Source organism: Peromyscus eremicus, chromosome X, assembly GCF_949786415.1.
Source record: "Peromyscus eremicus chromosome X, PerEre_H2_v1, whole genome shotgun sequence".
NCBI classification, from domain to species: Eukaryota; Metazoa; Chordata; class Mammalia; order Rodentia; family Cricetidae; genus Peromyscus; species Peromyscus eremicus.
The window spans coordinates 50,961,084-51,105,262 of record NC_081439.1 but is presented as its reverse complement, the minus strand read 5'-3'; the positions used below and the strand labels follow the sequence as shown (position 1 = coordinate 51,105,262).

Here is a 144,179-nt window from a genome sequence, read left to right as displayed (position 1 = left end):
GAAGTAAAAGTGACTGGGAGTAATTAATATTCTGACCTTTCCTAATACAAATGATTCATTTCAAAACTGTCTGTGTGTCTTTCATTTGGGCTATTTGGCTAAACTAAAAATGTGAATGTGTTTCATCCCCCAGATCTAAAGATCAGTTTTATAGACTGAATTGTACCCTTCTCTCCAAATTCACAAGTGCATGAAGCCTTACACCTATCTCATACCTCAAAACATGACTGTATCTGGAGACACAGCTTTGAAAGAGTCATTAAGTTAAAACGAGGCTCTTAGGCTGTCCCTTGTTCTAATATGACTAGTGTTGTTGGAACTCGCACAAAAAGAGGTACACAGCTAACTGGAGAAAAGGCCAAGTGAGGCCATAGTAGGAAGATGACAACCTACAAGTCTGCCAAAGAGGGCTCACAAAAAACCAAAGCTGCAACATTTGGGCTTCTAGCTTCCAGAACAATTGTAAAATCATTTCTGTTAAGACACCAATCTGTGATATTCTGTTTGGCAGGCCTACCAAAATAATTCAGAGACCATTTTAAGAAGGGAGGCCTTCTTCATTCTCTATTATGATCTCTTATATCCTCTTTCATTGTTATGACCAAGTCACTTCATAAGCAGCAGAAACAGCATTTCATATGTCTTATACTTCATGTAGGAATAAGGTGTCCAGTCACTTTGCCATTCATGAGTTTCTTACAAGTGGTAAGAGATATGACAAACATGGATGGGCTAGAACAGATAGAAATTCCCACCAATTTTCAGATAAAGACAAATTAAAAGTAAGAAACCATGGGTTTGTAATCAAGAGATCTTTTGAGTCAGCTGTGGCCATGATCAGTTATGTAACCTTTTGGTTTGTGTTTTTTGAGACAAAGTCTTGCTATATAGCCAAGACAGGCTTTGAACTCACAGTACTCACGCTACAGCTTCCCAAATGCTGGAATGACAAGCATATACCACCATACCCTCATATTCTTACAACTCTTAAACAAGGCCTTCAATTTCTCTAAACACAAATTTTTCATTGATAAATGGGATGCCAATGTATATATCATCAACACATTATAGTGATCAGTTAAATGGTGTGTGAGAGCTGATTTCTGCAAATTCTGGGGGAACTAAATCTTAGATTGCTATTATGAAGATATGCCAAATCTAAAAGGGACATATCCTCCATTGAATCTATGAGAAGCCAAGTCAATCCAAATTACCTTTGGAAACTAAGTGAAAGAAAACCAACAAGAAACGTATGTGTTCAGCTCTTTGCAGGAAGAGTTGAGCCCTAGAAATAATTTGAAGGCTTTTTACTGATGAGTGGGTTTGGGATGTCTCTTAAGTCTCCATCAAGAGATGAGGTGATCTCCCAACTCTAATCCTTGTTAAGAAGACACAACAGGAATGAAATTTTGCATTCAGAAAACAGTAACCTAATCAATTATCTTACAACTTGGCTATTATTAGTACTGTATTGTCGTAACAGTGGGGTGGTTGAGCAGTAAGAGGATATGTATCTCCATGGATGTCAGAGAATAAGAAGACAAAAAAAGAATGATTAAATGTAGCTTTGACATTCTCCACAGAGAAGGGCCACTGAGTCTGTGGTTCAAATTGGTCTCAGAGAAATTCCTCAAGAGCTAGAGAGACCTACCTTGTATTGAAAGAATGTTCCAGAAGGATATTCAAGCCATTGTGTCCTAATCTCTCTTTTTTTCAAGTGCTCCTTGGCACTCATATACTCTCTAAGCAGACACCCTAGAGCAGAGAGACTTGGATGAATAGCAAGTATAGGTAATTCACCTTTGCTAATCGAGGATGTGTTTCAAGGCCCCTGAACACCATATTAAACTCAGGATACTATGATGACCGACTTTCTGGTTTCAACAAGCTGAGTATAGAACTGAAATCATGGAGACCACCCTCGGAGGCCATGCTTTCTCCTCTCTTCAGTTTGAAGTATTACTTCTAGTATTCTCTGTAGGATTGATATGGGTGTCGTGAATTTTGACTTTTAAATTTTTCATTAAAAAATCACCTGTTTTTCTGATGCATTCTCTTTTATATGTGACTTGTGTTTTTTTCTAGTATTTTTTAATACCTTTTCTTCTAATTATTTAGTATTTTAAATATAGTATGTCACATGGAGTTTATTTTCTGGTCCTGTCTATTTGGTGTTCTATGAGCTTCTTATATCTTTATGGGTTTGTCTTTCCTTAGTTTGTGGAAGTTTTCACTTATGATCTTGGCAGTCTGGCCTATGTGGTTGACCTGTGTTTGTTTTCCATCATCTATGCCTATAACTTGAAAGTTTAGTCTTTTCATTCTGTCCCACAGTTCTCACATATGCCTTCCACGTGTTTTTTTTTCCACTGCTTGTGTGAACTAATTCCTCCACTTTTTCTGAAATGCTTCACGTCTGCAACAACAGGGGTTTACCTTTAACTTCTGGGAAGCAACCAAAGGCAATAACAATAGCCTTTATTATTTTCAGAGTTACTTGGACTTTTTCTTCAAGTCCTAATATTTTTCTTCTACCTCATCCATTGTACTTGTACGAATTTCCTGAGTTTTCTAATCGAGTTATTGAGTCTTTCAGTTCCATCTTCATTTCAGTTTCAGTTCTCTTCAATATTTCTATGTCTTTACTGAATTCAGTTTTCAAATCCAGTATTGTCTGTCATTTTATCTTGCCATATGTTTATGTTTTCTTGTGCATCGCTGAGGTGTTTATTTGCTAATCTTCTTAAGTTTACTGAGGTGTTTGTATCTTCTTTAAACTCCTTTAATTCTTTGATGAAAATCCTGACTGTTCTTGTAATTTCTGTGTCCTGGGTTTTATGTAGGTAATTCTCATTGGATAACATTTCTATAGAATTGATGGATTTTAAGGGATATATACTGTCTTGATCTTTCATATTGTTTGGATTTTATAATGAGACCTAGGTACATGGCCTTCCTTATTGGTATGTGTCTGGTGTGAGATTCTAGGGTATCTCAGACTAGGCCTGCATATATAGGACTATGCAGCCAAGGCAAGACTTGAGAGTTTGGCATGGCACAGGGACTCATCATGCTGGATTCATACAGAGAAGTACAACCTTGGCTAGGCTTAGAGCTTGGATATGGTGCAGGTGAACTAGGGTCCAGGGAACTCACCAGACTGGAGCAGTGTACAAGATGTTCAGCTTGGGCCAAGCCTGTGTTGATATTGGTGCTGTCAGTACTGACTAGACTAGGCTGGCCTATTAGATGAGGAACTGGGGCCCATCTTGGAGGTTGAGGTACAACTCAGGTGGGACTGCTCAGACTGCGCTGGTGCACAGAATTCGCTACATGGGCTATGTCTGGGTACTTGTGAGGGTGAAGACAGGCTAGGGTTTAGAGAACTCACCAGACTTTATCTGGCCACAGGATGTGGGGTATTGAGAAGGACTGGATGTTGGATATGACTAGGGCTACTGGAGTGGTGGTGTGGGGTGGAGGGGAGTAGAGCACAGGTAGTCAACCTGGATCCATTCCACATGCATTCGTCTAGGCTTCCTAGTGGCAAACAAACAAACAAAAAATTCTTCAGAGACTAAAACAAAGACATAAGATACTTTTGAGAGATCTGATGTCTTTACAAAATTAAGCAACTTTAAGACACAATAGGAACCCTGGTCCAACATTCTGCCAATAACAGATAGACAAGAACCAGAAGCTAACCTGTAATGATGAACCCATGCTTCTGATAAGTCAGAAGTGCTGCTACAAAATCCAAAGAGGCATTTCCCAGGGCAGAAGAAGCCCATGAAGAATGCTTCACTACCTGAGACTAAGCAGTTGTTCCTCAAAAGACTGCTCATTTCCAGCTGAACGTTATTGTATGGAAGTTTCTCCCTCTAGAATCTTATCCCAGTTTATCTTTGTAACCTTGCCTCCTCTTAATCTAGGAAATTTATAAAAGTAAGACAATTCTTTCCCAACTCCCCCCTCTGCTGGCCTAGCAGGGAGAAACAGAAGGAGACTGGTTTGAACCTTTAAATGTGTTATTATTATTATTCAATTTGTGCAAAATAATAGGTTTTAAGACACATTCACACACATATATAATGTAATTTGATCATCTGTACCTCCCTCCACATTTTCTTGTCTCTCTCACAACTTCTACTGGTTCCTTCCCTTCCTAATTGTTCACCTTTCTATTTTCATATCTTTTTTATTTAAATTCTACACATGAGAGAAAACATACAGTATTTATCGTTTTGAATCTGACTTATTTCTCTTAATATGTTGAACTCCAGTTCCATCTATTTTCATATTAATGACCATTTTGTTCTTCTTTATGACTGAATAATACTCCACTGAGGAGAGAGAGAGAGAGAGAGAGAGAGAGAGAGAGAGAGAGAGAGAGAGAGACTTTCTTATCAGTCATCCATCTATGAGCACCTAGTCCAGCTCTGTAACTTGGCTTTTGTGAATAATGTTTATGGTTTTTCTTCATCCTGGAATCATCCCAAGGTCCAGAATACAGCGAATATAAAGCTTTTATTGTACACCATATCTTGCCCCAAGGGCTACATTTAAACATATACCTATGTACACAGCTCAGTATTTAGACACATTGCTTGTCCTCATTGAATTTAGTTATATTGATAAGTGCTGTAGGGTAAAGGGGGCAAAGACGTAACGCTCAATTATGCTGGGTAATTCTTTTGTTCTAAATACCATTGTGCTAGTTGATCTCCTTTGTCAACTTGACATAATTTAGAATTACCGGAAAGTGGAGATAGAATGACAAGAAAAATGCGGAGTATGATGAAGAAAGGTGTGCAACCCAGTTTAAGGCTTTGGACAAGAAGTGTGCAGTTAACAAAGAATTTGTAATTGTTAAAGAGATTAGAGCCATGGAAGAGAAAGTGGTATTCTACCTTGAGACAACAGGAAGTGTGGCCTGAGCACAAGACTCCACACGTTGAAAGCTCCATCTTGTGAAAATACTAATTATTCATTTGAAAGGAGACAAACTGAGAATATCTCTAAAGAGGTTCTTTTATCCAAAACAACTGCTTTGGGGAATGTTTCTGCTGGTTATCATACAAAGGCATCACACTGAGCGGGCAGAACTTGGCAGTGTCATCCATGTGATGATACTGGCTTTGCAAGCATAATGTACACAGGATTCACAGGATTGAGAAGATTATAGAGTCCTGCATAATGGTTCCTGAAAACAACTGAGCCCAGGTAATAAATGGTAGCATAAGAGTCCCTACAAGGAGGCCCTGAGGGTCTACTGCATGATATTGTTAAGGGTAAGCCTAAGTTGTAGCAGAGACCTATAACACGAATTGCTAAAGGTCTTATTAAAAAAAAAAGAACAGAGCCAGATACTGGGGTGAAAGCTGAAAGATCAGAGAAACAGAACAAGCCACAGACAACCTCACCTCGCCAACTCCTCAGCCAATCGTGTTTCCACAAATCCTCAGACTGAAAGCCTCTGAGTCCTCACCCCTGAGGGTCTCAGTTGAACTTCTACTTAGTTCCTGTCTCCTCACGCCTTATATACTGTTCTCAACCCAGCCATCACTTCCTGGGATTAAAGTCATGTATGCTTGCCAAGCAAAGGCATGAGCTCTCAAGTGCTGGGATTAAAGTCATGTGCCACCACTACCTGAATCTGTTCCCCGTGTGGCCTTGAGCTCAGAGATCCAGATGGATCTCTGCCTCCCAAGTGATAGGATTAACTGTGTGTGCCATCACTGTCTGGCCCCTGTGTCTAATCTAGTGGCTGGCTCTGTCCTCTGATCCCCAGATAAGTTTATTAGAGTACACAATATATTGGGGTACACAATATATCACCTCAGAGACCCCAGGATATTGGAGAAGCAATAACCATGGAACATCTAGAGAGGAAAGTGAAGGCCCCAAAATGATTCTGTGTGTACTGCAGGCATACTGAAATGATTATGATACTGGATTAGTCATGGTTTTCTAGGGGAACAGAATTTATAGAATGAATATATACACATGTATATGTATATGCATATGTATGTGTGTGTATATGATGTATATGTATATGTGTATGGGAGATTTATTGGAGTGGCTTACAGCTGTGATCTGGCTAGTCCAATATTGGCTGTCTGCTGACAGAAAGGTCAAGAATCTGATATTTGTTCAGTCCATGAAGCTGGATGTCTCAGCTGGTCTTCAGTATACACAAGAATCCTGAAAAGGTAGGTTCTCACACCAGCCAAGGAATATGTGAGCAGAATAGATGAACTTGCCAGCAAGAGTGAGGGCAAGTAGGCAAAAAATAAAAGCTTCCTTCTTCTGTGTCCTTTTATACAGGCTGCTACCCAAAGGTGTGGCCCAGATTAAGAGTGGATCTTCCCACCTCAAATGATCAAATCAAAACTCTTCCTCACATGTGAGTCCAGCTGCTTGCATTTTAGTCAGTTCCAGAAACAGTAAAGTTGATGACCAAGATTAGTCATCAGATACCCAAACCCTTTGGAGCTCAGTTGAGCCCATCAAAAGCCCCAAGTATTTAGGCTACAGGATTTCATGGTTTCCCTGCTGGTTTTCAGTCTTGTTTTGGTGATCATTTCTTGCTATGACCCATACCTCTTCTCTTTTGGAATGGGAAAATGTATTCTAGGTTATCATACATCTGAAGTTTGTAATTTGCTTTTTATTTTTATAGGAGCTCACAGGTAAAAGATTGCCTTGAGTCTCAGATTAGACTTGGGCTTTGGAATTTTAAACAGCATTGGAACTGTTAAAGACTGTGGGCTGAATGCAATTTACATTATAAGATATCCATAAGACTGTGGAGCAAGGAGTGAGAGGTTATGTATTAAACAGGTTGTATTTGAGTGTCAGGTTGAGTTCTAGTGGGCATTCTTGAATATCAAGCTAATAGGATTTAGAATCACCATTGAAACAAATCTCTGGGCATGTCTTTGAAAGATTTTCTAGATTGGGTTCACTGAAGGAAGAAGACCCACTTTAAATATGTACAGCACTATTCCAGAGGATGGGATCCAAGACTGAATAAAAAGGAGGAAGAAAGGGAGGTAGTTTCATTTATTTCTCTCTGATTTCTAGCAGTAGATGGAATATGTCCAGCTGATTCATGCTCCTGCCAACCTGACTTCCCTACCATAATGGACTGGGCCCTTGACTTGGGGTTAAGCGAAAGAAGACTGGCAAAAACATCAGTTATTGTCTAAATCCCACTTATATGAATAAACAAAATAGCAATGTTGATAGAGACAGAAAGTGTATTAGTGGTTGCCAGGGCTTGGAGATTTGTTAGGGTGAGAGGGCTTGGTGATTATTTACGGGTTAAGGGATAGGAAAGGTTGACAAATAATGGAGAACAGTAATGGTTTGTGAATGTACTTTTTCAAAGCATTGAATTCCTCACTTTAAATGAGTGTGTTTTCTGGTGTGTGAATTGTATTTATATAAGGATTTCACTAAAGGTATATAATAATATCAGCAAGTCAGAAAAAAGTATAGAGTTAGATCCAGTTTCCCATCTCCATTGAAAGCCCACTAGAATAAAATTACTGGGATACTGTGCTACTAACTAGTGTTTCATGGTTATACACAGGGTCTAACCTTGTCTGTGTTCTCTTAAAACATGCAAAACTACCATGCATGGATCACTTCATATGGATGTTCCAACAAAGTAAAATCTGGCTATGTGAAGAGCACTCTATTTTTCTTACCAAATCATACAACTGAGATATGGGCTCAGAAAATATTAGTCATTGAATATGGAGTAGAGCCCAGAAATTTGTTTTTGACAAAATTCTACCGGATTAAGAACCTTTCAAATTCTAACGTCCTGATTTTATTAGAAATAAAGCCATTAAAAGCTTCCTTAGAAAACAAACCACTTCCTCGAGGAGATAAAGGAGCTGAGGGCTGGGGAGGAGTGCTGCCACAAAATGCTGTCTTCTGGGCATGCCATGGGTGTTGCTCACCAACTCCCAGCAGCTGTGCTACCCTGCACGAGATCAGGCCATGTAAGATTCCAGCACTCGTGAGGGAAGGGCTCCTGAGACCCCATCACTAGGGGAGGAGCAATTGATGGTTCTTGGAGAAGGATGAGTCACTTTTTGTTGTGGGTGCAGCTCCTGATACTTTGCCGGTGTACCAATGGATGGCCCTACAAACATGCACTTGTAAAGAGCACTAATTGGGCTAAAAAAGAAGACACGAGTTTAGAAGGGAGTCATAATGTAAAGGTATGGAAGGAGTTGTAGGAGTGAAGACGAGGTAGATATGAGCAGAACATATTGTTTATATGTATTTAAAACTTCAAACAATAAATAAAAATAGTATTTAAAAGTCTTCCAATTTGAATCATGAAAACAGTCCTTAAAGGTACATCTGCATCTCATATCTTTATTTTGTCACATAGTTTATGAAACCACTTCACGTTTATCCATTTCAAAATGAGAGAAGTGACGCTAGGATTACACACTAAGTCAGGGACTTAAGAGAGGCTTAAACCCATCACCAATAATTTGTCCATGAATGAACAATCACATCACATTTCTTAACATAAATAACACATTAGGAAGAAGAACTTTTTTAAAGGTTATTCAAAAGTCTTGCTGAATCTTCCATCAAGAGAAGTCTAAGGCAAAGAGAGAAGCCCTGTATATCTGCCTGGGTCTCCACAAATAGGACCTCTGCTAGCAGCCCTGTCCCTCTAGAATCCTGGAGCTCAATGGTATGGAGGCATGAATTCTAGCAGTCTTTGGGAAATAAATGCTGGCTCCTATAGACAAGAAAATTGTTATTGTGTTTATTTTCATTTTTGTATTGAAGAATATCATGTCTAAGAACAGTAGAGAAAACATTTAAATAAAACAGAAAAAAAAGCACTGGGTGGTGGTGGTGCACACCTTTGATCCCAGCACTCAGGGGACAGAGGCAGGTAGAATCTGTGAGTTTAAGGCCAGCCTGGTCTACAGATCGAGTTCTAAGACAGCCAAGGCTACACAGAGAAATCTTGTCTCAACAATTTTTCTAAATGAAGAAGGAGGAGGAGGAGGAGGAGGAGGAGGAGGAGGGGAAAAAAGAAATAAGTAGGTAGGATTATTGATTATGTTTCTAATCTGAGGGAAATGGGAATATTCAGTGTTTTGGATACCTCTCCTACCTACTGGAATGATTCCTAAAGACATAGAAAAAGTTATTATCCCACACGTGGGGCCTTAGTACAGAATTTCTTTAATGCCTTTGAATATTTCTCTACATACTACCTTAATAGAGTCGCATGGCTGTGTACCAGTCATATCTTCCTGCCTTTGGATAGGAAAGGTCAAAATTTCATAATGAGTTTATTTTTTCTACCTTTCATAGAGTAATTAATCCTGAGGGATCCCAAAGAATGGGGAAAAATACTTGCCAGTTGTATACCTAGTAAAAGATTAATAATTAAAATAGATAAAGAAATTAAAAAACTAAATGTGAAGAAAACAAATAACCCAATTAAAATGGGCTATGGAATTAAACAGACATTTCTCAAAAAAAAAAAGAATTACAAATGCCTGGGGTTGGAGAGATGGCTCAGCAGGTAAGATTACTTGTTGCTCTTGCAGGGGACCTGGGTTGAGTTCCCAGAACCCTCATGGTAGTTCATAATCATCAGTAACTTGAGTTACAGGGGATCTGATGCCTTCTGGCCTCAGGCACTGGGCACACACCTGGTACATAAACATATATGCAGGCAAAACATATACATAAAATAAAATAAGTAAATAAAAACTTTTAAAAAAAGAAGCAAATGCCTAGGAAACACTTTGAAAAGTGTTCAACCTCCTTAACCATCAAGGCAACACAGACTAAAACTACTGCACGATGCACCCTTTAGTGTAATGGTGCTATGACTGTTATAGAGGTAATCAGTTGCTCCGTAATCAGATTTTTGTCTTCCTCTACAAGAGAGAATCCATGCCTGATAGTATAAACCTCATTCAAAACCTATGACTAGAGAGTTCTAAGACTCTGGGTAGAGGGAACCTAAGATGGCTGCTTAGCAGAACTGACATGGCATCAAGTTACCCCCTGAATATCTATGTGAATGCACACAGAAACTACTCTCAGCCTTGGAGAACAATCTTCTTGCTGCGAATTAATAACAATTGCAAAAACCCATGGCTTCACAAGATGTTGAGAAAAAAAGGACAGCTGAGGGTTCAGCCATAGAACATTTACACCACCCCTGTAAGGCTCAAGGAACCTTGTGTCAGAAGAGAAAGAAAGAATGTAAGTGCCAAAAGAAGGAGAATGCAGGTGCAAAATGCCATCTTCTAATCAGGAAGCAGGACATAAACAGGGCAATCCCCAACTCACCATGACTGTGTATGCTAGCTAGCACTGAGTCTACAGAAGCCATGCCCTTCTTCCAGCAGCCAGCAACTCATGGAGAAAGGACTCATGAGGCCCTGTCATATAAGGAAGCATGGTATCCTGTTGTGTACCCACTGGTTAGCCCACCAGACTCTGAAGGTTAGTTCCTAACTCAGGATCACACAGATGGCCTGCATTAAATTCTTTGGGACAGTAAATAAAACTAGAACTAATAAACATGAGAACAAGATCTATAGGGAGGAAGAGGACTGGTATGGGCAGGAGGAAAGTAGGAGAGAAAGGATGGGGAAAGGACCAAAATATAACGTGTACATGTATGAAATTATTGAGGAATAAAATTTACCACTAAAATGTAGAAAGGGGAAGCATTTTCTTAAGGACACATAGAACAATTCATTTCATTAAAATATTGAATGTATACATATTACCCTTTATTGGCACTTCATGGTCATATAGAGGAAAAGCGATATTCATGCCCACTAAGGAATTAGAATATTTCTGGGAATGTAACATTTTCAATGGGCTTGTAAAAATATATAGAATTTCAATATGTTAAGCTATATCGGTTTGGCAATTTCCAAATGGGTAGCAAATTTTAGTAAATGTACAAATGTTCATTAATAAAGGTTTCATTTAAGGCAAGACAGATTGTTTAATGCATGTGAGGGAACGGATGTGGTATAAGTACTCAAAATGAGAGCAATGTGAGAGAAGGTAGAAAATTCTCAATAATGGAAGTTCTAAATAACTGTTCCAAAGACCCTCAAATTATCTTTGTAGCAAATTGAAAATAATTGATTCAGGGAGCAATGTAATCAAAACTATTAAAGGAGTAGTCAATTCATCGCTTCCTGTCTTTTCTTCTCTTGGTGAATAGCACTCATACAATTATGCAAGACCAAAATCTGTGAGTCATCCCATCATAATTCTAACATTTTTCCTATTATGCACTAGGTAGTCAGCTTTCTGTTTTTGTGTTAGTTACTTTTCTGTTGGCGTGTTAAAATAACGGGACCAAAACAACCTATGGAAGAAGGGTTTGTTTTGGATTATAGTTCCAGAGGGATAAGAATCAGTTGTGGTAGCAGAGACATGGTAGCAAGCAGCAGGTATTGAGGCAGGAGCAGAAATCTGGAAGATCACATCCCCAACCTCAAACACAAAGCCAAGAAAGCAAATCTGAGCTGGGGTGAGGATCTAAACACTCAACAAAGCCTGACTGCAACAATGTGCTTCCTCCAGAAAGGCTCCTCTTCCCAAACTTTCTACAACCTCTCCACAAAGCACCACCAAACAGGGATCAAGTGTTCAAATGCATGAGCCTATGGAGGGCATTTCTCATTCAACAAGAGAGAAATCATCCCTGGTAGTGGAAACCTAGACAACTAGCCAGGGTTAGTGAAGTCATGAACCTACAACTACCACTTTACCAAGCCAGCAGCATCTCTAACTACATTCCAAATATTTATCCTTATATCCACATATAAGTGTAGTCCTCACCCCTCATCAAGAAAACTTCTGTGTTCAACTGAACAAGAACAAAAACAGTAGACAGGCTGACATGGATGGGATAGACCAGAGGCCTCAGCCCTACATAAAATGATATAGGTAACTAAGGCATGCTGAAAGTGACGTAGTCTTTCCCAGGGAAAAGCATACCAACTGATTATTCAATAGCAAGTGGCCATCCCTGAAAAATACATACAAGTAGCATTATTCTGAGCAGGTTGTATTTATGTATGTATTACATATGTGTGTGTGTGTGTGTGTGTGTGTGTGTGTGTGTATTATATGTGCATGTGTATATGCATGTAATAACAATTAATTAAAAGAGAGGCCATGAATTTGAAAGACTAAGGAAGAATATATGGGAGGGTTGGAGAAGGCTTGAAGGAGGCAATGAGAAGGGTGAAATGATTTAATTATATTATAATCTTAAAAAAGATAATTAAAATATATGTACATTGTATGAAAAAATTTTAAATAAAAACATTTTGAATTTCAATTATGAGGGGTTGTTTCAGAATGTCTGTTTCTTTAGTGAAGTAGAATTTCTCTTCTGTATCCTATATTGACTTTCATTAATTCCAGTGTTTATTTATGTAATCTTTAATTTTGTTGAATATTCTTAAAATATTTTTTGAACTGGGCAGTAGTGGTGCATGCCTTTAATCCCAGCATTCGGGAGGCAGAGGCAGGTGGATCTCTGTGAGTTCAAGGCCAGCCTGGGCTACAGAGTGAGTTCTAGGACAGGCTCCAAAGCTACACAGACAGAAACCCTGTCTCGAAAAAACAAATATATATATATATATATATATATATATATATATATATATATATATATATATTTAAACTCTTTGTCTAGAATTTCTCCTCATTCATTGTCATTAGAATCTATTATTGTGAAATTAGCAACTTTTTAGTATCTGACCTGGTTAGATTTATTTTCAACTTGGCACAGCCAAGAGTCACCAGAGAAGAGGGAGTCTCAGTGTCTCAGTTGAGGGATTGCTTAGATCAGATTGACTTGTGGCCATGTCTGTAGAAAGTTATCTAGATTGATTAACACAGGAAGACCCAGCCCACTTTGGATAGTGTCATCCCCGGACAGGTTATCCTAGTTTGTGCAAAATGCTGTCTCCACATGAGCCAGAGAAAGCAAGACAGTAAGCAGTGTTGCTCCATAGTTTCCCTCCTTGTTCCTGCCTTGAGTTCCTGTCCTATCTTCCTTCGGTGATGTACTATTTCCTAGAACTGTGAGCTGAAATCACCTTTTCTTCCCCAAGCTGACTTGGTTATGATGTTTATTACAGCAATAGATATCAAACTAGAACAGTTTCTTTTGTTGAAAGCAGAATATTTTTGATTTTACACTTCCTGTGATGATGTTTGTGTTGTTTGCCTTGCAACCCCGAGTGCAGAGGTGTGGTTTATGTGATAGTCAGTGAATACTTTAACTTGAGGTGCCTTTCAGTCTTCAGGTAGTGGAAGGAGATATTAGCAAGTCTTCCACTTCTGTGCCTTAGGCCTTGGTACTTTATTTTATTTTTCTCTCTCCTCTCCTCCCAGTCCTTCCCCCTATCCTCCCTCTGTTTCCACCCCCAAACCACTCCTCCTCAGTTTCTGTTTAGGAAAGGGCAGTTCTCCTGTGAGTATCAACAAAACATGGCATGTCAAGTTGCAGTAAGACTAATCACCTCCCTCATGTATTAAGGCTGGGCAAGGGGACCCAGTATGAAGAGTAGGGTCCCAAAAGCCAGTAGAGTCAGAGACAGTCCCTGTTCCCACTGTTAGGAGTCCCACAAGAGGACCAAGCTACACATATATGCAGAATGCCTAGGTCAGTCCCATGCAGGGTCCCTGGTTGTTGGTTCAGTCTCTGTGAGTCCCTGTGAGTCTAGGTTAGTTGATTCTGTGAGTTTTCTTGTGTTGTCCTTGACCCCTCTGGCGCCTACATCCTTTCTCTCCCTCTTCTGCAGGGTTCCCCGAGCTCTGCTTAATGTTTGGCTGTGAGTCTGCATCTGTTTCCATCAATTTCTGAATGAATACTCTCTGTTGATGGTTGGGCTAGGCACCAATCTATATGTATAACAGACTATTGTCAGACATCATGACATTGACATTTTTTTTCCTCCTGTCATGTTTGGTTCTCTCCTAGGTCTCTGGGTTATCCAGCCTGTGGGTCTTGGTGCTCCAGGTAGTGTCAGGGGTGGGCTTACTCTTCTAACATGGGTTTTAGGCTAGACGGGTCATTCGCTGGCCACTCCCTCAATCTCTAGTCCACCCTCACCCCATCCCACAAGCAGGACAGACTGTAGATTGAAGGTTATGTGGCTGGTTGGTTTCCCACTCCCTCCACTTGAAGTCTTGCCTAGTGACAGGAGATGAACAGCTCAGACTATGTCTCAGGTATTGCTAGGAGTCTTAGCTGGAGTCATCCTTGCAAATTCCTGGGAGATTCCCTTGCGACAAGACCTTGACATTTCTGAGCTCTTATCACTGCCCATTCTTCTTCTGAGAAGCCATTGAGTCTTACTCTATCCAATGGCTCCAACCAAAATTTACAACGTGGAACACTGAATGGTTCTGACTCATTTTTATTCCTCTATCTAGATGTAATCTTCATGCCAGTCTCATCAAATAGTCCTCTGACACTTGCCCTGCGGTCCCAGAGTAGGATATACAGAGAAGCACCTCATGTTCAGAGGAAGTACCCAGTTCTCTCTGAGTCCTCCATATCCTTATGGAGCTGTTCCATGCTGGCAAAAAGTCTCACCAGTTGAAATTGGTGGAAACATGGTCCAAATAGGTCTTCATGGTCTGAGACAAGGCTACAGTACCAGGGAATATAACATCTTGAAAAAGCTAAATCAATAACCTCTTTGGCTTCTTCCTGCCTTTTCTAGCAGAGGATTAGTGTCTCCCTAGAAATACTCTGTCTTGAGGGGTGAAAAGCAATCTTTTTCATACTTCTGTGGACTGAGATTGGAAATGTGCATGACTAAATTATGAGAGATAGAGAAGATGAGGTAAAGTTAAAGTATTTTCTCCAAGAAAAGAGTTTTTGCCTTATCTCCAATCAGCTAGCTAAAGGTTTTTGCTCTATCCAGATAGAAATTGAGGGTAATAGTAATATCAGAAGCTTCACCCATATGACTCACTAACATGACTGCCCAAACACAAGCTGAACAAGGATGACACCAATGAACTTACCAAACTGAACAAAGAAAAACCCACAAGGCCTCAACCCTACTCAAAGAGCTGCAGGAAACTGAGAAAAGCTGGGGGTGGGAGAGGTGGCCATCCCAAGGGAAGATGGCACTAATTTGTTGTCCAGTGCCAAACTGTCAGCCCTGAAAACATACATCCAGGTGGCAATACACAGACTGTGCATATTGTATTTAGGAATGTATATGTATAAACATATATACATGTAATAATGATGAAAAAGTAAGCCATGGATTGGAAGGAGAATGGGAGGGGGTATATGCAAAGGTTTGGAGGAAAGAAAGTGAAAGGAGAATTATTGCAATTAAACTATGATCTCAAAAAGATTCAAAAGGAAAAATAGAAATTGTGCATAAACCAGACACTCTGTAAGTGCTGGTTCACAGCAGCTTTCAATTTTGAGGGCTTGGTTGCTACAGCAGCAGGAAGCGGGCAGAGGTGGGAGCAAGTGCACCCCCTAGTGTTACGTCCTCGCGTTGGCCTTCAGTACCTACATCTCTAGTGCTCTTAAGTATTGTAGTCCTCCTGTAGACTTTAGGTCTCAGGACTCTCGGCCCTTGGCAGCAGCCTGTGCCACATCTCTCAGCCAAGGGGCTGAGATCTTTGTCTCTGAAAGTATAGCAACTCATGGATTATTGTGGTGACCGGGACATCCAGCTTTTATTCTCTTGCTTTGTATACCCTTTTATCTTTCCTCAGTCTTGGCTCTCTCCTTCGCTGCTCTTTTTCCTCCTCTCTCCTCTTACTGCCCTTCTTCTTACTGGCCTGGATACTCTTAAACTGTTCAGCTGATTCGTCAGCTCCCAAACAACTGGATACCTGACGCCTGTCACACAGTTACCCACTCTGAACATGGGGGCGGGGGTAATGTCTATACCAGGACTCTTTAGGGGCACCTGAAGAGGCTGCCTGGGATTGGGCAAGACAATTAGAGCCATACAGAAGCATATTCCATTCTGGAACTAGATCATTTAGGAGCTCAGAGCCCACTGCTCTTGATATGTCTGCTACTGTGCCCGGCACCAAGACTGCCACCGGCTCCTCGGGTGAAAAGTAGATGGCTGCCTTCCTGCTTTTATAGGTTGGCCTACCGAATGTTCAGCTGTTACTGCCTCTGCTGGTCTTCTGTTTCTGCCATTACCACTGCTCTCTGTGCTCTGTATTTCTTCCTTCATGTTATCAGTTCAGCCCGTGCTTTAAAGGTAAGCAGAGCAGGAGTGTCTCCTGGCTGTCTCACTGAGTGAACCTGAGCAGCCTGCTTGGATACTTCAAGAAGGGGTGTTTGAACCAGCAATAGCCGTGTTTTAGACCAATCACAGACATGAGGGCCAACCCCCTACCCGCTTCTAAGAACAATCACAGTCACTGAAGTTTATGTTTTGGACAAATCACAGGTTTTCTCTTTAGTACTAGTCACAACTGTCCCTTGGCTGGACCACCAGGAGACAAGCAATCCCACCAGTAAAGATGGAAGTGGTTTCAGTGTCATCTCAAATTTATTTAGACTTCCAATGACAAGTGTTTGGCACGAAATGTTTCAAAATGTGTTGGCTATTCTGAGAATGGTAGCACACACCTGTAATCCCAGCACTTGAGAGTGGTGGAGGCAGGAAAAACAGGAATTCAAGGTCCCCCTCATATCCTCAGCAACCAAAGAGTCCATGAACAGTCTCAGCTACATAAAACCTTGTCAAAAATAAACAAAAAAAGCAGCCCTGGCAGAGGCTTTGCCTTCAGGTTCCATGGCAACCATCTGTGACTTTCCTGTACTTGTAAAGTGTTCAAGACAGCTGGTGCTGGCAACGGGATAGTCCAGGTAGCTTTGGGGCTAGTAATCATTTTGCTTAAGCCAGCAATGGCATCAAGTCTAGGGTGTTAATTAAGGAGACAATTTTCCATATAACCAGTATCTTCATTTATTTATAGGAAAATGAGCATCAGGAATTTATACAGTAAAAATTCAAAGAATTTATCACTAACACTGGTATTGCTTTAACAGTGGTTAAACAGAGAGCTGGATCTCCATTATGTGTCTCCTCACTGTGAAATCTACAAAGCGTGACTATTTCCAAAGCACTTTTCCAATACATTTAATAATGCTATTTTGTTTTTAAATTGGTATTGACCATTTTCCAGTTCAATTTGTACTGAAGGGACTTTAGAATTCAGTTGGTCTAAGGTTTCTATTTCTTGTAAAAGGAAACAGACCCAAATTAGAAAAGTAACAGTCAAAAATCTACCAGTGGCAGAATATGCTCTGGAAACCACTATCTGCACTCCAGACACCTAGTTCAGAATTTTCAGGAAGTTAAGATGGACCATAAAATACAATATTGTACAGTAGTTTAAGACACAGTCTCCAAGCTGGTCACGGTGGTGCACACCTTTGATCCCAGCGCTCCAGAGGCAGAGGCAGGAGGATCCCTGAGGTCAGCCTGGTCTACAGAGCACGTTCCAGGACAGCCAGCACTATACAAAGAAACCCTATCTCAAACAAAACAAAACAAACAGACACAGTCTCCAGAGATCCTTCCTTGTTTTCAGATCTCAATTCTCGCTATTTTGAAGCTGTGTTAGTTTTAGCAAACTATTTACACTTTTGGTTTCCTTATCTTGTAATGAGAATAACGCTACTCTCTACCATCTGGAACTGTTGTACATATTAAATGAGTTAACATATGAAAGAATCCCTAGGCAAAATGTAGTGGCACATGCCTATAATCCTAACACTCAGAAGGCTGAGGTAAGTGGATCATGAGTTGGAGGCCTGAGCTACATAGTGAATTCCACATTACATGACAAAACCTTATGTAAAAAACATCCTCTGACACAGAATAGGTACTCAATAACACATTGATCTATTTTCTGGTCAGTATGATTATGTACAGTTCGATCATTTTAATAAAAGAAGATGGCTGAAAATTCAACATTATCACTGATGTGTTGTTTGATATTGGATAGAATCCCTTACTTCTCTGTGCCTTAACTTCTCATCTGTAAAATGAGGATAATCATTAAGAGGTAGTAGTAAATTATTATTCCTGACACTACTTTGTAAAATAGCTAGTAATACACAAGGGTAAGATGACTAATGGTGATATACAGCACAGTGGCTGAATGGAAATAAGGAATACATTCAATCCAAAAGAAGAGAAGGCTTGAAGGGTTGGATGTTGTTTTTTCCACAATGGGGAAGTATAGGACATAGGCTAGTAAACCAGGGATTCCCAATTCCCATCGTCAGCCCAGTCACTTCTCTCCCTCCTGCTGATACCAATACTATCCCCTTAATAGCCCACTTCTATTTTTCATGTCACACACACACATGTTCATGATGAACTCAGATGCAAAAATCCTCAACAATTACTTACTTATTGGTGTTGGGGCAGGGGTTATAAGGGTGTGTGGATGGATGTGTGGATGTGGATGTCAGAGGACAACGTACAGGAATTGATTTCCACATTGCAAACCTCGGAGATCAAACCCAGTTCATCAGACATGGCAACGGGCATGTTTACCCACGGAGTCCTTTCACTGGCCCCTCAACACATTTTTGGCAAATTTTTTATTTATTGTTTGAAAGTTTCACCCATATACATGATGTGATTTTTTTCTTTTTTTAATTTATTCTTCTCTCATACAACACATCCTGATATATGATGTGTTTTGATCATAACCTATACTCACCTCACCTCCCAAACTCTCCCCAGCCTCAACACATCTCCCTCCCACCTCCATAGACTCCATTTTAAAATACCCCACTGAGTCCTATGAGTGCCGGCCATTTGCACACAGGTTCATATGCTGTCCTTGGAGTATGGGCAATCTACTAGCAGCCACATTCCAAACTAAAAGTGACAATCCCTTTTCCAACTGCTATCAACTGACAATAGGCCCTCAGGTAGGAGTGACACTTCAGGGAGTCCATCCCCAGTGGACGCTGGAATTTTGACTGCCTTACTCTAGCACAAGTCTTGCACAAGTAAGCACAGCTACTGTGTATTCACGTGTGCAATGGCCATGTCACATTCAGAGGACAGCATTTCAGAGCTTTCTTCCTTGTCCCCAGCTCTTATATGCTTTCCATTCCTTTTACCATAATGTTCCCTTAGGTGGCAGGAGTCTTGTATACATGTCCCAACTATGGCTAAGCACTTACAGTCTCTTACTGTGAGTCAGCATTTTGAGCAGTTATGTGTTCATGCATTAATCACTACCCATTTCTTTTTGTCATTCTTATTTTCAACTTTGAAGTATACCTTGAGCATATTGGACATCACCACTTTGCTTATATATCAGTACTTAGTCATATGTTGAAAATATGCAGAGAATAGAGTAGATGACTAAACTCTCAGTGTTCCAAATCAACTCTGCCATGGGACTCAATAAACATTTCACTATTGAAGTAGTTTCTCCTAGGCTAGGAGCCACATTGCCAAGAAGATCAAACTCTGTTCACCTCCAGTGTCCATCTGCCTTCCCTCAAGCTGCCTGAGCAAAACACAAAATTTAAGTCAAAGAGGATAATTGTGTATGCAAATGTGGCCTCCTGACAGGCCACCTGCTCACAACCATTGAAGTCGATTTACTACCTTTTAGGTCTTTTGCATAATAGAAATTCTAAAATTCCCAATGAAGGTGTTAAAAAGGACTGAAAAATTAGTCATAGTTACCTATGGCTCTCATTGCCCCAAATCTCAAAACACCTGTAAGTATATCGTGCTATCTCCTGACAGTCATATCTTGAACAAATTGTCAATTAGTGCTGTTTGGCTTACTGTTCAGTAACTCTGGTTTCCACTGAATACATAAGTCTTTCCCACTAATAAGGTTAGATTGTCCTACATCCTTCCCTGGACTAAAATTACTTCTTACCTTTTGTATTTTCCATTTTAACAAGGAAATTATTTTTAAGAGAATGGTTATAATTTGAGCTATTCATGTAATTTTTCTTTGTTTGAGCATTAGTCATAGCAATACAAAGTTTTCCCAAGTACACCAATGCAATTTCTATTTATTATCTATATGGGATATTTTAGCCTTATAAGCAAAATGTATACCCATTCAACATCATTACAGTCTTTAACTACTAATGGAGTCATCATTTTTGTTTGTCTCTTAAAGACATAGTAGTAATAGATTGCATATTTACTCAGAATAATTCTAGAGTATTATGAATGTGCTTAAGCTTACCATGAGTGACAAATATAATCACTGAATATCTTTAAAATTTTTCATACTCTTCTCAGAAAATGTGTCTCCTCATATGAACCAGCTCTTTAACAATGTGATTGTCAAAATATCTGGAGTCATGACCTGAGCCTGTGATGCTGTTTACCCTGGCCTAGAGAAAGCAGGGTCCAACTTCGAGTGTGTTATGGTTTTTTTTTTGTCAACATATGTTATGCTTTTGTCAACATATCTCACAGATACAGGGACAGAAAAACTCATCGTGATGGTGTAGGTAGACTCCATTGAGTTAGAGCAGAAACAATGTCTAAGCAACCACATAACCCAGCTTTCATGACATTTCCCATCAAGTACCACAGAGCAAAAAACAGAAGCTGGTTTTATTCACAAGATAATCTGATGTTCTTCTCAGGAATAGTGCTGATCCAAGAAAACCACAAAACACACACACACACACACACACACACACAGGTCTCAAGAAAATAACTTGATCATGATCACATCATCTATCCTACTTCTTATAAAAATCCACCAAAGATGACCTTGTATCATGTATACTTTGAAGAAAAATGTGAGACATCAAATTTATAAGAGAAAAGGATAACCTGAAGCTCCGTGTCTTCATTTCCCCTATATTGTGGATTGAACATAAAAAGTCCCCCATAGGTTTATATGTTTGAACATTTGGTCTTGAGATGGTGAGGATGCTGGGGAATGTAGTGGATCCTTTTGGACATGGGACCAAGCTTGCTGATACAGGGATGTAGGTACAGGAATAGAAGGTTATAGCTGGCCCCCTTCTGGCCTGAGATCTCTGCTCCCTGGTAGGCTAGGTGAGATGGAACAAGTCACTCTGCAGTCCATGGCCACTAGATGGAGCCCAAGCCCCCGCATTCCCTCGATCAGAATCTGTGAGCACAAATAAGCCCTTCCTCCCTTAAGTTGTTTCTTGTAAGACATTTGAATACAGTAACGAGAAAAGCAAATATGCCGTATTTCCGCTTTGCTCATGTGGTCCTGTGAAAGTAAATTTCCAGAGATATCTACACTTTAAGCAAATTGTTTCATCAATCTCATCAAAACTCTTGCCCATATTTATTTTTAATTACTTCAGTTTCACCCATCCCTTTCCTGCTCCCAACCCTTCCCAAGTTCACCCACCTGGTGTATACAAATATATAAATACAACCTGCTGAGTCCACTTTCGTTCTTTGTGTGTGTATGGGTTTCAAGGCTGACCGCTTTGTATTGGACAACAAATTAGGGGGCTCATCCCTGAGAAAGGCTAACTTTCTCATCAGTGGTTTGTAGTTCCTTGTCCAGGGGTGGGATCCTATGAGATAGTCCCCCTTCCGTGTTAGCATATCTATTAAAATGCCAATGCTCAGATCTTTTTCATGCAGCCCTTTCTAGGAGAGACTGTTTCACGGTGGATTTCCTGGTATTCTGGCTCTTATCATCTTTCGGCGCCTTTCTCTACGCGTTCCCTGAGCCATAGATGCAGGAGCTGTGATGTGGATGTTTCCATTGGACCTGTAATCCCCATTATCCACTGCTCTCTGCATTGTGTCCCCTTGTGATTTTCTGTGATGTCTCCATAAGTTACAAAGAGCAACTTCTTCGTTGAGAGGTGACAGCTGCATTTATCTGTAGTTATAAGGATAAGATATAGAATGTGATTAGGAACTATGCTAACCTAGCAAAGTGGTGGTAATAGATTCTCTTCTAATAGTCATGACTAGGATGCTGGCTAGGTTGCTACTACCATGCATGGTAAATAGTACTAGGTTTCTAGCTAGTACTAGTTACCACCAACATATGAGTGCCACTTACTGCACCTGTACATATATATCTTGCCGTGCTGGTCATTGTTGTGGTTCATAGGTGTCACAGCTGGGTAAGGCTGTTAATTACTTCCCTCCCTTGGTAGTTTGCATAATTTTTTCCTGAAATTGTGGAAGCCAGATGGCAAGAAGGAGGCTTTCAGGTTTTATCCAGCTCCAGTCGTCTGACTCCTGTGCCCTAAGTGTGCAGTGTATTCTGCAATAGGATTTTACCTGCAAGCTCTGATAGGCAACCAAGAGCATGAGTCTGTATTGTTTGGGGTGTCACTCTGACTGCTTAGACCAACTCTTCTCAAGATTTCTTGTGCCTCATACTGGGACTCTTGTTAATCTGTGGTTTTTGTTGGGAGCATTGTCAGCCCTAGTTCCATAACTTCCCTTAATATATATCACATGTATGTATGTATATATATATGCATATATGTTTTGTGTGTGATTTTACATAAATATGAAATAATAGGATTCATTGAGGCTTTATCAAACAACCTTGCTGATATCTCTCCTTGCTCCTCCTTCTATATTGACTTCCTTTCCCCACCAGCCAGTTAGAATCCCCTTCACTGTTTTTCCATTTCCTACTTCATTTCACCTATATCTTGCTACTCCCCTCCCTACCCTTCCCCATCTATGGTCCCTTTATACTTTCCTGCTTTCTGTGATCACTCCATGTTCAATTTTCTTCCCAGCTAAACAGTATCCCATTGTGTATATAGACCACATTTTCATTATCCATTTATCTGGTGAAGGACATTTAGACTGTTTTCACTCTCTACCTATTGTGAATAGGGTAGAAATGAACAGGAGTGAGCAAGTATCTGTATAGAAAGGATGACATCCTTTGGGCATATGCCAAGGGTGCTATTGGTGGGTATTATGGTAGATTTACTTTTTAGTTTTTTTCCCCTAAGATTATCCATACTGATTCCAAAGTGACTACACCAATTTGCATTCCCACCAACAGAAAATGGGGGTTCTTCTTTAGCCAAAACCACACTGACAGTTGTTGTCAGCTGTTTTATTGATCTTAGCCATTCTGACTGGGATGTGATGAAATCGCAAAGTTGTTTCAAGCTGCAACTCCCTAATTGCCAAGGATGGTGAGCAACTTTTGAAATATTCTGGAACTATTTTTATTTCTTCTTTTGAGAACTCTCTGTTTAGATCCCTAGCCCATCTTTAATTGGGCCATTTGTTTCCTCGATTCTTTGTTTTGTGAGTTCTCTGCATATTCGGGATATCATTCTTCTGTCAGATCTATATCTGGTAATGATTCCCTCCCATTCTGTGGGGCTCCTCTTCAATAGATTGATTATTTCCCTAGATATACAGCAACTTTTTAGTTTCATGAGTTCTCATTTGTCGATTGTTGGTCTTAATCTCTGAGAAAATGGAGTATTCTTGAGAAAGTCCTTCCCTACACCTGAATCTTGTAGGCTGCTGCCTGGCATTTTTTTCTAACAGTTTTAGTATTTCAGGTTTCAAATTGTGGTATCTAATCCACTTGAAACATATTAGAAGACCCTAACCTAAGTACTTGCAACTACAGCTATCTTTCATTTAACAAAGAGGCAAAAACACACAGTAGAGAAAAGACAGCATCTTCAACCAATTGTGCTGGGAAAACTGGATGTCACATGCAGAAGAATGAGATTATACCTGTGTCTATGACTATGTATAAAAATTAGCTCCATGGGCTGGAGAGATGGCTCAGCAGTTAAGAGCACTGGCTGCTGTTCCCGAGGGCTCGTGTTGAATTCCCAGCAACCACATGGCAGCTCACAACTGTCTGTAACTCTTGTTTCAGAGGATCTGATACCCTCATACAGACACACATGCAGGCAAAACACCAATGTACATAAAATAAAAATAAATTTTTAAAAATTAGCTCCAAGTGGATCAAATACCTCAATACTCATCTCATTTTGGCTATTAATGCCAAATATATTACATTTCTATTCATGTATGTTATAGGATCCAGACAATAATAATATACATTTTGCTTTGTATAATTCTTGCCTAAATCGACGGCAAGGGGCTGGAGAGAAGGCTCAGTAGTTAAGAGCACTTGCTCCCCTTCCTGAGGACCTGAGTTCAGTTTCAAGTCTCCACAGCAGGCATGGCACAACTACTTATAACTCCAGCTCCAGGGCGTCTAATGCCTTCTTCTGGTTTCTGCCAAAAGAAACCAACAAAATCTCCCTCCCTCTCTCTCTCTCTCTCTCTCTCTCTCTCTCTCTCTCTCTCTCTCTCTCTCTCTCGTGTGTGTCTTCTCTCTCCTGTCTTCTCTCTCACTCTCACTATTTTTATTTTTTACACACAAGTAAAAAATAGACACAAGAGAACAGAAGAATATGTATTTGTATGAGTATTCTTTTTTTCCATGTATGGAATCAAGTTGCTGTCTAGGGTGACATTCTTTCAGCATGAAACACTTCATACTTATTTTTATTTGTTAATTAGGATAAAATATTAGGCTTCATTGTAGAATTTCCAAACACGAAATCTGTTCTAGTTGATTTTTCTTCTCCTCATGCTCTCCATCCTCTGTGTTCCCCTTATATTACCCCGTCCCCATTCTCCTTTCAGCGTCCCTGTCACCTGGGATCTCTTGCCTATCTCCATTCCTCTGCACATCTTTTCATTCTCTTTTGGTCTCCTTTCTAGGTTTTTAGGCTTTACTAACATTTGTACCCATTTATAGAAATATAGCGCGCACACACACACACACACACACACACACACACACACACACACACACGTGCTTCGTAAGAGGAAGAACATGCAGGTTTTTTGTCTGACTCTGGGTTACCTTGCTTAGTATAGTACTTTCCTGATCCACTATTTTTCTGCAAGTTTCATACTTTCAGTTTCCTTTATAGTTGAATACAACCCCGTTGTATATATGGATGTGATAGCATCTCTAGTAGGATGTGTGTGTGTGTGTGTGTGTGTGTGTGTGTGTGTGTGTATTTCTTTTGACACACCCCCAAGGAGTGTATAGCTGGGACATATGGTAGTTCTATTTTTAACACTTTGAAAAAACTCTATACTGACTTCCATCATTAGACATACTAGATTATAATCCCACCAGCAATGACTAGGAATGATTGTTCCTCACATTCTTGCCATTATTTGTTGTCTGCATTCTTGATAATAGCTGAATGGGATGAAATGGTATCCTGCTAGGTTTTTGTCAACCCAACACAAGCAACAGTTATCTGGAAAGAGGAACCTCAATTAAGAAAACGCCTCCATCAGCTTTCCCATACTTATCCAAGTTGACAACTATTTCAAATTTTTTCCACTTTGGTTAGAATATGACTATTAATATTTGTGTATAAATTTTTTGTGGTGCTGGACATTGAACCCAGATCTTTGTAAATGATAGGTAAACATTCTTGCATGTAAGTTTTATGACTGACATATATTTGCACTTCTCTTGAGGATACAACTATGGAACTTCAAGGCCAGAAACTATATTTAAGTTTTGAAGGTCTCATGGATAAAATCAGGGGTCTCATGCATGCTAGTGAAGTCTTCTACCACTATGCCACATTCTTTCCCACCATGCCACATTTTATCCCCTATATTTTTTAAGGAACAATCAAACTGACACAACTCCTTGGGGGTGTGTCAAAAGAAATACACACACATTACCAAAAATAGTATATGATTATTTATTTATTTATTTATTTATTTATTTATTTATTTATTTATTTATTTTGCTGTTTGTTCAAACAAGGTTTCACTATGTAGCCCAGATGCACCCGCCTATGCCTCTCTAGTGCTGGTATTAAAGATATGCACAACTACACGTGGCTCAAGGATTTAATCTCCCTGCAATATACCCAACATTTATTTTGGTAGGCAGACTTTAATAATCCCGTGAAAAGGAACCCAGAGTCATGATGTGGACATCAAGTACAATAAGAAAGGCTAGGACTGTTCATTTCCACCCCCTCAAATGTAGGAGAGTGCTCCTTCTTCATTTCAGCATGACAGTCTCTATAGTAAAAGCAGATAGTAGGTGCAGTATAATAGCAGACATTATAATTAAGTTGGGTAAAGCAGCACTAATTCCAAGCTTAAGGCAACATTGTAAGAATAAGGAAGGCCTGACCCAGAGAATGCACTCATGAAACAAGTTCTAAGTGCATCTCTGGATGGCAGCTTTGTGAACATAGATGAGTCACTTCTCTCTCTAGACCTCCTCCCATGCAAGCTTTGGTCTACTCTAGACTCCAGAACAGTGGCTCTCCAACAGTGTCTTGCTTTATAGTCCAAGTAGACTTTGAACCTATAACCCTCCTGACTCAGTCTCCTGAGGTTTCTGGGATGTGCCACTACACTTAGTATGGAATACTCAACACCCAGCAATCTATTTAAATGCGCCAATTGATTATGATGCACTCTGAGAAATAAGGTGATTTTCTAACTTTTTCAGTGAAAGATATGTTTTTCCATACATGTAACAATTTAATAATCCACAAAACTCTGAAGTATACAGATACTACTACTTTGCAAATAGAAAGCCCCGTACAGCAAGAACTTGTATCATTTGCACAGGATTAGACAAGTAGATTCAAATTAAGCAACCAGGCCCCTGCAGCTACACTCTTCTGGAGGGCTATAGCAAGGACAGTATAGTATAACTCCTTTAACCTCCTGTTTACTACAAACAGAAATTCTAAACCCCTTCTTTCTGCCTGTGTTGAAGAATCTACCGTGGTAAAAGACTCCTTCTTTAAAAAGATTTATTTGCATTCAACATCCTGAACTTTTGTTCCTTAATGCTGCTTTCTGGTCAACTTCTCCAATCTAGCTCCATGAAATCACACCTGCTCTAGAATGCCATGTAAATAGAATTATAACGGAACGGCAGTTACTGAGGAGTCATTTTCTCTCTGGCAGTGGGCTTGCGAGCATTGCAGATTCTTTAAGTGATGATGAGACAATAGTGAGGGCTGAGGGCTAATGGGTGGTCTGCTGTATCTGGTGGCCATGGATACAGGACACTGTGGGCATATGGCTAAGTGTTCCCGAAACTGGTGCCATATGGGAAGGACCTGCTTCCTTCCAGCAGAGTACAGGGTAGTGATGGGCATGGTTTAAGCCTGCAGCCCTGAGCAATGCCTTCAGGCTGTGAAGATGACAGATCTTTCTGTTAATCCTACTCAAGGCAGCATGCATGAACTGGAAATGAAGGATTTGCACAGGAGTATGTCTCAGAGATCTAGGAATCATTAAAATCAGGCTTCCTCTTGAAGTGATTTAAGTTTTCCCAGGCATGTGAATTTCATGGACTTCAGGTGATGTATATTTCATTTTCTCAGAGAATTGTTTTGGTTGAGCCAGGCAACCAGATGTAAATCTAGGGTACATCAGCTAATTCAGCCTCTCTGGTGTCCGGTGCTTTGACTGTTTGCTGATGGAAAGCAGATGTGGGATTCTCTCTAGCCCCATTTTTGTTTATGTGCGGTCATTTCTTTCTAAAACTCAACGGAATCTCATGTTGCAATTTGTGAAGTCTATCAGTAACATTTCTTTCTCTGTTACTGCTGCACCCCCATTTTACCATTCAAAATATGAGTATCAAGCCATTGACAGTTGATTAAAGTGTGCTTATGGGCATGAGGACAGATGGAGGAATGACATCATGGCTCCCACTTCCCCATCTTCCAGATGGCACTTTGTAAGGACAGATACCAGCATTTCCTCTCAGACACAGCTCGCTTGCTCTCTGCCTGGAACAAGCTCCGTTTCTCTTAGACGTACACAATGAAGCTGGCTCCCTTCCTTCACTTGAGGATGCTGAGGCATTTTCAGAATTTCTTGTTGAAATTAAAACTTCAAGCATTAACTACACTTCCTGCTTCAAAAATTTTAATTAGACACAGCAAGAGAGCAGCCTGCTGACTTAGAGTTCTGACCTATTTTTGCATGAAATGACTCATTGTTGGGATTGTATTGAATGTTGGATTTCTGCTCTGTGTTTATTACCCATGCTGGATTTGTCTTCTGACGGTAAATGCAAAGGAGTCATATGCTCTAATACTGCTGAAGGATTTTACCTGGATTACCAGGACTCTACCACTAATCAAATTTTTATATGCTGTACTTTTAAAATATAACTTGATTTTTAAATCAAAAAAGAATTAGACTACATATTCTCTTTTATGTTTTCCTTGTTTTATACAACATAATATCTATGAGCTCACCCATATGTATGTTTCAGTAATACATTTACTTATATTCCTGAGTGATATATTGTATAAATATGCTGAGATTTTGTTTATTCTCTTAATTCAAGTTTGAGATGTTTCCAAATAAACATTATTGTATATAATATTGCTGTGTCATTTGGCAGACACAAGCAGTCACTGTTTATCTACAGTGTACAAAATAACAAGTTTCATTATATTTTCATATATGCAGTTGGATTTTGCTCATGCTCACTATCCCACTACGCTCCTTCTCTCCCACTCATTTTTTTTCAGCCTAAGTCACATCAGAGACTTATATGCAGTTGTAAGAAATAACAAAGAGGGGCTGGAGATGGCTCAGTAGGTCTAGAGTACTTGTTGCTCTCACAGGACACAGGTTCAGGACTCAATACCTACATGGCAGCTCACTCCCTTCTGTAACTTCAATTCCAGGGACACACATTTCTGTTCTCTAAGGGCAACAGGCATGCACATGGTGCACAGACATACATGCAGGTAAAGCATTCACATACATAAAATAAAGCAGAATTACCTTTCAGAAAAAGAAACAATGGAGACACTAACTACATAGGCACTTTACTCAGGTCCGTCTGGTGGTGGCATCCTATAAATTATCATGCATCACTACCAAGATAATAACATTGAGACAGTTATGATCTTATAGCCACACCTACTTCTCACAAAGCTCTACTCTGCATTCTTTCTACCCTGTTCCTTTTTTCTGCTTATTTATTTACTTGTTTGTTTCTTTATTTAAGGAAAGTCTGAAACTCACTGTGTAACCCAGGCTGACTTCCTCCAGTGCTGTTGTTATAATGCTGTAACCCCGTGGTCAGCTTTTCTACCTTACTCCTTAACTACTGGAAACCACTAATCTATTCTTTACTTCTGTAGCACTGTCGTTCCTAGAATGGAGAACTTTTCAAAATATAAAAGTGTGAAACAGTAATTTGGAACACAAATGCAAGCCTGATATGATCCTTCACATCTATAATAGTTGTACTTGGAAGACAGGGGTAGGATTTCCATAAATGGGAGGCCAGCCTGGTCTACATAGTAAGTTCCAGGACAATCTGGGCTATGGTTTGAAAGCCTGTCTCAAACAAATGAACCAAAATAAACAAACAAAAAACCTCACTGCATTGTATTATCTTAGTTTTGGGGGCCAGTTTGTAGAGGTCGTTAAAATTCCTCGGTTCCTGCTCCATCTTCAAAGCTAGCAACATTGCATCTTCATTTAGGTCACCCTCTCCATCTTTTAAGGGGTCTTGTGACCACACTAGAATGATCTGGATATTACAGCATCATGTCTAATCTCTCTATCTCAAAACCCTTAACCTAACCACACTCATCTAGTCTTTTAACTTTATATTGCTCATTTCTTAAGGTGGAATTAAGGCCTCATGAGTGCTAGAAAAGCATTCTACCACTGAACTGCGGCCTTGGTCCTCTTCTCTCCTTGTCATTTTCCTTACTGGCACTTTTCGGTATTTTTATTCATCAATATACTTCGTTTTTATTCATCCCCCTCCTCCGGTACACCTTGACACCCTTGCCTGCATTCCTTCATTGCCTCAAATAGTCCTCCTTCTTTTCTTTTTTTTTAAAGAGCTCTTAGTAGTTGAGGATTGCCTAGAACTCATTCCGTAGCCCGGGCCTGTCGAGGGTGTGATGCTTCTGCCCATGCCTCCTGAGTAGCTAGGATTACAAATCTGTGCCACTGAGCCTTGTTCCTTTTGATCTGAGGATTTGTTTGTTTGTTTGTTCTATATTTTGAGACAGTGTCAGAAAGCCCAAGCTGGCCTCAAACTCCATACATAACTGATAGTTTGCCTCAAAAGCTAAAACTTTTCTAATATTTGAAAAATTAGTCTCTAAAGGATTATACTTAGCAGACAAGTTGCCAAGGGATTGTTGTGAGAATTTAAAATGTGGGTGTGATAAATTAATTTTCCTTCCAAATTTTTACTTTCCCAAGACGGGAACAAGTGGGAATGTCAGGGCCAAGAAAGTCTAGAATGTTTTCTGGACCTCAATTTCTTCATCTGCAACATGAAGATAGCCATATCTAAGCTAAGGAATTTACATGCTTTATAAACTCCAAAGTACCACATAATATCAGCCTTCATTCAACATCTTCAACCACCTTCTGTAACAAGACCCAAGATAGTTTCCCTGTCTTTTATTGGCAGTGCAGTAAAGGAAGGGAGGTAGGGAGCAAGAGGAGTCAGTCATCTTCCAGACAAGGAGGCAGAACGGGCTGTCCCTCCCAGGGGTGTGCCAGAGATAAGGAGCCTAACCACGCTTGCTGGCACATGCCTGTAATCTCAGCACTGCGGAGACAAAAGCAAGAGGGCCTTGAAGTTAAGGCCAACCTGGCTTACATGGCCTCAAAGCTCCAATGCTCCACTGCCAAGAAAGTCTAGGAGTATCACCTGGTTAAGACAGGTCCCATAGCCACACCAAACAACTGGGTTGTGAGCCTTAGCCTTTACCAGCTGATCTGTCTCTCCAACCCATACCGGAAAACATGGCATGAAGTAGCACAAAAAGAACAGATCTGCCAGTTCTACCACACCTGTAACCTCAGGACCTCAGCTGGCTACTCTTGTTTCGGTGGTCTTTAAAGGCATGGCTTCCTATTAAAATGAGGATAACTACATTCCTCCTTCCACTAGAACTTAAATCAAAGTAAAATGAGATAAAAGATAGAAAGGGAGCCTGGGGACCAGAAACTACAATGAAATACGCAGAAAGAAAGACCGAGTCACAGTGAAGTCTTCCTAAATTTTATTGGCACTGAAATAGAACACAGATTGAGCATAAACCCCTCCAAAACAATTATTTAAAAAACAAAAATACACAAAAAAAACCTGAATAAAAATTCTAACCTTCTCCCCAGTCTCTGTGGGGGTGGGTTATTGCCCTTAATGCAGCTAGATTGCCCCCACAATTCCAGGTTTGAATTTAGCCAATATAGGGCAGCTCACCAAGTGTCAATATAATTCACAGCAATGCATATAAGATTCCCCAAGGTGAAGTAGAAGGGGCATGGGCTGAGGGAGGCTCTGGGCTAGGGGTACTGCATGGAGGGACAATACAGCCTTTGGGGGACTGAACCCTGGGGAAAAGGCAAACAGGAACAATAAAACCAAATATTAAGTACATTTTAAATGGATTGAATGACCTATAGTGACAGGTAAATCACTAATACTGAAGTCTTCTTACATATTGTTTTTGGCAAAATATCATTTTCTAATATAGTATATACTTCCCAGACATGGGGTTGGGGGTAGTAAAAATAATGAAGCTAAAATAATCCTGTCCCAAGACTAGTATCTCTAATAGTGCATTAGCAAAAAAAAAAGTCAAAATCAATATCGAGTTAGATATCACTAGAATATATAATACTGGTAAAAATTAGAAGAGCACACTTGTGACACAGAGGAGGAAGCAGCTGCTCCAAAGTGGAGAAAAGGGTGTGGGGGTGTGAAGGGACAAGACCGGAATAGCCAGCAGCTTTCCATATGTAGCTCCAAGGGACAGTACAACTAGGGATGAGACCTGGGTTAGAGGGTTGTCAGAAGCGGGGCCCACTCACCACTTTGGACTTGGTAAGATGAGGAAGGATTACTGGGTGACTGAAAGACAAGAGCAACTCTTACTTGTCATGATGTGTGTCTGTGAAGCAGGAACAGTGGGCCAATTAGCTCTGGGGTGGGGGAAAGAGGAGTTTAGAACTCCTGGCAGGGAAAAATACTAAAGCCAGGTATAAACATTTCTCCCTTTGTGGCAAGAGCTTCAAATGCAACTAGCTAGGTTTAGGGTTACTCGTCCTCTCTGTCCTAGCTGGAAGAGATCTGGAGACTGAGAGGACAGGGACAGATTCTGAGATGAAACCAGGAACATGAGTTAACATGGGGGTAGCCCTACCCATGGCCCTAACTTGATAGAAGAAAGGCTCCCAAGATGCACAGTGGCAAGAGACTTTCTAAGTTGTTAGAATGCACTGTTTCCTTCATCCCTTTATTCCTCCTTGATTAGAAACTGGGTCCCTAAACACAGGGACAAGGCTTATTGGGACTGAATTTGTAATAGGCCCAATATGGGAGGTAGAAGAAATCATTGCAAAGCCTAAATAACTCTAAAAGGGATGGACATTAACAGGCCAAATCCTAGCTCAGTTGACATACTAAATGATGGAGTCAAGGCCTTAATTCTGTCCCTAAACCACACAACACCCTAACTTTGCAAATGATAGGATTCAGAAGAAAAAGGCAAGGGATGGGAGCTAGCTATCAACCTATTTCACACTTAAGTCCCAGAGGAAAACAGTAAGTGTGGGTGGGGAGTGCTTGTCAAATCAAAAGGAGTGAGCCTCTGAGCTGGGGCAGTATGATCTATTCTAGAAAGCGAGGTTGACTATGACAGAGAAGGAGAAGGAGACTCCATTGGCACCACAGTGGGCCGTTTGTTTGCCCAGGGATCTGAGTGGGGGGACTGAAGGGCTAATTTGGTCCCATGGCTATACTGAATGCTTGGCATGGCTCCAAGGCTTTTCTAGTTAGTGGCTCCAGCACAGTGTTAGTTAGGCAAAACTACAGGAGTGTGGGGACAAGGCAGAAGGAGGAGGGGTCCCTAAAAGCTGAATGCCCACTACATGGACTCAAACTCATCAATGCGCTGTTTGGTATTGCCCTGCCGGATCTGGCGCAGCGTCTTGTATTTGTCTCGTCCCAGTCGCATGTTCTCAGCATGGATCATGTCATTGGCAGTCTTCTTGGACTCATCTCGGGCATTGGCCAGCTCTGAAGTAAGGGCCTGTGAGGATGCAAGAGGTCAGGTGTCAATGGCTTCCTCTCATTTCAGTTCCACTTCTTTGATCAGATTTCTCTTCTTTTTTATTTTTCTCTCCTCTTTCCAACCCACATAAACCATACGCACATGCACACTCACGAGCATGCGCCACATACACACAGTGTAGGATGGATTAATGATGGCTATCCCTTGAGAGTAGAACAATCAGAATAATATTCCAAATATTCAAGTAGTAATCTAGTTAGCTAGATATTTCCTGAATATAAGAAGGGAGCAGGAAGTAGAAGGGAGCTAAATGACATGCTCTTGGGTGTGATTAGTAAGAGAAATTGTCTTCCCTTCAAGTTTCCATAGTCCTAGACTCCTATTCATCACTGGCACAGGCTACAGCTTGTACACCCTAGCTCTAAAGGTCACGAGCTATTAAGTCATTACGCAGTCTCCTAGACCTGTTGGCCCTGCCTGGATACCTTAAGATGCTTCTGCACACGCTCATTCTTCTCTGCCTCAGTGGTACGCTCCTCTTCACTGCGGTCCTTGGCCATAGCATCAGCCCGCAGGTCAGCACTGGCCTCTGCCCCATTCTCATCCTGTTCATCCTGTTCATTCTCAGCAGGCTCCGCCACGTGAGGGGTACTCATGGCAGTCTTCAGCTCAGCACGAGTCTTCTCCAAGTCCTCCTGTACCATTTGGGCCTGTCCAGTAACAGAAAGAGAAGGACTGGCAGTCAGATCAGGTAACTTGTGGTAACCTAACCACACCTAGAAAGACATGTCTAGTAAGAGACCAGTTAGGACAAATGGTTTTATTAGCTTGATCCGGAGATTTTTTTAATTGAAAATAAGAGTGATTGTATCAACTTCCCACGGGTATTGGGGAATTCTAAAGTATTTGAGAAACCTTTGAGCACCTTCTCCCATAAAAACTGTAAAAAGAAAAAAAAAAGGTGTTTGTCTAAAAAGCGAGGAGTCTGAATCTAAGAAATGTAAGAATTGGAATATACACATATAGCACACTTTCCCATAATGCTTTGCTCTGGATTCTGTGTCTCACCTTTTGCTGCCATTCCACAGCTTCACTCTCCTTCTTCTTCCGGGCCATCTCCAACTGAGAGATCCGTGATGTCAGCTCTGCCATTTCTGAAGCCTATAAGCATATTAGAAGCCTGTAAGGGCTTGACATTTGGGTTTTCAGAGGCCAGATGCCTGTAACCCCAGTTCCTCTGTGGACCTGGCCGGTAATTGGCTGTTCCATTTCTTGTTGCCCTAGTGACTCTTAACCAAATTACTCCACCCTTTACACCTTCATAAGTCACAGCTCCCCTCCTGGACTCCAGGCCTCCTTAAGGCAGACAAGTGGTCATCTCTGGCCCTCTTCTTTCCCTCGTCCCCTCTTAATGTCGCCAAATGTACATGCAGTGAGGCCACAGCAAAGCTTGGAAGTCAGTGCCTGAAGTAGCAAATGCTTCACTGCTGTCTTAGGACTCCACCAAGATTGCTACCAGAACAAATAAATACTAATATCACAAGGCAATTTATACAATGGGAAAAGTTTATACATCTGCTTATCCCTTGAGCAAATTTCTCATGGCATCTTTTTCCTGAGAGATACTAGCCCCCCAATATTACAAGGGAAGGGACTATATTAAGGAAATTTGGCCCTAGATTCTTAACATCCAAGTCACAGAACCCTACTTTTGTACATGATGTCAGGGAGGGAATCTTTCCGATAGAGACAGAAAGGGTTATAATCCTTCATCAAACACAGCTGTAACCTTTGACAAGTCTCTCAGCCTCCATGATTCTCAAGTTCCTTGTCTAGTCACATTATTCTGTATGGGGTTTAATTCCATAGGGCTACTGAGGAAAGAAACAGAAGAAAGCAAGGAAAGAGGAAATGTAGCTAAAGCAACATGTGATAGATAATCTTCCTTTTCCTTTCTTAGGTTACGGGATCAGATCACTATTAAAAAAGTAAATAAGCCGGGCAGTGGTAGCACATGCCTTTAATCCCAGCACTTGGGAGGCAGAGCCAGGCAGATCTCTGTGAGTTCGAGGCCAGCCTGGTCTACAGAGTGAGATCCAGGACAGGCACCAAAACTACAAAGAGAAACCCTGTCTTGATAAAGAAAAAAGAAAAAAAACCAGAAAGAAAGTAAATAAAATTCAAGGGCTACGGAAGACTGTGGGTTGTACTAGTGATACTTTGGCTTGCTTTTGAATGAACTCTTGGAGACCTTTGAGATACAAACAAGCTAGAAAGACGCCGTTACACAGGCAAAGGAATTTATAAACCCATAGAGGGCCAAACAAGAAAAACGCAGGCACACACCAGCCCAGGATGTCACTTTACCAGCTGTTCCTGGGTCTTCTTCTGGTCCCGAGAAGCCTGCAGCAGGGCCTCCTTGGCTTCTTCAGCTTCTTGGCGCTCCTTGGCCAGTTTTTCAGCCTCACTCTGGGCCCGTTTCCGTTCCTGCTCAAGTTCTAGGGCCCTGCGGGTCTGTTCTTCCAGTTCTAGTAGAAAAGGAGAAAGTTGATGGAGGGCTTACAGATGCAGATGGCCTACTAACTTGCTTCCTGGGAAATCTCCCCTTCAGAGCACAGTAGTTCCAAGAACTTTTCTTGATAAATTCCTGACCTACTCCGTGGCCACACCTGGCCTAAGTCTTGTTCTGCAGTTCGGGGTGGGGGGGGGGTGTTCTGGGGAAACTCAGCCTCCACAGTGACTCCAAGCCTCACCTTGCTGAGCCTTCTTAGTCTGCTCCTCGATCTGCTTCAGCTTCTCCATCAGCTCTTCCTTCTCCCGTTCAATCTTCTCCTTCTCTTTCTCTGCAAGCTCACGCTTCTTCTTCTCATTTTCCAGCAGAGCCCTAGAACAGCGAAGGAAAGATGTTAGCAGACTAGCAAGGTTGCATGGAATCTGGAGGAAATCCAGGACCTGTGTCTGTTAGTCCCCACCCTCCCAACATAAGGCAGAACTTGGGAACAAGGAACACTCTCCATTTCGTCCATAATCATGGCCCTGCATAGATTTCCATGCTCAGTCCATTTACCTGGAATTCGTGAGACCGAAACGGGAATGCTGGTACTGCAGGTAACCAACTAGATTAGATGGCTTTGCTCTTGTTCTCAACCTTCCATCTGGAAAATGATTTACTAACTTTTGCACTCTGCCTTGTAGCTTTATAGCAAGGCGAACTGGCCTGTTTTGCTTCAAGTCTACAGCTAAGGCTAACTTTGCTTGCCTTAAACCTTAGCTTCAGGTTCCCTTTACAGATTTTGCTGCCGATAGAGAATACGTATTTGCTTTTTCTGGCCTCGCTACCTATTTAAGGAAGCATTTTTTAAAAAGGCTTTATTAATTTTTATTTTATGTGTGTTTTTCCTGTGTGTATATAAGTGCACAACATACATGCAGTACCCACAGAGTCTAGAAGAAGGTACCAGATCCCCTAGAAGTAGAGTTAGATGGTTGAAAGCTGCCAGGTGGGTGCCGGGAACCGAACCTGGGTTTTCTGCAAGAGCAGCAAGTGCTCTTAACTGCGGAGCCATCCCTCTACCCACTAGGAAGCATACTAAGACCTTGGCTACATGTCTTCACTCTTAGACCTTTCAGAATACTTGGCACACACTTTTTCATAGCACTTTTCACTACTGCATATGCTGAGCAATGTGTTTATTTTAGCTGTCTTCTCCTACTAGAATGATAAGTGGTGGTGGCGCACACCTTTAATCCCAGCACTTGGGAGGCAGGGACAGGCAGATCTCTAAGTTCAAGGCCAGCCTGGTCTACAGAGTGAGTTCCAGGACCATCAGTGCTACACAGAGAAACCCTGTCTTTAAAAAAAAAAAACATTCTCCTACAAGAATGACAGCTTCATAAGATGAGGAATGTTTCACCATTTTTTCACTGCTCAATAAATATTTAAGGGAATGAATGACATGGCTTTTGTACCTCAAGACTATGTAAGTAAGACAGTGTGAGCATATGCGTATATGTATTTCCTTCATTCTCTTTCTTACTAGATTGTGAGGTCCTACAGGGTATGTTCTAGTTTAGTAAACTGCTCCCAAAATCTTGGCAATTTTTTCTCTTAATAAATGGGAACTCTGGGCTGTCAAAATAGCTCAGTGATAGAGTACTTGCCTGACATTCACAGGACTTTGAGTCCAAACCCGTGTTGAGGGGAAAAGTCAACCTTAGTTTTGTGTGTGTGTGTGTGTGTGTGTGTGTGTGTGTGTGTGTCACAAACAGATACACATACACAGACATACACATGTACACATATATATACATATATACATATATACACACACATAATTAAGGTTGACACACAAATATATATCTATATGTATTAGAACCGGGTTCTATGTGAGAAAAAAATATACGCTCATTTTTATTTTTATTTTCATTATTTAAGACAGGGTCTTACTATTTATTCCTGACTGGCCCTGAACTTGCAGGACCTTTGTGGAAGTGTAAACATCTATAGCCACTTTGGAAACCAATATGGTGGTTTCTCAGAAAACTGGAATCGATCTACCTCAAGACCCAGCTATACCACTCTTAAACATATACCCAAAGGATGCTCCATCCTATCACAAGGACACATGCTTAACTATCTTCATAGCAGCTTTATTTGTAATAGCCAGAACCTGGAAACAACCTAGATGTCCCTCAACTAAACAATGGATAAAAAAAATGTGACACATTTACACAATGGAGTATTACTTAGCTGTTAAAAACAATGACATCATGAAATTTGAAGGAAAATGGATGGATCTAGAAAAAATCATCCTGAGTGAGGTAACCCAGATCCAGAAAGACAAACATTGTATGTACTCACTCGTAAGTGGCTTTTAGCTGTAAAGTAAAGGAAAACTATGCTACAATCCACAGACCCAGAGAGGCTAAGTAACAAGAAGAGCTCAAGGGGGTATGCTTGGATCTCCATGGAAAGAGGAAATAGAACAGATTTCTCAGGTAGACTGGGGGTGGGTGGGGAGGCAATGGAGGGGGAGAGTACTGGAAGAGGTTCCTCCCTCCTGTAACCTTTGAAAGCCTACACTTCTGATGCCTGTTTTTAAGAAGCAAAAATGTCTGAGCTGAAACTGAATACATGAGGTTTCCTCCCCTCCACAGTTCACAAGTCCTGGTCTTGGGCTGATTTGACGCCCTAAGCCGTCTAGGAACCTCTTAGCAAGTTCCTTACCACAGCAGCCGTCCTAACTCCAACACTCTAGCACCTACCGCTCCATCTGCTTCTGGTGCTTCTCCTCCCGGGCCTGGGCCTTCATCTGCTGAACCTCAATGGTGTCAGGCTTACGCCGACGCATGTACAGCTCATGATTCCCCATGCACAGGGCCAAGATCCTCTTGTTAATCCGAAGCCGGGGAGCATAGAACACAAAGTCCTGGAGGGAAATCAGCAGTTGAGTCTTTAGGGCTGACAAGATGGCTCACGTAAGTCCTCGAGTAAACCCATACATGCACATACACACCAGTAATAAAATAATAAATGTTTAAAAATTTGAACTTTTGAGGAAAAGGTGAAAGCGACCTTCTGGCTTCTGTAATGCTAAAGTCAAAAATACTGGAAAGACTATGCAATCCAATCATTTGCATTCCAGTGGGAATACTAGTTACCAGAGTAAGGAAATGATTTTTCCCAGAGTCGGTTGTCAGGATACTGGCAGACTAGAGACTAGAACCTATGATTCTTATCTTAGACACTGGTGCTCTTTTCTCCAGTTCTGGCCATGAAAAGCAGCCAGGGGCCAGCAAGATGGATGGCTCAGGAAGTAAAGGTGCCTGGACCAAGCCCGAAAACAGCATAGAGAAAGAAAACCAATTCTAGCAAGCTGTCCTCTGAACTTCACATGTGCATCATGGGATACTTATCCTTTCAACCCCTTCACACAAAATAAACATGGAAAACTGAAAAAGAAATCTTTTTAATAAAGCACCCTAAAATACTTCATCAGAAGTGTCTTTTTCTGCTACAATATTTTTTTCAGTTTTCAAAATAAGTTTATTATTGATTCACAGGTGGGAGCTTAAGAGGGCCATGACCTCGGGTTAAGCCAATATGGAAGTCAGCCACATGGCGGGGAGATCTTTACACAAAGTGTGAAAAGGCCCAAAGCCCCAGAGAAAGCATACTTAGATTCTGGTCAGCATTTGAAACAAAACCACCGACAAGAAGAAAAGGGAGGAGTTCTGTTTTCCGCGTCAGCATACAGTACGATAAGCACATCCAACAGAACCTCATGGCAACCAATAAGAACTAAACTATGGGGTAGGAACTCAGGGAAGGACAAGTACACTATCTCAGGAAAGAGATAAGTATTCCTACTACTTCTTTACCTTAGCTTAAGGTGACTGACTGGCCCGCCTGAATCAACTCTTAAGGGAGCAGACAATGTCACGTGTCTCTACCTAGACGTCTAACGAGAGTTCTCAAATGAATGTAAAAGGGCCTCCTATAAGATAGGTAATACGCTAGTCAATAGGTACATCATGGGTGTCTAAACCATTTCTATAATCTCTGAAAAGTGTGTTCTAGTTATAAGAAAGCAAGATATAAGTGCACAAATATCTGAATTTCTTAAATATCAAATATCTTGATTGTTACTTGTTTAAAAAAGCCTTTGATTTCATCTAGCTTTTTATTTTATGGAGAACTACATACATGAGCACTTTACCTCCATCACGCCAACCTAATTGTGTGCCTCCCCAAAATTCATGATCTTGTGTCGGGCGGTGGTGGTGCACGCCTTTAATCCCAGTACTCGGGAGGCAGAGGCAGGTGGATCTCTGTGAGTTCGAAACCAGCCTGGGCTACCAAGTGAGTCCCAGGAAAGGCAGGAAAGGCACAAAGCTACACAGAGAAACCCTGTCTCAAAAAACCAAAAAAAAAAAAATTCATGATCTCTTTTTAATTATTATTATCACATACTAAATAAATTAATAAGTTAAATGTAATAATAAAAGGGCACATTTTAGAAGATATGGTAATAGACGTATGTAATTCTAGCACTGAGGGGCTGAAGCCTGAGGGTTACTTTAAGTTATGGCCAGGCTGGGCTAGAGTGAAACTTTGTCTTAAAAACTGATGGGTAGGCCGGGCGGTGGTGGCGCGCGCCTTTAATCCCAGCACTCGGGAGGCAGACCCAGGCGGATCTCTGTGAGTTCGAGGCCAGCCTGGGCTACCAAGTGAGTTCCAGGAGAGGCGTAAAGCAACACAGAGAAACCCTGTCTCGAAAAACCAAAAAAAAAAAAAAAAAGATGGGTAAAGAAATGCGTATAAAGTAAATATTTAATCTTCTTTTATAAAACATTTTACAAGGTAAATTTGTAATGTCACCTTTGGATTTGAACTTCTGGCTCTGCCTTTTTTCCACAACTAACCATGAGCCAAGTACACGTGAAGAGTCCATTTTGGGGACTCAGGACAGTGGGGTAATGGCAAGGCAGCGGCACATAAGACTGCCTGTAGCTCACCTCACTCACGAAGGGGGTTGGATAACAGGAACCAAATAAAGGATACCGCCTGACACTTCTCAGCATCAGCTTCCTCCGACATTTTGCTTTCCATTTGTACCTTCTTGTTCTGTTGTGTGCAAGTTATACACCACAGAAAATGGACAGACAGACAAATCCAGCAGCGTGTTTGTTCTGAAAATTATCGAAGCCTTGGCCCAAACCCGTCATGCACAGTCAGGAGGAGGAATCACCTACCGGGGCTTTTTTGTCAATAGGCTTGATGACAAACTTCTTATCATTGAAGGAGATATTCCTGATTTCACTCCAAGGGAAGCCAATCTTAGGAGTCAGTCTGTAGAAACACAGGCCGGCAACATCGTGACAAAGACAAAGCAAGAAGGAAACGGATCTAATACCTTCTCCAGCACCAATCCCACTCTATCCCCTACCACAAACTTCTCCCTTGAGGAGACAGAGCTACTGTCAACTCGGCTACTGGGATTCCTTATTGCCCTTTGCTTTGTTCCATTTGGTGTTGGAGCAAATACCTTGTAAGAACCTTCCAGAGGATCTGCAGTACTATTTCACTGAAAACCTTCTACACAAAATCATTAACTTTGGGAAGATAGAATGAACTCTAAGATTCGGGTGGTAAATGGAACAATAATCTAAGGATTTCATCCTTACCAAGAGCAGACCAAGGTGGGGAAATAAACAAGAAAGACAGCACTACAGCAAGACTTCTAGGCCAAAAGTCAATTGTAACATGAGATTGAAATTTATGAACCTTCACAAGATAGACTCTAGGTCAGTACTGTCCAAAAATTGTAAGGGTCACATTTATAAATTTCCTAGTAGCTATGGGAAAATGGATAAAAAGGAAATATGATGACCTAATTGTAAAGGCTTGATTAACTCTATAGATCCTAATACTATCATTTGAGCATATAAATCAACATTTAAAACAACTGAAAAACTGCCTCTATAAGATCCAGCTGTAGGGCATTCTTTTAATTAGTGAACAAGGGTACACCCTTGGGCTGGTGGTCCTGGGTTCTATAAGAAAGCAGGCTGAGCAAGCCATAGGGAGTAAGTCAGTAAGCAGCCCTTCTTCGTGGCCTTTGCATCAGCTCCTGCCTCTGGGTTCCTGCCCTGCTTGAATACCTGCCCTCACTGTTTCTAATGACGAACTGCTATATGGAACTGTGAGTGAAATAAACCCTTTCCTCCCCAAGTTGTTTTTGGTCATGGTGTTTCATCAGAAAAATGGCAGCCCTAAACTAAGACAGCTTTGAATTAACTATGTAGCCAAGGCTGGCCTTGAACTCCTGATTCCTGCTGCCTACACTTCCTGAGTGGTAGGATAACAGGCATACACCACCATCCCCAGCATAATTTAGATATTAAATGTCTCCCAAAAAACTCATTTGTTGAAGGCTAGGGTCCCAGCTAATGGTGTTATTAGTGGTGGCAGAAGTTTGTGAATGGGGCCTGGATGGAGGAAGTAGGTTATTGGGGGCGTGCCATCAAAGGAAATATTGGGAGTCCAGTCCCTTCCTCTTTCATTGTCTATTTCTCAGCAACTACATGCTCTCCACAAGGAAATTCTACCTCAGTACAGGCCCAAAGCCACTGCATCAAGTAAATGCAGACTGGAAACTCTAAAAGCCAAAAATATCTTTCCTCCTTTAAGATGATTTCCCCCAGGAATTCTGTTACAGGTATAGAAAGATGATTAGTACACATTTTTTTCTCATAGTAGTTCTTCAAAGTGTGGTATGTAGTTTATATTTATTACACATCTCAGCTGTAATGACATTTCAAATGTTCAATAGTCACATGTGGCTAGCAACTACCATAATAATAGTACAACTCTAGTCAATACAGGATTAAGGAAACTACACAAACATCTTTGCTGGACGTAATTAGGTAGAAAAATAATTGAGGTGGGATTCAAATAGTATAGTCTTGCTCTGTAGTAAGGGATGAAACATGTGTTTAATAGTGATCCAAATAACTCATAGAAGTCTGAGGTATACCTGTCATTCTGCTCATAGATGTTGAGTCCCAAGGCATCCACACCCAGCCATAGCTCTGAGCCTTTCTTGTTCTTGATGCTGAAATAGTTCACACCATACATCTCCAGGTCTTGAGCAATCTTGAGATATTCCAGGACAGCATCCTCCCTAGATGATGAAGAACAGGAGACAGGGATCATCACAAAGTATAGAGCTCCCATATCAGACCCAGCAACATAAAAAACGCCAGCTTGATCTGTGTTTCTGACAACGATCTTGCTAGCAGGATTGGGAAATAGAACATAAGCAAATGATGAGTAACAAGAATACACATGATTTCTGTTCAACAAAAACTGCTGCCAGAAACCTAAATAATAAGGAAAGGCTGTCCCTTGTCTTCTGGAATATTAGCAGAAGCTTAATGCTCACTCTCTCTCTCTTCTTTGCATTGTGACATCCTCTTATAGAAGTGCATTCCTAGCAGAGTTTAGACAGAGTGCTGATGGTAAAATGAGATTTGTTCCTCAACCATCAAATTCTTTTGCAATATTTAAAGAGCTCCTTTCCAATTTCATTTTAGGGGTGGAATCACTAGGCAGCCCAGAAACTTCCTTGAGATCCTGATTTTCCTTCCTTCTCATTGCTGTCAAAACTGTTTGGTATGTAGGGAGTGATGGAACATGCCTGTAATCCCAGCACCGCCTGTAATCCCAGCACTTGGAAGGTAGCGGTAAGAGGAATGGGTGTTCAAGATCAGCCTAAGCTACATGCTGAGGACATTTCTCAAAAACCTTCTGGGAATGGCAAGATGGCTCAGTTGGTCAGAGCACTGACCAGCAAGGCTGACCATCTGAGTTCAGTTACTGGGACCTACATGGGAGGGTAGAAGAAGAAAACACTCTAAAAAGTTGCTTCTGACCTGCATTTATGCACCCCCAGCATGAAGCTACAGTACATAGGCGCACACCTACCCCATACACACAAGCATGCATGCATGCATGCACTCGCACCCACATATGAGACAGAGAGAGCCTGTATGTGTGTGTCACACAAAATATATACAAATAATATATATATATACACAAATAATTTTAAATAATAATTTAAAAACCATAACTTAGATCTGAGCTGGTGAGACAGTTCTGTGAGTAAATGTGCTTGACATACAACCTGACCACTTGAATTCAATATTTAAAACCCATGATGGAGAGAGGTTGTTCTCTGACCTTCAGACACTCACTGTGACACATACCCACATTCACACAACATGTATCACGCACACACAGACACCACGCAAAATAATAAACAAAAAAATGAAGTCCTGATTTGATAATTAATGATCTTTTCAAGTTAGAGTCCTTTGCATTAAAATTTGGCTCTTATGAATTTTAAAAAAGCTTAAAACGAAATCACAGTCTCATAATGATTTAAGTTTGCCTTCTATATTGAAGTGCCAAAATCATCCCTATCTCCCTCTCTTAAAGTCCACCAATGTCCCTAATCACTTGCCTCTTCTCTGTAGACCCCACCCACCCTCATTCTCCCTGCAAGGCCGGTGAGGCTCACAGCTGGCGGGGTAGGCTTACCTGAGCATGCCCCGGTGTTCCTCGTGCCACACCTGGATCCGCTCTTCCCACTGGTCCTTGTTGAGTTTGTGCTGCTCCAAGACTCTAGAAAGACAAAGACAGTGAGTGATCAAAAAACTACAGACCACAGGCAGGAGGCAAGGGAAGCTCGCTTAGCTCTCTACAGAGTTGATGCAAACGTGAAGGTAGCCCAGTGAGGTATTGCTGGATTCCTCCTTAGTTCAAACTGGAGTAGCCACAAGGAATTTCCTAAAAGAAGAGCTCCATCTGAGACAGGGATTCATCTGTTTGTTTGTTTGTTTGTTTGTTTGTTTGTTTGTTTGTTTGAAACAGGGTCTCTCTATTATGTAGCCCTGGCTATCCTGAAACTGATTATGTAGACCAGGCTGGCCTCAAACTCAGAGAGCTCCACCTGCCTCTGACTCCTAAGTGTTGGGATTAAAGGCCAGGCCCTCTTTATTCCTTTAACAACAAAGCTAATAATGTGCTGCATCTCTAAACTCAACAATAATACATGAGGAGTCTGTGTTGAGGGGCTAACAGTAGAGATAGGCAGGAATGTTCTCTCCTACAACCCCTTGGGGCCAACAGCTGGTGTTTATAAAACAGCTTTGGACACAGGGAAGGGATGTAGTCCCAAACTACTCTGACGGAAACCAATAGACCTGACCCATAATTCTACCAGATTGTTAAACAGGACCTACTTTAAATATGCCATCATGGGTCATCATGGCACTGACGACAAAAGTTTCCTAGGGCACAATGACTATCCCTAATATCTTCTAATGGCATGTGTACAGGCCACAGCTCCAATTCCACTAGGGACCCCAGAATCAGGCTTGCTTAGCTTTTCTTCTCCTGTTCTAATCCAAAACCCTATGGAAATTAATGACCATCTGATGCAAAATGAAACAAAGCCTTCAAGGTTAAAAAAAGAATCAAGACACTGGGGGTTCAGGTCGGTTCTGCCTCAAATGTGAGAGATGAGGTAAATCAGAGCGAGTACCTCTGTATCTCTCTTTCTTGAGCCAGAAAATAAGGAAACCGCTTGCCTTGTTTATTTGGCATCGTCATGATGTTAAAACAAATATATTAAGTGTTTAAGAGCTTTCTCCTTTGAAGTTTACAAAATCAGAAAACTAAGTAGAATGGAACCCGTGGCTTGCATAATTTTTTTTCTCTCTCTCTCCTGTGAATTTCTAAAATAAAATCTCATCAGTGGAAAAGAAATGGAAACGGGGGAGGACAAAACAAATCAACTCATCTTTGGTTCTACGTAAGCACCTATCTCCAGGGTAATGAAGCTTTGAAATCAGGGAGAGAAAGGGGAAAACCGCTTCTTGAGGACCGGAAATACAATAGGCTATAATACTATATGCAAATGTGCCTCTCTGAGCAGCACAGCAGTCTTTAGACAAAACCTAGTAGAAAGAAACTTATCTGGCAACCCACACAAATTAGGGAATGGGGATTAGCCAGCTTTTGGTTGCTACCCACTACCCACTTTACCCAGGTAAAAGGAGACCAAGGCACCAGCTCACCTCTGGGGCAGCAATTTATCTCCAGCCAGGTAGCCAGATTTGTGCACTTCCTTATTGAAGTCGCCGTACTTCGACTGGACAGCATAGGAGGCCAACAGCACCGCAGTTTCCGGTGGGCAATAAATGTCATCATTGAGAATGCCCTCCTTCACTTGCAGAAAGAACAGGCGCTGGGTGATATCCTGGATCAGTTCCTCAGACACATCCTCTGGGTAGAACTTGGCCCTGAACTTGAAGAGCAGCGGACTCTCCTTCCGCACATCCTGTGCTGTCACCTAGGAGGAACAAGGTTAGGTAGGCTCTCAAACAATGGATTGTGGTGATGGGAGAGTGTCTGTGAGGTACTGGGAGGGCACTGAGTGATTTTAAGTTTTAAGTTCAGGTAATCTCCCAAGGCAGGGAGGCCACTCTCCTCATAATTTAAAACAAAACTAAACTAAAACTAAAACACAGAAGTATTGCTTTCACTGGGGAAATCTTATATACATTTCTTCCTCTTGGAAATTTTCTTCTTTAAAATTTCTAATACATGTTGATGACAGAAACCACCATTACCTGACAATATAGCTTAATGATTTCAAATTCTGAAGGTAGGTTTAAGAATACTCCTCTTTTTAAAGCTTTTTTTTTTTTTTGTAAAACTTACTGTATTTTATATTTTTTCTTTTTGTAAGTGCTGTGTCAAGCGCATGCATGGCACCTATGTTGGCCAGAAGAGGGCATTAGATCCCCTAGAAGTCTAGTTACAGGCATGTGTGAGCTGCTATGTCAACGCTGGGAACTGAACCCAGATCCTCTGAAGAACAGTCAGCGCTCTTAACAGCTGAGCCATCTCTCCTGCCCCTAAAGCTCCTCGTGGAAGTCTTCTCCTATGTTATAAACTACTGGACAAGAGCAAATCTGGTTGAAGCCACAGAACTGTCTAGGTTAGACCGTTATCAGACGACCTTCTAAAGCCTGAAAATGGCTCCTAATTTGCCCAGCAAAATGGCCACTGTTGGGGCCAGCAGCATGACTCAGAAGGTAAAGGCACTTGCGTCCACAGCTGGTGACCTCATTTTGGTCTTAGGGAACAACAAAGTGGAAGAGAGAACCAACATGTTTACCGTGGCATACATGCACGCACACATACACATGCTCAGACATAGTAAATAAATGTAATTTTACAAAGTCTCCATTCTTTAATAAAACAAGATCTCTGAAGCAGAAGTGAGATGCACACATCTAGATACAATCAGCAAAATGAGCCACAGCACAGTATTGAGACCTGTAAGGTTAAAGTCAACCAGTTTGGGTATGGAGAGGGAAGTCTGCCAGGTGTCTGCAGATACTACTTGGGGCAGTGTTTGGGCTCTTTCTTACAATCCTACAGACCTCGAGAAAGGGATTTACAACGTAAACCACTCAAAGCTTTGGTCCACAACAAGTCTAAATTAAGGAATCATCTCCACTCCTTTTGGTGTGGCCTTCTTGCTCAGAAGTCAAAGTTGAAACACAACAACTTTCCCTGCCTATATTTTGATGATAGTAACCAGTAGGAGCAAGAAGATCAGATGTTCAAGGTCATCATCTGCTACATATGGAGCTTGAGACCAGCCTACAAGAATCTCTCTCTCAAAATAAAAAAGGAGGATGGGAGTCATGGAAGCTGAAGAACCAACCACGCAGACAGACGGGAAAACACCTTTTGTCTACAGACAGCACAATCCTACATAAACATGGAAATCTTTGTCTGAATTAGGACAGCTGGCTGAGTGTGGTCATTCCCCTCCGTATAACTTTTTCAACTAACACTCTAAACACTTTCCTTTGTTGTTTTGTTCAATACATTACTGATTAAGTATCTCAGGTTTGCTAGCTGGTGCATGTCATTAGCTGGAACAACTTCTGACAGAGCAGTAGTAAGTGATTACCTTCTTATTGAGTTTCAGCCAAGTAGAGAAAGCTTTTGTGTCCTGGTACTGCAGACCAAAGAACCAAACTTCCCTTAAGCCAATTGTTTTCACCACCTGGAAAAGACAAAACATTCACTGGTTTAATATCTATCCTGTGCCAGGAATTAAAGAACATAAAAGTGAAGCATCTTAATCCACCCTTAAAGGGTTTAAGGTACTGCTAGTCTGGAAAGGAAATATACTTAAAGCAGCAGTCAAGAAGTGATGTCTATTGGCAGTTGATGGCTTCTGGAGCAGTAAGAGTCCATTTTCTTCAGAGATGTGGCCTTTAGTAGGTTTCCATACTCCAGTTTATGGCTCTATACCTATGACCACACTGGCAAGGCTAATTAGACTCTGTGGGTTAAAAAAATGAGTACATGAAGTTGGGAGGGAGAGGGTCTGAAAGCAGCTGGAAAAAGGTAAATACGATCAAAATGTATTGTATACATGCATGCAATTCTTAAATAATTAAGAAAATGTATTTTAAAATCAATTAATGTCATACAAGGAGTCTAGATTTTTTTTTAAAGAACATGGAAGTAGAAGGGGAACTATTTAAGAAAAGGACAAGGACCAATGGATGAAAGGAGGGTCATTATGATCAAAATATAATACATGTATATGAAAATGTGACAAATCCATTGTTTTTACAATTAATGTATGTTTAATGCACAATAAAAAAAGAAAAAAAGAAAGGACTGATATCAGCTTCTTTCCCCACTAAGTACTACTGTGAACACTGGCACACACCAATAACCTTACATCCATTATCATCTTCAATTCTCAAAAGAGCCCTATGACAGAAGTCCAGGGATGCCCACTTTACAGATAGTAATACTAAAGGTCCAGAAATGAAATTATATGCCCAAGATGGAGATAGTAAGTGACCAAGTCAAGATTTAAATTACGTCATATTTTTTTTTGTTTGTTTTTTCAAAATAGGGTTTCTCTGTGTAGTTTTGGTGCTTGTCCTGGATTTCACTCTGTAGACCAGGCTGGCCTCGAACTCACAAAGATCCACCTGCTTTTGCCTCCCGAGTGCTGGGATTAAAGGCATGAGCCACCACCACCCGACTTATGTCATATTTTTAAATCAAGGCAATTCTCATACTTTCTGCCACTGCCTCCCTTCTCCTACAATGCTATATAGCTGTCTGCTCCCAGAATGGATTAGAGACTGCAGACAAAGATTCTTGGATTAACCTTTATCATATCCTTCTGGGGTACTCTCATATATTGTCCTTTGCCATTTTTGTTTTTCTATTTATTGTAAAGGAGGATATTGCATTGGGCATGGCAATGCATTCCTGTAATCCCAGCTCTCAAGAGGAGGCGGAGGCAGGGAGATCAGAAGCTCAATGTCAGCATCCTTGGTTACACAGAGAGTCTGAGCCCACTTTGGGCTACATGAGATCCTGTGCCAAATGGGGAGGCATAGGCTGTGCTTAATATTAGCATTCAGGAAGCAGAGGCAGGCTGGTCTCTGGTCTCTGTGAATTCAAGACCAGCCTTGTCTACATGGCATGTTCAAGGTCAGCCAGGGCTACATATAGAATGTCTGTCTCAAATTAACCAAGGAAGCATGTTTAACAAGGCACAGATGAAGAAACAGAAAAGGTGCAGAGATGCAACCGGAATGGTGCAGAGTTCCTATGTCCCTCCAGGAACTTCTACCTGTCCAGCTGTCTAGAATCTCCCCACCTTAGGCTGTCAGGTTTTTATGAAAGAATTACATCATCATTATAATTGACAGTCATTAATGTCATCAATTCAAATTTCACAGCTGTCCTTTATATTTAGAAGGTGGAAGTGATGTCAATATCTAAGACAAAGTCTCACTTGGAATGCCCCAAGAAAGAACACTTGAGAAGACAAGTTGGGGAACATAGTATATGAATACCCATTACCCCAAAGCTATACTGTTCCCGGGTACTGAAGTATTTGTGGCCAACCTTTGTCCTATGAAGAAGCTCAAGGGCCCTGTATTGCCCAGCACCCTTAGACTGAACGAAGGACAAGAAATGGAGGCCTGCAAGGACAAGACAGATGCAGTCTATACAGGCGCTGACACTAGCATGTTGATGGACCAGTTGTAGGCTGCACACCAGCATGTTCAAGACTAGGGATAGCCACACTAAAGCTGAGCCACATCACATAGTCCCCATCTTTTATTTGGGGTACAAAAGGATGGAAATAAAACTTTAGATGAGTAGAAAATCTATGACTTAACTAGAGATAAAAACAAGGACCCAGAGTTGCCAGTGTTCTCTCTAGTAAACAAATCAATACATTCCCCACCTCACACAACAACCACTCTGAGAAGAAACCATGTTCTAAGATATCACACTTTTTCTTTATAGTTTGATGTCACATATCAGGAACAAATATCTTCTACCTGTAATTTGAAGCCAGTATATTTCTTTTGTTGATTCCAACTTCCTCATTGTCTAACTGGGAGGACAATTGTTAAATTGTTAAATGATATCACATGTAGGGATGTGTATGGGAAGATTTTTTTTAAAGCTCTTTCTTGTCCTATATTTAACATAGGACCCAACTAATAATTCTGATTTTTCCGTGAAGTTTCAGAATTATAACTGAAATGTAACTGGTGGGAAGAAGAAAAGTTCCATAAACATTCAGATCCTAGAGAGATTAAAAGACCCACTGAAGATAGTATAGACCACAGGGCTAAGATGCTTAGGTACCAAAGGAGTGGGGCATAAAAGGAACAGAACTGGTAAAGCAACAATTGGCCTTTACCTAAACCCAGAGGCCAGTTGTGGCAGCTCAGAAAACCTAAGACTGAAGGGGATTTTGATATGAATACTGCCTCTTCTTTTGTGAGCATAGGGAAATCAAAGCGATATGAATTTTCCACTTCCTTAAGCTCTTGAGCTTGGAGAGATGAGCAGTCTCTCAACCTATGCTGAAGTTCCAAAGTGAGGATACGGGAGGAAGGAAATACAGTCTGAAGTCAGAACTGATATTGAAAAAGAACGAAGACAATAGAGATGACCTGTGACTACAGGCTACAAGGAAATCTCCAATTAAGGTCCATGGCGGGCGTGATGGGGGCCATTTGATCAGGCAACTCCTGGCTCCATTTCCAATTCCAAGAACAAGGAAACTGGGCCAAGAATTACTCACTTCCAATTTTTATTGTAGCCAAGACCTCTATTTCAGGTGGGGCAGGGCTTGGGGGAGGAAAGACCCTGTTTTTCAAATTAGAGAAAAGTATCTAGCTCTTTGTTCTAGGAACAAACCTTTGTGGAGCCAGTGAGTAGAGTCCTTATAATGCTGAGAAATGGCTCCTTCCCCAGGGGAAAAATATTTGCTCCCTTTGGTACCAGACACTCCACTCATATGACCTAAGCTAGTATTCCTCAAAGCTGCCTTTAAGAAACCCTTAAGCAGTAGAACACAGTGAATGACTATACCAAAGAGGCCTAGGGGTATGGTGGAATTGAGAGGTGCACTAAAAGAATCATGAATCAAGATGTATGGGAAGCTATCCCAATAAACACATTTTGGGTGAACAAGAAAACCAAAACAAAAAAAAACTAGGGACTGTGAATTCTGTTCTGTACTCTGCACTATTTCCCCAAATAGAATGTGGAGAGTAAACAGGGTTAACACAGTACAGGCTAGTAAACTGATGTCCAGTGATGTGCCTATTAAATTCCCTTCAAATGAAGTGTGCATCCCCATATATAAGTACTGCTCTCGGCTGTGGTCAGTGCAATCATGAGCTCACAGCAGCTGTGATTAGCTACATACGATTTGAGTGAACAACCTGTCGTGGAAAGGGCTTTGTGATGCCACACCCATCCCTGAATATCTACAGGCACTTATTGGTAGGTACTCATGCTTCTATAAATGGCCCTAAGGAAACTCACTGATGGTCGTGGGGTGGGGGGGGGGGGGGGCGCGGACATGAAAGTAGAAGAGGGACTAGTTGGGAAGAGGAAAAAGATTGGCAGGAGTGGGAATCGGGACTAATGGGAGTAAGGGAGGAGTGGGTATATCAAAATCCATTAAGTACATTTATTGAAAATGCCATACCAAGCTGGGCATGGTGGTGCACGCCTTTAACCCTAGAACTCAGGAGGGAAACAGGTGAGTCTCTGAGTTTGAGGATAGCCTAGTCTATTGAGCAAGTTCCAGGACAGCCAGGGCTGCTACTACTACACAGAAAAACCCTGTCTCGAAAAATAACAATAACAAAAAAGAAAAAACAATTATTATGTGTAATTTATAGACGGTGATTAAAAAAAAAACTACAAAGAAAGAAAACTGAACTTTAATAAAAGGAAGAGATTTGCCAGTACAAAAATCATTGCTAATTTCTAGGAGTTTCAGGGCGTAAGACAAAATTCTATCTATCTCTTTTTTTTTTTTTTACTTGTAGAAGTCAATTCATGTACTATCTGCATCTATCTGAGTAACAAATCAATGACATCATGAGCCATCTCCAAGCCCAGAGCTGCATCATAAGCAAGGCCAGAGCCTTAAGAAAAATACAGCATGAGAAATTGTGTGCAAAATTGCATCAATGCCCAGACATATGAGGCGCACTAAGATTCTAATACAGGCTTGGCAGCAGCTGCATCACCACCCACCTAAAAGCAAATCAATGTTTAACTGGAAAAATCTGTAAGATGCTACCACAACCTCTGCTTCTTCTGCTCCACATAGCTTGTACTCCAGTGAGCATCTTCTTCACAGAACAGACGCTACTCAGCTGAGTTTCTGTTTAGGGAGCAGGCTAAACAAAGGGAGCTCGCACCGGGCACAGTTGACAGAAAGCACTGGGGAAAAGTAGAATCTAATATCCAGGTTCAAGTTTAAGCTATACCACTCCTTATAGCTATGTGACCTTAAGCAGAACTTTCCCCCTCACTAAGCCTCAATTTGTCATCTGTAGAATGGGGATACTACTAATATTAGTGTCATAATAGATGCTAATCATCCTATAAAATAAAACCAGAAAAAAAAGAAGTCCTAATGCAAAGTCAGCCAGTCATAAAGTACTTTACTGAGCCAGAAAGCTTTGTGATTTTTAGGGTTCCTTCAACTGAACTCCCAGGACATTCCACATACATTTGGCTCTTAAAAAGATCAATTATTAGAATGGCTGAGAAGCCAGAAAGGATCTCTATATACATATAAATACATATATGCAATAGCAATTAGTGAAAAAGAAAGAGGCCTGTGAACCTGAAGGAGAGAAGGGCGGGATATATGGGAGAGTTTGGAGGGAGGAAAGGGAAAGGAGAAATGTTGTAATTATATTAGAATCTCAAAGGGCAAAAACAACGTTACTCACAGTGGTAGCCCTGCCACCTAGTGGCTCGTACAAAATTCAAGATGAAGTCATTTGAAGAAGCTGCCTTAAGAGATTAAAGCAAGCAAGTACAGCATGCCTGAAGCAAAATGTGTTCTTTCTCTTTCCTGGCAGCGAGCACACTCACAAACAGAGGTAAGTGGGAGCAACTGTGGGCCCCATTCCCATTTCCCACCAGGCCCTGGGCCTCCTCAAGCTATGTTTTCCCATCGTTGCATGTTATTTATCACTGGGTGCCAAGAAATAGGCTTCCTCTTTATTTTACTTCCCTTCTGGTCATAAGCCAGATGCCTGCTGAGTTCCAGAATGGCCCTAGAGCTTTAGTCAATTCCTTTCAAGGCCCAGTTCTGCCAGAAGAGCTTCCTTGAATGATGGATCTCAAAGTCAGGTAGAATTGATTTCTTCCCTATGCTTTATCAAGCTAGAGGAAGGGAAGAGCTCACATCTGTGGATTCTCATTCTCATTTGCTTTCACCTCAAGGGAGATAGTTGCTTAGTATCTTGTCAAGATATTTTATCCAATAATTTTCACCTATGATATCACAGCTCTGACCCCTCTGACCTCACAGAGTGGCTGTATTCTTTTTTCTGTGGTAGCCTCTCAGGGGACCTATGGACAGAAAACACATCTTCTCTGAGACATCTCAAAGCTAGAGCACCCTCATTAGCCCCACACAGTGTGGTGCAGTGGGAGAGAAGTATGTGCAGAAATGAATTCGAAACTCCATATCATAACTTGCTGGTGACATGACCTGCTAAGGTATGTTCTTTGTCCTTTTAGGGACAGGATCATCATGATGATTAAAGAACCCAGCTATATGTAAAACCGCACATATTTATCACTTCCCAACCCAATTCACCGATTTTCAAGACTATAATGTACTGTTACTAACAATAATCACCATGTTATATAATAGAACTCAAGGTCATTTTTTCATTTGTTCATTTGTCTGTTGAGACAGGATCTCATGTTGCTCAGGCTAGTCTCAATTAAAGCTCACTAAACTCTTGAGAATGGTCTTGAACTCCTGATCCTCCTGCCTCTATCTTCAGAGATTACAGGCTACCAAACCAACTTCAGAGTCACTATAATCTGAATGAAATTTTAGCTAAAGCACCTACCCAGGGATAATCTATAGTAGGTGCTCAATAAATATACTTCCCAAGACACTGCTGAATTCAAATCCATAGAATCCATAGAATTTATACTACTAACATGTATAAATTATCTGGTTTTCTTTCTCAGTCTTTTTCTGGATGATTATGAAAGATTAAAATCTTTTAAGGGCTCTGTTTGGGAGGCAATAACCTTAAGCCTCCCAGCCAAGAATGCTTGCACATGTCTAATTCCAGGAGTCGGGAGCCTAAGACAGGAAGATTGCTCTGAGTTCCAGGCAGCCTGGACTACATAATAAGTACCAGGTCGGCCAAAGTTATATACCAAAACCTCATTCCCTGCACAAAAAAATTACCATTGCAATCTGCCCAGGGCTCACAGACATAGAGGCCTCCTACAGAACTACACACACAGTATGTAAAGCAAACAAACACTAACAATAAATTACCAAATAGAGACTTTCTGAAATTAATAAAATTTTGCCCAGAGATTGTATTTTACCTTGCAGCCATCTAAGTCACGTCTTAGTCCCCCTTCAATGCAAAAGGACAAAGCCCAGTGGTCAGAGCAGGGAAGGAAGGGTATAGCGATCATTGATTTGGGAGAGGAGTGAGCAGAAGCAGAACTCTAGAAGGAGTCTAGGAAGAGGTCAAAGTAAAATCCACCATGACTGACACTCTCCTCTCACTTGGCACCTCTTCCTAAAACCTTAGCACCTAAAACAAGGGACCCAGGAGCTTATGTGGTATAGTGGATACCTCCTCATGTCTATCTTACAGACTGCTAGAAGCCAATCCGGAAGACATGTTCTGCCAGCTGCCTGTCTCCTCCTATCAACTCAAATGAGGCATTTTCTTTCTTTTACAGAAAAGGGTTGTCTGAACTCTAAACAATGGGAATACAGAAGAAGGAGAAGCAGATGTGTAGAAAACGTGGCAGAGATAAATTTTTGAGAGATAACCAAATTTGAGGAACCATTTACAGATAGGGAAACTGAGGCCCAAATAAGAGAAATGTCTGTGTGAAACAAGAAATTAGTGATGGGCTGGAGAGGGGGCTCAGAGGTTAAGAGCACTGGCTGCTCTTTCCAGAGGTCCTGAGTTCAATTCCCAGCAACCACATGGTGGCTCACAACCATCTACAATGAGATTTGGTACCCTCTTCTGGCATGCCAGAAGACTGTACACATAATAAATAAATAAATCTTAAAAAGAAAAAAAAGAAATAAATTAGTGGCAAAGCCAGCTCTAGACATCCAGTGTCCTTTCAAATTCACTAGTCTATCCCTTTAAAAGCTCTCCAATATAGAACCCACATGAAAACCTTAATATAATCAAAATGCATTCAGTCATTGCAGACTAGTACTACACTCACTTGTGAGCTATGGAAATGTCAACACATAACTTATGTGTTTAAAAGTTCCTCCGACTAACTTGTATTTTCACAAATTAACCATCAGTGATTACCCCACACCATTCTAAACAAAAACACAAAACAAACTCCAGAGAAGGAGTAAGTTCCAACTAAATCTGAAATTAGATCATCAAGCCTATCTCCCAATCCTCGTATATGAATGAGACAAGAAGCATCATGGTGTTAGAAGGGGAGCCATCATTTACTGCTCTACTATGTGCTTGTTCAAAATAGTTTCTTCCAAGCTCTTTGGGCTTTCTTATTGTCTTGTCTATTTCCGATCTGGAATTTTGTGCAACCTTTTATGTCACAGTAATCAGGTGTTTTGGGGAATGGTAAAGATACAAATAATATTAAATTTTTATAAAACAAAAGGCCCGTAAAGTAAGCATCAATTTTTCCCTTCTTTTACATTTGTGTATGTGCACAGACACACATGCCACAGTCTGCATATGGAAGTAAGAGGGCAACTTTTGGGCACTGAAGCACACACCTATAATCCTAGCACTTGGGAGGCTGAGGAATAAGGATTTTGAGTTAGAAACCAGCCTAGGCTGCATAGTAAGTTTTAGGGACACCCTGGGCTTTTTAAAGAGACTTGTCAATCAGATAGATAGATAGATAGATAGATAGATAGATAGATAGATAGATAGATAGATAGATAGATAGATAGATAAGATAGATCGATAGATCGATAGATAGACAGACAGACAGACATCTTTAAAAGTTTCAACAAATCTAGCATAGAATCACACTCCCTATCTCTTGTCACCTTTATTCAGGATCAAGGATAGGATGTGTTAGGTCAATGAGATTGAGATTTCGGGTTGCCAAAATTAAACTTTGCCTCCTTTTTAATTAAGTTTGGAGCCAGCCTTTGTTTTCACCTTCCTTGGAAGGGCAAGTAGAAAAAGAGACCTTTTCCAAAACAGAGACGGAATGGTTGGTCTGCACTGTGACGAGACCTACTGGCAGGAGTGATTAAGGAACAAGGCCCTCCCTTACCTGGTCAAACAGCTGCTTGCCAGTGGTGTTCGGCTGAATGGCAAACTCCAGCTCTGCATCCATGGTGGTCACACGCACACTGATCTAGGATGAGATGAAAGAAGGCAATTTAGTTCTTTGGCTTTGTGCTCAGTAGGGGATTAAACAAGCATCTCTGTTCAACTTTGGAGAATGAAATCCAAGTGCCAAGAAACCGAGTAAATAAGAAACTGGTGTGAAAAAAGGTACAACATTGACATAAGTCATAACCTAACCATATTCTCAACCACAGTACTGAAGATAAAAACAAAGTCACAAACAATGCTTCACCAAGAGGCAAACATGAATGTAAATCATCCTACTACAAAGAGGAAGAAAATATTGACTATATTTCCTCCAGAAAGTATTCCCCACCTACACCAGCCAATTCCTGCCCACAGCATTCTCTTCTTACCTGTGGTCCACAGGTTGGCTTATCTATGACACTAGTAGATAGTTGCAGAAGCAAAATAAAATAAAATTAAAGAAAAAACAAAAACACTGGGTCCTCTGCTATGAACTTTCCAAGCTACAATATCAACCATCTAAGCAAAATGTGCCACTGATGCAGCGGTTCTATGCGTCATGACCCCTTTTGGGGGAGGGGGCGTTGAATGACACTTCACAGGGCTAAGACCATCAGAAAACACAAATATTTACATTACGATTCATAACAGTAGCAAAATTACAGTTATGAAGTAGCAATGAAAAGAATTTTCTGGTTGGGCGTCACCACAGCATGAGGAACTGTATTAAAGGGTTGCAGCATTAGGAAGGTTGAGAACCACTGCAACAGAGGCATGGTGGTTATGGGAGTAACCAACCACTTTCTGATTGAATTTGAGATCCACTCTACAGGAGGAAGTCATGCTCAGTATGGTAAACCTGCTCAGAAGCCCATGATTGGGGAGGTCGTATGCCTTAGTAGAGAACCTACTGCTACTATTGATTTACTCCATCTCTCCATAAGGAGCTCTAGCCAATTAATTGTTGGGGGGAGGGGGCGTGTGGCAGGGAGGAGTCATTTGCTCAAGTAAGAAACCTCCCACAGGTGCTCATGCAGGAATCCCTAATTAAATGCAATGGAGCACACACACAAAGAAAAGTATTGCAGGTAAAGAGGATAAGAGAGCACAACATGAAGAATGTGATCCAAGTGTGTATATATATACACACACACACATATATATGTATGTATGTATGTATGTATGTATATATATGTATATATAGTGTCTATATATACATACACACACACACACACACATATTTGAAATTGTGGAAGAATAAAAACAAATTTAAAACTGGGTTCCAAGCCTAGCAGCACTATAGCACTATAATGGGCTCAATTCACCAATATGAATAGCTCTCAGCCTTTTCTTGGGCCTTAGTTTCCATAATCTGCAGAAGGGCAGACAGACATGGGACGAGGGAGCAGGTAATTAAAGCAATGACTAAGGATCATTCTAATAATGAAGTCTGTGGCTCTATATACTGCCTTGTTCTGCTAACGCTTCCCGTATTTGTGTCTCACTGTTCTCTCCAGGTGCAGGAGAGGAAAGAGGAATCAGCAGAGGTGAATGTGTACAATATAAATGTGCTACCACAAAGAGAGGGAGTCAGGCATGGACCAAACTATAAGGCAGGAGGGAAAAGAGAGGGGCGAAATGATGTAATTATATTTTAATCCAAAAATACTTTAAATGAAAAAATATTAACATATTCTATATTATAAATGAAAAGAGAAAAATATCAAGTAACTGTAGTTTATTAAGGAAGAGCGGTGAAACCTCCCAGTGGCAACCAAAATCCAAGCTCTTATACAGTCTCAGAAGATAACAGTTGAGTCACTAAAATTTAGTGCATTGCAGTCTACCATATTCCTTATGTGTCTGTATTGCTTCTTCCAGGACCTCTGGCCAACAATCCCAGATACAGACTACTAGCAAGTTGGAGTTATGCTGTCCACAGGTTGAGATGAAGGCTGAACCCAAATCAACCTCAGACTCTTACTACTCGGAGATATAAGCCAGGACGCAAAGATGATTTTCTTTCCTGCTGTCTCTGGTAGTCTTGGTGCTTCACACAATTCCTGATGCATCATGGATTCTCAAAAACACAAGCTATGAGATCGTTTGCCAAGATGTGTTTGGCCATAAGATAAAGGTTTTTAAGTGGCCTACCATATATCCAAGGGAATGGAAAGAACTCTTGAACTACAAGAAAGTGTACAATCATTGATATGCAGAGACAGATAGTCCCACATTCCGAAAATACCTCTGCACCGAGAAAGTTGAATTAAAGAAATCCTTAGAAGCTTTTTTTAATTAAAAAAATGTGTATCAGATAGCCACGTAGGATTTCATTGGCACTAGACAACATAGTCACAACCTTAGAAACAGATTCCCTGGCCTATGCCAAGGACAACTGAGATTTTATTATGAAGGAGATTTTTCTTTAGTAAACCTTGACAGTGGTGGTACTAACAAATACGGTAACAATAAACAACAGCTTTCATGTATCTAGATATACAACTCATTAGATACTCATATGTACTACCTCTGTTTTGTTTTGGTTTTTTGTTTTGTTTTGTTTGTTTTGTTTTCGAGAAAGGGTTTCTCTGTGTATCTTTGCGCCTTTCCTAGAACTCACTCTGTAGTCCAGGCGGGCCTCGAACTCACAGAGATCTGCCTGCCTCTGCCTCCCGAGTGCTGGGATTAAAGGCATGTGCCACCGCCGCCCGGCTTTTGTACTACCTCTCTTAACAGTAAGTCACTCTGATTATTTCTGCATTGGGGATGAGGAAATAGATATATATTATATCACAGACACATAATTATAATGCTAGTATGTGGGAGTTTGAATACAGGTCTTTGTCCAGACTTTACTATTTAAACCAATATGTTAATTTCCTCTTACAAAATATGGAAGGCTTCCATTGGAAAAAAAGATAAAATTTTATACTACTAGATATTTTGCTATAAAGCATAGCAAAAAGATGGCTTATTATATGGTTATATAAAATTTCATGCTTTGAGGATATCAAGATGGTGCTTGCTACCAAGTCTGATGATCTGAACTGAAGCCTTAAGACACACATGGTAGAGGAAGAAAACCAACTCTGCAGATTGTCCTGTGACCTCCAAGTGCACCCATGTTACACAACACACACACACACACACACACACACACACACACACACACACACACGTAATACAAGTATAAACAAAATTGTATACGAGTTCATCTTCATAAGATGTGTATACAGGTAAATGGAATAATGTCCTAATATTAGCTAAGCTTTGTTTTTTAATGAAGTTATGGGTGCTTTTTCTCTTGTTTAAATTACAAAAAAATGTTCATACTGTTGAAGGGAAACCTAAATATGGAATTGCCAAAGATGTGAATCCCCATGGAACAGGTATGATATTAAACCTTATTAAATCTTTGTATCTTTGGGCTTTTCCCAAGCACAAAGGTCAGGTAGCACCAACATGGAGGCAGACACCATTTTGCCAGCTAAACAACTCTGATAAATACCAGACCCGAGGAATAACTTTGTAAATAAATCTTACCAGAGATTCAGGGAGGAAATCTATTTCAGGACTGACAATGAGACAGGAAAGGCCCTTAAGGCAGGAACAAGTAAAGCAAGTGCCTTGTGAGAGTAAGACAAGGTTAGCCACCTTACTGGGTGTTACCCTAAGCTTCCTGCCCATCCAGTGAGCACAACAGTAATGAGTTCTCATATAGTATGGAGAAAATTGTCCAGTGGGCTGGAATTTGTGCAGAAAGCAGTTGCCATGCTAAATACAGCCTCCAGTCACCTTCTGCTGGGTGAAAAGTGACAGCCAACTCTCTAGTGGAGATGAGGAGATGGGTCAGTGAGTAGAATTCTTGCTCTGCAGGTATGAGGACCTGAGTTCAATCCCCACCACCACATAAAAGTTGCTTTCAGTGGTTTACATCTCCAGTGCCAGCACTGCAAGGGGTGGAGGAGGGCAGATTCCTGGAGCTCAGTGGCCAATCAGCTTAGTCAATCAATAAGCTCGAGTTTCAGCAGGAGAATTTTTTTTCATAAAAATAAAATAAAATGGAAATTGATAGAGGAAGTCACCTGACATTTACCTCTGTCCGCTACACATGTACATACCCACACAAGCACATACATACACCTAACACACACACACATACATACCAAAAAAATCCCAAACAAACAAACAAAAAAAACCAATGGCTAAGAATATAGAGAGAGTGGAATGGGGATAGAGGTCTTTCTAATACACCGATTTATTCTCATCTCAATATCTATACATCTCTGTAATTATAAACAGGCACAAAGAAAATGCTGGCTACATGAATAGCCATCAAATAAGAGGCTATAAAATAGATGGATATAAGGGTAAGGATGTAGTTCAGTGGTAGAGCAGTTATCTAGCATATACAAGCCTCCATGTATGGTACAGGGGTGGACGCACCGGCAGCCTGAACACATTATAGAAAGAAGGGAACATATATATAGAAAGAGAAGGGGACGCTTTACTTCTCGGCTTTTTTATGGCAGGTACCATTCTTGCCAATCTAGAAAAGCCAATGGAACACTTGTCAGAACATTTTTAAAGGCATGGAATAAATACAAGGAGATGATTTATATTGAAACAGATGTCACATTTAATAACGTGCACTTGTACACTGTATTAAGTTACCTAGTAGTACTTAGCATTGAGTCTTACTAATTACTACTATGATTTCTTTTTTAAAATCTTCTTATTGTTTGACAGATCCACACACTTAGACAATGAGTTTTAGTCATTTTACACACCCCTCTTCCCCCTCCATCTCCCACTGGCACTCTTCTTCTCTATGAGCCCCCCCCTTCTTTGTCTTCTCTTTTCTGTTTGGTCCATTGAGTTTAATTTGATCTCCTTGCCTAAGCATGGATGTCAAGTTTGTGAATACAGCAAGGACAACTTATCTGTGTCGATGTCATTTAAAGGAGTGACACCACTCCGCCAATAAGCATTAATAATAATCAATAATCCTGGAGGGGGAGGTGACATGTCTTCTGCATAAAACATATCTACTACTATAATTTTTAATTTAGTTTAAATGATATTTTGGGAGATTTGGAACAACTAAATATCTTAAGACTTCCACTGATGACAATATCATAGGTATTGCTGCTACTAAATTTTTTTGTTCATACTTATAATTAAAAGGATAAATCTTAAGTTAGAGCTTAGTGAAAACAAATGCTAGCATCCCTTAGTATCTGTAAAGGACTGCTTCCAGGACCCCCATGGATACTAAACTCCACAAATGTTCAAGTGTCTTGAAAAACATCATAACATTTGCATATAACCTACATACATTCTCTTGGGATCTCCAAATCATCTCTAAATAATTTATAGTACCAAAGATAAAGGCTGGGAATGTAGCTCAGTTGTATAGCCATGGCTTAGCATACATAAGGCCCTGGGTTCTCTCACAACATAAACAAGTGCCACAACCCAATGTAAATGCTATGTAAATAGCCACTACTCTTTTTTGTTTCAGGAATAATAATAAAAGTCTGCACATGTTCAATACAGATGTAATTTTTCCCAAAATATTTTCAACCCACATTTGTTTGAAGGCCAAGTGTATCCACATTCATAGGTCTTTCCTGTTTCAAATGCTATTCATGGATAGAAGGATTTCTGGTTAAGGAACTTCCTAGAAATGGATTTCAATTCACCTAATCCAGAAGAAGCCCAGTGTTTTAAAGAATGATGGGTGTAGGAGAACTGTAGAACTAGTCTCTGACCTTGAGGCAATTACTGAATTACCAAAGAACTGCAATGGTAATACACAGGGAAGTCCCTGAAAAGCAGAACAGAAACATCTTTTGTGCAAATTAAGAATCATATTAACATGGTTTTTCCACCGATCTCCAAGGACAGGACTGATTTTGGGAAAGAGACTCAAAACAGAAAAACCAAAACAAACGTGAGGAAAGTGGGTTTGAGTAAAATAAATGGAGCCTAAAAGTGGATGGGGCTGGTAAGAGTTTGCATTGATTAAGGTTGGTTTGTTCTTTTATAATCTGAGATGCAAATACACAAGACAAGCTACAGTCCAGCCCCATGTCACATAAGGACCTCTAGACACAGGTACCTACTGTCTTCCATTTGGAATTGACCTCTTTTTCATTGAGGGGAGCATCTAGTTTGGGAAGGCTTAAAAAAAGGTGGCCAGCACAAGCCTAACAGTCTGAGTTCAAGCCATGAATCCATATGTTGGAAGGGAAAAAAAATGACTCTCATAAGATGTCCTCTGACCTCTGCACCCTATGGTCATGCACACATAAATACTGACAGAAATTTTCTTAAAACCCTGAAATTGAAGCTTCCAAATACAGTCAAAAATTCCCTGGCAGAGATAAAGGAGCTGATCTGGGTAAACTAGTAATTTAAAGCATAATTCGCAGTCAAGAGAGTTAGGCCTTGCCTAAGCTGGGCCTGAGTATGTAGGCATAGACTGAGGTCAAAGACTGTCTGTGGAGAACTGAAGGGTTGAAGGATCAAGACAACAAAAATCATGGGTACGAATTTCAAGAGTGTGTCATCCTCTCCCATACACTGGCCCTCCCACCTCGAGTCCAAGAACAATAAATCCATTGATGCTTAATGAACAATCCAACATAGACACTTCCCACAGGAAGCCTCTGTGCAAATGAACTCATCGTGGGGGTTTCCCATCCAAAGCCTTCAACTAGGATCCCTCCTCCACCCCAAGTTGGTTAGCCTGAAACAGAATCAGGCCAGCCAGGCGCTGAGTCTGTCTGGGCAGCAGTAGCTGGAGTGCTTTTTTATATGTCCAGTAGCTTCAAATAAAAGACCCTCCCTTTCCCTGGAGCCAGGATCACCCATGTACACAGTAGCCCTCCACAGCAAAGTGGTCTGGCCATAATTTGCCCCCACCTGTTGTTGTGTGTTGGGGGGGGGCGTAGCAGAGAAGAGGAGAGAAGTAATCACAAGTGAACTCACTAGAAAGATGAACGTAACTTTTGTCAGTTTCTAAGTGAAAAAAACTGAAGTACATAGGGGCAGGTGACAGAACACTCATTGTATGCCAACTCTGTGCCAGCCCCATCACCCACAGGCTCAGTTCACATCACTAAAGCCAAATCTCCTCTGCTAGCAGTTGGTGGAGGCGGGTCTTCTGGACATTCTTGGAGCTCCTTCCATAACTCCACCCACCTCTCTAGTCATGGTAATTTCACTGCTCGCTTCAGACACTGCCTTGGTAACTATGTTGCCAAAGCCCACACACTGTAGCATAGAAAGCCTGGGTACATGAGGAAACACTGCTTAGATAGGGTTCCCTTGTCTCCCCGGGGCACAACCCTCGTAAGCCCAAGCCCCGTTGGGTCTGAGCTCAACAACCTCATCTGCTATCTCTGAATTCTGAGGGAGTGGCTTTCCTTTCTGGGCTTTCAAGGGGGCTGATAACATGAGGAATACAATTGTAATTGGAGGAGAGGAGCCAGAGAAAGGGCAAGCCTTACTGGGGCAACCCCAGAACTCCCAATCTCTCCCTCAGGCACAACAATCACCTGTGTCCCCAAACCACCTTCCCCCAGCATTGCCTGCTGCAGGGTCTGCTCGATCTTGATCCTCAGGGTAACAGAACAGCCTCAAGCACCTCTTTTCTCTAAGAAAATAAGAATTGCCTTGATTATCCAGCCCAGGAGCTGTAGAACTCCTTCACCATGCCCCCTTCCCTCAACACACACACACACACACACACACACACACACACACACACACACACACAGTATCCACTTTGTAACAACTCATTCTGCTTTCTCCCTAGTGCACTTGGTCCGATTATCCCCTTTAGCTCTCTTTTGAGCTATTCCCAGACCTTTCCATACCTGCCTGGGCTTAACCTTTCCTATGTGTGTGTGGGTTCCCCATAGTTTTTATAAAAGAGAACCACACCAATCCCGACTGACCCACACCCATACCTTCATGACTCAACATTAGCTCTCCAACCACTCCAGCTGCTCCAAAAAGGCACAGGAGACAAGAGTCTCTTTCATTTGTTTTGGCTCAGCCCTGCCCTCCAAAAATTCCAAGAAGCATTTCAACTGATAGACAAGAGTACACTAGAGACTGGAGTGCTACTCTCTCAGTTACCATGTTTGGGGCACTAAACCTTCTCAGCAACGAGAACACAACCACCTTATCAGTGTGGGAGGAGAGCTCAGCACAAAGGCCTAAGATGACAAAAATCAGAAACAATGATTTCATTTTAGCAACAACATCTTCCTCAACGCAGCCTTGATTTCATGAGCTTTTCCTCAGCTCCAGCCCCAAATCCTGTCCCCCTTTATTCCTCCCATGTGAAAGTCAGGAAAGAAACTACGTGTGTGTGTGTGTGTGTGTGTGTGTGTGTGTGTGTGTGTGTGTGTGAAATCCTGTCCCCCTTTATTCCTCCCATGTGAAAGTCAGGAAAGAAACTACGTGTGTGTGTGTGTGTGTGTGTGTGTGTGTGTGCGCGCGCGCAATTAATTATGGCCTCACTATCAAAAGCAGCGCATCAGTCAAGACATGTCCTAGAAACAAACAATGCCCAACTCCAGCTCATATCTTCCTCCAGGCACATGGGGTGCCCCAGTGTCCTTAGCATGATCATTCTCCAGAAATTGACCTGATTTCTCCTTCTAGAGCATCTTACCTTTAGTCTCCAAAATGATAAACAGTGTGGAACAACAAACTCTTAGACCTGCAAGGACCCTTACTGATCACTTGACTCAAATGCAACAGGTCACAAATATAAATGCTGAGGTACAGAAGAGAGGCACTGGCCCGGTGTCATACAGCTACCACACAGTGCGAGAACAGAGACTAAAATCTGAGTGCTTAGGTTGGGAGCGTGGCTCAGTGCTAGAGGCTTGCCAAGGATTAATGAAGACCAGTGTTCCATCTGTAGCACCACAAATAATAACATTTCATGTTTAAAAAAAAAAACTGGCTCTTGATCCCATAGCACGTTTAATAAGCCCTCATGCCATCCTGGACCTTATGAGCAGTAGACCCTCCAAACATGTTACTTTGAATCTGGAGATACTATGTGGAGGAGGCAGCTTCAGTATGTTTCATTAAGAACTCAAAGCTGGCACTATTTGGAAGTTTAGTCTTCAACAGGGTGCAGATCTTTCATGCTGAGCTATCTACTACCACAAATTCTAGGGAGACAAAATCTTTCATAGTAACATGGAAGCAAAGACATAAAGAATAACAGAGTCCTTCAATGCCCATAAAACTTTGGAAGTGCCAAAATGAAAAGCAAGCAAGGCCATCATTAATAAAATAAGCATCCAAATGTGAGAAACTGTTATTTGGAGCCACACCCAGCTGGGCTTCACTCTCTCCAGTCAGCTTCCTGCTTGACCCAGGCTCCTGCCAGCAAGTTTCACGGGAAGTTATTTGTAGACTGGAGACAGACCATTTTTGGCTGCCTGAAGATGCTGGCTTTGCCCAGGGCACCAAAAGAGGGCTCTGTTCCCTCTTCTTAGGAGCACAACACCTCAACCTTTGACATCACATCTCTGAAGAACAATGTAGTTGATCCAAGCACCAGCTAGGTTCCTTCAACTGCTCACAAGAATCCTGCCAAGTCCAGTGTCTCTAGGTGTTACAATTGCTAAAGCCAGGATTAGTGAACTATTCAGGGCCAGGAGGAGGCTTACAGGTCTAGTCAAAAAGTACTCTTTTCCACCCACCCGATGGGGGGGGCATTTCAGGGTTAGGGAGAAACCAAGGAAACTCCCAGGAATCCACAGGACGACTCCGGCTGACTCCTAACAATAGTGGAGAGGGTGCCTGAACTGGCCTTCTCCAGTAATCAGACTGGTGACTACCCTAATTGTCATCAAAAAGCCTTCCTTCATCCAGTAACTGATGGAAGCTGATGTAGAGATCCACAGCCAAGTGCTGGGCCCAGCTCTGGGAGATCCTGCTGAAGAGAGGCAGGAGAGACTGGATGAGCCAGGGAGGGGGGATGTCAATGTCATGCTGAGAGAACCCACAAAGACAGCTAATGTGAGCTTGTGGGAGCTCACATACTCTAGACTGACAGCTAGGGAGCCTGCATGGAACTGACTTAGGCCTTCTGTATGTATATGACAGTTGTGTATCTTCGTCTGTTTGTGGGGCTCCGAGCAGTGGGATCAGAACTTGTCCCTGGCACTTGAACTGGCTTTTGGGAACCTATACACCATGCTGGGTTGCCTTGGCCAGCCTTGATACAGGGGGAGGAGCTTGGTCCTGCCTCAACTTGGTGTGCCATGCTTTGTTGACGCCCATGGGAGGCCTGACCCTTGCTGACTGGAGACTGAGAAGGAGTGGATGCAGAAAGGGGTAGATGAGAGGTGGGGGGAGGGAACAGGAGGAGAAGAGTGAGGGGAAACTGTGGTAGGTATGAAAAATAAATAAAAAAATTTAATTAATAAAAAAGTACTGTTTTAAACCCCAGGGCTAGACTAAGGTTGACTTCCTATCCACTTTGGTGGAGAGTAGACATCCAAACCTGGTGAAAGGGAAGCCCACAATACTAAAAATGTTTGCTCCAAGGAATAACGGTGTCAGGTCTAGCAAGAACAAAGTAGAAGAGAGTGGGAAGAGGCTTTGGGGTCTCTTTTACCTTTTCTAACACTCACTTCCAGAGTTGGGGTGTTCCTCAGTAGCAGAGTGATTGTCTAGTATTCTCAAGACCCAGAGTTCTATCCCCAGCTTTGCCAAAACAAAAAATTATATTCTGTAAAGTGGTTTTACCAATTTCAACCTCACTACAGGGTTACAGAGAGATTAATTAATAGATAAGAAAGTACTTAGCCTATCATAAATAGATTATGATGCTTATTAATCCCCTCCCTTTGCGCCATTATCCTTACAAATATCCTCTCTATCAGGTTGAGTTAAAGTAAAAGTCTGACTACAGAAGGCCAGGGTCTGCTTAAGATTTCCAAAGAACCCTTCTAGGATTCTTTGAGTGCAAATTCTACAATGTAATGGGGCATTTCTAATTCGCTTAGATAATGTGATGCCACATACAACAATAAGACACGTTTATCTCGGCATGTATTGATTTGTTTATTTATTAATCTATTTGGATCTCTTGTGATTCAGACAAGCCTCAAACTTGGTATGTAGCCAAAGATGACCTTTAACTCTTAATTTTCCTGCCCTTCACAACTCTAATGCTGGGATTACAGGCATGCACCACACAGCCTGGCCCAGGATTTTTTTTAATGTTCTCTCTCTTAGGAGAGATGGGATATCCCGCCCCCCCAAGAAACAGAGTCGTAAAGGATTAGTGAAAACAGCAGAGCATTTATGCTATTTTATCCTCTGCAAAGACTGCCTTGTCTTTCCTCCTTGTTCTGAATTCTGCCTGAGGTTTTTGGTTTTTGGTTTTTTGTTTGTTTGTTTGTTTTTGATTTTTGTCCTGTAATGTCTTTTATTTCTAACCTTTACCACTTAATACAACTTACCAAGACTTCCTAAATCTCAGCTGGTATCACAATGGACATAAACTAGGCTTAAAAATGACTCAATAGAATCACCTGATGTAAGTTTTTGGAAGAGTCCCTTGCTCAGTCTGGCTTCTTGGGTCAGAAATTGGCCAGCCATCTTGAATTCTTGGGCTGGCCATCAGAAATTAAGAGCCATCAAGATAATTCTAAGGCCTTGCCCAATTTACAAGCCTCATGATGACAAATTGGCTAGGAAACTATCTGGTTGAAGGGAAACACAGAAAGTAAAGGTTAACCAAAGACATCTAGAATGGTGGTTTAGTAAAAGGCTCTCCAAGGCTGAACATAACCTACACCCAAAAAGATCAAGGATGACATTGTCTTGCTATAGCCACTATATCCCTCTACATCCTAGTATCCTTGTTTGTAAAGTATGGTGATAATCACGCCTGTTCCTCCCTATTAAGAACTACTACTACCTACAGCCACAAACTAAAGTTGTATCTCAATAGCAGGGAGAACATGGATTTATATTCTAAAAACATCAATACAAGATCCAGCTCCACCAACCAAGAGCCAAGAGCTCTCAAGTCTCCCCACTGGTAAAATGAGCAAAATGATGCCTATGTAGCAAACATGTTGTTGGTGCTAATGAGATGGTGCCCTTAGTTTACTGGAAACATCATTTCTGCCATTAGTCATAAACCCAGATGCCTCGAACCCCAACCCACGATTACTATAATGGATTCTTGAGGGGAATGGCTTGCGAATCTATATTTCAACAAGAGCCCCAAAAGATACTTACCACCTCAGTTTAAAGAAACATACTCTGGCACAGATACTGGTGAGATCAGAGCACAGTACCAGCAGTCTCTATGTCCAAAATGGTTTCTGGCTCAGAAAGCCTCATTCAGGGACCTTGAAGTTAGGACTAACAGAACAGGTGCTAAAGGCAGGAGAAGGTGGAGACTCTGGAATGCTAATCAGAAAATTGTGTCAAACCTTTGAGCTATTGTCCAGAGTCTTCAACCTTCCTTCTGTCTAGTTAAGAACCAGACAGTGGGAGGTACAGGTACCTCAGTGGCCAAAACATATTGATCAAAATGTTCTAATTAAGGTTCCTGTCACAGTCTTCCTGAGTTCTCTGCCTCGTAAACATTCCACATACTCATTCCCAGGGGAATTTTCAGGCAATGAGCAAACCTTCAACACCAAACTCCCCTTTCTCAGATGCTCTGAGAACTAAGGGATAAAGAACAAACAGCAAATCAAGGCAGCAATGTAACTTTTCATAGAAGGGAGAAAGAGAGAGTCAGTGACGTAAAAACAATTGGTTTAATTAGGCTTGATGGTGGCAACTATAATCCCAGCACCATGCTGTAGGAGACTGTCATGAGTTCAAGACCAGCTGGGGCTACATTATGAATGCATATCTCACGGGGAAAAAAAGCATCTAGTGCAAATTTGGAGATAAAACTGCTGCCAGTATACTGACTGTTATTTGCCATCCTCAACTTCTCTTAGTAAAGGTTCCGAAGATCCTTCTGTCAAAAGCTTGCCAATTATCATTTTCTTTATAACCAAGAAATCTAGCGGCCTCTAGCTGTGAGCTGTTACTGAGGATGCTACAGCTCACCAGAAAGCTTGGCCAGTCTGCAGCCCACTGGACTAACATCTTGGGAAGATGGAGAGTTCCAAGTCTGGTCTCCTGGAACTCTACTTACCCTGGTTGTGCCACAAACTCCTTATACTACCCTCTGGATCCTCCATCTCCCTGCCTGAAACATGGGGGTTAGACTTCCAAAGGCGCTATCACCAAAAAGAGGAGCTAGTGAGCAAATCCCCATTTCAATATGCCAGGCAGATTCCCTCAGCCTCTGGTCATTCCAAGCTGAACTCTTCGGGCAGTTAAGCCCTGGGTGAATGGCAGCTGGGTGGGCAGACAAGCAGGAAGGCGGCAGCCCCACCCTTCTTTGCACAGGAAGCTAGCTACATCCTCTTTCCCCCACCCTCAGCAGTACATCTCCACTCGTACCCAGCAGAAGCAGTGGGGGCAGGGGGAAGAAGATGAGGCCTAAAACGAAACCAAACATGCAAATTACCTCAGGGTACTCAGGAGCCGTCTGAGGGTAGGAAATGAACTAGGGCCCTGAGAAAGAGCAGCAAGGCAACCCCAATGTCTAAGAGGGCCAAGCTCTTCAAACGACACCTTGCTAGCATGACAGGAACAATTAGGAATGGTCTGGTACGGTAAGCAGACCTCGCCCATCCACTGAACTACAGGCCAATATACACCTCATGTACACAGGTGTTTCACTAGTATGTCTTTCTTGGGGTAAGAATACAGCCATGTCATAGGTAGGGGTGGGGCATACACATGAGTGAACCCTTGTGAATGAGTATAGGAGCGTTTAATTAATCTCAAAGCCAAGGAAGCCCACACCAACCTTCATGGCTACATGCCAGCCCACTTTGCAAGGCCATCACCCACACCTTGTGACTGGGCCCCAGCCCTCCCCACATCCTGTTCTCAGAGAACACGTGGCTGCCTGGGGAAAGATAATGTCATTACCACACTTCCCCTCTGCGGAGGAGGATCTGGTTGGCTGGAGAAGGAGCCAGAGCTCTCTGCCTGACCAGGCTAACTAATCTGAAGTAAATCTCCTATTTTCACAGAGGCACGGGAAGAGTGAGTAGATAACTTGAGAGCACCTGCTACATTGAAGGACACATACCTAAAGATAAAAGGTGATAGCCCAAATTGTTTCCAGAAAAAAAAAAAATAAATGAATTTTCTGGGGGATAAAAAGCAACCTGCCAACTTCTTTCACATTCCAAGACTGGAAGACAACATGCCAGTGCCCTTCTTTGATCAGTGAACCAGAAGACACAAAAACACAGTACCATTCTGTTTTCAAAAGGCTCCCAAGTGTCACACAAGTCTCACACAGCAATCTTAAACACCAGCTCTGGCATTTCTGCTAAGGCGGCACGGCTTAATGGGCCTAGAGCGCCATTAGCCAACTTAGAGGGGAAAAAAAATGACTTTGAATTTGTCAGAGCGGCTCCCAAACAAATGTAAAGAGTTATGAAGAAGTACCACAGCCCCCCCACACACACGGCCGATGCCTTTGCTTCTCTCCAATCAGCCCATTCCCTGGCTCCCCTTTGTCTTCCCTTCCTAGCCTATAAATATAGCAAAGAATGTGGCTGAACGCTCCATGTTTAGGGAGGTCCTCCTCACGGATCCAAGGTCAAAAGTAAGAAGGCAGACGTCATTCTTCAGCACTGCCTCAATGAGCACACCGCCTGTCGGTGCAACAGGCACTTCCAGCTGGACTTCGCAGGCCGACTGAAGCTTGCCACACCTGAACAAGGCCATTCCGAACTCTCACACAACCTGCCGGTCCCCACACCTAATCTTGAAGCTCACTCAGTTCAACTCTCGGCTGCATCAAAAAGGAAAGTTTATCACATAGGCCTTGAGAAAATGAAGGTTCTCAAAAATACCTGCCTCCCGTGGAGTGGAGTGGAGTGGGAGCCTGTGGAGCCCTAGTGAAGTCACACAGGAAGAGAGGGAGACGTCCAACTTATTAGTTCTGGTCAATCCATAGCTTGAGAGAACCTTTCTAAAAGCTGTTTGGGGAGGGGGTTGTTGTCGCTGTTGTCTTTTGCGTTGATAAAGCCATATCCTCTAAACTTACAAGCTTATCTACCAATTTGTTGAAACCAGTAAAAACCGTCTAGCCTGTCCATTGACAGTATCAACATTTTTCGCACCCCAGCCACCGTATAACTTCACACTCTCCAGAACTGAGGTGAGTGCACATGAACCCACTCAGCTGAACAAATATATATTCAGTTCTCAGTGTAAAACATGAACACTCTTCTCCATTATCTGAACTTCCATCTAGTGTCTGCAGAAAGGAACAGAAAACAGGCCCACCAGAATCTCTCCAGAAATTACCAACAGTTTCTCAAAAGACCTAAGCAACATACATAATTGTGTAATTTTAGGGCGCAGAGGAAGTCCTAACTGGGTGAAATCCTGAGTGAATGTACCCTGTTGACATGATCACCAGCTCATGAGACTCATGGAGGAATGCAGGGTAAGTCTCAGAGGAAAATGACAAAGTTTTCCCTCTGGGGACTGAGTGTGGATGTTGGCGGTGTATTCAGAAAACGTCCACTGGGGTGCCCTCAATCCCGTACTCATAGCTTGAAGATTGCCACTGAGATTAGCTAACCAATGGTCTATGAATCTCTGATTCACCTGTATGCCATAAATCCTGCCTCCTTGTTTATCTGTACGTAACAACCTTGCCTAAGCCTTGTTCAGCTGTATGCATTTACTCTGCCTCTCTGTTCAAATCTATAGAGTAAACACTCTGAGCTTCCAGGTGTGTGGCTTCTCCAGACAAGAGCCCAAACAAATTGATCCTAACTATTTCTGTGTCTCTGTGTATTTCTCTTTTCTTCATTTCCTTCCTGGCTGCCCTACTTGGGTCTGTCGCTGGAGGCAGTGCACGGACATGGCATGGAATCAAATAAAACTCAGAAATCTATAATTCTAACAGGACTTGGAAAATTAACTAAATGTACCTCTCAACCTACTTGAGACATTCCAAAAAGGACCCATACTGTGTGTGTGTGTGTGTGTGTGTGTGTGTGTGTGTGTGTGTGTGTCTGTGTGTGTCTGTGTGTGTGTCTGTGTGTGTCTGTGTGTGTGTGTCTGTGTGTGTCTGTGTGTGTCTGTGTGTGCATGTGTCTGTGCATGCGCATGTGTTATAGGGGGTGTTGGACTCAAACTCATCACTCTTCCCCCTGACTCAAGTTCTGGAAATACAAGTACTTGCCACCACATCTTGCTGAAAGAAATTTTTGTTAGCTGGAGGTAATATGTAGATCAGTGAATGGGGAATTGTCCTTCCATATAGCAAGGGCAGAGGTCAAAATAATCAAAAGCAACTGAGAAAACACAAAGAAGAGGCATTTAGACAATCAAGGGCAAAGTGGAGACACAACGGAGATTTCTAGACAAGGGAGATATCTAGATAGAAAATAACTTTTTTACTATGTGTGTGTGTGTCTGTCTGTCTGTCTGTCTATCTGTCCGCATAAATATGCCACAGCATGCACATGGAGGTCCAAGGACAACCTCTGAGAGTCAGTTCTCTCCTTCCACCATGTGGGTTCTGAGGATCAAACTCAAGTCATGAGGCTTGGCAGCAAGATCCTTTATCTCACGGACCCATCTGAGTAAATTTCTAAAGAGCTAACATGTTCTGAAGGATAAAACTATCACAAGAAATAGAGGAAAAAGAAAAGGGAACTTGTAATGTTATGCAGAGACCAAATGGGGATCCAGGACAAAGAAAAACAATTCATGTCTTCCAAATGCCACGAGATACATTTGAGAAATGAAAACCTTCTAAAGGGCATCAAGTTAAATGTTAACGCCTCCTTCCCCAGCTCGCAGACCTTCCCAGAATCTATCAGAAGAGAATAAATTAGAGACCTTCTCGCCAACTTGGTTTTATATGCCAATTCATCAGATGTGGGAAAGAGGTGTGTCACAGGCAGAAAGAGAAATATTAAAGAAAAAAGCCTGACAAATTGAGCTAACGTACAAGACAGAGAGGAAGCTGTTTCTACCGCCTCACTGAGATACCAGCTTAGCATTATAAGCCTAACACCTACACACCACACAAGAACTCCTTCACAGAACTGAAGGAGCCTACTACAGTATACCTCTGGTTCATACAGAGACCCACTCTTCCTACAGACATCTAGAGGGGCAACCAGGACAAGATGCTCAACCCTCACCCATTCACCCCCAACATACACATAGAAAAAGGAAATGAAATCTACCAACACAGAAAGGGCCTGGGCGTGGGCCCCGGCCAAGGCTGCCTGACCTCTTCAGTGGAGAAGGGAGTCACTGATTTCACAAGCTATTTTTGCCCTTTTGAGTAAGGGTTCCTCTCATCACTGTCTGCTCTGCACATTCTCTGTCTCACTCACACCGTAACTACCCTTCCTACCTTGGCTCTCATGGACTTCTTCCCCCCACTCCCTCATCCTCGGACTTTTTAAGCTTGCATGTCTGAGCTTCCTCTTCACAAAGTGACAAATACCCACAGATTCTCACTGTTCACCCTTCCACCCAAAAAGCAGCAGCTGAGGACTTAGCGAGAGGTGTGTCCACTGCAAAACACACCAGTCATGGTCATCACTGGTTCAAATATCAGTTTCCCCACCTATTAAAAGAAAAAAAAATCAAACAGCTACTGCCGTCCAGGGGACACACTTAAACTTAGAGGCAGAGGACCTAGCGAGATGGCCCAGAGGTTAAGAGTACTTACTGCTCTTGCACAGACGACCTGAGTTCAGTTCCCAATACTTACATTAGATGGCTCACAACCATCTGTAACTCCAGCTCCAGCTCCAGCTCCAGAGGACCAAAGACCCTCCTCTTTTGGCAGGAGCATATACGTCACACACACACACACACACACACACACACACACACACACACACACACACAAATATAAAATAGCAAAAACAAATAATAATTAGAGGCAGTGCATAGCTGGAGTCCTAAAATTCTTTTATCTTAAATATTTAGAGGGTAAAATATGACAAGAGATTTAGGGAAATGTGACATTATTAAGCACCTAGCTAGGTATATTCTCATACTTGTGCACTTTTCTCATAAATCACAACGAAATAAGTATCCCTACTAATCTGAACTTCAACAACTGGAAAACTGAGTGCCAAAAGTTAAGGGGCTACACCCAAGGACTTACAGCGATAACTAATGGTTAAGAATTCACCTACAAATAAGCCTACTTCATTTCTCTATAACTACCACTTTCCCTTCCCTCAAAAAACCTTAATGCTGACTAGACCCCATATCCCCTGATCTTGAAGAAGTGTTATATACTGATCTTGAAGAGTTAATATACTCTTCACTGTCACCAGAAAATCCTTTCCATCAACCTCACTCACTCACTACCCACAAACATGTGTCAGTCCTGACAAGCAGAAGGGTGTTTACGGATTCCTGGCAAGTACTCCATCCCCGGGGTAGGGATGCAAGCCTTGGGAAAACGGTAAGACTAAGAAGCCTTGATGGGAACTGCTCATTCGCTTGTACCCAATGTGTAACCACTGGTCAGGAATTCCAGTGGGTTTTGTCTCTCCGGATCAGTAGCACATGACTAGGTGAGCACTCACGGTTCCAGGGATGTCTAAAAGAGGCAGATATAGCAGCAAGGAGAAGAAAGGGCATTCCTAGGAAGATTTAGGGGGTCTTGTTACAACTCTGACATTTACAGGGGAGTGACACGACCTTGGAACCATACTCCCTCCACAACAAGATTCCCAAAGACATAGCATGGTATAACTGCTCTAACAGGCATACACCCAAAGAACCACACAACAGCTAAACACAGTGCAATGAGGAAAAGGACCTATAAAGGAAGTGAGGTGCCTCCCTCGCCATGTAGGCCTACTACTACTACCACGGCCACACCAGGGTATCCCCCCCACAACTCCACAAACGATCTGTGCTCCTCCAAAAGGCTTGAGTATTCTTTCTGTTTGAAGCGGTCCCACGACAACACAAAGGAGGCAGGTTAGACTTTAGGAGCCTCAACACCAGCCATGGAAGGAGTGTGGAAGAAGGAGCAGGAAGTGCTGGCTGGAGTCCTAGAATCAATCCCACACTGAGTACAGCTTTGCACTTTCATGTTTCCTTTCCAGTCTCTCTAATTACTACCAACAGCAGCTGCAAGCTTCCCAGATTTGGGTCCACCTGTAATGCAGAGCAAACACGTACAAAGGAAGAGTGAGCTGAAGGAACATATCATCTACAGGGGGTGTTTCTCCTACTCCACAGATCCAAATTTAATTCTAACCTTAGGCAATTATGACCTCCATTTGTCCCCCCAGAAGGAGACAGAGGAGTTCAGTTAGTTGGCAACCAACACGATTTCTAATTTGCAACAAGCAGCCAAGTCATAATTCAGAATTAAAAGACCTACAATGCATCTGGCTCAAGAAAGAAGTGACTATAAAGGACTTCTGAATATGTAAGAAATGGATATACACTGAGCCTGGTGTATAAGCCTACCGTCTCAGCTGCTGAAGTAGGAGGACCCTTTGAGACCAGCCTGAGCAACATGGGAGACCCTTTCTCAGGAAAAAAAAAAAAACATGGCTATATAATAAATTGATAATCCAAAGCACACAGTCTATAGGGGTTGACAACTGTTGCTTTGGGCCACATACAGTCTCTGGTACATGTTCTTCTTTCTGTTGTTTTTTTCTTAACAATACTCGCTGAAAGATTTCATTGTATTATGTGTAGGTGTATGTGTCTGCATGTGGAAATGTGTCCATGAAGGCAGGTGCCCATGGCTATCGGCTCCGACACCTTGGAACTGGAAGTTGAGCAGAGGGTGAGCCTCCTACTGTAGGTGCTGAGAATCAAACTCAAGTCCCCTAAAAGAGCAACAAGTGCTCTCACTGATAAGCCACCTCTCAGGCTGACCGTGCTTCCTTACTAATTAGATTTTTTAATTAGCATACAAAGTGATGAATTTCATTATGGCGTCTTCATTCATGCTGTTTTTGTCCCTCACTTCTGACTTCCTCCTTACCGTCTAACCTCTGTCCTCTTCCCACCTAACTTCCCTTCTGCTTTCATGTTACATGTACTCTATTATCCTCTTTTTGCTTTTCCCCTTCTGCCCATCTGCTAAGTCTTTTCCCCTTTCTAGTTTTGTGACCTATACCCACACCCACTCATATATATCTATATACAACTTAAAACACAGGATCTACATAAGAGAAAACATGTAATATGAGTACTTTGATTAGGAGGATTTCCAGTTCCACCCATTTTCCTGAAAACGCCACGATTTCATTTTTTTTCTCACAGCTAAATAAAATTCCATTGTTTATATGTCCATTTACTTTTTCCATTCGTCTAGTTCTTTCTTGGCTATCATGAGCAGCATAGCAATGAACATGGATCTACAGTTGTGTGTGGTTGTACACGCCTTTAATCCAGCACTTGGGAGGCAAGAGGCAAGAGGATCTCTGTTAGTTTGAGGCCATCCTGGTCTACAGAGTGAGTTCCAGGATAGCAGGGCTATGTACAGAGACTTTGTCTCAAGAAAACCCAAAACCAAACAAACAAACAAACAACAACAACAAAATGGTCTTATCCAGTGCTAGATTCCCACAAGTTATGTTATAATACTGACATGCTAGCAAGATGTGCCCACTGATAAAAATAGCGGCATGACAGTTCCAGGGGTTAACCAACTGCTTCCTGATTAGATGAGACTTCTCCACAGGAAGGATTCTATGCCTGGTACTGTTACGTGGTCAAAAGTCCATGCCTGGGATGATCAAAGGCCCTAGAGGGGAACCTACTTATGGTGTTTTGCTAAATGGACATGCTGTCAAAGTGCATTCTAAATATTAATGTTTATACCCATAGATTTGCACTGCTCTCAACTCTTGTCAGAGAAGCCTCTTTTTTTCTTTACAATATATACTAGTAAATGTAGAGACTTATAGCTGGTCAAAGTGCCAAAAATAAATATCACTGAGTGCTCAGCTGTGGAGGAATTATTATCAATCTCCTCCAATCCAAGTCTCAGGGAACACTGCTGAAAACAGGGTGAAAAGAATGTAAGAACTAATGTTGGGGGGAGAGCTGTACAATGCTGACATCTGGTACACACACGACCTCACAGATGTGAAGCAGGGGAAGTGGTGGGCTGACATGCTAAATATACATTGTACCAACGCACTAAAATCTCAAAGAACAAAAAAATTCCATAAAATGGATGTAAAAGTATCTCTGCGGTAGAACTTAAAAATTACTTAGGTGTATAGAGGAGCAATATTACTTAGTCATACAGTAGTTCTATTTTTAGTTTTATGAGAAACCTCCACACTGATTTCCATAGTGACGGTACTAGTTTACACTCCCAACAATGAATAAGGATCCCCCTTTCCCCACATCTTCACCACCACTTGTTGTCATTTGACTTTTTTTTATATATATAAAATAACCATTCTAACTGGGGTAAAGTAGAATCTCTAAATGGTTTAAATTTGATTTTCCTTGATGGCTGAGCATAGTGAACATTTTTTTAATTTATTGGTGGGCTAGAGAGGTGGCTCAGCAGATAAGAGATGCCTGCTGGCAAGTCTGGCAACCTTAGTTCAATCTCCAGGATCCACAAGTAGTAGAAACTCTTACAAGTTGTCCTCTGACTTCCACATGCATGCAGTAGTATGCATGCCTCCCACCACCACCCCACATACTAATAAATACATCAATAAATGTGATGAAAATTACATAAAACTAAATAAATAAATAAAATTAATTCTAGGCTACAGAGATAGCTCAGCAGTTAAGAGCACTGACTGTTCTTCCAAAGACCTGGGTTTAATTCCCAGCACCTACATGGCAGCTCACAACCATCTATAACTCCAGTTCCAGGGGATGTGATACCCTCTTCTGGCCTTCATGAACACCAAGCACACACACGTGATTCAACAATACACATGCAGGCAAAACACCCATGCACATAAATATTTTTTAACTAAAAAAAATATATGTATTGGCTATTTGCTTCTTCTTTTGAGAACTGCCTGTTCAGTTCATTAGCCCACTGACTGGAAGGGTTTTGTGTGTTTCACTTTTACAGTGCTTTATACATTCAGTTGTCAATACTGCATTCAAGCTTCTCTTCTGTGACTAGGCCCAGGATACTTGGGATCTGGTTGGGAATTTCTCTCACAGGACTAAAGAGAAGAAACCCATCATTCAGAAATGCCCACATTCTGACCTCTCACTGTGGCTCTTCACAACTGTCCTTCCTATGGGAAAGAGAGAGACAGAGACAGAGAGAGAGGCGGACATGGTAACCCAGGTCTGCAATCCTAGCATTCAGAAGACTGAGAAAGAACAATCTGATTTCAAGGCTAGGTCGGCTACATAATATGTTTCAAAAAAGTGAGAGGAAAAGTGGGTGCAGGGAGGAAGAGATAGCTCCCTTGGAAGCTGTTTAGAGAGAAGAAACCCTAAGGTATACTCATAGTTTTTCACATTAACCATCCTCTCATGAGCCTAAGAAGACAAGCTTATTCTCTAATCGGGGTACCACATATGAAGCAGTGGGAAAACAATCACAGTCAATACTGAGAAACAGAGCTAGGATATGCCCAAGGGCTTGATGCACTCTGGAATGTACCGCAGCAGAAGGGGCAGGGAGCTGGTAGAGGCTGATCTATGGGTGGCCCCACTCCCTAGTCAGGTATAAAGGCTACCCAGTTAAAACAGGAAGTAGAAAACAGTATTCAATTCCCAAGAGCACCATCCCCAAACTTCCATATAGAGCCGAGAAGTGAAGTCACCAAGTCCTTGGGCTCTTACTCACCAACTGCCTGTAATGTTCCTATTGACTGAATGCCTTTGCCCACAGCATTACTCACCTCCCATCCTGTGCTATTCCCACCCCCACCCCGGCCCAATTCTACAACATGCCCAGACAGTGAACTCACTCTCCAAAGAAAACTACTCATCTCCCTTGGGGCTACTTAGTTATGCTGAACCCCAAACCTTCCTCCAGCACTTTGGGCTGAGGGCTGCAACTCCCATCACCTACATCCTTGACCAAGTTTAGAGAATTCCCAATTGAGCTATCAGGGCCACTTCTACCTCCAGGTACAAAGTATGAAGAGCCAAGAATAGAATTTTAGCTCATCTCAACTGTACTCATGCTGTATGTCCACTGACATAGGATTCTCCATTTTTGGGTTGTTTTCTTGCAAGTAACAAAGAAAAGCTCCCATTAAAGATACAGTTATCTTAATTACCCCACACTGGGATCCCTCCCAGTGAGCCTAGCTCCCTACACACAAAGCTCAGCTTCTACTGTAAGAAGGGTTGTTCTAGCTCTGCTTCCATTCTTAGGCCACTAAGGTCATGAGTTCAGATCCTCATCACAACTTTTTGTTTGTTTGTTTGTTATTTTTGTTTTGTTTTGTTTTGCTTTGCTTTGCTGTGTATGTGGTCCTGGATAGCTTGATGCTCACTATGTAGCCCAGGGCAGCTTTGAACTCACAGCAATCCTCCTGTATCAGCTTTCTTAAGGTTGTGACTACTGAGATATGCCACCAAACCCGGAACCTCCTTTTCATGTCTTCAGCAGTTCGGATCCAACCAAAGGCTACACACATGTTAGGCAAGCACTCTGTGATCAAGCTACTTTGCTGGCACCACGTCCCCCCTTTTTAAACCTTCGACTGAGTTCACAAGGAAAAATATTAAAATGCATTTTCACTAACATATACATCTGTCTCTACCATCCATCCTTTTACAAAGGATTGTGAGAACTAACTAGTGAATCAAAAAAGTGGAAAGAAACTGGGCATATTAGCACATTCCAGAACTTGGAAAACTAAGGCAGTGGCAAGAGAACCAAGAGTTCAAGGTCACTTTTAGCTATACAGCTCGTGAGTTCAAGGCCAGTCTGAGCTACATTAAATTCTGTATCAAAATAAAAATAAGTAAATAAAAAGTAAGAAAAAGAGAGGAGAGGAGAGGGGAGGGGAGGGGAGGGGAGGGGAGGGGAGGGGAGGGGAGAGGAGAGGAGAGGAGAGGAGAGGAGAGGAGAGGAAACTAAATCAATATTCATATTCCTACTAAGGTACAAGATGCTACACTGGTTAGGTCTAAGCAAAGGCCAGGCAATTCTCATTTGCTAGTAAGCAGCTCTGTGCATAACAAAGCCAAGTAAGTTACTGGCTCAACCAGATGGAAAGGGCAATTAGCCTTGAGAGGCGTGGTCAGACACTAGCAAGGGGGTGGGTAGCACTGGAAGACAATTGCAAAGCTCACCATGCCAGGCCCCAGGCAGACAGAAAACAACACTGTAGCAGGTGGCCAACCCCACAAAGGCCTCAAAAGCAAGAATTCTCTCTAAACTTCATTGTTTTAACTTCATTTTTGATCCAAAGTTGTAAGAGATTAGCGGCTACTGGAATGGGGAAAGGACCAAATATTCAAAAGTGATTTTTCCTTGCAAATCTCAGAATTCTGGCCTAACCATGGCTGAAGTGCAAGTCCAGGCCTTTATGAAGCAATGTTTGTCCCCCTTTCCCACATGGCACCCTGCAGAGTCCAAAACTCTTCTCCTTCTCCTTCTCCTTCTCCTTTTCTCCTTCTCCTCCTTCTCCTTCTTCCTCACCTTTGAAATCTGCCCCCATGATCGATAAGATAATCTTTACAGTTCCTTACCCACTTGGAGCCTTGATTTCTCTATAAGAAGAGATAATTCCTAACCTGCTAACCAGAGAAAAGTTAGTATCAAATGATTTATTAAGAACAGTAAGGGGATGGGGCTTTACAACTACAAAGCATACGGCAAATGCAAAGAATTACCATCATTTGTGATGATGTTATTTGTCTTGTCTAGACCATCAATGAGAGAGCTGGGGATGGATGTATCTCAGTTGTTAGAATGCTTGGATACCACCCTTGAAGTCTCTGGACTCCTTTAATCCCCAACTCCACATTAAACCAGGTAGTGGCATATGCTGCTAATTTCAGCACTAGGCTATATGAGACCCTATGGATCTAAAAAAAAAAAAAAAATCAGACGCAGGGTAAAAAAGCAAGAAACTTGGGGACATATGAAAATACTTACAGAGCAATACCAGAAAACCCAAAAAGGGGTGTCTAATTCATATCTGACTTGCCTATTTTAAATAGGGAACTGATTATAAAGCCGACAGTTGCTTCCTAAAAGAAGAACTCCATCTTAGCTTCCTAACCTTAGAATTCCCCTTTCTGAGCTGCTCAACAGCTAAAGGATCTTGCTTAAAAGGAGTCTTAATGGCTTCCAAGATTTTGCGAGCTTGGCTCTTCATACCAAAGGCTGAATCCCAGTAGAGTATAGGGAGGAATTACTCAAACCTTCTCTGGAACACAGTCTGTACAGAGCACACTTACACAAGGTCTAGGTTGCCTCCGTCCTAATTTCTACCTCTTAACTTTTAACAAGACCTGAGTTCACAGCCTAGAGGGGTAGGCCAGTGAGGGTACAAATGACTACAAAGGAAAAGCCTATCGTAGCCCTTCTTCTAGAAGGTAAAGTTTGTCATTTTCTTTGTGATTAAGGTAAGTTATCAGCATCAATTAAAGATGGGTTAATAATCCCAGTACTTGGGGGACAGAGGTGGGAGGATCACCAGAAGTCTAAATTGTGAATTCCAAGGCAGCTGGGGTTATACAGGACCCCGTTTTTAAAAACAAACACACACACAACATGGGGTTCTGTAGCAATCACAATCTAACCACTTTACACTGGAAATCTGAGAGAGCATATTTACTTGACTAATTACGTCTTTTGTGTACTATCCCTTGAAAGAGCCAACAGAGTTTACATGCCCTATGGTCCCGTGGCTTAGGACAGGGGGTAGAGAGTTCAAAGCTGATGATACAGCAATGCCTCATTGATCCCAAACGGAGGACTATGAATAAGCTGATCCAAAGTGAACTTTCTCTGATAACTGAAGCTTACCCTTTTAAATATCATAACCATTCCTAATGGAGAGCTGAACGTTTTTCATCTGACAGGCTCTGCCGCCTTTGTCAACACAGGCCATTAAAACATGATTGAAACTTTTCTGAGCGCTTGACTCCTACATGCTTGATTTTTCTACAGAGCAAACAGTTGAGAGCTTTCCAATCTGATATTATCCAGCTTGCCCATTAACTCTGAGGCTAGCATGATCATCTTCACTTTACCAATAGGAGAATACAAAAGGGAATGAGGTTAAAGGATTACCCTAAGGTCACAAAGACAATATAGAAGCATTGACCTTCCCACAAGCCTGGCCCACAATAAATGTCAGGTGCTACCTTGGATGTAAATAATTTTTATTAAGAATTTTTTTATTCATTTTACATACCAATCACAGATCCACCACCTCTCTCCCCCACCCCCCATTCCCTCCTCCAAGAAGGTAAGGCCTCCCATGGGGAGTCAGCAGAGCCTGGTACATTCAGTACAGGCAGGTCCAAACCCCTCCCCCTGCCTCAAGACTGTGCAAGGTGTCCCACTACAGGTAATGGGCTCCAAAAAGCCAACTCATGGACAGGGCTAGATCCTGATCCTACTGCCAGGGGTCCCTTAAATAGATCAAGCTACACGACTGTCTTGCATATGCAGAGGGCCTAGTCCAGGCCCATGCAGGCTCCACAGGTGTTGGTCTAAAGTTCATGAGTTCCCACTAGTTTGGTTTGGTTGTCTCTGTAGGTTTCCCCATCATGATCTTGATGCTCCTTGCTCATAGAATCCCTCTTCCCTCCCTTCAACTGGACTCCTGGAGCTTAGCCTGATGTTTGATTGTGGATCTCTGCACCTGCTTCCATCAGTTACTGGATGAAGGCTCTATGATGACAGTTAGGGTATTCACCAGTCTGATCACTAGGCTAGGCCATTTCAGACACCCTTTCCACTATTGCTAGTAGTCTAAGCTGGGGTCATCCTTGTGGATTCCTGGGAACTTCCCTAGCACTTGGTTTCTCCCTATCCCCATGATGTCTCCCTCTAACATGATATCTCTTTCATTGCTCTCCCACTCCATCTCTGTTCCAGCTCAACCATCCCATTCCCTTATGTTCTCATCCCCCATCGCCTACCCTCCATCACAACTAAACAACAAACCACATAGATGCCCATCTAGGGTTTAGCTCTCTCACCTGGCATCTGAAAAGCCATAGATTTAATCCCTAGCACATCACACACACACACACACACACACACACACACACACACACACACACACACACAAAATCCCAACTCATGGTTCTTTCTGGGCATGGTGACACACCACAAACCTGTAATCCTAGCACTTGGAAGTTGGAAGTGGGAGAATCAGGAATTCAAGGTCAGTCTTGGCTACATAGTGAGTTCTAGGTCAGCCACAGCTACTTACTAAAACTGTGAAGGCAGGAAGGTAGGCAGGCAGACAAGAAGAAGGAAGAAAAGACGAGAGGAAGGAAGGAAGGAGGGAGGGATAGAGGGAGAGAGCGAAGGAAGGAAAAGAAAGGAGAAGGAAAGATGAAAACAAAAATACCCTTCCCTTTCTCTTTCTGGGAAGTGATCTCAGACCTTTGCTTTCTGTGCTTCACAGGAAGTCAGAAAGTTCCAATACTCAGTCTGTAGGCCACTTCCTGTTTGTCTAAAGGGGAAGCAATAATGTCTACAGTGGCCTGGAGGCCCAGCACAACCAGGGTCAACCTCTGGTGGAGGGGGCTGCTAGATTAAAAGGAGGGCAAGGTGAAGCTCTACTCCACTCACTGTGGAAGCCTGGCAACTGAAAACGCAGGAGCGAGATGGGCCTGCCCCAAGTAGGGAGAAGGAAGCCAGCATGTCTGGGAATTCTGCTTTTCCTCTCTTGGCTTGGCATCTTCAAATGATCAATATTCTCAAATTAGCCAGTTTCTAAGACTAGGACCAGCAGCAAATAGCCTAGATTTGTTTGTTTGTTTGTTTGTATTTATTTAAACATCTGTGTTTCACGAGTTACCATCTCCCTCAACTGGTTGACTCGGGCACATCTGAACACTCTGCAAAGCCTGCTTTTCTGCCACGTAGACAAGATCCCTAGTATGAGTGCTAAAAAGGGGGAAAAAGAGAGAAGATTTCATTCTGTTTCACTGCTAATTGACAGGCCTTCTTACTGGTCTTCTTTAGAACAGTTGAAAGGCAAGTGCCCACCATCACACATACGGATGCACTTGGTTTTGTTTCCTTCATCTCACACAGCTTCATCTTCCAGAAGTCTTCCGAGAATTAACCTTCTCATTTAGCTGCTGTCTAGAAACAAACTTCTCCAAACTGGAAAATGGCAAAACAGGGAAGCGGCCATTTTACGCATAGGAACATGAGTTTCCTTACCAACGTGTATTCCACTAAGACCATTTAGATACACATGAAACCACAGGAATTTCTCCTCCAGGATGAGCATAGAAAGGGAAGCAACCACCAATATCCTTTGTTGCAGAAGAAAGGTCCACAAATCCCCCTGCCAGTATACCTTTTCTCCTAAGCAGACAAGTACTCATGATATACTTTTTAGTTCCCATTTGATAAAGAGTGTGGGCCATGCACTGCATAGTAGCTCAACCTTGCAATCCCAGCACTGAGAAGGTGGAGACAAAAGGATCCTAAATTCAAGGTCATCCTCACCTACATAACACATAGGAGGCCAAACCTGGACTACATGAGACCTTGCCTCAAAAAAAAAAAAAAAATTAGGGCAGGGGCTGGAGAGATGGCTAAGCAGTTAAGAGCACATATTCCTATTCCAGAGGACCCGAGTTCGGTTCCCAGCAGACATGTTGGACAGCTTACAACCACCTGTGACTTCAGCTACAGGGAACCAATCCCCTCTTCCAGACTACAAGGTCATTTGCACTTGCATGCACATACCCACACAAAGACATATAATTTTTTAATCAAATATTTTAGAAAGAAAGAGTAAACATACAGGCTCTTTATATGTACAGAGTTCCACCTAATTTCTTAATTTGCTTATTAATATGCCCAATTCAAAATGTAAAACCTCATTTGACAAGATAACTACTCTATGCCTCAGGAGTTTTTCCCTTCGCTACATAGAAACAAAGCAAGTTGCAGAACAATACAGATTAGTGCAACATGCATGCTTAAAGGTTCATGTGTGAATGCATTTAAAATAGTCTACATTTTAGCAGGCTGTGGCAGCACACACTTGTAATCCATTAAGTGGAAGCTAAGGTAGGAGGATGAAAATTTCAAGGCCAGTCTGGGCTTCATGTAGAGACTTTGACTCAGTAGGTAAAAAAGAAGGGGAAAGAAAAAAAGAAAAAGGAAAGTTCTAGTCTACATTCACATTGGTTAAAAGTGGTCCTCTCAGAAGAGTAGTCAGGCACAGAAGACAGACTTCACCTTTTTCAGTTTTGTCTTTCTTTTCATTTGTTTTTGTTTGATTGTGAGGGTATGATAGTTTGAGTGAAAATGTCCTCCATAGGCTCATAGAGAGTGGCACTATTAGGAGGTGTGGCCTTGTTGGAGGAAGTGTGTCACTGGGGGTGGGCTTTGAGTTTCAAATGCTGAAGCCAAGCCCACTGTCACTTTCTCTTCCTGCTGCCTCAGGATGCAGATGTAGACCTCTAAGCTACCTCTCCAGCACCTAGTCTGCCTGCACACCACCATGCTTCCTGCCATGACAATAATGGAGTCAACCTGTGAACTGTAAGCTATCCTCAATTAAATGTTTTCCTTTATAAGAGTTGCCATGGACATGGTGTCTCTTCACAGCAATAGAAACTCAACTAAGACAGAAGGTCTCACTAAGTGGCCTTAGCTGGGTTGGAATTCACTATGTAAACTAGTCTCTTCTTGACTTATAATCCTTCTGCCTCTCCCTATGCCTCACTATATTTGCTATATTTACAGATGTACACCACCATACCCGGCCCTAGGCTTATTGTTTGTGTTTTTTTTTATCAAAGCAAATAATGTAATCATTTCATAATGAAAAGAATGGTGGCACACACCTTTAATCCCAGCACTTGGGAGGCAGAGGCAGGTAGATATCTGTGAGCTTGAGACCAACTTTATCTACATTGAGAATTTCAGGACAAGCAGGGCTACACAGAAAGACCCTGTCTCAAAAATGAACAAACAAACAAACAAAGGAAAAGAAAAGTATGAATAAACAATCCACATCTGTGCCTATTTGCCTGTAATCCTAGCTACTCAGTGAGTGGGCTAAGAGAGCAGAATTTCAAGTTCAAGGCCTGCTTGACCTACTGAGAGAGTTTAATTTAGTGAGACCTCCCAAAATAAAAAGTATGTATCAGGCATGTGATACCAGAACTCAGGAAGTAGAAACAGGAGGATCATAAATTCAAAGTCATCCTCAGCTATAAACCAAGTTTAAGGCCAGCCTGGACTACATGAACTATCTCAAGAATAGTGTATAATAAAATAAAAATAAAAACCAGAAAGAGTGCTAGGAATGTAGTTTAGAAATAGAGTGCTTGACTGGCATATATGATGTCCTAGGTTGAATTCCTAGTACTGCCAAAAACTAAAGTCCCAAACTGTAAAATGAAGACAATCTATATTTAAATCTATCCTACCGTCTATGTCTATTAATATTCTTGGCACAATGTCTAAGCTCAGCACTGTAAAACAGATGGGAAAATTCCTTTAAACCCAAATGGGAAAAGTCCCTTAATAATAAGGTAACTCCTGGGTGTGGTTGCACATGCCTTTAATCCCAACCCTTGGGAAACAGAGGCAGATAGATCTCTGTGAGTGCAAAGCCAGCCTGGTCTGCATTCCAAGTCCTGGGCCATCCAACACTGCATAGTGAGACCATGTCTCAAAAACAAAACAAAACATAACAAAAACAAGGTAACCTTCAGAGGCTCTATTTTATGACATGCAACCTTACCTACTAAGCTTAACACTATGCCTTCCAATGCTACCCACATCTCTATCTTAGAACTGAAAGGGAGAAAAAACTTCTCTGCTTCCCATAAAAGAATCCAACTTTGACTAAAACATGCCCAAATCTGCAAAGATATGCAGCTCTGGGCTCTCAGGTAGCTGTGGAGTTGACTATAGTAGCAATCACTGTTGGGTCCTCCAAGATGACCTCCAGGGTTTCCCTGTTATCCAACCCATCTAAGCCTGGCTCTGCCCTAACCTCTTCAGACTTGATTACATAATTCAGTCCTGCCTACTGGCTCTGCCATAATGAGCACTACACATACCAAAAAAATTTACACTAGGTAATGCCTCAAATATGTACTCTACAGCCAAATTCTGGGCTGCTCCACAAAGGCAGATTGAAGCGCTCACACAGCTGCCTATGAGAATCCATTAAAAGCTTTTATTTCAATATTCCCACTTGGCATGAAAACTACTGTGTGAAGACATGGAAAGGGGGAGTGAAGTTGACTATAATCAGGCTGAACACTCACAGATAAATAGACACTCTGAGGTACACAAGAAGGACAATGCCTTTCCATTCCTTGGCATTATTACATTCCACTCTGCCAGAGCCTAAATTAATCTGTGCTAGGTGCTTTCCAGTAGACTAGAGGTCTTTGCTTGCTGGCATATCTATTTAATGAACACTAAATGTATCTATTCAACAAATATTTCTTGAATATTTAGTCTCTGTCAGACACTATGCTACAGAGACTATACAATGCACAGTAGGAACCAATAGTTGCTCTCATGAAGCTTACACTCTAGTGGGTTCAGCTTGCACTCTAGTATAACAGTTCTTAACCTGTGGGTATCGACCTCTTTGGGATCGCATATCAGATATCCTGCATATCAGATGTTACGATTCATAACAAGAAAAACATTACATTTATGAAGTGGCAATAAAATAATTTTATGATTGGGGGTCACCACAACATGAGGAACTGTATTAAAGAGTTGAAGCATGAGAACCACTGGTCTAGTAGTTTCATCTAATACAATATGAAGAATATAATCCTGAGAGTGGTCTCAGCTTCAAAAACAGTTTTTCTGCAACTGACTTAAGTACATGACTTTTCTTTTCTGATTTGTGACAGGGTCTCACTTGTGCTAAACTCAAACTCAATATGTATCTGAGTATGCCCTTGAACTTCTGATCCTCCTGCATCCTAACTGCCTAACTTCTGATCCACCTGCATGCCAACACTATATGTGTATACCACCATGCATGATTTATGCAGTGCTAGGGATCAAACTCAGGGCTCTCCTGATCAAACCCAGCACTCTACTGAGCTACATCCCCAGCCCTACATTAACACTTTGAACAAGACCCTTCCCGCTGTGTTTTACAGTTGACCAAGATATTATCCACAGATTAAAATAATGAGCTTCTATACAAGACAAAAAGTCCTAGGGTAAAGTACAAGTTTGCAAATAACCAAAACAGCAGCAAAAAGCCGTGTGTAGTATATGGTAAAGACAAAAAGCAAGCTATATCAAGAATATCTATCCAGAGCTAAGGGATGTAGCTCAGTTGATAGAGTATTTGCCTAGCATGCACAAAGCCTTAGGCAAAATCCCCAACATAAACCAGACGTGGTGGCACACGCCTGTAATTCCAAAACTTGGGTGATGGAGGGAGGAGGATCAGGAATTCATGGTTACCCTTAGTTACACACAGAGTTCTGGGTCAGGCTAAGATAACACCCTACTGAAAAAAAAAAGAAAGAAAAAAAGAGTATCTATCCACCAAAGACCTTGAATTCGACTTGGATGGTTCCCTCTTAAACTGTTCACCCATACCTGTTGGGATGAGCAGGCTTCATAAAACTGTATAATCAGTGACAGACATAAAAATGTTCTAACAATACATAGGAAACCTGGGCTAGGATACCCGGAAGGGTCCTAATTTCTTTTTTTTTTTTTTTTTTTTTTTTTGGTTTTTCGAGACAGGGTTTCTCTGTGTAGCTTTGCGCCTTTCCTGGAACTCGCTTTGGAGACCAGGCTAGCCTCGAACTCACTGAGATCCGCCTGGCTCTGCCTCCTGAGTGCTGGGATTAAAGGCGTGCGCCACCACCGCCCGGCTAGGGTCCTAATTTCACCACAGCTTCTATAAATATTTCTACCTTTATCTAAAAGAGGGTTAGGAACCCTTCTCTAGCACCACTCACCTCCTGCTAAAGAGCTAAGGGGAAGGGAGCACCTCCCATCCCAGCTACTTGGAGTTATTCTCGAGCAGGGCCATGCTGGTCCAGTTGGAACCATGTTGGACATTCATTCTTGTAAAAAGAACTAGGCTATGAGGTTCCTCAGGAAAGCTGTAGCATCTCTGCACTCAGAAAGGGATATGACAGGATACACACAAGTGACAGAACTTTAAGAGGCTGTTTAGTAGCAGGACACGGTGATTCATGTCTACAACCCCAGTATTTGGGATGCTGAGGAAAGATGATAACTTGTAGGAGGCCAGTATCCTGTTACACCTAATGAACTGCAGGCCATTCTGGGTTATAGACTGAAATCCTGTCTCAATAAACCAAAAAAATAAATAAAGACCAAAAAAAAAAAAAAACAACAATGACAACAACAACAAAAAACATGGTGGAGTGGCACAGTGAACAAGCACATGTTATCAAGACCAAAACAACTTGGCTTCCTATGCATTGACTCAGGTCTTCTTCATTATAGCTGCTAACGCACCACTACAACTACGTGTGTGTATGTGTGTATGTGTGTCTTTTGTCTATTACCAGTGCCTCCTACGTGTCATGCAGGATCCCTTATATATACTGCTGCTATTTCTCCCTCTCTAAGTCTATTGATGACTTAAAACCTTTCAAAAGGTTTACCCATGCTGAGTATGGTAGCACATACCTAGAATCCTACAACTCAAGAAACTAAGGCAAGAAAATGGTCTACCCAGGCTACCCTGTATGTTAGGGCACCTTGGGCTACAGAGTGACATCCTATCTCAAAAACAAGTTGGGAATAGAGACTTATGGGTAAGGTGGTACAGGCTTAGAATCCTGCACTAGGTAGATGGAGAGAAGAAGATAAGGAGTTTAAGGTCATCCTTTTATCCTTGACTACATATTGAGCATAAGGCTACAATGGACTGACAGTAAGACATCCTGCATCAAACACACATTTTTTAAAAAGAGAGAGAAATTTTGTGTTATGGAATTATCTTTTTGTGCACTGTGAAGATGTCTTTTGGCCAAGACGCCTTCTGATTGGTTTAATAAAAAGCTGAAGGCCAATAACTAGGCAGGAAGAGGTTAGGTGGGACTTCCAGGCAGAGAGAGAAGAGGAAAAAAATCTAGGAGCAGGAGAGATGCCAGAGGACACGGAGAGGAAACAGGAGGTGCAAGATGGAAGAGAGGTAAAAAGCCAGGAGGAAAAACGTAGACTGACATAAGTGGGTTAATTTAAGTTATGAGAGCTCGTGGGACAAGCCTAAGCTATATGCTAAGTTTTCATAATTAATAAGTATCCATGTCATTTTTTTGAGAGCTGGTGGCACAAAGGAAAGTCTGACTACAATTTTGTATGTCTCTAACAATCTCCATCTGGAGATAGCCACTTCTTGAGGTAAGGGGAGCTAGAAGTTTTAAACCCCCAAGTTTACTGAAGTAAAAAAATCTGGAAGCTCAACATGTCCACAAAACATATAGTCACTGGATGGAATTTTATAAAGCCATTAATTAAAATGTTCTCTTTTTTTTCTTTTTTTGAGTTCAGGTGTCATGTACCCTAAGTTGGCCTAAAACTCACTTTGAAGCAAAGGGTGATCTTGCACTCAGTCCTAGGCCCTGCACCACCCAAATGATTGGGGATTCCAGCATATAACCACTACGCCCATCTTAGGGGACCAAACCCAGGGCTTATTTCATGCAAAGCAAGCACTCAACCAATTGAGCTACAACCCCAACCCCAAAATGTCCATTTAAAAAAAAAATGACCAAGAGTAGTGATGTTCATCTCCATTCTTGTCACTTCAGGGCCTGAGGCAGGACAATTTCCCCAAGTTCAAGGCCAGTTTAGACAACACAGTAAATTACAGGCCAGCTTGGAATATCAAGAATACTGAGAAAAATAATCCTAAATGTGCACTTATCCAATCAGTTTTTTTAAGTGATGGGTAAAGAAGTAGGAGTTCCTAAGTACAAATCAATGTGCCATAGAAAAGCTAAGGTATAACTGTAACATATGACAAGAAATATAAATAAGAACTAATATGTTGAAGTTAGTTTTTGAAGGATTGTTCTCTGTGTGTGCTAAACATTCTCATATGCCATGGGGCACTTTACAAAAAGAGGAAATACAAAAATAAGGCCCATTCTTCTTCTGTTTAACTGTACATTACTTTCCTTCAGTGACCTGCCTGCCTACACTCTCTCACCAAAAGCCGTTTTGATCTACCACTCGCAACGGGTAGATCCCATATGGAGACCATGGAAGAGTGAGGAGCTGCCAACAAAGGAGAAGAAACTGCCTTTATGACCCAGAAACCATTCCAGCTTGATGCTGGGAAAGAAACTTCTTCCAAACAGCACTATCCAGCTTTACACATTGTAAGTCATCAGAAAATCGTTCCTAAAAGGAGGAAGACAGTTGCCAATACTTCAGAGTCCATAAAGTTCATGTTCAGGGCCACTTTCCAAAAGGCTAAGATATAAGATACAACATGGGATTCACAAACCAGTACTGGACCAAAAACAGAGATGACAGGAAGTAAAAGTATGTCCTTTCTTAGGCTCTATCAATGTAACATACTTTCACAACAACTTCATAATTTTATCACCTTTGATCTGTAGGTCTAACAATATTCACATAATGTAGGATCAGTTGAAAGCCCAACACTAAGCATGGAGGGTATATGGAGGAAAAAAAAAAACTCCCTGGCTAGAAATTATTGTTCTTCGTTCCACCCAATGCCACACATAAAGTTTTCCCTCTACTGAGACACCAGTGACTCAGACAAGAGGAAATCTTAGTAATTTAAGGCCCAAAACAAAAGTAATCCCATAGCTCCAAAAAGGCCGTTGTACGAAGAGAGGGGAAATAAGACGTCATTCCCAATCAGTTTGGGTTTGTTTCTTGGTCATCTCCTTCCTGAGAAGTAGGGGCTTCTATTCTCTCTAGAGTCAACAATAACCAAAAATAGCCAGCGACTCTAGTCTTCGGGGTGGATAGAAAGTCCTTGCCCCAAGTTCACTGTCAATAGCTGTGTCCCCAAGTCATTGGCCCACAGTAGAGCTCCTGGAGACAGAATCTGTTTACCTACTGATATCTGGGGGAGAAACATCCTCAATGTTATATTAAAGGGGACGAGACATCTTCACTCACTGTTCTCTGTTGTTACAAATCCTCTTTCTATTCTCTTTAAGAATAAACACATTATCAGAGTATCTGTTTCACATATAAAGAAATGATGGTTCATGGAAATTATTTGTCCAAGGTCGCCCAGGCAGAGGCTAAAATCAGATATCCTGACTCAACCTAACTACTGCATCCACTGTACAATTTCTACTAACAAGCAGGAAGGGGTGTCACAGCACCGGAGGATGACTTAGCCATCACTTGCTGTTCCCGCAGAGGACCAGGGTCAGTTCCCAGCACCTGCATGGTGGTTCTCAACCATCCTTAACTCCAGTTCCAGGGGATCTGATGCCCTCTTCTGACCTCCTCAAGTGCCAGGCATGCAAGTGGTGCAGACATACAGTCAGGCAAAACACTCATACACATAAAATAAAATTTTAAAAAATCTGAAAAAGAAATATTAAAGCGGGGGGGGGGGGGGGGTTGGGAGGGGAATGAGACAAGTGCTGAGACAAGTGCCTGAAGCTTTATGCGTCAAAAGCTCTAGTCTTCTAGCCTAATCTGAGGACTGGGAAAAGGAGGCAGATGGACCTTTGACTCAGCTCGAGAAAGCCAAGGGAAACCTAGGCATACAACAGGCCCATGCCAAGACTTGGCCTTATTAACTGGAAGGCCTTCCCTACTCCAAAAGAATACTTTCAGATGCTGAGAGCCCTACCCCACGCCCTATGCCTTTTCAGGCCAAGCAAGACCACACTTAAGCTGTCAGAGAACTTGGTAAGAAACTAAAGAGGGGTAACTATGCAGGGACAAGAGGGCAAGAAAAGATAAGAAAGCAGGGTGGAGAAATCACAGTCATTCCAGAACTCACTCTCTCAGCCTTCTCACTTCCCATTCCTCCTCCTCCTCTTGGGCTCTAACTAAGGAGAAAAGTTTCCAGGTAGCATTGCAAAAACTTGAGGAAGGCAGTCCCTGTTCTGAAGAACAGGAGATTAGTTGAGGTGAGATGGGCATTTGAGGGGGGCGAAAATAGCCAAATAAGGTTACTTGACTCGTAGGGAATCATGAGGAATGGTTCCAGAAGGTGACATCACAGGGAGGAAGCCTTTAGTCACTGGTTTCCTCTGGCAACTGGCCTCTGGCCAGGAGGCAAACTCCCAATCATAAGAAAATGCCTAGGTTATTGCAGAAAGGCAAATAGGCTAAATTGTTCCCAGAGCCACCTCAAACTCTTCATGAGCACTCTCCAAGTACCCTGAGGAGAGAAGCAAAGTAACCCTGAAGCAAAATGGCCAATATTCTTGTATGCTAGATTCACCGTGCCATGCCCAGGGACCAAGGGCAATAAGAACCTGGGGAAGGAAGCTCTACATTTACATATTTCTGATGTTGCCGATATTCTCATGCTGGAGAAAAAACAAATCCAAGGCAAAAGTCCATATAATTTTTGGTTTTAGTAAAATAACATTTATAGGTTTGTCAGTCTCTCATAAGTATCTACTATGATGGTTGAGAAGATATTTAGCTTATTCTAAACTCTTGAAGATAGCAAAGACTTATACAACCTAACTAATAACAGTGGTACTGGATGTTCCCTTGATACTTCCAACCCCATCTCACAGATTAATTAAAGATTATAACAATTAAGAAAAAGCCTTTAGGTGCACTTCATCAAATACTCAGCCTGCGATTTTTGAAAAAAGACCAGACCCAGGGATGAGGGTAGACTTGAACAAAATGGTAAGAGAAGAAACTACTTCAGCTATCTGAAGAATTACGTGGCTTTTCCAGGCTTGGTGGTACATGCTTTTAAGCTCAGAATTCGGGAAGCAAAAGAAGGTAGATCTCTGTGAGTCTGAGGCCACACTGGTCTACATGGTAAAACCCGATCTCAAAAAATAATAATAATGAAGCTTCATCCATCTTTTTAAGGGTGAACGAAACTAAAGAGAAGAAAATGCTGACCATGCTCCATAGATAAGCTTAATTCCCTCTCACAGGTATTGGCTCCTATTATCTCCCAAATACATAACCAGGATGTAATTTTTCAGGACTCTTCTTTGTCCTGTATCACAAAATGCTCAAACCTCAACTCTTCCCATGATTTGCCTCAATCAGTACCACATAAATTTTCAGTCACATAAATTTCCTATCAAATTTCCACAAGTGAAAAATAAATTTGAAAACAGTATTAGATCTGCTATTTCTGTTGTCAGGCATACCCAAAGACCAGCACTTGGGAAATTACCCCCAAATCTTAGTCTCCAAATTCAAGGTGCCCATGGTGTAAGGTAGGCTCTGGTCAGAAAGCATCATACTCTCTAGCTGTCACAATCACGCACTGAGAACTCATCCCTCGAATTTTCCCCAAACACCTCCTCTCCCAACAAAGTCAATGGGAGAATAGAAAGCCAGTCTTCAGTGAGTTCCATTTCTTGGCTTACTTCAAACAGAAGCATGAAGGAAGGAACCATTTTTCCTCATGTGTGCATGCAGGTGTGCATGCATGCATGTGTATTTCTGCGTGTGCACACTTGCCACAAAATCCACGTGGAGGGCCGGGCGGTGGTGGCGCACGCCTTAATCCCAGCACTTGGGAGGCAGAGGCAGGCGGAACTCTGTGAGTTCAAGGCCAGCCTGGTCTCCAAATCGAGTTCCAGGAAAGGCGCAAAGCTACACAGAGAAACCCTGTCTCAAAAAACCAAAAAAAAAAAAAAATCCACGTGGAGGACCAAAGGATAACCTCAGTTATCAGTCCTGGGCTTCCACCTTATTTAGGAAAGCACCTCTCTTGTTTCTGCCACTTTACTCCAGGCCAATTGGCCCATATGCTTCCAGAATTCTCCTCTCTCTACCTCCCATCTTGCAGTAGGAGCTCAGAGATTGCAGCTGTACCCTTAATGTGGGTCCTGGGGATCCAAAATGAGGTCCCTATGTTTGTATAGCAAGCGCTTCTTCCACTGAACCATCTCCCAGAGCCATTTAGAAACCTACTGGACCAAGAAAAATAACGGATTGTATTAGAATCAACTCACTCAAGTTTGCAAAAACTCAAGGTACAGTATCCTTCATAGACCTTTCAAAATGTTTGCCAATGAAGAAAGGACTATTTCAAAAGGGCACTGGCCTAAGATCACCTGACTTATACCCTTATACAAAAGTCCTATCACTTTCCCACCCAGAATAGTCACTGTGTACTCTTTATGTCACCACTAATGTCCCAGGAAACTCCTTATTAAAATCTATAGAAAATGCCATACATGTGTTTATAAAAAATACATGCATGGCATTTTTAAATCAAACTATTTCTAAGAATGAGTTGGGCCTAAATCTCCAATTAAATGGGAAACTTATAAAGGCATGAATTGTATTCTCTATTCATTGTGTTTATATGCTTTACAGTAATAGTAACAATTCAACAAATTATGAAGATGAAGCTCCTAGGAGATGGTTGGACATCTCAGTAATAATTGGTGATGACGTTTATATGACACTGTTAGATATTAGGAACAGTTATAGCACTTTATATAAATTATCTCACTTAATCCACACAACAACCCTATGAAGCAGGTATTATCTTTAAATTACAGTTGAGGAAAATAAGGTTCAGATATCACCTAGTGAGGCAGGCATGTTTGTTCCATACCTGTGGCTATTCAGGAGGCCAAAACAGAGGGACCACTTGAGACCAGGAGTCCAGAGACCAGCCTGTGCCACCTACTATGACTCCACTCAAAAAAAAAAAGTTCAGATATGGATGGTAGAACATGCCTGGAATTCCAGCACTCAGGATGCAAAGGTAGAAGGATACTTACAAGTTCAAGACCAGCCTATTCTATAAAAGAAGACCTTGTTTAAAACAAAACAAAACAAACAAACAAAAAACAGAAGTGAAGGACCAGAGAAGGGGGATGGAGATGGAGAAGGAAATTCAGACTCTAGAACCAGGCAGCTTGGATTTGAATTACAGCTACGTGACTACTGAGTTATACCTGTGGTAAATTACTTAGCTCCTTTTCCTTTTAGTTCTGGGATGGAACCCAGGGTCTTGTGCATGTTAGGAACAACTCATTGGTCACATAACTGGAATCTGAGTCCAAGCAGTCTAGTCCTAGAGTCTGTACTTGTTAATACTATATCCTTTCTAAGAAAGTCTGAAATGTCATTTTTTTGGCTAACTATCTTCCCCAGACTTGACCCACTAGCAAAGCACCTAGAGGTGAGTGTTGAGAGCTGAGGTCAGTTGACTCCAGACTACATTGAAATGGCTGCTACAGCAGCAAATATTGTCATCAAATTAGAAAGACAAGTTCTATAGTATTCTTCTAATGCAAAAGACAGGTCAAGCTTGAATTCAAAGAGGTCAGAGCTTGATAGGCATGGGGGTATAAGTCCGTATTCCCAATACTTGGGAGATAGAGGAAGAAAGGTCAGAAGTCCAATTACATAGCAAGTTCAATGCCAACCAGGGCTCATGAGATCTGTTTCAAAACATAAAACAAAATACAAAGGCAATGAGTTGGCTCAGCCAGTAAAGGAGCTGACTATCATGCCTGATGACCTGAGTTCAACATGGTGGAAGGAGAGAACTGACTCTGGCAACTTGTCCTCTGACCTCCATACATGCCATAGACAATGCAACATGTGGGAGTGTTCACGCACTTGCACACACGCACACGCGCACTGGGGGGGGGGAGGGATCAGGGAGAGAGAGGTACATGCACATAAATAAATACTTTTCAGAGATTCAAAAAACTCAGTCTTGGTAGTGATCACCTTTAATCCAGCAGTTGGAGAGGTGGAAGCAGGAGAATTAGCAAGGTCATCATCAACTACATAACTAGATCAAATTCAACCTGGACTAGAAATCCTCTTTGAAAGAAAAATATGACTCTTAGGGCAGTGAGGCCTAGTCTCAAGCAGAAAAATGAGCAAACAGCCTCTCCCCAGGTCCCTTCAACCATCTGTCTTCTACCACCCTTCACAGTCAAGAAGGAAGTGCTACAGGGTTCCCAAGAAAAGCCCAGGACTTGAACCATCTCCTTCGTTAGAAGTCCCCGGGGATTGCTGTACAGTCACTAACATGATGGTCAAGTCACCCCCAGCTGAGTCATGAAACACTAAACATCCTCCCTTATAACGGCATCAGGCAAGATGTCATGACCCTATTATCAGCTCACTGAAATCTCTACCTTATTGTGGGCTTCAGTGTCCTCATCGAAACTACGAAGGCTGAAGTAGAAGGCCAGCTCAGATTTTCTGTAGCTCAACATACTCTTGTGGGAAACCATGGTCATCCAAAAATAATTAGATACAGTGAATCTTCGGGCTGAGGAAGCTGTGGGATACTCCAAGTGAAAACACATTTATTTGAAATGCTGCACCCCATAGTGCCTAGTCCTCAGCTCATTGGTAGTATACACCTTAGAAGATTTGTCTTATCTTCACCATCTTCTTAATATCTACCAATACATCTAACTACTCAACTATATTTAGAAATAAATTTCAGATAAATCTTTATAACTTCCAGCTAGATGTGGTAGCACATGCCTGTAATCCCAATACTTGGAGATGGAAGTAGTAGGACCATCCTCCTCTACACAAGTTCAAGACAAGCCTGGGCTATGTGAAACCTGTCTCAATAAGAGCTTTCTCTCCCCTCAAAAAGGAACCTAGCATCTCCCTAACCTTTCAGTAAAGCTATAGGAAATCTATGATGCAGGCACTGTACAATATGCGAAGAAAGGTAGAGAAACCTACACAGGTTTTATTTATTTCTTTATGGAGACAAGGTTGTTCTGTTATTCAGGCTGACAATGAACTCACGATATAGCCTAGATTGACCTCAATCTCACAGCCTCTTCCTGCCTCAGTCTCCAGAGTGCTGCAATTACAGGCATAAGCCACCACACACAACTCTTTACAAAGCTTTTCCTGTTTGCCTAGAGCTTTTCAATAAACTTACCACCTTCACAATGAAGTTTCACTTGCTTGCTTTCTTGCCTAAGTGAGGAAAAATACAAGACAGCCCAAACCTCAGAGAAATAGCCTAGAGTAATCATGCCAGTGTTTTTGGCAGGATCTAATGAAGTGAACCAGAAACTCCACATTCTAAACTGGTACTCACCAAACAATACTGCAAAGTATAGGAAGACAAGATAATACCTTTCAGCAAGCACTATCAACTCTGTATCTCTAGTACGCTCTGCACCTCCAAGGTATTCAAATTCTAAAGAATGAAAGAATGCATATGAAAACAGGAGAGCCAAGGCTATATATACCACTGTACCATCAAGGCTGTCAAGAATATCAGTATTAGAAGGGTCCCTACAGTTACTCTGTTGTTGGCACAGGTCCCTTATGACAAACTGAAGGAGATACTGGGAGCCGACAGAAAGGAATTAGCTAATGGCCCACTTTGAATAACTTTTCTGTTGTTTTATGAGACAAGGTCTCATATTGCCCAAGCTATATTCAAATTCACTATTGAGTGGGGAATAACCCTATACTCTTATCATCCTGCCTCTACTTCTCAAGTGCTGAGATTATCAGCCTATACTACCATGCCCAGACTTTCTTCATCATTTAGAACATTATTTCCTTTATTTTCATTCCATTTTTGCCCTGTGAAGCAACTTTGATGAACACAATTAACTTAAACTAATTCAGTTGTAAATATTTGTACATTTAACAAAATGTTAAGGAAATTGAGACATGTAGAATCTTCCTCAGTCTTCTACTTAATATGACAACACAAGATATTTTAGGAGGCTAAGTAAGGAGATTCTCATACATTCCAGGCCAATCTGGACCAACAGAATTTTTGGGTTTCAAAAACAAAATTTAAAAAGATACCTGCTTAATTTTGTGAACAAACTCAGTCAAGATTTAGAATTTCAGTTATTGGCAGGTGTCTATACATTCACAGAACTTCTTTAAAGGTCCTAGAAACACTTTGAAGAATTTTTTTTTTTTAGTTTTTTTGAGACAGGATTTCTCTGTGTAGTTTTGCACCTTTCCTGGAACTCACTCTGTAGACCAGGTTGGCCTCGAACTCACACAGATCCACCTGGCTCTGTCTCCAGAGTGCTGGGATTAAAGGCATGCAGCACCACCACTCGACTTCAAGGAAAAATTTTTATTTGTTCAAATATAAATAACACACACTAAATCTTTAAAAATCAAAGAACATCTCATCTCCTTATATAGAAGGAGAACAAATACTCTAAGTTCAGTTTTACTTTCTATTTCCCAACACCCGCCATCCAAGTTCATGAACTGCTAAACTGACCCCCCAAACTAAGGGTTCTTCTACCACAAATAGAAGCTGGAATTGAAAAGTTTTTCAGCTCTATCAAGCATGAAGTAAGTGGGATGAACAGCAAAGCCAGTCAATTATGAAAAACCATCCTCATCACGACCTGACCAACGGCCAACCCCAAAGAAGACCACCTTTGTACTGTTTGTTTGTTTTCCCTCTTTAGGGACAGAAGAATGAGGTGGGGGTAGCAGGGAGAAAAGGCTGGGAGTTTAGAAAGAAGCACATGACAAACTCAGTTCTATCTTTCAAAGATCAGACAGAGTCAGATCTATCTTCGAAGATCAAAGCCAGTCAGTGAAGCCATGAAAAGCCCAACCCTGATAGTACTATTGGTAGCCAGATCTCCCCCTCCAGGGACCCTGCGTCTAGAAATTCCAGTGGGGGTGGGGGTGAACTCCCAGGAATATACAATGGGACCTAAGAAAGACTGTTGCCAAGCAACACTATTAGAACAGAGTTCAGAATAATTGTAGCTGTCATCACTTCTCATCCATAGAGAATTAGATTGGGAAGCATGGGGAAAGACCTCTAAATGTCCTTTCCATTTCCACAATCTAGTGAAGCAGTTGGATAAGAATAACAGGCCAAAGAAAAGACATCACCCTTACCCTAGAGCTCAAGCTGGTCTCAAACTTACTGCAATCTTTCGGCCTCCCAAGAGCTACAATCACAAGCATGAGCCACCATGCCTGGCAACACTATCCTTACAGGCGACCATCACAGGCATTTAGAAAATAATGCAATAATCAACACTACCCCATCACAGACTCACAGAGCAACCTTTCCCATCAAGATTAACATGAGAATAAAGACTATTTGTGCCTCGACTTTTCCCTCCCTCTGCAAGAGATTTTTCATACCATCTACACTTTCACAAAGGGTTCAGCAAATTGGAAAATCAAAAAAGTGGAGAAAAGCTAGTCACTGTAACACTTATCTATTATCCTATCATGTGGAAGGTGGGAGGACACAGAGTTCAAGGTCATCCTTGGCTATATATACAGTTAACAGCCAAACTGGGCAGCATGAGACCCTGTCACAAACAAAACGAAGGACATGGCTCCCAGGGTGGCTCAAAGGGGAAACCACTTAGCAGACAAAGCTAACCACTTGAGTATGAGTCCCAGATCCTACAGTGGAGAGAACGACTCCTGAAACTTGCCCTTAACCTCCACTTGTACACACACACCAATAATAATAATAATAATAACAACAACAACAATAATAAGTTAAAGAATATTTCGATGTGGGAGAGACTACATAATTTCATCACTGAAGAGGCAGAAGTAAGATGGCCTGCAATCAAGACTCTCTCAAAACAAAGCAAAGCAAACAGCCTCAGGTGGCAGTTCACACCGTAATTCCAGCAGCTGGGAGGCAGAGTCAAGAAGATGGCTGCAGTTAAAAACCGGTATTTTATACGCCGCCCAGGGCTACAGAGCAAGAACCTGTCTCCAAAAAAGAGACATACTGGGGGCGGGGCAGTGGATGGAGGTAGAAACCTCTCCGGCAACCTTCATTCCTGATCCCTCGCCCCACCCTCAAGTCTACAGGCAGGGCTGGTTCAAGGGTTAGAAGCCTGAAATTCTGCCCCCTATTTGCCAAGTACCACTTTAGTGCCACTCCAGTGGCTCAAGCAATGCTAGGAATGGCAAGAAAATAAACAGTTCTTAGCCCCTGTTAAAGTTTAGCTGAATGCAGACCCGGACGTTTTCAAATACTTCAAGCAGCTGAGCTCTGTGGCTGCTATCATGGATGATACCATCAAATGACCACTGATCACTTTTTCCCCCCAGGCCTGCTGAGGATCTAAAGCTAAAATCCCAGTAAACCAAACAGGTTTTTCCAAGTCTGACCCCTCAAAGACCTTGATTCAAGTTGTCGTCTTCCTGTTGGTAGGCTGCATCACGCATGGTCAGTCCTCCCCTACCATGAGTTTCCTCATCTATACCATGGGAAGAATTCGAATTCGTAGTTGTTCAAACATGGCGGCATATGCCTCAAATCCCAGCACTTGGGCGGTGGAAGCAAGAAGATTAGAAGTTCGAGCCTAGCCTGGGATACATGAGACTCTGTTTCATAAAACCAGTTAAGTAAATAAATAAATAAATTATAACTTCATAAATCATAAAGCTTGAAATAAAAAACTCAAGACCTTGAAAATTCACAATCTGGTTTTAGGGAATCCAAGAGAGTTTCCAAAGTCTTCGAAGGTTTTGTTTTTTTGTTGTTTTTGTTTGTTTGTTTGTTTGTTAAGTTAAAGATGGGAGTGAAACAGAAAGGGTTTCTCAAAAAAAAGTTCATTTATGTTTATTTTATGTGCATGCGTGTTTTGGCTGCATGTATGTATGTGCACCACATTTGTGCCTGATGCCCAAGGAGGCCAGAAGAGGGAGTCAGACATCTGAAACTGGAGTTACAGACAGTTGTAAGCTGCCATGTGGACACTGAGACCGGAAGCTGAAAGAGCAGCAGGAGCTCTTAACTGTTGAGCCACCTCTCCAAGTCCCAGGAAAGGCATTTTAATTTAGAACTGTCTTCTCTCCAGAAGGGAGAGATGGGCTGGTGATATTGTGAAAGCCTGTGATCCTAGCACTCGTAGGGCTGAGTCAAGAGTGCTAGGAGTTGGCAGCCTGTGCTACAGTGTAGGACGTTGTCTCGAAAAGCATGAAAGACCAAACTTAGGAAACTACCAATCAGGAAACAATCCAAGAAAGGCTTATTTCAAATGATGTAAAGCTTGGCCTGGCTAGGAAAAAAAAATGGCTCTAACAGTGAAACTAACCATGGCTAATACAAAGGAAAGCCTTTGATTTTACACTACCACTCTGTATCTTTCATAGTTTAGAAATGGTTACGTACACAACAGAGGAGTGGAAGCCGAGTTTGGTGGTGGCTCAAACCTACAATCTTTGCACTTGGAAGAGTGAAGCAGAATGGCTTCCAAGAGTTTTTAAGACTATCTGGGGCAACAAAGTGAGTTCTAGACCAGCCTGGGCTAGAATCAGACCCTCTATCAAGACAAACAAGCCAGGTACGGTGGCTGTCAAGCTTGTAATCTCAGCACTGTGAAGGCAGAGGCAGGAAGACTGGCAAAAATTCAGGACCAATCTGCATTATGTGGAGAGTCCCAGGCCAGCCTAAGTTATAGGGCAAGATCCTGCTTCGAAAATTAACAACCAACCAAAAAGCCCAGCATGGAATACATGCGCTAAGAAAACAGAAGGGAAGATTGAGGAGGGGTCGGAAAGGAACCTGCTAGGGGTCTTAGGGTAAAGGACACACAGGAGGGCAGCTGAGGAGGAGAACAAAGGATAATTTGACATATGGATATACTTTCACAAAGTATCATTTTACATAAGACCATGAGACTTTGTCTCAAAATACTGAAAACAAAGAGAGAAACTTTGTGTTCCTTAAGGACAGAGTTCTGACAAGCTGAAGAACGACTCCACAGTTAAAGCTGGAATACAGTAAGGTGGGAACTAAACCTCAGTATAGACACAAAGACCTCCCCGTACATATTCACTCTCCTCTCCTCCCAGGGATCCTCATCCCTCCTTAAGCATCCTAGTCACTATCTCAGCTCTACCAGGCTCAGGCACTCTTAGGAAGATGGATGGACTAGCAACACACAACACAGGAGGCCAGCAAGCCCCTTCACCTAAGAGACTCAAGTCGTGCTGGTCATTGGGCCTTCATGAACAAGGACCAGGCGTGACTTGCACAAAAGCAAGCAGAGCTCATTAGTCAAGCACACACCCCTCCCCCACCTCTCCCTACTGGGCATCCGGCCCCCCTAGGCCTCACTCCCTGGAGGCTTCTGCTCTTCTAGCAACAGCCAGTGGGGTGGAGACCAGATCTCTAATCAAGCACCACACTAGATAGGTGTGGCACTCACAGGAGAAAACCCATACCTCACAGAACAGTCCCGAGGGGATAGAGGGGTACTGTGTCTATCAGGGATTTCTTAGAGGAAGAGAAACCTGCCCTCTCTTCCAGTAGCTTGAGTGGGCCCCTCCACAGACTTGTGCCTAGTTAAGTGTTCGCACCCCTGAGTAAAAGGAAGTAGCCCAGCAGATGAGCCCCTCTACATCCCCCTCATCTCCCAGGGGAAAGTAGTTTGAGCTGAGGAGCCCTGGAAGGGGGCAGAGCAGGAGTCGGGGAGAAGGGGGGGGCGGCTGTGGGAAAGGTGGATGGGCATGCGGGATCCGCCCTGAGCAACTTCCTCTCTCCTCCCTGCTTCTCTGTTACCATGGGGCTCTTCTGGGACAGTGGTAGCCTTGCTCCACAAAGGCGCCAATTCCTGGGCCGGGAAAATGTTCTCAGAAGTAGAGTCCTCTTCCCAGTGCCCAACAACCCCGAGTTTCCACTGCTTCATCCCAGAGGCGAGGAACCGGACCCTGAGAAAGGATGGCCTCTCCTTATCCACACTTCTAGTCCGGACACCCCCTCACCCTCTAGAGCGCTCAAATTAGGACCCCACTATCTTCTCCTTCTTAGGGCCTTCAGGGACCATCCGGCATCCCCCCCTCCCCACCCCCCCCACCCCCACCCCCGGCAGGCCTGTGGCCAGGCAAGTCCGCAGCCAGGGCTGCAAGGGTCAAACTGGAGCCCCCTGGAGCGACAGCGCCTGTCCCCGGCACTCACCGTCTTCGGCATGGTGGCGGCAAAGGCGGAGGAGTTGGTGAAGTTTGGCTAGAAACTGCCGGGCTGTTCTGAGCGCGCAGTACACTTCGGCAAGGACTCGGGAGAGCCGGGTGCTCAGATTGGGTCCCACTCTGGTGTCGGGCGACTGCTCCGCTTCCTGCTAACGGGCCACGACTTTGCAAACCCCACCCAGGAAAGAGCCGCCCCCGTTGCGCCGCTCGCTCCTTTATGTGGCCGGGCTTCCGCGCCTCTCCCCGCCCTCCCGCCAGCCTGCCCGCGGCTTCGGGCATCGCCCCGCCCAGCCCGGCCCAGCCCAGTGCAACCACTCCGGCCACGTGGGGGGCCAGGCCGGGGTCCCAAACGCACCCAGAAGGACTCCCACTCCCCACCCAGGCCCCCTCTGCCCCCTCCCACTTTTCTCAACTGTTCCTAGCCCCTGAAGTTTCGACCCTCAGACTCCACCCCCAGTCTGAGCCAGAGCTTTACTGGGGGGGGCCACACCCTAGCAGATGCTTATGCAGCTCTTGACTGTGAGTTACCACTGTTGGGGAACCCGTTGCCCCTTAGAGCTGCCCAATTTCCTCCCTAGGCATCCTTACTGATTAGAAAGTTCCCCCTGTGTACGTTTGAACTCTTCGCTGTGACTTCCAATCACGCTTCATGTAAGCTCCCTGGGAACACAGATCCTCTGCTGTCCATAGCAGCTCCTCAGAGTTCTGCTACTCTCAGGAAACTTGACTAAATTGGCTCAGCTCCTCAACACTTCATTCCCCTCTCTAGGGTTCATTTCACCTGTCCCGTTTCCTTCTACATTGTTTGGGCCCCATGTTCTTCAGAATTGAGGTATTTTCCAAATATCTGTGTCCTATGTTCACTTTCTTTCCTCCTATTCCCAGGCTCAGCTCTACTCAGATTAGTACCGTGGTCCTTTCTTTAGCCCTTCCCCAACACATTACTTTTGTTTGCTCTATTTGTCACCAGAGCTGGCCTTAAACTCATTATGTAGCTTAGGTTAGTCTTGAACTCACAGTCCTACTATGTTACCTTAGGTTAGTCTAGAACCAATAACCTACTACCTCTACTGGATTTCAGGTGTGTGCTGCCATTTCTACACATTCACTCTTTTTTTAACACAGGGTAGTAGCAGTAGCGGGTTGACTTGGACTCCGGATCCTCCTGCTTCTGCCACCCTAGTGCTGAGATTACAGGTATGGGCCCCAACACCAGACTCACTTTCACTTTTTGATAAGTGTATAAGTCTCTCAGGTGAGATATATACCCTCCTGTTCTGGCAACTGTTCAGGAGCATGGCTTGTGTATCTTTTGTAAGGGAAAGTACCATATGCTTCGGTGATGGAGAGTCAAATACAGAATAGTGGAAAGACCATTTAAAAGGGGTGACCAGAACACCCACCTGGCTTCAAATCATGGTTTTATCATTAACTCACCCTGTGTCCTCTGCACTCTCTTGGGTAAGTCCCTTCCCCTCTCTGGCATTGAGTTTCCCCTTCTGGAACAATGACCAAACTACTGGGTTTCCAAGGTCCTTTCCCATTCAAACACTATAAAAGGAGGAGAAAGAAGTAGCCTGCTCAGAAAAAAGCAAAAAAAAAAAAAAAAAAAAAAAAAAACCATAAACGTGGTTGTATTAAGTCTTGCATTTGCATTCAGGAACCTAACAGTTCTATTTCCTCCTCTCACAACTTAACAGAGTCCATGAGTCAACATGCCTCCATTTCTGTCGCTGACACCACAGTTCCTTGATAGGTGCTGGGGGAGGGAGAAGAAGAGCATTCCCTGGCAAAACCTGAGTATCTGCCCCAAGGAAGAGCAGCATCTTTCAGAAGACCTTGGTAGAAGGAGTAATAATAACAGCCAGTAACATTCCTTGATACTCTCATGGCCCATGGACCTTTCCCCCCACAAAGTTAAAGGAACTTACTGATTCCTTCACTCATGTTCACCTAGAGCCTAAAGGATTTGGACACTAAAATAAATACCTAAAATAAAATAAGGTCACTGCAGACTAGTTCAACTTTCTGGAAAGTGGAAGTCCCCAGCATGTCATTCCCTACCTGCCATGTGTATGTGCACACCCACAGCCACACCACACTCCCATCTACTCCCCACAAATACAAGCACAAAGAAAAGCTGGGTAGCATGTCAAGGAGCTGAGTAAACTACTAAAACAATAAAGGAGGCATAGGAATCCAAGTGCAGTGGGAGAGGATGCCGTAGGGTGGGGAAAGGTAGGAGAGGAAAGGAAGTAGTCAGAGTCTGAGGGAGATGGTGGGGTTGGACCCAGGGGAGGAGAGATTGCAATGGTACAAGTCAAAAATAATGGTTAAAACCAGGGGCAAAAAAGAACCAATGAAGTAATGCCTCACATTCCCACTTCACCAGACAGATGCTGGTTAAAGTGGTGATGGTTACTGTGGTCAAGAAACTGGACATTACTGGGAGGTTAGACTTCAAATAGTCTCCCTATCGTCAGAGCGAAGGAGAGGCAGCTGTGGCGCTCTGCTGTTCTTCAGTATGGGCAGGGCAATTCATCTTAGTTCCCTACCTCTTGGTACACCACTCCATGTTTCCATGATCAATACTTCTATTCTTCCCCCCATGCAACTGCTAATTGTGATCATAAGTGACCTGAGAATTATACCCATCTTTCTGGGATCAGATTAATCCCAACAATTAAGTTTAGATATGATCTGGCTTATGCCAGTCTTTGTGGAGAAAAAGACGTGAGAATAAAGTCTAGCTGTTTACATATAGATTGGCTCCTCGGGGAGAAATAGGGAGCACGAGAAGAGTTGTAGATGAGGTAAATTCCTACCATTCAAGGAAGGCTAGACAAGTCTGTTATCAAACAGTAGAGCTAGGTGAGGGCCACTATGAGGAGATGAAGTGCGGGAGCATTCTAGACCCAGTGTCCAGGAAAGCTTGAGACATCATAATCAAGGGACAGGAGACTAAACATAAGATTTAGGGCCTGGAGAGTTGGATCCGTTGGTAAAATGGTTGCACAAGAAGCATGAGGCCTTGAATTTGAATTCTACCATCTACCTATAGCCTGACAAGGAGGTGCATAAGAACACGGCAGAGACAAATAGATTCCAGAAGCTCTTGGGCTAGCCAGCCAAGATAATTAGTGGGCTGCAGGATCAGCAAGAGATCATGTGGTACACTTTTACATAAATCAGTCTTATAGTCGGGTTGGAAAAGACTTGCCACAGTTACATGGTTCTGATTATCAAAACTTGCACTTGTACTATTGCAATCTCTCCTCCTCTTGGTCCAACCCCACCCATCTCCCTCAGACTCTGACTACTTCCTTCCCTCTTCTACCTTCCCCCACCCTACGGCATCCTCTCCCACTCCACTTGGATTCCTATGCCGCCCTTGCCTTTTAAGTAGTTTGCTCAGCTCCTTAACATGCTACCCAGTTTTTTTTTTTCTGTGTGTGCATGAGTTTACGGGCATTGATGGGTGGATATAGTGTGTGTAGTTGTGCACATTCTGAAGCTGGACAGTACTATAAAAGAATATACTGCTGTCACCCCACCCCAACAGAAAAAGTTCACCCTGCGACATAATATGGCTGAGAATATAAGCCAAAGTAACGGGGTACTCTTTTCTTGGAAACGAAACACAGAGTTTGAGTGACAGCAGAGAAAATGTTATCTACCATATAGTGAGTATTAGGGACTCACATCATGTCACAAAAGACTTTTCAGAGCTAGGAATGAGGAGATTGAGAGTCTGGGAAATGAAGTACCTTTTGGAAAATCATATGGTTTCTTAATAACAAGATCAGAAGCTGGGCCTGGGTCGTGGAAATTTAAGTCTACTTTCTTTCCACCAGCCCAAACCCATGACCTCAGTCCCAGGCTGTGACAGGCATACTCAGGGAGGAGGCACATTTTATGATTCCTATCAGCACAGCACCTAATGGGCAGGCTGGAAGCTGGGGACAGCGGACGGGTAATAAGCAGCAGTGACAAGGCATCTTGCCAACATCAAGTGCCTGGGGATATTTATTATTAATCACACTAATGGACGACAGGGAGAGGGTAGGGTTGCTTCCTAGCTTTTCCTCACATAAAAAGTTGTAAGCATTTCAGGAGCTTCCCCCAGCCAGGCGATCAATTCAATTTGAACCAGTGTCGTCTTGGAATATGAAATGGGTCCTGCCAACAGGGACTCCCAGTCTAGTCAGTAGATCCCAGTTCTGTCCCCAAAGACCAGTGGCCAGCCATATGTGACCAGTCTTCATGCGCTGCTTGTGCTCCCTCCGTAAAACATGCCTCGTTCGCACTCTACACTTCTAGAAGGATCTGCCCCATCCCTCCGTCCTGCTGTGTGTGCCACAGTGCCGGCTACCTCTTAGGGGCCAGGCTCTGTGAGGTGTGCTCACCCTCATCCTCCCCAGCAGCTCTGTATCTGTTAGTGGTTTTGTTGTTAGCATCGTCTGTTCTGTGCAGAGTATCATCTTGTTGAATTCTCCTCTGTTGGACCCTTCCCGTTAGTCACCAAGCCATGCTCTTGGTGTGTCTGTCCTTGTAGCTTCCTCCTTGCCATGTCTACCAACAGTACCTTAGGTCTTCCCTAACCAACTGTTTTGAATTGTGAAAACTGGTGCCTCCCTGGTCTTCCTGCCTCTAGGCTGCCTTGCCCTGGCCATCCTCCATGTGGTTACCATGGTGATCTTCAGGAATGGCGACTTTGACCTGTCCTGAGAGTTGGCAGGTGGCCTGCCCCACGATGCACACACTTCCCTTCCCAGCCTTCTTTTCTTCCCACAGCTCCCCACCACAGACCTTGCCCTCTAGCCAGGCCACTCTGGCCACAGGCAGTGTGCTCCCTCTTGTCCCTGGGCCACCTGGGCCTCACCCACATGAAGCCCTCCCCAGTCTCTGCTCCCTCCTTGTACTTTCTGCTTCCCCTTAGCTCCTACAGCACACCCGCCCAGCCAATTCAAGGTGCTCATCAGGCCTCCCTTCCACATTCTCTTTGTCTCCTCAACTGCTGCTCTTTTCTTTCTTTCCCTCCATTCCAGGAGGACAGCTCTTCTTATTTCTAGCCCTGCAGGTTTACCAGAATATATTCTGTTTTGGTCTTATAAGGGCAAATTTGGTGTGGTGTTGGTGCTATAATGGTTAGTATAGCTGCCTTCTAAGGGCAAAGTTCGACTTTATACTTCCTCAGCTTCTCCTGTTAGGAGACAAGACCAATGGAGACAGCTTCTCTTGTCTCCTTACTACTTTCTCAGTTCCTAACAACAACAAAAAGCACACACTATCCCAGCTTACCTGTTTACATACTTTAGAGAAACATTCTGTTGTTGTGCACAGAGGCATTTACAAGGTCATTCACTGCAATACTCTAATAATTAAATAAAACAATCGGAATGGCAATCATTAGTGGGCTTTTAAACACAGTATTATAATACTGAAAATGTAGCTCAGTGGGGCCACACAAAAAAATAGTATATCAATTCAACAGGGTGTTATTCAGCCTTAAAAAAAAAACACAAACTACCATGAAATGAACTTTCATTCTATTATCAAGTCACAGGACAATATTAATTATATAATACCATTTATGAATTATACATGTTTAAAAGTCTCCAGAGGAGAAAGATAAATGGCAAGCTAATAACAATAGTTATCTCTGGAAACAACAGAGGTATTGAGAAGAATAAGGGGGCTGGAGAGATGGCTCAGTGGTTGAGAGCACATTCTGTTCTTCCAGGGAAGCTGATTTGGTTCCCAGAATCCATCTTGGGCAGATCACAACCCTCTATAACTCCAGCTCCAGGGGATCTGAAGCCTTGTCCTGACTTCTGCAGATATGCACTCGATTACAGACAGACAGACAGACAGACACAGACACACACACACTCACACACTCACACACACACACACTCACACACACACACACAGAGTAATTTTAAAAAGTAGAAATAAAACAAATTTTGATAAAAAAGAGTAGCTTTTACTTCTCAATGTACACACTTTATATTTGTTTTTTACGTTCAATTTTTTTTCAGTTATCATAAATTACTGTGGTGAGAGGAGAGTGGAATTAGGGCATGGTATTCTTTTGAGGTTGTTTGTTTTCAACAAGGTTTCATTGGTTGTTGTGTGTTGCTGGAAGTAGATGCTGGGAACTAAACCCAGGTCCTCAGGAAGAGCAGTATGCACTCTTAACCTCTGATTCATTCCTCTAGCCCCTGGAATACTGTAATTCTTCTGAAGCCCTTACTAGCCTAGAACTTGCTATGTGACGCAATCTAGCCTTGAACATGCAGTACTCCTAGTGCCTCTGTCTCCAAGTGCTAGAATTACATGTGTACACCACAAAGCCCAGGATAAATTACCTTTAAAATAATATATAAAATAATCCAGGCACAGTGACTTGTGCTCATAATCCTATCACTCAGAAAGGCAAGGCCAGAGGACTGCAGTGAATTTGAGGCCATTCTGGGCTACATGGAATGTTCTAGGCCAACCTGAGTTATATTGTGTGATTTTGTAATAAAAGAAAAGAAAAAGTTGGGGAAACTGTTCTGTGTTTAAGAGAACGTGCTGTTCTTATAGAGGACCCTGGTTCAGTTCCCAATCTGTTGGTTCCCAATAACACTGTAACTCCAATTCCAGAGCCAACTCCCTCTCTGGCCTCGAAGAGCATCAGACATGTACACGGAGCACACATACACACAGGATTTAAAAGGGAGTTGGGGTGTATTTCAGTTGATAAGATGCTTACTTAGCATCCAGGAAACTCTGGGTTTGATCTCAGTCGTCACATAAAACTGGGTTTGGTGGCACAGGCCTGTAATCTCAGCAAAAGGATCAAAAGATCAAATTACCCTCAACTATATAGTGAACTGGACACCAGCGTGGGCTATATGTGATGTGACCCCCATCTCAATTATAAAAGAAAATACAATAACTAAATAAAACAGAGAAAGAAGGAAGGAAGGAAGGAAAAAAGGAGAGGGAGGGAGGGAGGGAGGAAGGGAGGGAGGAAGAAAGATAGAGGAAGTAGGAGAAGAAAATGTGGGGAAAAAAACTGAGCCGGGCAGTGGTGGTGCACGCCTTTAATCCCAGCACTCGGGGAGGCAGAGGCAGGCAGATCTCTGTGAGTTCGAGACCAGCCTGGGCTACAGAGTGAGTTCCAGGAAAGGCGCAAAGCTACACAGAGAAACCCTGTCTCGAAAAACCAAAAAAAAAAAAACAAAAAACTGGAAGAGAACCAAGAAATTGGCTCGGTGGTTAAGGGTGCTTACCACCAAGTCTGATAACCTTAGTTTGATCCCTAGGACTTACATGTTAGAAGTAAAGAACTAATTCTCCCAGGTTGTTCTCTGGCCTCTGAACGGTACTTTGCCATGTGCACACTTTCGAGCAAATACATGTGTTGGAGGACATCCTTAGCTATATAGTGAGTTGAGACCAGCCTGGGCTACATAAGACCTTGTCTCAAATCAAAATTTAAAAAAAGGTCATGGCTCAGTAGGTAAAGGTGCTTGCCGTGCACCTTTAATCCTAGAATCCACGTGAAAGTGGAAGGAGACAATTTATTCCATATTTCCAGGAATAATGATTGATGTGGGAGGGCCCAGCCCACTGTGGGTGGTACTATCCTCAGGCAGGTTGTATAAGAAAAGTAGTGGAGCAAACCATGAGGAGCAAACAAGTAAACAGCATTCATCCATGGCCTCTGCTTAGTCACTGCCTCCAGGTTGCTGCCCTGAGCTCCTGCCCTGACTTCATGATGGACTATAAATTATAAGTGGAAATAGGCCCTTTTTTCCTTCACCACCTTATTTTTGGGCAGGGTTTTGTCACAGCAGCAGAAACCAAACTAGGACACCATCCATGTTGGAGTTTTGCCTGGCTTAATCCTGTGCAGGTAACTACAGCTGCTGTGATTTCATGATTACCATAGCTGTGTCATGTCCAGAAGACGGCATTTCCCAGAACTCATCCCCATCATGTTTCTTTCATTATTTCTGTCTCTGCTTCCTTGATGGTCTCTAAACCTGGGTGGAAAGTTAATAAAGATTTCCCGTTTAGTGATGGGCACCCAGTCTCTTCTCAGTACATTGATTGTTGTCTCCTCTGCGAAAAGAAGCTTCTCTGACAAAGGTTTATAGAGTTCAGGTCTACATGTATTTAGAAGGAAAACTGATCATTTAGGAAAATCATAATAGCATCTTCTACACTGGGTCTATAGCCTCCCCAGCCACAGGCTTTTGACCAGGATTACAGTCTCACACATGAATTCATTCATTATTGGATGTGGCCTCAATTCAATCAGAAGTCTGTTAGTTACCCCTCTACCTGTTATGTCGCTATTGCAACCCTGGCAACAGTAGTTGGTATTATAGCATGTAGGGTCCAGGGCTGGGCAAGTCCATTGATGCATTTTCTATCCTGTTGCCTATATTACATAGCACCTCTCAGTACTACGAAAGCTAGCCCACCAAAAGGAAGTTTCCCTGTTGGTTTGAGATTGCTTTCTCATGTCCAACAGCTAAAGTGTGTGGACAGGCTTTCACTGTGTAGTTCAGCCTGGCCTTGAACTCATGATCCTCCTGCCTCCACTTCAACAGTGCTGGGACTAGAAATATGGGAAGTGTGTTGCACATGGAAAATGGTCATCCTAGCTGTGTGCTTTGCAGGTATAAGCATTAGTGCTCAGATATATGTCTCTTTGATCATGTGTATTTTCCGTATGCTCCTGGGCTTTCCTGTTACTGTGTTCATTTGTTTGCATGTGTGTTCTTGGGCCAGCTACGTATTTCCAGGTAGAGCTGATATGCAGTTGCCTCTTTCACACTTTATCTCATTCCCTAGATCCTAGCCTCAGGCTAGAAAACATTCTACAGTCTTTCGACTAAGAAATGCAAATCAAAAACATTACTAAGTTCATATTAAGAGCTTTCTACCACACCAGGCAAGAAGCAGCATATCTGAGGTGTCAGATATTGTGAAGAGTGAGTCAGGAGAATCATGAGACCAAGGACAATCTGCGATGCACTGAGACCCAATCTGCGGGGGGGAAAAAGACTTCCCTTTCCTTCTCACAATGCCAATGGTACTGTTTTATATTCAGCTCAGCCTTACATGTGTTCAGCTGTAAGCCCAGGTGTGGCTGTCTCAGTGAGGAAAACGGAGGGTTCTCCTCCACAGGTGAAGTGACCTCTGAGCCAGCCACATCATGTTTCTGGGCTTCCCTAGTGACTCTAAAGCATACAGTCCTGGCAATGTAATGTTGCAGGGGAAGAGAAAGACCAGTCCTCTAGTTTGGCCTCACATACATACCCCTTCCTACTACTCAGCTTCCCCTTCTCCAAAAATTTGGGTTTGGGGAGTCTAAGAGATTTGGCTCTACTCCCCTCAAGACAATAAAGATTTAAATGTTCACCCTATTGACTTGGTCAATAGCTGTCCAGCCATTAATCTTATGTATCAGAATGTTTGAAAAAGATGAAAATATCCCATGTTTATCTCATGGAATGAAATGACTAACTCTCTAAAAAGCTAAAAATCATGGCCAGGCGGTGGTGGCACACACCTTTAATCCCAGCCACAGGAGGCAGAGGCAGGAGGATCTCTGTGAGTTCGAGGCCAGCCTGGGCTACAGAGTGAGTTCCAGGACAGGCTCCAAAAAAAAAAAAAAACTAGAAATCACAATCCTAAAAGATCATAGTTATAGTGGTTGTGATGGTGTACCCCTATAAAGCTAGGACTTGGGAGAAAGAGACAGGGAGATCAGAAATTCAAAGCCAGCATGGGCCACGTAGTGAGTTACAGAACAACCTGGGCTACATGACACTCTGTCTCCAAACAAAAAGAACAACAACGCAAAGATCACACCTTTACCCTCTTCTAGGCTTTAGGTCCTCAATTTGTTTTATTTCTTCATTGATTTTGATGTTTTATTATATCTTCTTTTTGATACAATTTCTCACATTATAGCCCAGCTTGGCTGGGAACTCACAATGTAGCAAAGTCTAGCTTAAAGTTCACAGTAATTCATCTGCTTCAGCCTCATAAATGTTAGAACTACAGGACTACACTGCTTAGCTTATGCTTCCATTTATACATGAGGAAACTAAGGCTAAAAGAGTGAATGAATTTTCTCAGGGTGGAGAACTAGTTCATACTTTTAAGCCAGTGTTCCCTGAAGTGAGGATCAAATGAGTTCCTAGTAAGGATGAATGGCCTTGTAGTTCTGTATCTTCTGCAGTGGAGATATCGTAATACAGAAACTAAAATATTCTGGGGAGGAGAAAAGCTACAGAGGCTGGCTAGTGGGTTTTTCTATTAAGATGCAACCCAGACTACATGCCCAGCATTGCTAGAGACAGAATCTGAGGCCCAGGAGTCTGTGGGCTTCTCTTGTGCAACAGATGCTCAGGAAATGGAGGGGTTATTGTTCATACTGCGGCATGTTGTCTAGATACCAACAAAAACTCCCAAAGGAAAGGGCTGTAGCTTGCTTTTTCTTTTCATCTTCTAGAAGCTTGTCTAGTGCCAGGCCTCCTGATTGATGATGCTTGCGACAGAGATGAGATCATCTTGATTCTCTGGCCAAAGCCTCAGTCTAGATCCACCCACTGCCTAGCTGCACCCCTAAGCCACAACTGTATTAATTAGCTTTCTGGTGCTCTGATACTCTAGTTTCCTCCATTTTTCAGGGTATTAGATTGACCCTGAATATCTTGGGAGCCACAGACAAGCTTATGGGCCTAAGGGAGCTCCTTGTTATCCTCAGGGCACTGGTATTATAGATTGTACTGGGGATGTACTCACCACATCTACTCCTTCATCAGCACATTTACTCTTTAAAAGGCTTTTATTTTGTATGTTTTGTTTTTGTTTGAGATAGAGTCTCATACTGTAGCTGCCCTGGAACTTACTATGTAGCCCAGACTGGCCTCTAACTCATGCCAGTCCTCCTGCTTCAGCCTTCTGAGTGCTGAAATTATAGGCATCAGCTAACATGTCTAGATGCCATATTTACTCTTGCAAAATTGTTTGCCACCTGAATTGTCCCACTTCCTAGGCAAGGCTGCACATGGACAGCTTCGATTTGCTTACAGTGACATACCTTTCTGATTCCTGCCTTTTCTTCTTGCAACCGCTTAAATACCACTTATTCTTGCTGCTGTTGATTTTGCTTTTGTAGATAGAGCCTCATTTAACCTCAGCTAGCTTTGAAATCTACCAGTAGCCAAGGAACTCTCAATCCTTCTTCCTCTACCTCCTAGATGCTGGCATCACAGATACTGGCTACTCCATCAGCCAACAGAACTTGCTTTTTCATTCTCAAATAGAATTTCTCTCTTTGCCAAAGAGAACAATGTTAAATGTAATGTGGAAAATTTATTCCTCTCCTGGCACTTGTTATTTTTGTTGTTGTTTTGAAATGATGTAGCCCAGGCTATCCTGGAACTCACTATGTAAATTAGGCTTTCCTGGAATCCGTAATGATTCTCCTATATCAGCTGAGTGCTGGGATACAGAAATGAGCCAATATAACTGTTTATGGTACTTATTACAGCTTTCCTAATGTATTTTAGTTATATATTTACTTGTTTAGTAACTAACTCCAGTAGGCAATATAGTACTCCTTCAAAGATATTTACAACTGAATTTTCAAAAACAATAAATATGTTATATTACATTGTAAGAAGGAATTAAATTTGCAGCTGAGTTGACATACTGATATTAGCTTGAATTACCCAAATGCACACCATATATTCACAGGGTCTCTATGAAACCAGTATCAATCTAATATCAAAACCAGGTTAAGACCAACAACAACAACAAAGAAAACTATAGACTAATATCATAGATTAATATAATTTAAAACTGTTCAATAAAATAATTTCAAAGCAAGTATAGACAGGCATCAAAAAACATTATGCACCATGACCAAGTTGAGATTTGGGGATGATTCGACATAGGCAAGTCATTCAAGGAAATAAACCACATAAGTGCACTTGAAGACAAAAAAATCAATTGATCATGATCCTTAAAATCCTTTGATAAAAATCCAACATGCCTTCATGATAAAAGTCATACAGCTAGGTCAGAGGGTGGTGGTGTATGCCTTTAATCCCAGTACTCAGAAGGTAGAGGCAGGTGGGTCTCTGAATTTGAGGCCAGCCTAGTGGACAGAACAAGTTCCAGGACAGCCAGGGCTACACAGAGAAATCCTATCTCAAAAGAAAGAAAGGAAGAAAGAAAGAAAGAAAGAAAGAAAGAAAGAAAGAAAGAAAGAAAGAAAGAAAGAGTCATAGAGAGAGTAAGACTACAGGGATTGAGCAGCCAGGGCTGCAGCTTTAGTCCTTAAAAAAGAAATAAATAATAAAAAAATAAAATAAGCCATGTAAAGATGAAAAATACACAGAGACTGTGGATACTGTATATTATTATGCTGTCTTTGGGATTTTTAACTACAGAGAGACATTTGATTATTGGGGCTGCTAAGTAAAACCAACATATATATTTTTTAAAGGTATCTTGACTTCAAAATTTGGGTCTAAAGATACATTGCTTTGGAAAAGAGGTTCTGCTTTTGTTTCCACAGAAGATGAGAACCTGTGGATTGTTTCCAGCTTAATATGGTTTGATGGAGCAAGACCTCCTGAAAAATCTCCAATGGGAACAGATGGCCCAGATGATCTAACATTTCAGAACACCTCTGTGCAGTTTCCTCTGAGTTCTGCTTCAAGGCTGGTGGCTGGGATGATCCAGCCTCATAGACTATTCCAGTCAGGACTTGACCATAATCCTAAATTTTCTCAGGGTCTCCCAAAGATTACCAATGCCCCCTGCTATGGATATAGGTCTGCATGCTGTGAATGTGTTGCTCTGATTTGGTTGATAAATAAAACACTGATTGGCCAGTAGCCAAGCAGGAAGTATAATATAGGCGGGACAAACAGAGAGGAGAATTCTAGGAACAGGAAGGCTGAGTCAGGGGAGATGCTGCCAGCTGCCACCATGAGAAGCAAGATATAAACATACCAGCAAGCCACAAGCCACGTGGCAAAGTATAGATTTATAGAAATGGGTTAAATTAAGATGTAAGATCTAGCTAGCAAGAAGCCTGAGCCAATAGGCCATACAGTTTGTAATTAATATAAGCCTCTGTGTGTTCATTTGGGTCTGAGCGGCTATGGAAATGCAAGGATGCAGGAGCTGGGTGGGCAAAGGAAAACCTTCAGCTACAAATGGTGCCCAATGGCTCGAGTTTCCTTCAGCTACAGCTCCCAGTCAGCACGAAGTAGCCTAGAAAACTACATTCACATTCCCCAAAAAATGGATTATGGATATTTGTCTTTGTTTAAAATGTTGGTTACAAATTGTTATGGACAATGGTCAGGAAAATAGCTAAACAAAGGAGATTAGATTCAGGGTTTTTTGTTTTGAAAAGAAAAAAAAGGGGAAATGCTGTGGAATAATGCTCTTATACACTGCAAAGATTTGTCACACATATTGATTTAGTAAAACACTGACTGGCCAGTAGCCAGGCAGTAAGAATAGGCAGGGCTGCCAACCTAGGAGTATTCTGGGAAGAGGAAAGGAGAGATGGAATCACCAGCCAGATACAGAAGAAGTGAGATGAAAATGATGGACTGAGAAAATATACTAAGCCACATGGCTAAACATAGACAAGAATTATGGGTTAATTTAAGCATAAGAGCTAGTTAGTTATAAGCCTGAGCAATAGGTCAAACAGTTTATAATTAATATAAGTCTCTGTGTGTTTATTTGGGACTGAATGGCTTCAGGATTGGACAGGAAAGAAACTTCTGGCTACAATATCTCAACATAATAAAAGCTATATAGGAGAAACCCACAAACAATATCACCCAAAATAGAGAAAAACTTGAAGCCACTCTACTAAAATCAAGAACAAGACAGGGCTGTCCACTGTCCCCATTCCTTTTTTTTTTTAATTTTTATTTTTATTTTACAGTACAATTCAGTTCTACATATCAGCCACGGATTCCCTTGTTCTCCCCCCTCCCGCCCCCCTCACCTTCCCCCCCCCCCCCCGAGCCAACCCCCCATTCCCACCTCCTCCAGGGCAAAGCCTTCCCTGCGGACTGAGATCAACCTGGTAGACTCAGTCCAGGTAGGTCCAGTCCCCTCCTCCCAGGCCAAGCCAAGCGATCCTGCATAGGCCCCAGGTTTCAAACAGCCATCTCATGCAATGAGCACAGGACCCAGTCCCACTGCCTGGATACCTCCCAAACAGATCAAGCCAATCAACTGTCTCACCCATTCAGAGGGCCTGATCCAGTTGGTGACCCCTCAGCCACTGGTTCATAGTTCATGTGTTTCCATTTGTTTGCCTATTTGTCCCTGTGTTTTATCCAACCTTGGTCTCAACAATTCTTGCTCATATAAACCCTCCTCATTCTCGCTAATTGGATTCCCAGAGATCCACCTGGGGCCTAGCCATGGATCTCTGCATCCAGATACCTCAGTGGTTGGATGGGGTTTCTAGCATGACAATTAGGGTGTTTGGCCATCCCATCACCAGAGTAGGTCAATTTGGAATGTCTCTCGACCATTGCCAGCAGTCTGTTGTGGGGGTATCTTTGTGGATTTCTGTGGGCCTCTCTAGCACTTTGTTTCTTCCTATTCTCATGTGGTCTTCATTTACCATGGTCTCCTATTCCTTGTTCTCCCTCTCTGTTGTTGATCCAGCTGGGGTTCTCATTTCTTTTTAATGTTGTGCTCAAATCACTAGCTGGAGCAATAATGGAAGAGAATGAAATTAAAGAGATACACATAGGAAAAGAATAAGTCAAAATATTCCTACTTGAAGATGACATGATATCATAATAAGAGATCCCTAAAAACAAAAATTACCTGAAAACTTGTGGAAATGGTCAACAGTTTCAGCAACATGACAAGATTCAAAATCAACTTGCAAATATCAATAGTTTTTCTATATACCCAAAACAAACATACAGAGAAGATTATAAACATACTTCCATTTGTAATAGCCTCAAAGAAAATAAAATATCTAAGAATAAACCTAACCCAGGAAGTGAAGGACTCTATGCTGAAAACTTTAAACTTCTGGAGAAAGACACAGAAAATTGAAAGATATCCCATGCTCATGGATTAGTAGAATTAACATTGTAAAAATAACCATTCTACCAAAATCCCTTTATAGACTTAATGTAATACCAATCAAAATCCCTATCTCATTTTTCACAGAAATAGAAAAAAATCCTAAAATCCATATGGAACTACAGAAGATGCTGAATACCCTGAACAATCCTGATCAAAAAGAATAATGCTGGAAGGATTACAATTCCAGATCTCAAGATATATTCCAGAGCCACAGCAATAAAAGCAATATAGTACTGGCACAACACAGATATGTAGATAAATGGAACAAAATCAAAGGCCCAAACACAAGTATACATAACTTCAGCCATCTGATATTTGGCAAAGATGCTAGAAACACAAACTGGAGAAAAGAAAGCATCTTCACCAAATGATGCTGGGAATAATTCAATGTTCATGTGCAGAAGAAGTATTAAATTAGACCAGTATCTATCACCTTACACAAAAATTAACTCCAAATGGATCATAGACTTCAGTGTGAAAACTGAAAGTACTAGAAGAAATAGAATAGGTAGTACCCTACATGACAAAGATGTAGGAAAGGAATTTCTGAATAGTACTCCATTATTCCAAGAATGAATAATTGACAAATGGTATTTCATACAGCTAAAAAGTATCTGCCCAGCTAAAGAAAGAATCAATTGAGAGAAGAAGTCCACAGAATGGGACAGAATCTTTGCCAGCTGTCCATCTCGCAGAGGATTCATATGCAGAATATATAAAGAACTCAAAACCAGACTCAAAACCTCAAATGACCTGTTCAAAAATAAGCTTGAGATCCGAACAGAGAGTTCTAGAAAGAAACAAAAATAACTAATAAATATCTTAAAAAAAAAACTGTTTATCTTCCCTAGCACTTGAGGAAATGCAAATCAAAACAACTTTGAGATTTCATCTTACCCCATCCAGAATGGCAAAGATCAACAAAACAACTGACAACAAACACTGGAGAGGATACTGGGAAAAGTGAACCCTCATTAAGTGTTGATGGAATTGCAAACTGGTCAAGCTACTCTTGAAATCAGTGTGGAGAATCATCAAAAAACTGAGTAAATCTATTATATGACCCAGCTATCCCATTCCTCTGTATATGCTCAAAGGACTATGCAGCCATTATTCTTGTTGCTTACTCACAATAGCTAGAAAGTGGAAACAACTCAAATATTCTTCAACTGATAAATAGATAATGAAATGTGGTTAATTATACATAATAGAATACCATTCAGCTGTAAAGAAAAATTAAATCATAAACTTTGCAGGTAAATCGATAGAACTAAAAAAGATGACATTTAGTGAGGTTATCTAGGCCCAGAAAGAAAAAAGTTGCATGTTCTTTATTACATGAGGTCCCTAATACCAAATCTTTAGATGTGAGTATATCTAAAAAGAAATCATTGAGGTCAGGAGGAACAACAGAGAGGAGAATAGTAGGGTATAAGTGATCTGAGGGGGAAAGGAATAAAACTGAGTGGGGGCTTTTATTAGGGAGGGGGTAGAGATAAATACAGAAGAAGGAGGTAGGATGGTAAAATAACTGTTAGGATGTCTAAAAAAGTCATAAGGAATTATACTATTAACTATCTACTTAAAATATCTATAATACTGTGTGTACATATACACACATAGTTAAATGAAATTTTCCTGTCTGGTTTGACAATCCTCCCCTCAAGAGCCAAAGACTATCTAAATACCAACACCTGTCATGAGAAGCCTTCTTTTGAATTGTTGATTAGAGATGTCCAGGAGACTCCTAAAATATTACAGACTACTGCTATTGCCTTTGGTTTCCGCCCCCCAGAAGTGGAAGGTAAATCCCAAGTGCTATAGACACCACACACTTCAGACACTAGACCCAGAGGACCCAAGCTGCATCTGACCTGAAAGCCTCCTCCATAAATATGAAATGTTTATATATATTCAGGGTCTCACCGTACAATTCTACTTGACCCTGTACTTGTAGAAATCCTCCTGCTTCTCCTTCTGGGATTATAGGTAAGCACTACCATACCCAGCATTTTTTGTGGGTGCAACAGGATTTTAGTTCAGGTTGGCCTCTAACTCTATGTAGCTGAAGATGACTTCTGACGTTCCTGCTTCTACTTCCCAAATGTGGGGATTGTAGGCATGCACCACTGCTCTTGCCTATTATTTAGTGGTGTTTTCCAAACCTTTGAATGCATATGTATGGTATATATACTTGTTCAATGTCTTAGGATTTTATTGCTGTGAAGAGACACCATGACCATGACAACTCTCATAAAGGAAAACATTTGATTGGGGCTGGCTTACAGTTCAAAGGTTTGTTTATTTCATTATTGTCATGGCAGAAAACATGGTGACACACAGGCAGACATGGTGCTGGAGAAGGAGCTGAGAATTCTACATCAGGATCTGCAGGAAGAAGGCAGAGAGAGCCACTGGGCCTGACTTGAACATTTAAAACCCCAAGGAACCCCCTCTCCCCAGTGACACACTTCTTCCAACAAAGCCACACCTACCCCATCAAGGCCAAACCTCTTAATCCCTCTAAGTAGTGCCACTTCCTAATGATTAAGCATTCAAATATATGAGCCTATGGGGGGTCATTCTATTTCAAACCACCACATTCAGTTGCTTTACACATGTGAATAGAGACCAGATGTCAGTGTCAGGTTTCTTTTTGGCTCAATCCACCTTATTTTTTTGTCACAGGCACTCAGAGTGAACCCAAAGCTCATTGATTTGGCTAAGGTACCTGGTCAGTAACTCACTTTGTAGCCCAGGCTGGCCTCGAACTCACAGAGATCCGCCTGGCTCTGCCTCCCGAGTGCTGGGATTAAAGGCGTGCGCCACCACTGCCCGGCGTGTGTGTGTGTGTGTGTGTGTGTGTGTGTGTGTGTGTGTGTGTGTATGTATGTATGACTAAAATGATTTTTTTTTAAGACTGAAGATGTGGCTCAGTTAGTGGAATGCTTGCTTAGCATGCATGAAGCCCTCTATTAGATTTTTCACCACTAGTTTTAAAAACTAAGCAAACAGAAAAAAATGGCATGTTGATGGACACCTATGATCTTGCACTCAGGAGATAGAAACAAAACCATTAGTGAATACCAGACCAGGCAGTAATATACACAAAGAACATACTGGAACTTGTGGGGGAGGCTCTCTTTTTACTTCACTGTATGGAATTACGCTAGTATGAATTAAAAGTGGATATAAAATAATTCTATTATATAAGGCATGAAGTTTTGAAGCATGTGACAAGAGACAGAAAAAATACTCTGTTCATTACAAGAAAACCTTTACTTAAGATTCAGAGAGCCACAAGTACTTAAAACTCATGAACTTCTGATTGCCCTGAAGCAGTCCAGGACACTATCAGGAACCGGCCATACGTTAATTGTACTGGTCTCTCTGTTGCTGACATTCTTTTCCACATTCTGGATACTCAACTACAGTGCATTGCGCATTTCCTCTCAAATGCCTTCACTAGTTTCTTTTTCATCAGAATCACCAGTGATTCCCAAAGTGGGTAATAGTAAAAGTCTTTCTGTAATTTCTGTAGAATTCCTATATGAATATAATCTTCAGTACAGAAACAGGTCATTACCTCTATTTTCATGAGCAAAGCAATCAAAAGAGTGTAGGTTCTAGATAGCAGACATGAGTTCCTTCTGCTTGGTGGAAACAGCTCTATGGAGGGGCTGCTAATGTAGAACACAGGGCAGGATTCTGTGACTGAAGCCATCTTTTTTCATTATTTTTTTTTTTAATTTATATGTTTTTCACAATTTCATGAATATGTGTACTTTGCTCAAAATCTTCCCCTTTTTGAGAAAGGGTTTCTGTAAATAATTTGGGTTGGCTTGGGACTTACAATATAGTGCAGGCTGCCCTTGAACAATAAGTAATCCTCCTGCCTCAGTTTTGGCATGCTGGGATTGCAGGCATGTGCCAAAATACTAGTGCTAATGCTGTTTTGATGGATGTGGTGGGAGGAGGGGGTCTCATACTGTAGATCAAGCTCTCTTGAAACTCACTATGTAAGCTAAGGCGACCTCCAACTGAGCCCCTCCCCTCCCCTCTCCTTTCATTCAATGCTCACTGTGTAGCCTAGGCTGTCCCAGAATTTGCTGTGTAGACCAGGCTTGCCTACCGTGGAAGTCTATCTGCTCCTGCCTCCTGAGTGCTCCAGATAATGGTGGTGCAGGCCTGTAATCTCAGAACCAGGATGTAGGAGTATCATGTAGTTGGAGTTTTCTCCAGTCCTGCTCAGCCCCATGAACCCCGCAACCACTTATAAAATAATCACCCAGAAGCTTATATTAATTAAACTGCTCAGCCATTAGCTCAGGCCTACCACTGACTAGCTCTTACACTTAAACTCAGCCCATTTCTGTTAATCTATATGTCGCCACATGTTCCGTGGCTTTACCTGTTGCCTTTACATGCTACTCCCTGGAAGGCAGGCTGGCATCTCCTGACTCAGCCTTCTTCTACCCAGCATTCCCTTCTCTCCTTGGCCCTGCCTACACTATCCTTCCTGCTTGGCTACTGGCCAATCAGCATTTTATTTATCAATCAATCACAGCAACATATATTCACAGCATACAGGACATCCCACAGCAGTATCAGGAATTCAAGGTCATTTTTAGCTCCACAGCAAGTTCAAGGAGATCTTAGGATGTCACCCAGAATTTTGTACTCACTAGTTAAGTATTTTATCACATAAGCTATGCACATCCTTATTTCCTCTTATGGAACTTACACTATTTTTTAATGTATTTTAAAATACATTAAATTTTTATTTGTTTTTGAGTGGGGGGTGTGTACTGAGGCACACATGTGGAGATCAGAGGACAACTTGAAGAGTTAGCTCTCACTTCCACCACATGGGTCCTTAAGATGTCTTCACTCATTGAACAGTCTTTCTGCTGCTCTTATGGACTTCCAAAAACTGCCATATGTCAGAACCTGTCCTAGATTCGCTTCTGTTACTGTGATAAAATATCCTGACCAAAAAAAAACTTAGGAGAGAAGGACTTTATTTTAGCTTATAATTCCAGCTAGCTACATCATTCCCACGGTCAGAAATGAATGCAAATATCCACCCCTAATAAACCAAGTCAAATGTAATTTCCTCCATGAGAGTACTCCACCCTCAACCCCATAGCCTACAGAAATTCCCTTCTCTCCGATACCATAATGCTTTGGATGTTTGCACACCCAGAAACATGATTTAGGAAAATTAAATGGGACAAAAAGAAAGAGAACTATGCCATGGGGACTTAAGAGTGGGTGGGTTTTTTTCCATGAAGCCCAGAAGATACGTGGGAGAGCTCTGTTTATAAAGATGGTAATAAGGACCAGAGCAAAAACCTTGAGAGACCAGTGCATGTCAGAGCTAGGGAAGTGCTGATGTCCTGACCCAGAATAGCCTAGAAAGTACATTTTGGGCCCCAAATATACATGGCTCAGCCCAGACAGAAGGGTGGGGTGGCCTTCCTACCAGCCGCATGTCCCAGGGATGAGTCAACACAAGGCCTCAACTCCAGTATTCAGTGGTTTGGAACAGAAGAATATAAGTTTTCTTCTGAGATTGAGAGCAAGTCTAGAACTTTCTTACTATTTTTGATAATCCCTCTGCTTGGCCTGGAGTTACAAGTAGTTAAAGTGCACTAATCAGTCACAGTAGCATCTACCTGTAATCCCAACACTTGAAGTGCTGAGGTAGGAAGATTGCCAAGAATATGAGATATAGCTATGAAAATGCAAAACACAAATCATTAAATACCTGACCTTAGCCTAAAGCCTTCCAGTGGTATTCTGACACCTGCAGGCTAAAGCCCAGACTCCTTAGTAGAGATAATACAGTCAATCTCATCTCCTATAAAAGTACTCACCTCCTGAAAGCCCCTGTGCTAAACTGACAAAATCCTGTTTTCTGATTTTATTACTCCACTAGATGATAACTGGGTTGTTCCCAGGGTCAGAACGTCCTCCCATGTTTATCAGGAAAACAATTACATTTCTTCTAGCTTCATCTCACTGAAGAAGTACTCTACAACCACAGATGCTTCCACAGGCTTAAGTCCATCCCCCTGCCTTGAGCTCGCATAGCTCTTTTTTTTTCCTACACAAAAATGTATTTGTTGCCAGGCAATGGAGAGGCAAGCCTTTAAGTCCAGCACTTGGGAGGCAGAGGCTGGTGGATATCTGTGAGTTCAAGGCCAGCCTGTTCTACAGAGCAAGTACCAGGACAGCCAGGGCTACAGGCAAAGAAACCCTGTCTCCAAAAACCAAAATCAATTAACCAACCAAAACAAAACAAAACACATGTATTTGTAGAAGTAAAACACAATATTCTCCAAAAGAAAGTGTGGATTTATGGGGTCAGAGGTGTGGCTGGGAAGTGATACACAACTCTGGAAAGGAGCAAAGCACCAAGAGTGGCTGAGTTTGAAAGCCAGCTCCTAGCTTTGATGCATCTGGGGTCTTAGATCATTTACTCTACTTCTCAGGTCTCCATTGGGCTTTATTGTTGTTGTTTTTGCCATGCTGAGGATCTAATGCATAGCCTTGCACATGCTAACACTGAATTATGACCACAGTTTCCCCTCCTTCCTCTCCTCCTGCTCTTCCTTCTCCCCTCTGCCCCATTGTTAGGAGTCCTACAAATAGAACAAGCTACATAACTGTCACATATACGTAGAGGGCTTAAGTCAGTCCCATGCAGGCTCATGGTTGTTGGTCCAGACTCTGTGAGTTCCTATGAGCCAGGTTAGTTGTTTCTGTGGGTTTTCTTACTATATCCTTGACCTCACTGGCTCCTGCAATCCATTTTTTCCTCTCTTCCACAGGATTCCCCAAGCTCAGTCTGTTTAAACTGTGGGCCTCTGCATCTGTTTCCATCAGTTACTGGGGGAAGGCTCTCTGATGACAATTGAGGTAGTCACCAATTCGACACAGGGGATGGCCAGTTCAGTCTACCTATCCACTATTGTTAGGAGTCTTAGCTGGGGTCATCCTTGTAGATTGTGGGAGTTTCCCTTGCATCAGGTTTCAACCTGACCCCCAAAAGCTCCCCTTTCAGTACTCTCCCCCTCCACCCACCCACCACCAAATCTCTCAAGTTCCTCATCCCTACACAACCCCAGTCTACTCAGGAGATCTCTTCTATTTCCCCTTCCCAGGGAGATCTATGCATCCCCCCTTAGGCCCTCCTTGTTACCTAGCCTCTCTGACACTGTGGATTGTAGCAAAATATGGAACTCTTCATAAATCTGCGTGTCATCCTTACACAAAGGCCACGGTAATCTTCTCTGTGTTATTCCAATTTTAATACATATGCTGCAGAAGTGAGCACTTGAGTTCTGACATTCTAAAATTATTTATTTGTTATTATATTAGGGGGGTGGGACCTAGGGCCTTGCACATGCTAGGCAAGTGCACTACTACTGAGCTATACTCTGAAAGTCCTGATATCATAGGATTTTTTTTAATATTGGGTAAAGACGTAATAGTACTTACAGATGAGAAGAAATGCATAACTGTTTTAGTTAGGTTTTAATTGCTGTGATAAAATGCCATAATCAAAAGCAACTTGTAGATGAAAGGGTTTATTTGGCTTACGTGTCCTGATCATAGTCCATCATAGAGGAAAGCCAAGGCAAGGACTCGAACAGGGCAAGAACTGAAGCAGAACCATGGAGGAACACTGCATACTGGCTTTTTCAGCTGGCTTTCTCATACAACTCAAGACCCCCTTGTAGCTAGAGTTTTCCTGCCTGGCCCACCTTAGGACAAATCTCTCTCACCTGCCAGTCCCACAGCCACTCAGACCCAACCAAGTAAACACAGAGACTTATATTGGTTACAAACTGTATGGCCGTGGCAGGCTTCTTGCTAACTGTTCTTACAGCTTAAATTAATCCATTTCTATTAATCTACACCTTGCCACATGGCTTGTGGCTTACCGGCATCTTCACACACTGTTTCTCATCATGGCGGCTGGCGGTGTCTCCCTCACCCAGCTTCCTGTTCTCTCAATTCTCCTCTCTGTTAGTCCCACCTATACTTCCTGCCTGGCCACTGGCCAATCAGTGATTTATTTATTGACCAATCAGCAACACATTTGACATACAGACCATCCCACAGCACTTCCCCTTTTCTTTTCTTAAAAAGGAAGGTTTTAACCTTTATACATCTCCAAAGTCAGCTTGGTATATTTGGGCATTTGGGTGTAGCTTCTCTTACTACTTCCTGCTGGAGGGGGGCACTGTATCTCATGGGGACACAAAGAATTTTTTAGGATTATGGAGTAGTCCATGAGGGTGTATCGTCTGAGCCAGTTGCTTTGAAACGGTTCTAGATGTTGGATCATCTGGGCCATGGTGTCATCGGAGACCTTTCAGGTGGTCTTGGCTGGTCAAACCTGATGTATCTTAATCTGGAACAAATCCACAGCCTCTGGATTTCTGTGGAAACAAAAGCAGAGACTCTTTTCCAAAGCAACATATCCTTATATCCAAATTTTGAAGTCAAGGTACCTTTGAAATATGCATATTGGTTTAACTCAGCTTCCTTTACAATCAAATATCTCTCTGCAGTTAAGAATCCCAAAGACAACACAATCCAGATTCTCTGTGTGATATCCATCTTTTTGTGGCTTATTTTTTATACTAATTTTACTGTCTCTTTAAAGATTTTATTTTTTAAAACTATGTATTTGTTTCTATAACTGTATATATCACCTTTTTTGTCTCTTTCAAGCCTACGTATATTTTACACACATTTTAAACTATTACATCTGAATCTGTCTTATTGTGAATCTATTGCTTTAAACTGCAGCCTTCTAAGCCTGAAACGGTGCTGGCGCTGTGGCTGCTGGCTCCGCCCACTTCAGCTTCCTAATATGGCGGTGGTACGTTTTCTGCCAACTCTCAGAAATAGTGGGTCTCTATGCTTCTATCAAAGCAGCGTGTAGCCCAGAAACCTCTTTTTTTTTTTTTTTTTTGGTTTTTGTTTTGTACTAGCAAAGGCTAAATCCACCACACAGCTTAATGTGCCACTTGCAGAGGCCTCATTCCTGCCATACTGCAGGTCAAGCATGCACGCCAGGAACCCGCCATAGTAGCTCAAACACGCAGGCTGCCGCTAGCTTGAAAGAGACAACTAGGAGCTGTTTTTAGCTCCGTTTTAGAATCTTTTTACTCAGGTTTTAGGTGGAAACTCTTGCCACCATGTTGGACACCAAATTATATGTAATTTTACTTTGTTAAGGTTAAAACCTTCCTTTTTGAAAAAAAAAAAGGAAGTGCTGTGGGATGTTCTGTATGGCAAATGTGTTGCTAATTAGTCAATAAATAAAACACTGATTGGCCATTGGCTAGGCAGGAAGTATAGGCGGGACAAGGAGGAGAATAAAGCTGGGAAGTGGAAGGCTGAGTCAGAGAGACACTGCTAGCTGCCATGATGACAAACAGCATGTGAAGGTGCCGGTAAGCCACGAGCTATGTGGCAAGGTATAGATTAATGGAAATGGATTAATTTAAGCTGTAAGAACAGTTAGCAAGAAGCCTGCCACGGCCATACAGTTTGTAAGCAATATAAGTCTCTGTGTTTACTTGGTTGGGTCTGAGTGGCTGTGGGACTGGCAGGTGATAGAGATTTGCCCTGACTGTGGGCCAGGCAGGAAAACTCTAGCTACACCCCCTACCCAGAGTTGGCACTACCCACAGTGGGATGGGCCTCTCCACATCCATCATTAATACCCCACAGGGTAGCCTACAATCTGATGGAGCCATTTTCTCAATTGAGGTTCTTCTTCCCAGATAACTCTAACTTGGGTCAAAATGACAAAAAAAAAAAAAAAAAAAAAAAAAAAAACCCTAACCAGAACAATAATCAAGAACTAGCCTGACACCCCACAATAGATATCTCAGATGTAACTGGTAAACATCTTGTGACATTTTCAGCATAGAAAAAGGCCTATTATATAAAACATTCTACCCAGAAGTCCATTTAGTGCTTTGTAGGTCACTAAGCCCCTTCACAAATATTCCATTTTCCAGCAGACAATGAAAGAGGCAAATAGAGCAGCGTTTAAAGGCTCACCTCATTTTACAGAACAGAAAACTGACAAAAGAAAAGTGGTTATTCTAATAAGTGCTTGGACAACTTACAGTTTTGTTTTGTTTTAGGAGACACGGTCTTGTGATATATACTAGGAAGGCCTTGAGCTCATGATACTACCATCTTGAGACTTCTGAATGCTGGGGTTACAGGTGTGTGGTAGCATACCTGGTGTGCTTTAAGGTTCAAATACTTGTATTTGCTCTTTGTTGATTAACCAATCATTCAAATGTGCCTGCTGTGTAGGATTTGAAAGTTTGTTTTCTGTTTGTTTGTTTTGAGATATGGTCTTATGTATCCCAGGCTGCCCTCCAACACACTATGTAACCTAGAATGGAGGATGACTTGATACTCTTGCCCTCCACACATACCCACTGCCCTGTATCACCACACTTTATTTATTCTGTAATAGGGAGAGGCCCAGGGCTTTGTGCATGATAGGCAAACACTCTGTCATTTCTGATATATGCCCAGTCAAACTTGCATTTTTTTATCTTTGTGGATTTCTGTGGGCCTCTCTAGCACTTTGCTTCTTCCTATTCTCATGTGGTCTTCATTTATCATGGTCTTTTATTCCTTGTTCTCCCTTTCTGTTCTTGATCCAGCTGGGCTCTCCCACTCCCCTAAGCTCTCTTTCTCTTGATCCTTGCCCTTCATTATCCCCAATCACGTCCATGTTGTTCATGTACATCTCATCCATTTCTCTGTCATTGGGCGATCCCCGCGTTTTTCTTGGGGTCCTGTTTTCTAGGTAGCCTCCCTGGTGATGTGAGTAGCAGTCTAGTCATCTTTGTTTTACATCTAGTATCCTCCTATGAGTGAGTACATACCATGTTTGTCTTTCTGAGTCTGGGTTACATCACTCAGGATGATTTTTTCTAGATCCATCCATTTGCCTGCAAACCTCATGATGTCATTGTTTTTCTGTGCTGAGTAGTATTCCATTGTGTATATGTACCACGTTTTATTTATCCATTCTTCAGTTGAAGGGCATCTAGGTTGTTTCCAGGTTCTGGCTATTACAAACAATGCTGATATGAACATAGCTGAGTAAGTGCCCTTGTGGTATGATTGAGCATTCCTTGGGTATATGCCCAAGAGTGGTATAGCTGGATCTTGGGGGAGACTGATTCCCAATTTTCTAAGAAAGCACCTTATTAATTTCCAAAGTGGTTGTACAAGCTTGCATTCCCACCAGCAGTGGAGGAGAGTTCCCATAGCTTCACATCCTCTCCAGCATAAGGTGTCTTCAGTGTTTTTGATCTTAGCCATTCTGACAGGCGTAAGGTGGTATCTCAGAGTTGTTTTGATTTGCATTTCCTTGATAATTAGGGATGTTGAGCAATTCCTTAAATGTCTTTCAGCCATTTGAGTTTCCTCTGTTGAGAATTTTTTGTTTAGTTCTATAGCCCATTTCTTAATTGGACTGTTGAGCATTTTGATTTTTTACATTGGAAAAGTCACAGATTAATTAGAAACTTTGTTCACCCTAGCTAAGTAACTAGTCCTTCCTGTTCAGTCACTTTTGAAACAAGAGGCTGTAGTTAGGGAGCAATAAAGTCCTGTCATCTCTTACCCATGGATCCTGCCCTACATGAGACCAGGCAGATAACCCAGCCTCTACTTTTCTTCTGTCAGGCTGAATTCCATCTTACTGTTTCTCATGGTTGAGTGATTCATTTCACTACGGTGAGAAGTTGTATAAAATTAACAAAGCACAGACTAATTGAATTAGAACCTTCTAATTTGAATGAAGTCTGGGCACCATATTCTTTTTAAAATACACTTTAGGATTTTTTTTTTTAATCTACGGGTAGGAATAGTAACTACTGACTCTAGCTCTCTCTCTTTTTGTTTTTGCTTTTGTTTTTTTGTTTTTTTTTTTTGGTTTTTCGAGACAAGGTTTCTCTGTGTAGCTTTGTGCCTTTCCTGGAACTTGCTTTGGAGACCAGGCTGGCCTCAAACTTACAGAGATCTGCCTGCCTCTGCCTCCCGAGTGCTGGGATGAAAGGCGTGCACCACCACCGCCCGGCGACTCTAGCTCTTTTGCTTTAAAAAAAAATATTTTAGCTCTTCTACTTTTAAGCAGAGACCCTGAATAGACAAACTTCATCCTTGGACTGGGGAGATGGTTCAGTCAGTAAAGGTTTGCCATGAAACCATAAGGAACTGAGTTCATATCCCCAACCTAAAATGTTGAGAAGACAGACAGGAGGATCCTTGGGGCTTGCTGGCCAATTAAGTCTAGCCAGTTGGTAAGCTCCAGGTTAAGTGAGAAAAACTAAGATGGAGAGTGATAGAAGAAGTAAGAAGATACCTAACATTGACTCCTGGCCTCCAGTGACCCCCTCCCAACACACAGACACACAGATACATACACCATTTTCTCTCTCTGTCTCTCTGTCTCTCTGTCTCTCTGTCTCTCTCTCTGTCTCTCTCTTCCTCTCTCCCTATGTGACAAAAGGAAACCCTTATACTGGACCAATAAAAATGCAAACTTATGCATCCTCTATGTAACTTAGTATGATGTTTCCTCCAAGAAACTAAAAGTAGATCAACTGTATAAGCCAACTAGTCCACTCTTGGGTACTTACCCAAGGACTTTGAGACAACGGATCACAGAGATATTTGCACATCAATCTTTATTGCAGCCCTATTCACAAGAGCTTAATTGTGGAACCAACCTAAGCATTCAAGAACAGAATGGGTAAAGAAAACTTGGACCATTGAGATGTCTTGGCAGGTAAAGGCACTTGCAACCAAGTTTGAAGACCTAAGTTCAATCCCTGGAACCTACATGGTGAGACAGAACTGACTCCCATAAGTTGTCTACCAAGTTCCTCGGGTGCACATGTGTACATGTACACACACACACACACACACACACTACTTAAAAACAAAGAAAAGAAAATGTGCTGCATATAATCTTGAAATCTGTAAGCACAGGGAATCCTAAAATGAACTTTAAGGAGATTCTGCTTATGTAAAATAAATAATAGTTATTAAATTGTTCACATTAAAAAACTCCTCCTCTCTGAAGACCGCCTCTGCCTCTTGCCTTGCCCAGCCTCCCAGCACACAAAACTTCCTCTAGACACTTAGGAAAGGCCCTTTGCAGAATGCAGAACTCCTCCCGTCCCTTTTCCTGGCATCTTAAGGTGATCCCTTTCCCGTAATTACTGGCATTTTTGCAAAACAATTTTGGAAAGCATTCAAGATTCACAGGACAAAGCAGCAATGAAAGCCAGACTTCTCTTCAAAGGGACAGAACTCCCCTGCAATGACACACACACACTCTAGGTAATCACTAACCTATCTTCAGCCTAATGATGAAACCAATTTAAACTGACCCTAAAGGAAAGAAGAGTACAAGAGTCCCAAGTTCCTGCTGAAACACAGCCATTTCTCCAGGTCAGAGACTGTGGGAGAAGGGAATGGCCGTCAGATCCAGGAAGTGGGTGAAGTCTCGTTTTGAAGGGTTAGGGGTAGTAAGCCAGACTTACAGTGGCATTTGCTCTAACACACTTAGGACCACTGAGCTCTTATTCCTTAGACCCTCTACCCTTAACTTTCTTTAGGCAGGCAGTACAAGTCTGCAACATTGTTAAAGCCCAGTCTCAAAAATTAGATGGGAGCCGGGCGGTGGTGGCGCACGCCTTTAATCCCAGCACTCGGGAGGCAGAGCCAGGCGGATCTCTGTGAGTTCGAGGCCAGCCTGGGCTACCAAGTGAGTTCCAGGAGAGGCGCAAAGCTACACAGAGAAACCCTGTCTCGAAAAACCAAAAAAAAAAAAAAAAAAAAAAAAATTAGATGGGAAGGGACCTATAGGTCATCTAACTAAATCCCTGACATTCTATGTGCCTCTAATGAGATGCTCACTCTTCACTGCCAGCCAGACATCTTACATAAGCCCAGGTGGCTTGATTGTCTGCTCAGAGTCCTTCAATACAAAAACATAGCTTTTTTTTTCCTTTTGGTTTTTCGAGACAGGGTTTCTCTATATAGCCCTGGCTGTCCTGGAACTCACTCTATAGACTAGGCTGATTTTGGACTCAGAAACTGGCCTGCCTCTGCTTCCTGGGTGCTGCTGGTATTATAGATGTGTGCCACCATGCCTGGCTGAGTGTTTTTATTTAATTAAAATAAATTGACTAAGATTTCTATCCTCTGTGCCTCCAGCTCCTTCGGCTGTTTCCTGCACTGATTTCCATTCCTACCCAGTCTACTTACTTTCCTCTGGCTAGATTCCAATTTGTCATTTATCTGCATGCCTTTTAACAACCTAAATCCTAAAGAAATCTGCCTAATGTAGAAATGTACTGCTATATCTCTTCTACAAATTATATATATATATATATATATATCAAGATAATCCACACTCTCATGCACACACACACACGCACACATGTGAGTATATCATAATTGTCTCTTTTAGGGAAAAGTGTAGGAGACAGGATATTATTATTTAGTCTAGGCTAGCCTAAAATTTTCAGTGATCTTCTGCTTCAGTGTCCTGAGTGATGGCTGCCACGCCCAGCTAAAACTTATACTCTACATGGTGGTCAGTCAAGTGCTGTTACCACTCAACACTATTTGTTGGGCATCATTTGTTTGTGACAGGGCTTAGTTATGTATCCCTGGCTGGTCTAGAATTTGCCAAGTTGGTACTGAGTTTGGGATAATCCTCATATCTCAGCCTCCTAATTACTGGGATTATAGATGTATGCTGACATGGCTGTTGTGTTTTTGTCTTCACATGTCTACCAACACTGGATAGCATCATTCTAATACCTTCCAATATGCAATACTGATGGAAAATCCCATTTACCTTTATTTTCATTTTTTTAATTAATAGTAAGTATGACCATATTTTCAAGTTAAAACAATCATTTTGAGGTTTGGCATGCCAACACATGTCTGTAGTCCCAGAATGTGGAAAGGGAAGGCAGTAGGAACAGAAGTCTAAGGCCAGCTTCTACTACATGGCAAGTTTGAGGAGGGTCTGTGTAACATGTGAGAACCTGTCTTGAAAAACACAGCATACTTGTAGGAAGTCATTTAGAATGTATCCTTCCCTCATAATTAGCTTTGGATTCCACTTATTGCACCTCAGATAAAACACTAATTTTTAAAAATTTTTTGTTACCATTTATTAATTATACATAATAATGGGATTCATTATGGTATTTTCATATATCCTATAACACATTTGATCATATTCACTCTAAATTACTCACTCTTGTTCTATTCCGTCTCTTACTGATATTTTTCTTATCTAGTCCTCATTTTACTTTCCATATCTTTTATTTGTTTGTTTTGGTAACACAATGAATTTCATCAGTATTGCTTATAGGAGTGTGTGTGAGGGGTTATATATGAGTTTTGACACCTTACCAGAGCTGCATCACTAAAGAAAATGTTTCTCCCTCTTTTGGCAACCATCAACTACCTGTGAGTCCCTCTCCATAGGACCAATCTTTTTATTCCTTTAAAAAAAAACTGTCATTCTTCCACAATTTCATATATATATTACACATGTACATTATATATATACATAATTACATTTATATTACATGTATATTATATATGCAATATATACATAATATTTTATATATATATTGATCATATCCCCCTTGGGAAGGCTGAGAATTCATAAATCTCATATTTTTCAGGAATTTGACCCGTTATGAGTCTATGCAGCAACCATTGCAAAAAGAAGCTTCTCTGACCAAGGATGAGGACAGCACTGTTCTATGAGTATAAACATGAATACTAGAAGGCAGTTTGACAATATGTCCATTAGCAAAGCAACAGTTAAGCAACATTATCAACAGCATAAGCAACAGTTAACCAACAACAAAGCAATATTACCCCTAGGGTCTATGATCTTCCTAGCCATGGCATTTTGACCAGGTTTACAGTACCAGGCATAACATTCCTTCTTGTTGAGCAGGCCCTCAAATCCAATAAAGTAGTTGGTTACCCCATTATTGCAGCATCATTTCAGGAGTAGGCACATCTTTCCTATCAGGTTGCTCTTGTAACAGCAAGGGTGTACCACCAGATACAGCAGGCAAGAAGCTCCCAGGCCAGTTCTGGAATTATTTCTCTATGTATTTTGACCAAAAGATCTTACTATATAATTCTGGTAGGAAGACAAGACCAAAGGAAGTAGTTTATATGGTTTAGGAGGCCTGGCCAACCCCAGTATTCCCCTTTCCACTTTCATATCATGCGTGTTCTAATATCTCTCCCTACTTAAGGCCTTTTTCTTGCTCTCATGAGCTCCTTTCTAGTTTCCAAGGATCTACATACATTCATTCCCACCTAAATACATATGCATATCTGCATATATTTTAAATATACTAGATAACAATACATATGAATATATTATATACATACATATATACTAGAAGCTCAGTTTGCATATAAGATCAAAAGAGGATATTTGTCTTTGTGAGTCGGGTTTGCCTAATTTAATGCAATATTTTCCACTTCTACCCATTTTGCTAAAAATCTCTTAATTTCAGTTTTCTTTGTTTGAATTAAGTCCATTGTGTGTGTATATGACATTTGCATCATTTTTGATAATTTCATACATGTATATAATATATTATTATCATACTCACCACCCATTACCTGCTCTTAGCTCCCTCCTACTCCTCCTTTCATGTCTTTTTTGTACTTCTTTATGTAAGTAATTCAACAGCTATGAGTTCATGAGTACGTGGTTATCATTTCCACAAGTGAGTATTTCACAGTGTTTTTCAAACTTGTAAAATCTTTCAGTCTCCTCTTTTCACAATGTTCCCCAGGTTCTGACAGGGGATGATACAGATGCTCCACTTAGGACAGAGTACCCAATAGTCATTTATTTTAAGCACTTTGACTCTCTGCATTAGCTGCCACTACAGGAAGAAGCTTCTCTGGATCAAATCAAGAGCAGCACTAATATATGAGTACAAACATAAATACTTAGAAGGTCGTTTGATTAAATGCACATTTAGCAAAACATTTAACAAAAACTGGTAGGTTCCTTCCAAAGATGTATGACTAAGCCATGGGCTTTTAGCTGGCCTTATATTACCATGAATGTATTCCCTCCCATGGAATAGGCCTCAAATCCAGTCAGAAAGTTCTTGGCTATCCCCAGATATCATGCCACAATTGCACCAATGAACATATAAAGCCTGACAGGTCAGTATAACATGCAGGATTGGTTAACCATAGTTGGTTAATATTGTTAATGACTTTTCTCCCCTAGCTGCCCAAATAGCTCTTTCTGGCACTATGAATGCTAAATATTGAGAAAGAAGCTTGTGGGCTTGAGAGATGGTTCAGCTGGCAAGAGTGCCCAATGCTTGTTGTGGTTTGAATAAGAATGGCCCCCATAGGCTCATAGATTTGAATGCTTGATCACCACAGTGGCATTATTGGGAGGAATAGCTTTGTTGGAGTAGGTGTGGCCTTGTTGGAGGAAGTGTGTCACTGGGGGTTGTTTTTGGGCTTTCAAATGCTCAAGCCAGGCCCAGTGACTCTCTCTGCTTGCTAACTTCAGAACCAGATGTAGAACTCTCAGCTACCTCTCCAGCACCATGTCTGCCTACATGACACTATACTTCCTGCCATGAAGATAATGAACTAAACCTCTGAAACTATAAGCCAGCTCCAATTAAATGTTTTCCTTTTTAAGAGCTGCTGTGCTCATGGTGTCTCTTTACAGCAATTGAACATTGACTAGAACAATGATCTTGCAGAGGACCTGAGTTCAAATCCCATAACCCATACCAGTGACTCTCAACTGCCAATAACTCCATCTCCAGAAGCTCCTTATCCCTTTGGCCCCCATAGCCATCTATACTCATGTGCACAAATCCCCCCACAGGCACATAATTTTAAAAATTAAAATATTTTTGTTTTTAAAGGAAGAAGTTTCCATCTCACTGCTCATTTATTTCTCTCTTTCTTGCACCCAAAGGGTGTGGTGTCTTCAGCAGTAATGCTTTATCATCTAGGTATAGTGGGGGAACCAACAGCATTGCCAGTAGACTATATTATGTTCTGAGCCTCTAGGGGCTTTCTGGTCAACAACTCATAGGGTGGTATCCCATGCTTGACATTAAGATTTTCAACTAACAAACCAATGGTTTCTAGAGGGAGAGTGATCCAATATGCAGGGTACCTCAATTTACACGTTTCCCTACTTAAACCATTAGCTTCCAGCATCCCCTCCCCCATGTTCTTCCATACCACATGTGTTTTACTTGGGTTGCAAGATCATAGGTCCCCATGTCGCTTCTCCACAGACACCTCATCTTGGTTAACCCTTCCCTTGACCCCTCATTTCCGAACCTTATAATTCTATTACCTGCTTGACCCTTTATGTCCCCAGTATTCTCTCCCTCTACATTCACTTCACCTTCATTATACTACCCTCTTCTCTAAATGCACCCCCCCCCCTACCATGACCTGTTCCTGATTTCCTAGCTTCCACATATACTCTGTGTTAAACACAAAAACAAAAGATTTGAAGCTTGGGGCCCAAATAAGAGAGAACATGTGAATTTGTCTTTGGGTGCCTAGGTGCACTCAGTATAATTTTTTCCAGTTCCATCCATTTACCTGCAAATTTTATAATTTCATTTTTTATAAATGACTAGCATTCTACTATATATATGTACCACATAATTATCATCCATTTCTCAGTTAATGTATATAGGTTGATTCCATTTCCTGATTATTATTATAGAATGGTAATGAACACAGTTGTGCAAACATTTTTATAGTAGGATATAAAGTCTTTAGTGAACATGTCCAGAAGAAATTTCCAGACTGATTTCCAAAGTGACTGCACTATCTTATATTCTTCACAACAGTATAGAAACGAGGGTCACTCTTTCTTCACATCCATGCCAACATTTGTTGTCCTTTGTATTCCTGATGATGGCTGTTCTGACTAGGGTGAGACTGAAACTTACAATAGTTTTAAGCTTAATTTCCCTAATCATACCGTGATTTTATTTGGCTTGATCTTGTGCAAATTGTGTCCAGGTAACCACAGGTACTACTACAAGTTCACTTTTGCAACAGACATGTCCAAAAGACAGAGCCAAAGGATGGGAAGGGCGTCAAAGAAGGTTAAGTTTACATTTCTTTGGTGGGTAATGATGCTGAGTACTTGTTAAAGGAGTATTAGTCATCAGTATTTCTTCTTTTAAGAACTTTCTAAATTTCTAATCCCAGCACTTGGCAGGCAGGTGGATCTCTGTGAGTTCGAGGCCAGCGAGGTCTACAAAACAAGTTCTAGGACAACCAGAGCTGGTTCACAAAGAAACTTTGTCTCGAAAAACCAAAACCAACCAACCAACCAACCAAAACAAAACAAACACAAAAAAACAGACAAAAAAATCATGAAAAGAACTTTCATTTCCCACCCTCTTTCTAAATGGATTATTTTTCTTTTTGAGAAAATTGTGATTAGTTTTTTAAAAGCCCTTTTTCTAAAGGGATTATTTTTTCTTTTTTAAGAAAACTGTAATCAGTTTTTTTGAAAATTTTGTACAATGAGTTTTGACCACATTCACCCCTGCCCCCAACTTCTCCCTGATTCATCCACCTTCTCTAGCCACCCGATTTTGTGGCATCTATTTTTTAACCCATCCAGGACAATTTGTGCTAGCCGTATAGTCATGAAAGTATGGCCTTCTACTGTCTAGTGGTTGATCTACCAGTGGTAAAACTCAAAGAAAACTGACCCCCCCCCCACCTCACAGCAGTTGTCACTTGCTAATAGCTCTTGGCTAGGGATGGAACTTTGCATCCACCTCCCTGGAGAAGGGAGCTTGAGCTTGCAAGTTTGTGCATGCTGTCAAAACCACTCTGAGTTCAAATGTGCAGCTGTGCTGTTCTGAGCAGAGGACACAAGCCTCTGGCTTTTACAGCCTTCCTACTGCGTCTTCCCCAGGAATCCCTGAGCCTTTGGAGTAAAAAGTGCAGTAGAGATGTTCCATTTGAGGCTGAGCATTTCACAGGCTCTTATTTTCTGCACCTTGGCCAGCTGTGGGTCTCTGCATTAGTCACCATCTATAGCGAAGAGAAATATCTCTGATGACAGTTGAGAGATGCGTTAATCTCTGGGTATGGCAATTACTATGTTGAGATATGTCCCATTCATACCTAGTCCCTCTAGGGCTTCTATCATCAAGGAATGTTGGATTTTTCTTAAAAGACTTTCCTGTAACAAGAAGATCATGCACTTTCTATCCTTGACCATTTATGTGTATTGCATTTTTTGGTTTATAGGTGTTGAATCATCCCATTATTTCTGGATGACAACAGTTTCAGTGGTTAAAAGCCCTAGTTGTTTTTCCAAAAGACTGAAGTTTGATTTCCAGCACCCAGATGGTGCCTAACAAGCACCTATAACTGCAGGGAAGCCATCCATCACCTTCTGGCCTCTGTCAGCACTTCGTACACATAGTGCACAGACATACATGTAGGCAAAACATCCATATACATAAAACATAAATAAAACTGAGTTCCCATCTTTAAAAAGTCCTGTAGTGTTTTAAAAACATCACTTTGAAAGTTTAGATTGTTTAAAATATCCAAAGTCTCTTAACTGTGGACTCCTTTAAAACAGAAGTTACATACTTTCGCACTCCAAGAGAAAGAACTAGAAGACAGTCACAATCAGATCAAAGCAAAACTAAACTTCAACAACGTAAAAAGTTTAGTGCTTGACATTTGGGAGCCATTCAAAATCTTCTGGGCTCTGAAGGGCCTGGGCAGCTGTACTTCTCTGGTTGAGCCATTCACAGTACACACTTCTCAAGGCTCAGGCCGACACCACTCTATGGCTGCTGTTGTCCTTGGCATTCATTCCATGATACTGGTAGCTATAGTATGCTGGGGTCTCCATTGCAACTGATGATTCACCTTCACCCACGACCTCTCCCAGCCTTCTCTTCTGGGACGCCAGCCCTGACACATATGGTGTCAGGCCTCAGCTGCTCTTTGTGACCTTCAAAATCAATACCACCTGGGTAACTTACACATTACCAAGTTCCTATACCAGGTTGAGGTGCACTGTTGGCCGTCCTGGACTACAAATTTTTGGTATTAACCCTGAGGAAATATTCCCATAACCTTTCATCTCAGTGATGCTGGTCTCCCAAAACAATATGGTCAAGCCTGCCACAGCAATAGCCTACTCTCTGTACCAATTTCTGTTTTAGTTACATTTCTCTTGTGATAAAACATGACCAAAAGCAACTTGGGGAGGAAAGTGTTTATTTGACTTACATATACCATCACAGTCCACCATGAATGGAAGTTGAGGCAGAAATTGAAGAGAAGGCATGAAGGAACACTGCTCACTGGCTTGCTCTCCATGGCTTTCTCAGCCAGCTTTCTTATACTATATAGGATCACATACCCAGGATGATTCCACCCCTAGTTTGGCTGGGCCTTCCCATATCAACTATTAACCAATAAAATGCCACAAGCAATCTGATGAGGTTCCTTTTCCCAGATGACTCTGGCTTGTCTCAAGTTGACAAAAAAACAAACAAACAAAAACCCTTTCATTTTGTTTATTGTTGTTTGAGACAGAATCTTGATATGTAGCTCTTGCTGGCCTCAGACTTGAAGCGTGATCTTTTCTCAGCCTCCAAAGTGCTGAGAGTCATCATGCTCCATCAGAGATCTACATATTTTCATAGTACTTTATGTATACAGTTATTTCATCCTTTCCTCATCAGTCTATATGGTGAGTGTCATAATGGCTATATTACAGGACATTAAACTAAAACTCATGTACTGCTTAGCTTTCGTTCTAAGCCAGTGAGCAGCCTATCTCCATGGTCTATGCTTCAGTTCCTCACTCTGGGTTCCTGCCTTGGCTTCTCTAGGTTTCAGTTTCTGCAATGAACACCAAAAGCAACTTGCAGGAAGAATGTAATGCGAATCTTAAAAGGTTTTATCAATAAAAACAAACCCGGGGCTAGGTATTGGAGTGAATGCTGGAAAATCAGAGAAGCAGAACAAGCCACAGCTAACCTCACCTTGCTAATTCCTCAGCTGATCCTGTTTCCTCAAACTGGAAGCCTCTGTGTCCTTATCTGAATGGATCTCAACTGAACTGCTGCTAAAAGCCTAAAAGCTTAACCAAGGTCTAGTTCCTGGTTCTCACGCCTTATATACCTTTCTGCTTCCTGCCATCACTTCCTGGGATTAAAAGCATGTGTCACCATATCTGGTTGTCTCCAGTGTGGCTTTGAACTCACAGAGATCCAGATAGATCTCTGCCTTTGGAATACTAGGATTAAAGGTGTGTGTGCCACCATTTTCTGGCCTCTATGTCTATCTAGCGGCTGTTCTGTTCTCTGACCCCAGATAAGTTTATTAGGGTGCACAATATATTGGGGAACACAATATTACATTTCCCCTTTTTTGTCTAAAATTAAAAAGCTTATAACTAATACAAGAAGAACTATATCCAATATGTATATACAATATATACAGTCAAGAATTACATTAATAAGGTCTAGTCCATTAACATTTGACAGATTCAGATAAAAATTCTCATTACTTATCCTATTTAAAACAAGTAGTTCCTTTTTTAAAAGTAGATTCAATAATCTCCCTTTTTATCTTATCAGAAGAAAGTGTTTATTTGGCCAACAACTTGGTCATGCTGCTCACCACAACAACTGAAACCAAACTAGAACAATTCAGAAAGTAAAGAGACTTAACCAAGGTCACACACGTCAGAAACAGCATAGCTGGGTTGAAATAAAAGCTGTCGCCATCTTAATTTCAGGAACTGTGGTAGACATCAGAGATTTCACCTTCAGTAATTCCTGGTCCTTCAGGTTACTTACAGTTTAGGAGAAGTGAATATGTAAATAGATAATTCAGGCACAAGCTGATAAATACAGCAGTACTGGGGGGCTATTAGCAAGTAGAAAAGGGGTATATAATCTAGCTTGAGGAAGCAAAAATACCACAGAGAGAGGGAGTGGAAGGAAGAGAGAAGGAGCAAGAGCCTTTAAGCTAAGACTTAAGTGTGAGGTGGGGAACTGTCCACACACAGTGTAGATGGGGGAAATTAATTGCTAGGCAGAGGGAACAGCATATCACATAAGCTGGAAGTATGAAAATACAACTACAAAAGGATATTTTTGCTGGGTGGTAGTGGTGCACACCTTTATTTCTAGCTCTGGGGAGGCAAAAGCAATCAGATCTCTATGAGCTTGAGGCCAGCCTGGTCTACATAGTTCCAAGACAGTCAGAGCTGTTACACAGAAAAACCCTATTTTTTTAAAAGGTATTTTTGTCAAAGATTAGAATCTCAAAGCAGTCTGAACACCATAAAAGAATTGGTTATGATCTATTGAATTATTATCTGTTGAATTTCAGTTAATCAATATTTTGACATTTTGTTAGATTTTTTTTTTGTGAGAGACAACATTGTACATAACCCTGACTGACCTCCAACTCCCTAAATTAACCCAGAACTCCAAGTCTGGCCTTGAACCATTTCTTTTCTCCACTTGCCAAGTACAGGGATAGCAAGAGTATGTTACTATATTAGGTTCATGAACGGTTTATTGAAAAACCATGGTAGGAGTTAGAGAGACGGGTTACTGGTTAAGAGTGCATACTGAGTACAATTCCTATCATCCTTGTCAGGCAGCTTATAGCAGCCTGTAATTCCAGATCCAGGAGGATCAAATGCCTCTGGCCTCTGCAAGCATCTGCACTCACACACTTGTGCAGATATATACACATAATGTATACACATAATTAAAATTAATAAAATAAATCTATAAACAACTC

At 41.9% G+C, this 144,179-nt stretch overlaps 1 protein-coding gene and 2 non-coding genes across 3 annotated transcripts; 1 reads left to right on the top strand and 2 right to left on the bottom strand.

The window, feature by feature from the left end:
• Window positions 1–31,133: 31,133 nt before the first annotated feature.
• Window positions 31,134–105,255, bottom strand: Msn (moesin). The gene is made up of 13 exons (XM_059250709.1): window positions 105,049–105,255; window positions 56,628–56,711; window positions 47,722–47,817; window positions 45,809–46,083; window positions 44,268–44,351; window positions 42,703–42,849; window positions 40,919–41,015; window positions 38,429–38,592; window positions 35,917–36,047; window positions 35,531–35,691; window positions 34,232–34,324; window positions 33,649–33,873; window positions 31,134–33,181 (listed from the first exon to the last, which is right to left on the bottom strand). The coding sequence occupies exons 1-13, from the start codon at window positions 105,058–105,060 to the stop codon at window positions 33,017–33,019; spliced, it is 1,734 nt and encodes a 577-aa protein (XP_059106692.1). The 5' UTR covers window positions 105,061–105,255; the 3' UTR covers window positions 31,134–33,016.
• LOC131900306 (small Cajal body-specific RNA 3) lies at window positions 47,449–47,587 on the top strand. Its single transcript, XR_009376204.1, has one exon. It is a non-coding gene; the product is annotated as a small Cajal body-specific RNA 3 (non-coding RNA).
• Window positions 105,256–127,462: 22,207 nt separating the features above from the next.
• On the bottom strand, window positions 127,463–127,569 carry LOC131900358 (U6 spliceosomal RNA). Its single transcript, XR_009376240.1, has one exon. It is a non-coding gene; the product is annotated as a U6 spliceosomal RNA (small nuclear RNA).
• Window positions 127,570–144,179: the final 16,610 nt, after the last annotated feature.

Coding starts and splice junctions, on each gene's coding strand:
- Msn (XM_059250709.1), bottom strand. Junction 47,818..56,627: donor GCAAGCAGCTGTTTGACCAG/GTAAGGGAGGGC, acceptor TGTCTTTTCCAG/GTGGTGAAAACAATTGGCTT. Junction 46,084..47,721: donor GGCTGAAACTCAATAAGAAG/GTAATCACTTAC, acceptor TGTTCCTCCTAG/GTGACAGCACAGGATGTGCG.